Consider the following 115,343-nt stretch of genomic DNA (forward strand, 5'->3'; position numbering starts at 1 on the left):
CCTCCCTCCCTCCCTCCCTTCCTTCCTTCCTTCCTTCTTTTCCTTCCTTCCGACAGGGTCTTGCTTTGTCACCCACGCCAGTGTTTTTTTTTTTTTTTTTGAGACAGAGTCTCGCTCTGTCGCCCAGGCTGGAGTGCAGTGGCGCGATCTCGGCTCACTGCAAGCTCCGCCTCCCGGGTTCACGCCATTCTCCTGCCTCAGCCTCCCGAGTAGCTGGGACTACAGGCGCCCACAACCGCGCCCGGCTAATTTTTTGTATTTTTAGTAGAGACGGGGTTTCACCGTGGTCTCGATCTCCTGACCTTGTGATCCGCCCGCCTCGGCCTCCCAAAGTGCTGGGATTACAGGCGTGAGCCACCGCGCCCGGCCCAACACGCCAGTGTTTAGCAGCATGATCTCAACCCACTGCAACCTCTGCCTCCTGGGCTCTAGCAATCCTCCTGCTTCATCCTCCTGAATAGTTGGGACTACAGGCACACACCTCCATGCCTGGATAATCTATGTTTTTTTTTTTTTTTTTTTTTGTAGAGACTGGGTTTTACCATTGTTGCTCCAGGTTGGTCTTGAACCCCCGGGCTCAAGCGATCCTTCCACCTTGGCCTCCTAAAGTGCTGGGGTTACACCAACTTGTTTTTCCATCCAAACTCTGGTATTTAAAAATAGCTTTTGGGCCAGGCACGGTGGCTCACACCTGTAATCCCAGCATTTTGGGAGGCTGAGGCAGGTGGATCACCTGAGGTCAGCAGTTCGAGACCAGCCTGACCAATATGGTGAAACCCTGTTTCTACGAAAAATACAAAAAAAAAAAAAAAAAAAAAAATTAACCGGCATGGTGGTGCGCGCCTGTAATCTCAGATACTTGGGAGGCTGAGACAGGAGAATTGCTTGAACCTGGGAGGTGGAGGTTGCAGTGAGCCGAGATCATGTTACTGTACTCCAGCCTGGGTGACAGAGCGAGACTCTGTCTCAAAAAAATAAAATAAAATAAAATAAAATAAATAAAAAATAGCTTTTGAAGACAACAGATCTAATATGAGGAATTGAATCGTCATTGAAAGATGGTGCTAGTACACTAAAAATGTACCGTTTCTCCTCCCCATCCGCCGATGCAAAGAGACTCAGGTAATAGAGAGAAAAGGAAAAGAGGAATCTGAGAGCAAGAGCCACACCAAAGAGAGCCATACCTTTGTTGTGTTCTGTCCTCTGGCCTCAGACCTTACTGCTTTGGTAACTTGAAAACATGTAATTGTTGGTATTTTATAAAAGACAGTGGCTTGCAGTGAGCCGAGATCGCGCCACTGCACTCCAGCCTGGGCTTTGATAAAGCAAGACTCCGTCTCAAAAAAAAAAGACAGTGAAGGCAGGCCAGGAGCGGTGGCTCATGCCTGTAATCCCAGCACTTTGGGAGGCCGAGCCGGGCGGATCACCTGAGGTCAGAAGTTTGAGACCAGCCTGGCCAACATGGTGAAACACTGTCTCTACTAAAATTACAAAAAAATTAGCTAGGTGTGGTGGCAGGCTACTCGGGAGGCTGAGGCAGGATAATTGCCTGAACCCAGGAGGCAGAGGTTGCAGTGAGCTGAGCCTGGGCAACAAGAATGAGGCTCTATCGCAGAACAAAACAAAAAAAGACACTGAAGGCTACTAGTAGCTCAGAGGTAAGAACACTTTTTGGTGTTCTCTTTTATGTCAGACCTGAAAGCACTGCCAGTTGTAATCCCTTCTCTCCCATGCTGGCTTCCAATGACAGCAGTCTTAAAGGCCTCCCAGCCTCCTCCCAGCCCAGATGCCTTCCCATCGTTCTCCAGTTAGGTCCATGCAGATCTTTTCATTTTGTAGCTTCTAGTCTCATTTAGGAATACAAGAGTCCCTACTCTACCAACTTAGAACTGCCCTTTCTGGAAACTTCTTGAACAAATGAATACTGTAAACAAATAGAAACAATTAACAATAATAAACAAACAAAGGGTGCATGTATGTTGTGGAAAATAACCATTAAAGATTGTGTCTAAAAGACAAATGTTAAGGTCATGGGCTTGGTTCAAGTATGTTGCACAACTTTGGAAAGCAGTAACTGCAGCGCTAGGGAACAAGATCTACCAGTTCCATTCCTGGAGTAAAATACAGTTTTGATCTTATATTTGGTTTCTTTCCATTATGCAGCCAGGTTCACTTTCTAGAAAAAGGAGATAAAAGCAGTGTCATGCTAAAGACTGTAGGAATATTTTAATTCATATTTTTAATTACATTATGTAATAATATCACAGTCTATTTTACAAGTTAAATGTATGAGAATGTATGAAATAGAAATGGTAGGAAAAAACTAAACATGGGTCAGGAACATGGAATTTTTCCAAAACCAGGGGCCAAAGGTAGATGTGTAGCCTGCAGGGCCCAAGGAGGAAACAAGGAGGGTGATAGGTAGAGTTATTGGTTTGTGGTATGTGTTTGTTCCCTGTGTGGGGAGGGAAGGATTTGAGACCTGTCCCCTGCCCTGGTCTGGGGTTGGGAGTTTAGTCTGGTCAGCTGGAAGATGGCAGCTTGGGAAAAAGAGCCATCTGGTTACCTACACAGAGCTGGTCCCCTGGTGGCTGCAGGTAGGTTCTGCTGTTGAGGGAATTAGGGGTGGAAGTGTCAAAAATCAAAAGTGTGGAGGAAAAAAGTAAACACGGTTTCCTCCTCCCTCCAAAAAACCCAAATTCTTGACATGCGCACACATTCTTCTTTCAAACATAGAAAAGTCTCACTCTGGATGTGCTTACAAGAAGATCGTCGTCAAAAAAATTTGTTTCTATGATAACGTTCCCACTGTAAGTAAGAAGAGAAACAGAGGGCAAAAGAGTGAGCATGTTAGGCAGAAGATTTCATTTCCACAAAGTGGTTTCCATCTGGATTCCTGGGCCAAAGGACATGTACCCACCCAGAGTATTAGCTTGGGGCCATTAAAATCCTTGTCTATATAGGGCTACAAGTCTAACACGATATTTAATTTATGTGGCTAGATTCATCCCTGTCAAGCTCCCAAATCAGAAGTGAGAGCATGTCTCCACTCCTGGGTACACTCTAAAGCCTTTAGTAGAGTGCTCTGCACACAGGGTGCTTATAGATCCGACTGACTTTCTGATACCGCATTCATGGACACCTCTGGCTGGTTTATACATAGAAGCCTGCAGACCTCAGGGGCAGTATCCTTCCCTACAGTACTCACTATAGTGGAAAGGTGAGCTTTGGCCTGGCCCACACCTATTTTCCTGCCTTTGGGTATCAGCACCTTGCTCTTCATTTGGGAACCACCCTTCCTCCAGTCCATGTGCCAAGTGAGTGGCCCCTCACTCACCTGGCAAAAGGGTGAACAGAGGATGTAACTTAGGCCCATCAGACTCTTTCCTTTGAGCAAGATCCTTCCTGTAGCTTCTCCTTGAGGAAGCCATCCAGGGATTCCTGCCCACCTGCATCTTTCAAACCACCCCAGGTCTCCCCCGTAGTCTTTCAACTCTTGTATTAGCCAGAGCCTGTTTCTATGACTTACAACTAAAGAACACTAAATGATGCACCTGTATTGTGAGAGAAGAATTTTATTTTTCTTGGTGGGTATCTCAGTGCTCCCATTTGTAAAATGGGAGAGACCATGACCTTACCAAATCACACTTGAGCTGAGTTTAGGGCAACTGTTTTTAGGGGTTCTAAAAAGTTAAGTATAGTTGGTCCCCTACTTACAATGAATCAACTTATGATCTTTCAACTTTCTAGTGGATTTATGGGGATATGCATTTTTGACTTATGATATTTTCATCTTATGGTAGGTTTGAGACAGATCGAGACTCTGTCTCAAAAAAAAAAAAAAAAAAAAAAGAAATAAAGACAGCAACAAAAAATCAGGCCTGGTGAAGAAGTAGTCAAATGAAGTTTAATAAAATCTAAAAAAAAAAAACCTGCTTTCCTAAACTACTCTGTACTTTCCCAGGGTAATTAATAACCAGCAGATAAATTTCTGCTTGTAATTAATTATAAAACAGGTAAATAAGGTGCTCAAAATCTGACTGGCTGATAGGATATAAAAATAGCTACCATTGTAATTAAAAATCTATTTTTAAAACCACTAAAACTTTAAAAAATTCATTACAAATTTGTATTTATTTATTTATTTATTTATTTTTGAGATGGAGTCTTGCCTTGTCGCCCAGGCTGGAGTGCAGAGGCACAATCTCGGTTCACTGCAACCTCCAGCACTTGGATTCAAGTGATTCTCCTGCCTCAGCCTCCCGAGTAGCTGGGACTACAGGCGCATGCCACCATGCCTGGCTAATTTTTTTTTTTTTGACACGGAGTCTCACTCTGTCGTCCAGGCTGGAGTGCAGTGGCAAGATCTCAGCTCACTGCAAGCTGCCTCTCGGGTTTACACCATTCTCCTGTCTCAGCCTCCCGAGTAGCTGGGACTACAGGCGCCCACCATCACACCTGGCTAGTTTTTTGTATCTTTTTTAGTGGAGACGAGGTTTCACCGTGTTAGCCAGGATGGTCTTGATCTCCTGACCTCGTGATCCGCCCGTCTCGGCCTCCCAAAGTGCTGGGATTACAGGCTTGAGCCACTGCGCTTGGCCTATTTTTTGTATTTTTAGTAGAAATGGGGTTTTACTGTGTTAGCCAGGATGGTCTTGATTTCCTGACCTTGTGATCCACTCGACTCGGCCTCCCAAAGTGCTGGGATTACAGGTGTAAGCCATCACGCCCAGCCTCTGTTACAAAATTTAGATAGGGTCTTGCTATGTTGCCCAAGCTAGTCTCAAACTCTTGGACTCAAGCAACCCTCCCCCATCAGCTTCCCAAGTAGCTAGGATTATAGGCAAGTGTCACCACACCTGGCTCTTAAAAAAACTATTAAAAACTTAAAAAGGGGCTGGGCACGGTGGCTCATGCCTGTAATCTCAGCACTTTGGGAGGCCAAGATGAATGGATCACCTGAGGTCAGGAGCTCAAGACTAGCCTGGTCAACAAGGCAAAACCCCGTCTCTACTAAAAAATACAAAAAATTAGCCGGGCATGGTGGTGGGTGCCAGTAATCCCAGTGACTTAGGAGGCTGAGGCAGGAGAATCACTTGAACCCAGGAGGCAGACGTTGCAGTGAGCCAATATTGTGCCATTGCACTCCAGCCTGGGCAACAGAGAGAGACTCTGTCTCAAAGAAAAAAAAAAAAAAAAAAACCTTAAAAAGTAGAGACAGGCATAGTGGCACATGCCTGTAGTCTCACCTACTTAGGAGGCCGAGGCAGGAAGATCATTTGAGCCCAGGAGCTGGAGTCCAGCCTGGGCAACATGGCAAGACCCTGTTTTTTTTTTTTTTTTTTTTTTTTTTTTTTTAAATAAAATAAAACCCAAAACCAAAACAAACAAAAAACCTAAAAGTAAATAACCTCAAGTTTTAACAAATTCAATATGGCTTTCATAAAGGAACTGTTGAAAGAGATGATCCAATATTATACAATTATCTGTGGGACTAACTCTTTTTTTTTTTTTGAAACAGAGTCTTGCTCTGTTACCCAGGCTGGAATGCAGTGGCATGATCTTGGCTCACTGCAACCTCCACCTCCCTGATTCAAGCAATTCTCCTATCTCAGCCTCTTGAGTGGCTGGGATTACAGGTGTGTGCCACCATGCCCAGCTAATTTGGGACTAACTCTTTTTTTTTTTTTTTTTTTTTGAGACAGAGTCTCGCTTAGTCGCCCAGGCTGGAGTGCAGTGGCGCGATCTCGGCTCACTGCAAGCTCCGCCTCCCGGGTTCACGCCATTCTCCTGCCTCAGCCTCCCGAGTAGCTGGGACTACAGGCGCCCGCCGCTTCGCCCGGCTAATTTTTTGCATTTTTAGTAGAGACGGGGTTTCACCATGTTAGCCAGGATGGTCTCGATCTCCTGACCTCGTGATCCGCCCGCCTCGGCCTCCCAAAGTGCTGGGATTACAGGCGTGAGCCACCGCGCCCGGCCTCTTTTTTTTTTTTTTTTTTGAGACGGAGTCTCGCTCTGTCGCCCAGGCTGGAGTGCAGTGGCCGGATCTCGGCTCACTGCAAGCTCCGCCTCCCGGGTTCCCGCCATTCTCCTGGCTCAGCCTCCCGAGTAGCTGGGACTACAGGCGCCGCCACCTCGTCCGGCTAGTTTTTTGTATTTTTTAATAGAGACGGGGTTTCACCGTGTTAGCCAGGATGGTCTCGATCTCCTGACCTCGTGATCCGCCCGTCTCGGCCTCCCAAAGTGCTGGGATTACAGGCTTGAGCCACCGCGCCCGGCTGGGACTAACTCTTTAGAAGGTACTATTACTATAACACTTGAGAGACTAACACCTTTCCCACAGACAATGGGAGGTGGGAAGTTATTGACAGTGTTTTTGGACAAAGCACAAACAAACTGTTCTTTGAACAGGAACCAAAGCTATTAATATGGTAAACTATTCACCAAAAAATTGTAACCAAGTATCCTCGAAAACAGAATTATTAATAGGACTTTGCCAGATTCTGTTAAAGGTGATCTAAACAAAATACAGAGATACCGGAAGTATGGTAGTCAGGAATAGGAGCAAATTAACATAGATTCAGTATATATTAAATGCCAGTCTCCTTCCATGCCATCGCATTTTATCTTCATTACACCTCTGTAAGAGAGAATTAATTTCTGTGTTTAGAGATGAAAGACTAAGGCTCAGAGAGATAAAGTATATTAGTGCCCAAGATGACACAGGTAGTCAGTGTGAATCAGGAATTTAAATCTGGTCTAATCTAAAGTTTTTTTTTTTCTTTTTTTTTTTTTAATTATTCTTTCCACTCTATCATACTGTCTTTTTCATATGAAAAAGGTCAGGAACCTGGAAACCTAGACACCCTCGGATACTCTTTTACTCTATTTCTCAACTGAGCTCTCTGCCCACTCAATGGCACCAGGAGTCCCACCTGCCTGGAATGCCTGTTTCTAGACACACTTCATAATTTCCTGAGACCTGCTCACTCACGTTAAGACGCTTGCTGGCATCATCTGGGACTCGGGTGCTGCCTCTATCAAGGACTGCCAGGTATTTGTGGAGTTAGGGATCACAAAGCCAAACTCGAAGAACCATTCTGAAGGAAGAAGGAAAAGCCGGGGTGAGCAGGTGCCCCAGTATAAAGTTTAAGGGCTCTTTGTCTCCCTCCTCTAGAGTCAGCCTCTTCCTACCCTGAGAACCACCAAAGGAAGCTATCAGCAACCTCTCAGACCAGAGGCATAAAAAAGACAGGGAAGCCTCCTCAGGTTGTCCTCTGAACTACACCAAAGGCTTGCTTCTCATGCTTTGAGGTCTAAAGGACTAGGACCAGTGACCAGGACACAACATAAGCAGCATTTTCTTAGAGGTAGGCTAGATGTGAACTATACATAGATACATAGCTCAATTCTCTTGGACTAGCTTGAAGGGGCTTATGTGCCCTCTTATACTGCATGGTGAGAATTCAATGCAGAGTGGCCTTGCCAGTCAAATCTGTATGATACTGTATGTAGAGCACTGTACTAGGCCCTGCTCATAGCAGCTTCCTCCATGACCATATCACAATACAATGTCAGTGCCTAAACCAGGTACCACCATCCATGCTCCCAGTGTCAGAGACCTCAAAGCCCCTTGCAGTGGCCAGCTTTGTTTTGGTTTGTTTTCACTGGGGATTCACAGTCTTGCAGAGTGTAGGAATCCTACCACAAACTGAGTTGTAAAAGGAATGTTATCAAAGCACTGCTTTAGTTCACTGGGTATTGTTGCCTTTTGTCCTGGTTGCCCTAAGCCCTGATTTCAGGCATGCAGGCAGCAGAATACCTTCTAGGCATTGCCCTTTGAAGTAAACTTTTTGTTCCAGGCGGAATTTTTCCATTTGTTCTGTTGAAGAAAAATTGAGTTCTCGAGACACGGCCTTGCACTTGAGGATTTTCTTGGGAACACGGGCTGGTAAGAGAAAAACAAATGTTGAAGCCATTCTAAATGAAAACCACATGACTATGATGCTTCAAATTTCTGGGAGCTTCTTATAGCTGATTTAGAGAACACTTTATTACATTTTGGATAATGCTTTGGTAAGTGCACTACACTGTGTGGCTGAAAGCAGAGGACTCTAATTGGTCACTCATATCTGAAAGATATTAGATCTTCAAGGAACACCAGGTTTTGTGCATCTAAGGGCCTCATCTAGCTACTCTCATCAGGAAGGGGGCTGCACGGGTACCTTCTCTCTACTCTGTTCTGGTGATTTTAACCCCTTACTTCTTCTTTACTTTAGGGAGATAAAAATGCAAATTTTCTTTTGGAGAAAAAAGTTGAGATCTCAGTTTCTATCTTTGGGTATGTTCTAATGGTAAAATTTCAGCACAAAATGGGTTTTGGGAAGTGGGAGAAAGAAACATTAAGAAAGCAACTGGGTTGGGTGTGGTGGCTCACACCTGTAATCCCAGCACTTTGGGAGGCTGAGGCGGGCAGATCACTTGAGGTCAGGAGTTCAAGACCAGGGTGGCCAACATGGTGAAACCCTGCCTCTACTCAAAATATAAAAATTAGATGGGTGTGGCGGCACGCGACTATAATCCCAGCTACTCGGGAGGCTGAGACATGAGAATTGCTGGAACCTGGGAAGTGGAGGTTGCAGTGAGCCGAGATCGCACCACTGCACTCCAGCCTGGGTGACAGAGCAAGACTATGTCTCAAATAAAAAAAAAAGTAATTGTAATTGAAACTGTCAACATGTCAACAACACATGAATTAACATGCTGTGTCTTCAGGGGCTCACCCGCCTGTTAAGTATGTGTTAACTTAGCTCTCTTATGCTCAGGGGCTAGTCTGGCATTGGTCACAGCCCTGTGTAGACAAAGGGTTGGAAAGTACCTTCATGCTCCACACCAGGGACAGACAGGTCTTCTGTTCCTTGCCAGAGTATCTTCCCTGTTTCAGCATCCCGAAGGTTCATCCAATTTCTGATCAAATATGACTAAGGAAAAATAAGGCACTGAAAGTGACTCCCACTTTGTACTCTAGGTGTCTCATGTTTACTCCCACCAACTCTTGTTTACTTTTTAAAAAGTCTGTCAAACTGGTCATTGCTATGGAAGCAGATAAGAATGTGTAGGAGAGTCAAAAAGACATCTAAAAGAAGCAGCAGAAACCTTGAGAAGACATTATTATCTATGAGAATCTTAAGACTGCACACACCTAGAAACTGCAAGAAAGGGACAGAAAATGAACAGTGCAAAATTTAAAATTTACCAACAGGATCTAACCAACCAAGATAAAATACCTAAAGAAACAAATATCAGATGTACCCCAAGGAAACAACTCATGAAGATCACTCTGTAGTGAAGGCCACAGCCCCATAAACTTCACCCACAAGCACAGAACTCTCAAATTGCTTTGTAGTGCCCCCCTTTTTTTTTTTTTTTTTGAGACAGAGTCTCACTCTGTCACACAGGCTGGAGTGCAGTGGCACAATCTTGGCTCACTACAACCTTTGCCTCCTGGGTTCAAACAATTCTTGTGCCTCAGCCTCCTGAGTAGCTGGAATTACAGGAGCATGTCATCATGCCCAGCTTATTTTTGTATTTTTAATAGAGATGGGGTTTCACCATGTTGGCCAGGCTGGTCTCGAACTCCTGACCTCAAGTGATCTGTCTGCCTCAGCCTCTGAGTGCCCTGTTTTTAAATATGAGAAGATAGCCAAGTATCACCAGAAATTCAAGAAAGCATTTATTATGAAAGACAGACCAAAACAAACTAAAAGAAAAAAGTAACTTAGAGGAATAAAGAGGCTTACAGATAAAGACATAAAGTTTTAAAAAGGAGCATTAAAAAAAGAGGGATATGACATAACCTCTACAGACACTAAAAATTAATACAATCAAATTCTATATATTTTAGGTGAATTTCTCTGGTTTGAGGTTACAACTTATGAAGCTGGTCAACTGATGTTCTCTGTCAGAAAATGCCTTCTAATGTAAGTATTTATATTTTCTAGTTTCTGTATTGTTTGATCCATTAAATGAGTCAATAATACCAATTTAAAAAAGAATATTCAGAGAACAAAAAAGAACTCTAGAAACACATATATTTTGATAGCAGAACCAAACAACTCAATGCAAAGAAAAAATTGAAGAAAGCTTTCAGAATGAAAAAGGCAAGGATAGAGAACAGGAGAGCAGGCCAAGTGTGGTGGCTCAACGCCTGTAATTCCAGCACTTTGGGAGGCTGAGGCAGGTGGATTCCTTGAGCTCAGGAGTTTGAGATTAGCCTGGGAAACATGGTGAAACCTCATCTCTACAAAAATACAAAATTAACCAGTCATGGTGGCGCACGCCTGTGGTCCCAGCTACCCTGGAGGCTGAGGTGAGAGGATTGCCTGAGCCCACAAAATTGATGCTGCAGTGAGCCGAGATCATGCCATTGCACTCCAGCCTGGGTGACAGAGGGAGACCCTGTCTCAAAAAAAAAGGAGAGTAAAGGTACAAAAACTTATAGTCCAAGAATAGTCCAAGAGTTCCAATGTCTAACTAACAGAAGTTCTAGAAAGGTAGAACAGAGAAAACTGAGGGGAGGATGGCATCAATAAATTAATTCAAGAAAATTTCATAGATTGAAAGTGTCTAGGCTGGGCACAGTGACTCACACCTGTAATCCCAGCACTTTGGGAGGCTGAGGCGGGCAGATCACCTGAAGCTGGGAGTTCAAGACCAGCCAGACTAACACGGAGAAACCCCGTCTCTACTAAAAATACAAAATTAGCCAGGCATGGCAGTGCATGCCTGTAGTCCCAGCTACTCAGGAGGCTGAGGCAGGAGAATCACTTGAACCCGGGAGATCGCACCATTGCACTCCAGCCTGGGCAACAAGAACGAAACCCTGTCTCAAAAAAAAAAAAAAAAAAAAAAAAAAGGCATGTAGCAAATGCCCGTCACATCATTAGTGGATTTACATAATATCAAATATAAAGAAAAGCAAAAAGCTTCCAGAAGTTCAACAAGTCATTATATAAAGGGTCAAATCAGAATAGGGAAAAAAAAAATCAGAATAAATCAAATTCAAAAGGAATCCTGTAGGATAGGAGACAATTTAGCAGGGCCTTTAAAATTCTCAGGGAAACAATTTCTGAAACAAACTCAAAAATATTTACTTTCTTAAGAAACTAAGGAAAATATGGCTTCATCAAAATGACAGAAAAAACCAAGAAAGGGGATGACAAGATGACATGGGATATAGCAAGCAAGAAACAGATGAAGGGAGTCCCGAGTGACAGTGAAGGAAGATCCCAAGAAAATAGCTCTTTAGCAGGTCTGGAGAGTGACTAGTCCAGGGTCCAGGCTACAGCAGGTCACAAAGCTCAGAAAGAGATTTTCTCTTAAAAAGATGAAATTCATAGAATACCTAGTGTGTTTATATGGAAAGGAGATTTACACAATTAGAGGGAGATTTTGGGGTCAAATTCATGAGAAGCACAGAAAACCTAAGCAAATGACAAAAATTCAAGTACTGACATCATGAAAAATTAAGGTAGGACTGGAAGAAAAAAGTAGTCATAGTATAACTCATGGCTTCATTGCAAGTAGTGCAGATATGGTCATAACAATGAAAGCACATCCAACACCCAGTATAATTACCTGGGAGGATGAGGGAACAAGAGTATGTATGGATAGTCAGGCATGAAATGTTGAGAAACAACAAAACTGTCATTTTCCACAGTGGAAAGTGGGTAAATAATGCTAAAATGGAAACATTAAGACATAGCCACAATATGCTTTTTAGAAATATCAAGATGAATACCAAATACATAAGCTAAAAAGAATTGAAAATAGTTTTCTCTGGGGAGCAGAAAGTAGGGGGACAGGGTGTGGTGCTCTTCATTAGAAACAGGCAGACTTTTTTTTTTTTTTTTTTTTTTTTGGAGATGGAGTTTCGCTCTTGTTGCTCAGACTAGAGTGCAATGGCACGATCTTGGCTCACCGCAATCTCCACCTCCTGCCTCAGCCTCCTGAGTAGCTGGGATTACAGGCATGCACCACCACGGCCTGGCTAATTTTTGTTTTTTAACTAGAGACAGGGTTTCTCCATGTTGTTCAGGCTGGTCTCAAACTCCTGACCTCAGGTGATCTGCTTGCCTTGGTCTCCCAAAGTGCTGGGATTACAGGTGTGAGCCACCTTGCCCGGCTGACTGTGATTCTTTAAATTATGAACACATACAACTTAATAAAAATAAAGACTAAATTTAAGAAGAGAGTGCTAAGTTTTTTTGTTTTGTTTTGTTTTGTTTTAAAATACAATTGACAAACCATTAAAGGAAAAGAAAATATTATGCAAGCACAGAGGGTAAGTCTGCAAAAGATCGTTAATATTTGCAAAGAGACTGAGCTTCAGAAAAATATGTGTATAATATAGATATAGTTTACATGTGTCTTTTTTTTGGTTTTCTTCTTTTGCTATCTTGTAATCAGACTCTCTTCCCAAAGCACTCCATAGTCTCTCTTCCTTGTGGAAGGCAGTGACCGCTCTGCACTACAGCAGCTAGAAAAGCCAGATCCTTTTCTCCCAGTCCTGGTATAATTAGGGGTGAGCACAAGAAGGCCTAGCTTTGGACACTTGCTGCCCAGTTCTGGGGTCCTGAAGCTATAGGACTTGCAAGGGAGTTGGAAGTTCTTCAGGGTCGGGGCAGCAGGGGCATGCCAACCTGCCCTTTCCTACTGTGTGGTCTTTGCTACAGACCCTGTCCTTTAACTTCCAGGCAGTTCCAAAAGCCTCAGATCAGATACCCTTTCCCATTGTTTGAATAGCTTGCAATTCAAACAATGTTAGGGAGAACCCTAAACAACATAGTTGGCTGGAATCATCATGTGTGTAATAACACTATATTTTACCTTCTGGAGAGATTCTGTCTAGGTTTTGTTGCTATACAAGAAAAGTCTCAAAATATAACCAAGTGTTATTCAGCAGAGTGCCTGCAATGTGATGAGGAGTCACACATTGTGATCTTTCTGTGCACTCAACCTGCTTGTGGGCACCCCTGCATGAATGTACTGTCGCTTTCAGGTCACACTGGTTGTGTTACTCTCCTCTCAGGGTGTGCAATTCCTAACAAACTGTCCTTCTATGCTCAATACATTTCCAGACAGTGCTGTTCCTCTCCACCTATGTGATCTGCCTTCCTCTGGTTCATATTTTCATACTCCACTTTTTTTTTTTTTTAAACAACTAAATTCAAAAGCAAGTTTACATACTTGCTTAGGTCATGTCTCACGATTATAATTGCTATAAATATGCTCACACCTCCCAGCGTCTCTATATATTAAGAGAAAGTTTCCCAACTGCAGAAGGAAAGCAACAGATACTACTGCTCTATCAATCCCCTCTGAGCTAAGATCTAAACTGTCCCAGGCAGCTAAGCCCAAGGTTTTCTGAAGACATAGTCCTCATTTGACCTGCTCTGAACAAGCTTTCCATTCTTTCACAGCAGACAGTGTCCTATGTACCCACTACGGTAACATGGACATCAGACTTTCTTAAATTAAACAATAAGACTAAACAAAACTAAAATGACTTCTACGGTTCCAGGCTCACAGGCAGGTGAGGCATTCTAGCAAAACTAGAAAAGCCCCGGAGGGTCCCTGTACAAAGCTGCGGCTAGAGCAGACTGAACTTCCAGAAGAAGCACTACAGTGACTGGCAGAGGTCAGAAAAGCAAAGCCTGGGGCCAGGACTTACTCTTCAATCTATATATTAAATGATAAAAAAGAAAGACATTTTAAATTAGTCTTCTATCTGTTATTTAGTGAATAGTAAATTTAAGCTCCCCTTATTTCAAGGGAGAGAAGTAGCTAAAAATACATGGTTGATTTCCACAACATGAGTGTCTTTTCTCTGTAAATAATCAGGTTAAGGACTTAATTGCTTATCTTTTTTTTTTTTTTGGACACAGAGTTTCGCTTTTGTTGCCCAAACTGGAGTGCAGTGGCGGGATTTCCCCTCACCATAACCTCTGCCTCCTGGGTTCAAGTGATTCTCCTACCTCAGCCTCCCGAGTAGCTGGGATTACAGGCATGTGCCACCACACTCGGCTAATTTTGTATTTTTAGTAGAGACGGGCTTTCTCCATGTTGGTCAGGCTGGTCTCGAACTCCCAACCTCAAGTGATCTGCCCGCCTCGGCCTCCCAAAATGCTGGGATTACAGGCGTGAACCACCGTGCCCAGCCCTAATTGCTTACCTTTTTGGGAATCACATAAAAATATATTCTGTAAAATATATTTATATGTTTGGCCAGTTCAATAACTATGTACTTCCTGCATGTGCCCTAAACTGAAAAATTATCTACCAGTATCTATATCATGTACTTCATTTTATAATCCTTGAACATTTTAATCCTTAACAAATTTTGTAAGATTTTATCCTCAATACAGCATTAGAGAAATACAAAGACAGCTCCATCCAAGGATGTTGGGATTGAGGCTATTGAGGGTCCCTCTAAGTTCTGTAATTTTAGGGGTGAAAAGGAAGCCCTTAGTTTATGGTAGAAATGCAGCAATTTGGGAACAACTTTATAAAATGGAAATCCATAATAGTCAATTAGTAAGGAGAAATAAAAGTTATTAAGGTAGGTGTCTTACAATGATAACAATAAGAAAAGCTGGTCCTCAAAAGAGGAAACTTCAAGTTGACTTCTGAGGAGCCAAAAAAAAAAGAGGAAACATTTGACTAAAAATGCTAGAAATGAAAGGCAAGCTTTGATGATTGGTCATCATCTGGCTAAAAACATATGTGTTTTAACGCTTATTGCTAACCAGATTTTTTAGAGAAAAAGAGCCCAAGTTTTAAGACTCAAAGGTCAAGTCACTTCCAATCTTGAGAGGAGGATTAGGTGGACAGGCTTTAAAGGAGGGGCTGGAGTACTATTTATAAATTCTATCCTCTGGGTCAGCCAGGTCTTTGTTCATTTAAAAGCTCCCTGGTGATTTATATGAAGGATGAGCATAAAGGAACACTCTTTTCCTATGGGAAGCCTCCTGCTTAGAGGAGATCGGGCCCTGGTACCCTCTCATTTGGAACAAGGCAAACATAAAGAAGCACTCTCGTATGTAAAAGAAAGAATATCTTAAAAATAAGCTTCAGAACAAAACCAATAGTTTGCAAAGTATTAAGCATTAGGAAAGGTAAAAAAGGAAGTAAATATTCCATAAATATTATAGAGGAATGGGTGACACTTGGCTCAACACAGGGTTACACAAATCCTCTTGTGTCTTACAGAATAGTTGTGACCTGGTGTGATTTAGATGCAGTCCGGTGCAGGAGCTGGGGGCAGACTTGAGGTGTAGAAGGCAGTGAAGGAGGTGGGTGGTAGAATGGGAAGGGAAGGATTGGGGATCAGAAGAAATCAGTAGATGAATGGGGTACTAGGTAAATTTCCCTGAGAGATGCAAAAGCAGAAAACAGGATAATAAAAGGATTTGAACCAAGCTTGTCCAGCCCATGGCCTCCGGGCTGCATGTGGCCCAACACAAATTTGTAAACTTTCTTAAAACTTTTTTTTTTTTTTAGTTCATCAGCTATCGTCAGTGTATTTTATTTTTTAATTTTTACTTTATTTTATTTTATTTTATTTGTGAGACGGAGTCTCACTCTGTTGCCCAGGCTGGAGTGCAGTAGTGTAATCTTGGCTTACTGCAACCTCCATGTTCCAGGTTCAAGCAATTCTCCTACCTCAGCATCCTGAGTAGCTGGGATTACAGGTGCCTGCCCCCACGCCTGGCTAATTTTTTGTATTTTTAGTAGAGATGGGGTTTCACCATATTGTCCAGGCTGGTCTCGAACTCCTGACCTCAAGCAATCCACCTGCCTCGGCCTCCCAAAAGTGCTGAGATTACAGGCGTGAGCCACAGTGCTTGGCCTGTTAGTGTATTTTACGTGTGGTCCAAGATAATAATTCTTCCAATGTGGCCCAGGGAAGCCAAAAGATTGGACACCCCTGTTAAACTAGTTTGTAACAATCATGTAGGAGTATTTTGGAATGAGTACACTGGTTCTGAGAGTCTTGATTAGTTTTAAATGGAAATAGTCAACATCGTTTTTTATATAATAAACAGATCCACACTAGATGCCCATACCTCACTGGCCAGTTGAAGGAGGAAGAAAGATAAATCAGGCTAAGAGAATAGAGAGTGAGAGGGAATGGGGAAGACAAAAAACGGAAAGAGAAAAGAAACACGGGGGACACACACAGACGGAGAGACACAGGGACAGAGTGAAGGAGAAAAAAAGACTGAAAAAAACACAGAAAGGCCCACATACAACTGAGAACCAAGAGACAGAGCCAGGACAGAAGGCAACAAAAAGGAAGAGTCTCCGAAAATTTGGAGATAAGATCCCATACAGTTTTCTTCCTACTTTAATATTGTATAGCTGTCTGGGTTAGTGAGTTTCATAAGACAGTTTGAAACTGATGAGCACAGGAGGAAGACTAAGCATTCCAAGTGTTAAGCTCCTCTGAAAATGTTAATTGGCTGGTTCATAGTTTCGTGTAATTTATCATCCAAACTATGATACTTTCTTTTCTATTTATTTTTTGAGATGGAGTTTTGCTCTTTGTTGCCCAGGTGGGAGTGCAGTGGTACAACCTCGGCTCACTGCAACCTCCGCCTCCCAGGTTCAAGCGATTCTCCTGTCTCAGTCTCCCAAGTAGCTGGGATTACAGGCATGCACCACCTCACCCGGCTATTTTTGTTTTAGTAGAGACGGGGTTTCACCATGTTGGCCAGACTGGTCTTGAACTCCTGACCTCAGGTGATCCGCCTGACTCAGCCTCCCAGAGTGCTGGGATTAGAGGCGTGAGTCACCACACCCGGCCTATGATACTAAGAATGAAAGAGAGTGCTAACCGGAAAGCACATTTAAATGACCTGGCTCATAAAATGTGCTTAGAACAGTCCTCAGCATTAGTAAGCCATGTGTTAGCTATTATTATTATCAGTGACAATTATATTATCAATATTATTATAATTATATTATAATTATATTATCATTATTATCATCAATGACAATTAATTCTTTATCATCTCCCATCTAGCATTCTGACTGGGTTTCCTTGCTTCCATTCTTGCCTCCTTCTCCATTCTCTTCAGAGAAGGAAGGGGTTTTTTAAAACTGTAAGTTAGATGTCAATCCCTGGCTTTCCTCTGCACTTAAAAAAATTGAGTTATTTCCATGGTCTACAAGGCCCCTCAATCACTATGCCCTAGGCACAAAAGCCTCTTATGTCTTTCTCTAACACACTAATACCTCTTCTCACCTGGGCCAAGAAGCCTGAATACTCTTGACCTTATTCTTCACAGCCTCAGTTCCTGGTGTCAGTGGCACCTCCCCTGAGAGGTTCTTGGGAACACTGAGTCCACAATGGTTTCTGAATGCACACATCTGCCTGACTTCTAAGTTGGGGCTCCTTCTGTGCCTCCATGCCAACACTTGGCTATCCTCCCCTGGGCAGAAAATTTGTGGTATCTCTGTCTCTTCTGAGGAGAGGCTAAATTCTACTTCACCTTTGGTATATTACTTTCCTAGTCAAAGACTTTCTCTGATGTCAAGTGGGTATTTTGAAAAATACACTAGGAAATTTAAAATATAGAAATAAGTAAGAAAAAAAAAAAAGACTTTCAGTGGATCCTCACAGACTAATCCAGGGCCCTCCATATATCTGATCTCAAACTATCATTCATTCATTTAATATATGTTTACTGACAACCTATGATATGATTTGGCTGTGTCCCCACCAAAATCTCAACTTGAATTGTATCTCCCAGAATTCCCACGTGTTATGGGAGGGACCTATGGGTTGGTAATTGAATCATGGGAGCTGGTCTTTCCCATGCTATTCTTGTGATAGTGAATAAGTCTCACAAGATCTGATGGGCTTATCAGGGGTTTCCACTACTGCTTCTTCCTCATTTTCTTTTGCCACTGTCATGTAAGAAGAGGCTTTCACCTCCCGCCATGATTCTGAGGCCTCCCCAACCATGTGGAACTGTAAGTGCAATTAAACCTTTTTTTTGTTGTTCCCAGTTTCAGGTGTCTTTATCAGCAGCGTGAAAACAAACTAATGCAGTAAATTGGTACCAGTAGATTGGGGCATTGCTGAAAAGATACCTGAAAATGTGGAAGCAACTTTGAAACTGGGTAACAGGCAGAGGTTGGAACAGTTTGAAGGGCTCAGAAGAAGATAGGAAAATGTGGGAAAGTTTGGAATTTCCTAGAGACTTGTTGAATGGCTTTGCCCAAAATGCTGATAGCAATATGGACAATAAAATTCAGATGGAGATGAGGAATGTGTTGGAACTGGAGCAAAGGTGACTCTTGTTATGTTTTAGCAAAGGTACTGGTGGCATTTTGCCCCTGCCCTAGCCTAGAGATTTCTGGAACTTTGAACTTGAGAGAGGTTTCGGGTATCTAGTGAAAGGAATTTTTTTTTTGAGACGGAGTCTTGCTCTGCTGCCCAGGCAGGAGTGCAGTGGCCGGATCTCAGCTCACTGCAAGCTCCACCTCCCGGGTTTACGCCATTCTCCTGCCTCAGCCTCCTGAGTAGCTGGGACTACAGGCGCCCGCCACCTCGCCCGGCTAGTTTTTTTTTTTAATTTTTTAAATTTTTTTAGTAGAGACGGGGTTTCACCGTGTTAGCCAGGATGGTCTTGATCTCCAGACCTCTTGATCCGCCCGTCTCGGCCTCCCAAAGTGCTGGGATTACAGGCTTGAGCCACCGTGCCCGGCCTAGTGAAAGAAATTTCTAAGCAGCAAAGCATTCAAGAGATAACTTGGGTGCTGTTAAAGGCATTCAGTTTTATAAGGAAAGCAGAGCATAAAAGTTTGGAAAATTTGCAGTCTATGTGATAGAAAAGAAAAACCAATTTTCTGGGGAGAAATTCAAGCCAGCTGCAGAAATTTGCATAAGTAGCAAGGAGCCTAATGTTAATCCCCAAGACCATGGGGAAAGTGCCTCCAGGCCATATCAGAGAACTTCCCTGCAGCCCCTCCCATCAAAGACCCAGAGGCCCAGGAGGAAAATGTGGTTTCATGGGCTGGACCCAGGTTCCCCATGCTGTGTGCAGCCACTTGGTGTTGTGTCCCAGCTGCTCCAGCCATGGATAAAAGGGGCCAACGTACAGTTCAGGCTGTGGCTTCAAAGGGTGGAAGTCCCAAGCCTTGGCAGCTTCCATGTGGTGTTGAGCGTGCGGGTGCACAGAAGTCAAGAATTGAGATTTGGGAACCTCTGCCTAGATTTTAGATGTATGGAAACGCCTGGATGCCCACACAAAAGTTTGCTGCAGGGGCAGGGCCCTCATAAAGAGCCTCTGCTAGGGCAGTGATTAAGGGAAATGTGGGGCTGGAGCCCCCACACAGAGTACCTACTGGGGCATTGCCTAGTGGAGCTGCAAGAAGAGGTCCACTCTCCTCCAGACCCCAGAATGGTAGATCCACCGACAACTTGCACCATGTGCCTGGAAAAGCCACAGACACTCAACGCCAGCTGGTGAAAGCAGCCAGGAGGGAGGCTGTTCCCTGCAAAGCCACAGGGGCGGAGCTGCCCAAGACCATGGGAACCTGTCCTCTTGCATCACCATGACCTGTTTGTGAGACTTGGAGTCAAAGGAGCTCATTTTGGAGCTTTAAAATTTGACTGCCCCGCTGGATTTCAGACTTGCATGGGCCCTGTAACCCCTTTGTTTTGGCCAATTTCTCCCATTTGGAATGGCTGTATTTACTCAATACCTGTACCCCCACTGTATCTAGGAAGTAATTAGTTTGCTTTTGATTTTACAGGCTCATAGGTAGATGGGACTTGCCAAGGCAAGGCAAAGTCTCAGAAGAGACTTTTTTTTTTTTTTTTTCTTTGAGATGGAGTCTCACTCTGTTGCCCAGGCTGGAGTGCAGTGGTGTGATCTCAGCTCACTGCAATCTCTGCCTCCCGGGTTCAAGCGATTCTTCTGCCTCAGCCTCTCGAGTAGCTGAGATTACAGGCACCTGCCACCACACCCGGGTAGTTTTTTGTATTTTTTAGTAGAGATGGGGTTTTGCCATATTGGGCAGGCTGGTCTTGAACTCCTGACCTCAGGTGATCCACCTGCCTCGGCCTCTCAAAGTGCTGGGATTACAGGTGTGAGCCACCATGCCTGGCCTCAGATGAGACTTTGGACTGTGGACCTTTGGGTTAATGTAGAAATGAGTTAAGACTTTGGGGGACTATTGGAAAGGCATGATTGGTTTTGAAATATGAGGACATGAGATTTGGAGAGGCCAGGGGCAGAATGATATGGTTTGGCTATGTCTCCACCAAAATCTCAACTTGAATTGTATCTCCCAGAATTCCCACGTGTTATGGGAGGGACCTATGGGTTGGTAATTGAATCATGGGGGCTGGTCTTTCCCATGCTATTTTTGTGATAGTGAATAAGTCTCACGAGATCTGATGGGATTATCAGGGGTTTCTGCTTTTGCTTCTTCCTCATTTTCTCTTGCCGCTGTCATGTAAGAGCCTTTCGCCTCCCGCCATGATTCTGAGGCCACCCCAGCCATGTGGAACTGTAAGTCCAATTAAACCTTTTTTCCCCTCAGTTTCAGGTATGTCTTTATCAGCAGCATTAAAACAAACTAATATAACCTACTATGTACCAGTATTAATGTCAAAGTTGCATCTAAAAATTTTGGGCAATGTTTCACTTAAAATGACAGGTAGTATAGAGGGGGACAATATTTTTAAATTCATATATTATTTGATAAAATTTATGGTTTTAGTTATATATGTGAAAATATATATCTATTTCATCCACATCACTTTTTTTTTTTTTTTTAGACAGAGTCTCACTCACTCTGTCTCACTCACTTGCTCTGTCGCGCAGGTGGAAGTGTGATCTCAGCTCACTGCAACTTCCTCCCGGGTTCAAGAGATTCTACTGCCTCAGCCTCCCAAGCAGCTGGGATTACAGGCATGTGCCACCATGACCATCTAACCTTTTTTTTTTTTTTTTTTTTTTTAAGCACAGACTGGGTTTCACTGTGTTGGCCAGGCTGGTTTCGAACTCCTGAGCTCAAGTGATCTGCCCATCTTGGCCTTCCAAAGTGTTGGAATTACAGGAGTGAGCCACCATGCCTGGCCTCACATCACTTTTTAAAAATATTTTTTCGGCCGGGCGCGGTGGCTCAAGCCTGTAATCCCAGCACTTTGGGAGGCCGAGACGGGCGGATCACAAGGTCAGGAGATCGAGACCATCCTGGCTAACCCGGTGAAACCCCGTCTCTACTAAAAAATACAAAAAACTAGCCGGGCGAGGTGGCGGGCGCCTGTAGTCCCAGCTACTCTGGAGGCTGAGGCAGGAGAATGGCGTGAACCCGGGAGGCGGAGCTTGCAGTGAGCTGAGATCCGGCCACTGCACTCCAGCCTGGGCGACAGAGCGAGACTCCGTCTCAAAAAAAAAAAAAAAAAAAAAAATTTTTCACTGGAAAGATAAGAGATTGCATTATATTCAGGGTTACCTTATATATGGACATTATTCTCATAATTTTATGGGTTCCTTCTAGTTAGAATCAAATAACTTATTTACTCATCTCCTTCAAAACAGTTCATATGCAAGTTGGACACTTATTAATGATACTGAGATAATCCTCTAATGATGTTACCCCAAATCCTCATTACAAATCGAGGGATAGAAAATCTAAAACATTTCAATTCATAACAATTCACCAAGAAATAAATTGTTTTATCGGGTGTTAATTCTATTCTATTTTTTTTTTTAAATAAACCTTTTATTTTAGAACAGTTTTTTCTTTTTTTTTTTTTTTTGAGACAGGGTCTTGCTTCATTGCCCAGGCTGGAATGCAGTGTTGCAATCACTGCTCACTGCAGCCTTGACCTTCCAGGCTCAGTCGATCCTCCTACTTCAGCCTCCTGAGTAGCTGGACTACAGGCACTTACCACATTGTCTGGCTAATTTTTTAAAAACATTTTTTGTAGAGATGGGGCCTCACTATGTTGTTCAGGCTGGTCTCAAGTGATCCTTCCACCTTGGCTTCCCAAAATACTGGGATTACAGGCATGAGCACTGTGCCCAGCCAAGAACAGTTTCAGATTTATAGAAAAGTTGCAAAATAGTAGAGTTCTCATTTATCGCACACCCAGTTTACTCTATTATTAACATCTTACATTTGTCACAACTAATGAACCAATATTGATGTTATTGCTTCTCTTGGATGTAAGAGATTCTCAGACTTTCCTTGTTTTTGATGACCTTGACAGTTTTGAGAACTGGTCAGGTATCCTGTAGAAAATCCATAAACTGGTATTTGATGTTTTTCTTATGATTAGATTGGAGTTATGGGTTTTTTGGGAGGAAGACCACAGAGGTAGCATCATTTTTATCACATCAATATCAAGGATACATGCTATCAACATGACTGATAGATGCTGACGTTAACCTTCATCACCTGGGTGAGGGTAGTCTTTGTCAGTTTCTTCCATTGTGAAGTTACTCTCTTCCTCTCCTTTCCACCCTGTCCCCTTTGGAAGGGAGTTACTATACCCGGCACATCTTAAGAGGTGGTGAATTATGCTCTATTTCCTTGAGGGATAAATAACTATAAGAATTACTTGGAATTATACACTGGAGATTTATCTTCTCTCCGCATTTGTTTTATTCAATCATTTATTTATATCAGTCCAGCTGTTTTTTTTTTAATAAAATGACTGCTCTGATACCTAAATTTTTATCGCCAAGATGAAAGTATTTCAACACTAAGAAATCTGCTTAAAAATATTTATTTGAGATACTTATATGTAAGTCTCAGGAATTCATTTGAGTTATGGGGGAAGATAGAAACCATAGGGCATGTTAGTTTATAGTCAGAAGAAAAAGCTGCGAGAGGGGAAAATACAGTTGGTTTAGAGCAGAACACCTGCTTTGGAGTCCAAGTTCTATCATGTAGCAGCTGTGATCTTAGATCAGTCATTTAACCTGCCTGAGATTTAATGTGTAAACAACAGATAATATGAAGGCCTTATGGTTGTTCCAGGATTATATGAAATGCCTACAAAAATGGTTTAGAGATTATAAAACATGATATAAGCAAGTGTAGGACATTATTATACCATAATTCTTCAGGATTGAAAGAGGCAAATTATGGAAGTAACTTTTTATGAACAACTTCAAATTCTCTAATAAAAGCATATATTATTATCTTATTCTTTCTCTAAAATCTTCAAAAAGGAAAACACGACTGAAAGCTTACTTGTATTAATTAATGTTTGATTTGAGTTTTATTCACTCAAAACCTTGTAATTCCTGGAAAACCTGCTGCAATCTTTTGTGCTGCTCATATATTAATCTTCATCTCTTTGCTCATCCTATTCTGTGTTAGAGATAAGGCCTGAGTCTACTTTTATACTTGTATTATATATATTAAATATTAGATATATACAGAGCAGAAATTGCATTTGAGAGATTTGAGTTTTTTTTTTTTTTTTGAGACAGAGTCTCACTCTGTCGCCCAGGCTGGAGTGCAGTGAGGCAATCTCAGCTCACTGCAAGCTTCGCCTGCAAGCTTCGCCTCCTGGTTCACACCATTCTCCTGCCTCAGCATCCCGAGTAGCTGGGACCACAGGCACCCGCCACCACGCCTGGCTAATTTTTTGTATTTTGAGTAGAGACGGGGTTTCACTGTGTTAGCCAGGATGGTCTCAATCTCTTGACTTCGTGATCCGCCCACCTCGGCCTCCCAAAGTGCTGGGATTACAGGAGTGAGCCACCGCATCCAGCCTTCTCTTTTTTTTTTTTTTTTTGAGACGGAGTCTGGCTCTGTCGCCCAGGCTGGAGTGCAGTGGCCAGATCTCAGCTCACTGCAAGCTCCGCCTCCCGGGTTCCCGCTATTCTCCTGCCTCAGCCTCCCGAGTAGCTGGGACCACAGGCGCTGCCACCTCGCCCGGCTAATTTTTTGTGTTTTTAGTAGAGACGGGGTTTCGCCGTGTTAGCCAGGATGGTCTCGATCTCCTGACCTTGTGATCCGCCCGTCTCGGCCTCCCAAAGTGCTGGGATTACAGGCTTGAGCCACCGCGCCCGGCCCAGCCTTCTCTTTTATATTATTGGTCCAACAGCCTCCCAACTAATTTTTCTCCTTCAGTCCCTGGTCCATTGTTTCTCAAAGGGTGGTTCCATGACCTTGTTAAAAATGCTGTTTCGGTCGGGTGCGGTGGCTCACGCCTGTAATCCCAGCACTTTGGGAGGCCGAGGAGGGCGGATCATGAGGTCAGGAGATCGAAACCATCCTGGCTAACACAGTGACACCCGTCTCTACTAAAAAAAAAAAAAAAAAAAAAAATTAGTTGGACGTAGCGGCACACACCTGTAGTCCCAGCTACTTGGGAAGCTGAGGTGGGAGAAAACTCTGTCTCAAAAATAAATAAATAAATAAAAATAAATAATAAAAAATAAAAATATAAAAAACCACCAGCTTTCACATAGATGAGCTTTTGCATGGAAATACATTAAATAACAAATAAAAAACTTAAGAAACCCCTCTAATCTGGCTTTTACAATCAATACACTGTGACAAGAGTGCCAGTCCTAAAATACAAACTGGATCATAAAATTACCTCCTCTTCAAAAACCTTCAATAGGTTTTCACTGTTCAGAGAAAAGTGCTAACTTCTTAGCTTAGTATTGAAAGTTTACATTGTGGCTCAAGATCTCTCATTTCCCCTTCTGTTTTACACACCTTCCTACACCCATTCTCAACCAGGCACAGTGAATCCAGCCTCTTATAAGGCTTCAAACATCAGCAACATCAAAAGAGTTGAGTGGCCTTTCAGGGACCCAATCAAGTGTTATGATGACCATAGGACCACATCAGGCAAAGATGATAAAGGAGGGAGGAATAAACTTTTCCCTAACTTATAGGATCCCTGTGGAGGTAACCATGACAGAGGAAAATGGGAGTAACAAAGAGAGCAATTATTGTTTTCAGAGGCTGGCTACAATTGCCCCAGATGTACCAACTGCAGGGTAAAGCCAGCCATATCACCCCAAGAGAATCTCTCTAAAATACATCATCTCTATAGCCTTCACTTCCATTGCTGTGAGAAGAAAACGGCTTTTGTTTTTTTTTTTTAGACAGAGTCTCCCTGTGTTGCCCAGGCTGGAGTGCAGTGGTGCGTTCTCAGCTCACTGCAACCTCCGCCTCCCAAGTTCAAGTGATTCTCCTGTCTCAGCCTCCTGAGTGGCTGGGGTTACAGGTACCCGCCACCACGCCAGGCTTTTTTTTTTTTTTTTTGGTATTTTTAGTAGAGACAGGGTTTCACCATGTTGGCCAGGCTAGTCTTGAACTCCTGACCTCAAATGATCCACCTGCCTTGGCCTCCCAAAGTGTTGGCATCACAGGCATGAGCCACCACGCCCAGCCTGCTTTTGTCTTTTTTTCATATGAGAACGCCATTAATGCCATGCAGCAAAACTTATTCCAAAGAATGGCAGTTTCTCATTGTGTAATGAGACTAAGAGAAAGATAATAGACTAGTTAAGTGCCCTGGCCAAGGTTACAGAGCAACAATAAAAGGATAATCTTCTTTTTGCTCTGCTATCACCTTATCCTCTCTTCCAAAGATTAAATTTTACCCTTATTTCTTACAATGAACTAAATGTTTATGTCTCCTCCGAATTCATACATTAAATCCTAACCCCCAATGTGATGGTATTAGGAGGTGGGGCTTTGGGAGGTGATGAGGCCATGAGGGTGGAACCTTCATGAATGGGATCATTGCCCTACAAAAGGGACCCTAGAGAGCTTTCTCTTCTCTTTGAACCACATGAGGATATGAGAAAACAATAGTCTGCAACCTGGAAGAAGGCTCTCACCAAAACCTGAACATGCTGGTACCCTGATCTCAGACTTCTAACCTCCAGAACTGTGAGAAATGTTTCTGTTGTATATAAGCCACCCAGTCTTTGGCACTTTGTTACAGCAGCCCGAAATGACAAAGATATCGCTATTATAAATTTTAAAAATTACAGTGTTTTTGGTAATGAAATAAAGAACAACTTATTTGTAAAAAGACCCAGAAAAACTAAGTCTTAAGCACTTCTATAAGCACCAAAGGGCTCAAACCAATGACAATTCTGATTTCAGTCATAGGCTCCCAATTCTGGGGAAGCTGAATGCTTATGAAAGTGATTCACGCCCAGTCTGCAATCCCAGCACTTTGGGAGGCAGAGGTGGGCGGGATCACTTGAGGTCAGGAGTTCAAGATCAGCTTGGTCAACATGGTGAAACCCCATCTCTATGAAAACACAAAAATTAGCCAGGCATGATGATGGTGGGTGCCTGCAATCCCAGCTACTCGGGAGGCTGAGGTGGGAGAATCACCTGAACCAGGGAGGCAAAGGTTGCAGTGAGCTGAGATCATGCCACTGCACTCCAGCCTGGATGACAGAGTGAGACTCTATCCCAAAAAAAGAAGAAGAAGAAAAAAAATCAACCACAGGCATGAGCCACTGCACTCGGCCATGGAATTCCTTTAATTTTTTTTTTTTGAGACAGGGTCTCACTCTGTCACCCAGGCTGGTGTGCAGTGGTACCATCAGGGCTCACTGCAGCCTCTACCTCCCCAGGCTCAGGTGATCCTCTCACCTCAGCCTCCCAGGTAGCTGGGACTACAGGCGCACACCATCACACCCAGCTAATTTTTGTATTTTTTGTAGAGATGGGGTTTTACCATGTTGTCGAGGCTGGTCTTGAGCTCCTAAGCTCAAGCAATCCACCTGCCTCAGCCTCCCCAAAGTGCTGGGATTACAGGCATGAGATACCGAGCCCAGCTATTCACTGGAATTTTTAAGGTATAGCACATCCATTATTGGTCAGGGGCTTCATTGTGACAGGAAAGAATTTGAGTCATGTTAGGTGATAGCTTCTAAAGATCATACCCCATTTAGATAGTGAACCTCTTAAAAAAACAAAATTGGCCGGGTGCAGTGGCTCACGCCTGTAATCCCAGCACTTTGGGAGGCCGAGGCGTGTGGATCACGAGGTCAGGAGATTGAGACCATCCTTGCTAACACGGTGAAACCCCGTCTCTACTAAAAATACAAAAAATTAGCCGGGCATGGTGGCGGGCGCCTGTAGTCCCAGCTAGTCGGGAGGCTGAGGCAGGAGAATGGCGTGAACCCAGGAGGTGGAGCTTGCAGTGAGCCGAGATCGTGCCACTGCACTCCAGTCTGGAAGACACAGCGAGACTCCGTCTCAAAAAAAACAAAAAAACAAAAAAACAGTTAAGTGGTCGTGGGCTTTCTTATGGCTTAGTTTGCCTCAACTCTGCAATGTAATAAAGACATGATTTTTTGTGAAGATTCAATAAGATGCCATGTATAAAAATAACAGAACATCTGGAACACAGTAAGTACTCACTAGATTAGTATTAATATTGTCCAAATGTACTCTTTTCTCTGATTATATAGGCTTTCTTACTAGCTTTTGTGCACTATTATTTTTCTCTTACATTTAAACTTTTAATATTTAGGTGTTGTTTCCTCATACTTGACTTCATGTCATTACAGTCAGTGTGCCAAGCCCTGTATTAGGGGCTTTACATATATAAAATCCTGTGAATTGGGTCTCATTGCATCTATTACTTCATTTTCTGGATGAGAAAACTAAGTTTTACAGATATTAAAAACCTTAATATTAAAGAGCTGGGAAATAGTGGGATAAAGATGCAAGCAATACTTTTGGTTGACTTTTTTTTTTTTTGCTGGTTTTTTTTTTTTTTTTTTTTTTTTTTTTTTTTGAGATGGAATCTCACTCTGTCACCTAGGCTGGAATGCAGTGGTGTGATCTCAGCTCACTGTAACCTCTGCCTCCCAGGCTGAAGCGATTCTCCTGCCTCAGCCTCCTAAGTAGGTGGGATTACAACCCCTGCCACCATGCCCAGCTCATTTTTGTATTTTTGGTAGAGATGGAGTTTTGCCATGTTGGCCAGGCTGGTCTTGAACTCCTGACCTCAGATGATCTACCTGTCTTGGCCTCCCGAAGTGCTGGGATTACAGGCGTGAGCCATTACATCCAGCCTGGACATGTGTGGCCCCTTGATCTTTTAAAAAAATTTTTTTTGGCTGGGTGCAGTGGCTCATGCCTGTAATTCCAGCACTTTGGGAGGCTGAGGCAGGTGGATTACCTGAGGTCAGGAGTTCGAGACCAGCCTAATCAACATGGTGAAACCCCATCTCTACTAAAAATACAAAAATACCTGGGCGTGGTAGCAGATGCCTGTGATCCAAGCTACTTGGGAGGCTGAGGCACAAGAACTGCTTGAACCCGGGAGGCGGAGGTTGCAGTGAGCTGAGATTGTGCCACTGCACTCCAGCCTGGGCAACAGAGCGAGACTCCATCTTAAAAAATTTTTTTTTTTTTTTTTTTGGTAGAGATGGGGTTTTGCCATGTTGCCCAGGCTGGTTGCAAACTCCTGAGCTCAAGCAGTTCACCTGCCTCAGTCTCCCAAAGTGCTGGGATTATAGGCGGGAGCTACGGTGCCTGGCTGGAACTCATTTTAAATAGCAATTTGGCACATACTGAAATGTAGTATATATTCTGGACCAATCTTAAATCGTATACATATGTATTTTTTGAGACAGGTCTCACACTGTCACCTAGGCTGGAGTGCAGTAGTGTGATCCCAGCTCACTGCAGCCTTGGACTCTCGGGCTCAAGCGATCTTCCACCTTAGCCTCCTGAGTAGCTGGGGCTACAAGCATGTGCTACTGCACCCAATTTGTTGTAGAGACAGGATCTTACTATGTTGTCCAGGCTGGTCTCAAACTCCTAGGCTAAAGCGATCCTCCTACCTTGACCTCCCCAAAGCATTGGAATTATAGGCATGGGCCACCTTGCCCAGCCTCACTTTTTAAAAATAAAAAAACTATTACTTAGGATGAACAAATTCCAAGCTGACAACTACAGATAGTTTTTGACTAATGGTTAAGAAACCAAAATAAAACTCTAGGGCAATAACTTTGCTACGTATCCAAAAATGAAACATGTATCTCACTCATTTAATTTACTGAATATATTAGCATTTGTGGCCAGTGAAATATATATATATAAAAAAAACAGAGAGTCTTGCTATGTTTCCCACGCTGGGTTTGATCTCTTGACCTCAAGGGATCCTCTGTCCTGGCCTCCCAAAGTGCTGGGATTACAGGTGTGAGCCACCACACCAGGCTCAGAGACATATTATTATTATTATTTTTTCTGAGACGGAGTCTTGCTCTGTCGCCCAGGCTGGAGTGCAATGGTGTGATCTTGGCTCACTGCAACCTCTGCCTCCTGGGTTCAAGAGACTCTCCTGCCTCAGCCTCCAGAGTAGCTGGGATTACAGGCATGCACCACCATGCCCAGCTAATTTTTGTGTTTTTAGTAGAAATGGGGTTTCACCATGTCGGCCTGGCTGGTCTCGAACTCTCGACCTCGTGATCCACCTGGCTCAGCCTCCCAAAGTGCTGGGATTTCAGGTGTGAGCCATTTCGCCCAGCCCGAGAAATATTCTTTAATTTTGTGTTTTCATATCTTATTTAAGAGTCAAAGGCCGGGCGCGGTGGCTCAAGCCTGTAATCCCAGCACTTTGGGAGGCCGAGGCGGGTGGATCACAAGGTCAGGAGATCGAGACTATCCTGGCTAACATGGTGAAACCCCGTCTCTACTAAAAATACAAAAAACTAGCCGGGCGCGGTAGCGGGCGCCTGTAGTCCCAGCTACTTGGGAGGCTGAGGCGGGAGAATGGCGTGAACCCGGGGGGCGGAGCTTGCAGTGAGCCAAGATCGCGCCACTGCACTCCAGCCTGGGAGACACAGTGAGACTCCGTCTCAAAAAAAAAAAAAAAAAAAAAAAAAAAAAAAAAAAAAAAGAGTCAAGGTACTATCCTGACAGGCAGTATAGTATACACACATCGTCAGATAAATCAAGTCTAAAAATCTAATCCTTGGGTAGGTACAGTGGTTTATGCCTGTAATTCCAGCACTTTGGAAGGCCGAGGTGGAAGGATTGCTTGAGTCTCAGAGTTCCACAGCTGCAGTGAGCTATGATAGTGCCACTGCCCACCAGTATGGGTGGCAGAGTGAGACCCTGTCTCTAAAAATAAAAAAAATTAAAAAATCTGGCTGGGCATGGTGGTTGATGCCTATCATTCCAGCACTTTGGGAGGCCAAGGAGGGTGAATTCCTTGAGCTCAGGAATTCAAGACCAGCCTGGACAACATGATGAAACTCCATCTCTACAAAAAACACAAAAATTAGCCTGGCATAGTAGCATGCGCTTGTAGTCCCAGTTACTTGGGAGGCTGAGGTGGGAGGACTGCTTGAGCCCAGGAGGCAAAGACTGAAGCCGAGAATGCACCACTGTACTCCAGCCTGGGCCACAGCATGAGACCCTGTCTCAAAAAAAAAAAAAAAAAAAAATCTAGTCCTCAAATTTTGATATAATTTTAGGTTTAAAGTTTCTTAATTATTTTCCTCCATCTTTCCTGCAGAATAGTTACCAACTTCACAGTTGTTCTACACTTTTAAAAAAAGACTAGTTAAGTACAGTAGTGTAAAGACTTATTGATATTAAGTAATGATCATCACGTAATTGGTATAAAAGAAAAAACAAAGGTCAAATTAATCTGGATTTGTATATGACCATTTTGGGTTATAAGAAAGCTGAATTGGACATTTCATTTGCCCAACATTTACTGAACACTTATGAGTGTTAGGCTCAGGGCCAGGATATACTATGATTAATAAGACATGGTTCCTGCACTGGTCCCTGGAGTTCTTCTCCAGGTAGGGAAACCACCAGGTAAAAGAATAATTGCAATGCAATATGAGAAGGACTATCTATAATGGAGACTTGTACAAAGTACCATCTTCAGCTTGCCTGTGATCAGGCCTTGTGAGATAAGATAAATATCAGTGTCTAAAACATGCTTCTGAAGCTGAATATCCACTCACTAACTTATATCATTTTTCAGCACTGTGCCACACCCAGGTGTCTCATCTCTTCCCGATTTGCATACCCAGACAAGATAGCCAAAGTCAATGGGGCCATAGTCTCAGGTTAAGGCACAAACTCAGATCAAACACTACTCAAAGGAACCTACATCCTTTAGGTACCAATAGGTATAACTTCTGAAGACTTTAGGTCATGATGTGCCTTGTAATCTTTCTTCTCAAGAATGCTAAGTTTAAAAGCTCAGTTAGAATTCAACTCTGTAAATAAAATATTAGGCCTAGGCCGGGCGTGGTGGCTCACACCTGTAATCCCAGCACTTTGGGAGGCTGAGGCAGGTGGATCACCTGAGGTCGGGAGTTTGAGACCAGCCTGACCAACATGGAGAAACCCCGTCTCTACTAAAAATATAAAATCAGCTGGTGGCGCATGCCTGTAATCCCAGCTACTCAGGAGGCTGAGGCAGGAGAACCACTTGAATCTGGGAGGCGGAGGTTGCAGTGAGCCGAGATCGTGCCATTGCACTCCAGCCTGGGCAACAAGAGCAAACCTCCATCTCAAAAAAAAAAAAAAAAAAAAAAAAAACCACATATATAAAGCCTATTTCTCTGAAAATAAAACCTGTGCATTTCTGAAACTTTTATATACAGATTCTGGTAGAGAAATGTTTAAAAGAGGTAAAAATATGACAACAGAGCTTTTTTCCTGCAGAATAAGCCACTGTGTATCTTTATAAAAGTTCCCTAATTAAAGAACATCTCTTTTTCCTTTTCATCATAAAGAGACCATTAGCAAAATTACTCTCTTCCCCTATAATGCAAGCAGACTGGGGCAAGAACAGAACAGTTTTGGGGGCAGATCATTTCTTTTGTTGAAGTTGTTGGAGTGGTATTTATTCCCAAAGGTTTGGGAAAGAAGATATACTTGACTTTATTTGATTACAACATAGCTTGGCCATCATACACCACTGAGGTTTACAAGATGTTGCTCTAAGGATTTTCCAGCTTTCCATATCATAATGTACACATTAACGCAGAGGAAACTCAAACTGTAAAGATATACTGGTTGTCTTGAAGTACAATTCCAACCAAATCAATGGTTCCTTTATTTATTAAAGACAGGGTCTCACTCTGTCGCCCAGGCTGGAGTGCAATGGCACAAATGAAGCTCACTGCAGCTTTGAACTCCTGGGTGCCAGCGATTCTTCCCACCTCAGCTTCTTGGGAAGCTAGGACCACGGGTGCAAACTACTACACCCAGCTTGTTTTTTTTTTGTTTTGTTTTGTTTTTTGTTTTTTTGAGAGACAGGGTCTCCCTCCGTTGTTCTAGGCTGATCTCTTATCTCCTGGCCTCAAGTGATCCACCTACCTTGGCCTCCCAAAGTGTTGAGATTATAGGCATGAGCCACCACACCTGGCCCTAAACCAAAGATTTAAAGAGAAAGTTTAGAAATATAATTCCAGCCACAGGTTGCAATCCAAACATCATTAAGAATTCCCTGTGGTGAAGCATCTTCTGAGAAAGTGAAGTCAAGCTTGTGTGTTAGGTTTAAGTGCTCAAAAAAAAAAAAAAAAAAAAAAAAGATAGTATTCAATTTACTATTGTTGTAAAAGCCTTAGAGAAGGGCTGATCTAACCTCACTTCCAGATATCTTTTCTTTTTTTGAGACAGGGTCTCATTCCCATTGCCCAGGTTGGAGTACAGTGGTACGATCACAGCTCACTGCAGCCTCAACTTCCTAGGCTCAGGTGATCCTCCCACCTCAGCCTCCTGAGTATGTGGGACTACAGATGTGCACCACCACACCTGGCTAATTTTTTATATATTTAGTAGAGACAGGGTTTCGCCATGTTGCCCAGGCTGGTTTTGAACTCCTGGGCTCAAGCAACTCGGCCTCCCAACAGACATCTCCTTTTAAACATGTCCCCTCCTGTGGACCAGGACAATTTCCAAACACTGAAAGTTTCAAGAATTAAACAATTTATTTTTTTTCTTTAGATGGAGTTTTGCTTTTGTTGCCCAGGCTGGAGTACAAATGGCATGATCTAGGCTCACTGCAACCTCCGCCTCCCAGGTTCAAGCAATTCTCCTGCCTCAGCCTCCCCAGTAGGTGGGATTATGGGGGCGTGTGACCACACCCAGCTAATTTTTGTATTTTTAGTAGAGACAGGGTTTCACCATCTTGGCCAGGCTAGTCTCGAACTCCTGACCTCAGGTGATCTGCCCGCCTCAGCCTCCCAAAGTACTGGGGTTACAGGTGTGAGCCACTGCTCCTGGCTAAACAGTCAATTTCTTAAAAACCCCATATCAGTATGTAAATAAAATTAAGGTAAAAATTCAGTTATCCTGGGTCAGGATTCACTTTAAACAATATAAAAGCCTAATTAATAATGTTTAATGGTATGTTCATAATGTATTGATATGTGAACAGGAAGAATCTTTTTTAATTAAAAAGCAGTTTACAAAACATGTATAATGTGATCACAGTTATTAAAAATTATATTTACACATATATTTCCTTTACCAAAGGAATGACTGTTATAGAAAGTTTGGAAAATAGAGGACAGTGCTTGCTTGGGCAGCACATACACTAAAATTGGAATGATACAGAGAAGATAAGCATGGCCCCTTAAAAAAAAAGAAAACAAAGGACAAAACAGAAATAACTGTAATCTTATAACCCAGATATTACTGCGTTTAATATTTTGATGTATATATTTCTAATTTTTTTTTTTTTTTTTTTTTTTTTGAGACGGAGTCTCGCTCTGTCGCCCAGGCTGGAGTTAGTAGCCGGATCTCAGCTCACTGCAGGCTCCGCCTCCTGGGTTTATGCCATTCTCCTGCCTCCGCCTCCCAAATAGCTGGGACTACAGGCGCCCGCCACCTCGCCCGGCTAGTTTTTTGTACTTTTTAGTACAGACAGGGTTTCACCGTGTTAGCCAGGATGGTCTCGATCTCCCGACCTCGTGATAAGCCAGTCTAGGCCTCCCAAAGTGCTGGGATTACAGGCTTGAGCCACCGTGCCCGGCCATATTTCTAATTTTTTTTTTTTTTTTTTTGAGACGGAGTCTCACTGTGTCTCCCAGGCTGGAGTGCAGTGGCGCGATCTCGGCTCACTGCAAGCTCCGCCCCCCGGGTTCACGCCATTCTCCCGCCTCAGCCTCCCGAGTAGCTGGGACTACAGGCGCCCGCTACCGCGCCCGGCTAGGTTTTTGTATTTTTAGTAGAGACGGGGTTTCACCATGTTAGCCAGGATAGTCTCGATCTCCTGACCTTGTGATCCACCCGCCTCGGCCTCCCAAAGTGCTGGGATTACAGGCTTGAGCCACCGCGCCCGGCCTATATATTTCTAATTTTTAATGCACATATGCTTCTCCCCAATAAATGTAACTGTAAAGGAGTTTTTTAGTTATTAGCTTTGCCTATCTACCTACCTACCTACCTGTCTGTCTGTCTAAAACGGCATCTTAGATAAACAGACAGATAGGTAGATAGGTAGGTAGACAGTGCAGTAGTGCACATGGCTTACTGTAGCTTCAAACTGTTGGGTTTGAGGGATCCTCCTGGCTTGGCCTCCTGAGTAGCTAGGACTACAGGCACCCCCAGCTAATTTTTTTTTTTTTTGTAGAGACAAGGTCTCACTATGTTGCCTAGGCAGGTCTCAAACTCCTGGGCTCAAGTGATGCCCCTACCTTGGCCTCCCAAAGTGCTGGGATTATAGGCACGAGCCACTGCATCTGGCCACATCGACTTATATATACCTTGTATTCTAAGAAGCTAGGGCAAATTATAAGAATCACATACAATAGTGGTTATCAGTCTTGGCTGACTATCAGAATCACTTGGGGGAACTTCTAAAACTCCTGATTCCCGGACCTGACCTTTCAGACCAATTAGAATCTCTGGAGATGGAACCCAGGCATCACTATTTTTCAGAGTTCCCCAAGTGATTCCACTGAAGCCAGGGTGGAGAACCACTGCTTGACAAAGTGTCCCCTAATCCCTGACCCTTGAGCAAAAGGTGATTTACAACAGGGATTTCTTAAATTTTTATTTACATACCAATCATCTGGAGATCTTGTTAAAACACAGATTCTGGTTCAGTAGGTTGGGTTGGGACCTGAGATTCTGCATTTCTAACCAGCTCCCAGATGGTGGCAATGCTACTGCCCCAGGGACCATCCTTTGAGTAGTTTTAGGCTACTAGAAAAGAAAACTCTCATAAAGAGTGAAAAGAAAAAAATTATAGCCACTAAAGCCCATACTCTACACCAGCAGACAGGGAGGGGTGGTCCACAATAGATGAACAGAGGGTTAAGGCTGGGAATTAAAAGATGTTTCTAGGCCAGGCATGGTGGCTCATGCTTGTAGTCCCAGCACTTTGGGAGGCTGAGGCAGGAAGACTGCTTGAGGCCAGGAGTTCGAGACCAGCCTGGGTAACATAGGGAGACCTCATCTCTATTAAAAAAAATAAAAATAAAAAAAATTAGCTGTGCATGATGGCGCATGCCTGTAGTCCCAGCTACTTGGGAAACTGAGGTGGGAGGATTGCATGAGCCCAGTTGTCAAGGCTGCAGTGAGCTGGGTTCATGCCACTGCATTCCAGCCTAGGCGACACAGTGAGACCCTGTCTCAAAATGAAAAAAAAAAAAAAAAGCAATTTTAAAGGGAAAAAAAGGGAAAAATATATTTCTAGGAAATAAGATTTTGGAGATTGGAAAGGTTTGGAACAACACATTTTTTAGGGGGAAAAACAGCCATTGGAGCTTATGTATTCGTGTGTACAAAGGAAAGCAAGCAAACATGGGGGAGAAGAGGAGTAGGCAGTGAGAGAAAAAGATCAAATGTCTAAAAAATTGTTACGGAAAAAATAAACCCTTGGCTACAGTGCTGGAAAGGGATAGAGAAGCACTATAAAGGGATCTGTGGAATCTACTTCTCTGCCAAAAACATGTTTGGGAAGCAGAAAAGCTAATAAACTGAAGTTGGTGTAGATTAATAACCAACTTCCATCAACTCTCTCCTGGGGACATGAAGAGACCCCAGGAGTATAAGTCTCCCCTGGCAGTGCTTTAGGAACTAACAACAAACAGTGAATTACTGCCCAAATGCTTCTCTTTGTAAGCAATGAGAATGGCAAGAAGCTCAAACATGGCATCCCTTTGCAGATTCTTGGCAATATCCTTCTGGGAATTTCTAAACTTACAGGCAGGCTAGAGATATAGCCCCCAAAACAGGGGAAAAAAGTGTTTTTCTCCTGAGGGCCTTCATGTAGAAATGAGAAATGTTTAGTATTTCTTAGAACAATAAGGTAAACATTTAATGTAAAGATATTCATAAGTCACTACCAGACTTTCATACCTTCAAAATAATTTCTAAGAACAATAAAACAGGAAAACCTTCATGTAAATTAGCTGGAGCAATTATTTGAATCAGCTGGTATACTTTATCAGCTAGTCCTTATCAAAGGGGTCACATCCAAGTAAATTTCTGTTTAAATCAATAGAAGAAAGTAAGGGAAAGACTTTACCAAGATATGGAAAGAATTCTGTTGTCACATGATTTGTGTTACACATCACTTAGGTATACGAAACTCTGGCAGAAATGTATGCAGTCTTCACATTCAGTATCTATTTACTGTACAATGATGATGGCTAAGATGTACTGAGTACTAGATACTGTCCTAATAATTTAGATGTTATTCACATATAAATTAATCCACATAACCCTACGAAATAGGCATTATTATTATAGCTCTTACATGGATGAGGAATCTGTGGTTTGAGGATGGTAAGTTTTTGCTTCATTTCATTGCTCAAAGGTCACAAAGCCAATAAGTGGTCAAGTTGGTTTTTGACTGCCTGATTCTAACATCCATGATTTTTAACTTTATATGACACCTCCAACTGTCCTGCATAACCAATCTGTACCAGGGAGAGACTGAGGGATATAAGATGAATAAGTCATGATCCCTACACTTATGGTACAAGACAAGTAGTTCCTCTAGGACATGAGATTAGAAAGGCATTTCCAAATGCTCCAGGATACAAGATGCCAGATCAGATTATGCTGCTAGTGTATTCCACAGGTCAAAACCCCTATACTTTTGGGGCCCTTGATTTTTAAACTTTTTAATATACCCTTAGTGGTTAAAAGGCATATTTATAAAAAGGACATGCTGCAAGCCTACTGACACTATTTTCTAGCTCAGGCAAGTTTTCCAGAAATTACTGAACCACATCAATTTATATAATAAAGGGGATAAAGCTATAACAATGTCCAGCTAATGGATCTAATATCAGTTGAGAGAATGATCTCTTCCATATTCAAGTGATAGAGTGTTGCCTGATAACTTGGTCCATGAATACATTAGAATGGAGACAGAAATGAGTCTAAGACTAAGGTTGTGGTCTCTCTTCTGAGACCATTTCTATAAAATCTCCAAAGGCTAAAGGGAAATCACATTCATTGTATTAGCCCAACAACGGCTATAAATCAATACTTCTTAACCTATGGTTCATAATCAATGCAGACAGATAAAGTCTTAACTATTTTGCATTTCTCAGGGCTAGCTTTCTAACAGTCTTGTTTAACTTAACTGCAGACAGTATAAGGCCAGGGCAAAGGTGAACAATATTCCCAGCCTTATCTGGCATTTAGCTATATTCATAGTTTAAAGGTAGTCCTCAAAGAAAGAAGAGGTGGGGTAAAAGAGCTAATATTTGAGTACCCACTTCCAATATATATGTCACGTGCTGTGCTAACAGCCCCTCTTTTTTATTTTTCAATCTTATTTAATACTCATACCCACATAAAATAGTGGTGCTCCCAGCAGTCAAGTATCTTTCTCAGGAATTCACAGCTGCTAAATAATATAGCTAACATTCAGGCAGAGGTCTGTTCACACTACATACCCTTGGGAACAGAAAGGCTCCAGGGAACTGCAGAGTCCTGGGTACCTTTGTGACGACATTCTTCCAGGGCTAGAAGAGCTGAGAGAACTGATGAGAGGGTGAAAAAGACAAGCAGACTCCCTCAAACATACCATGGAAATGGCCCTTTTGCCCTTCCTAACAATGTTCTCTTGGGGATATGCTTAGTAGAGAAGGAAGATGATGTATTGAGTTATTGACTTTGTACTGATCCACATTGAAAACAAAATTCCATTTACAACAGAACTTCCCTGTTGTAACTTGCACTTAAATATTGTGAGCTTGCCGGGCGCGGTGGCTCAAGCCTGTAATCCCAGCACTTTGGGAGGCTGAGGCAGGTGGATCACGAGGTCAGGAGATCGAGACCATCCTGGCTAACATGGTGAAACCCCGTCTCTACTAAAAATACGAAAAAAAAAAAACTAGCCGGGTGTGGTGGCGGGCGCCTGTTGTCCCAGCTACTCGGAGGCTGAGGCGGGAGAATGGCGTGAACCCGGGAGGCGAAGCTTGCAGTGAGCCGAGATTGCACCACTGCACTCCAGCCTGGGCGACACAGCGAGACTCCGTCTCAAAAAAAAAAAAAAAAAAAGTTGTGAGCTTAAATATTTCAAAATAATGATCTCCATTGAGTATAGCTATATGTGTGGCTATTAAAAAGTAGACCTCCTCTTTTCTATTCCTTGAATGAAACCATGATATATTTTTTTAAATCTGAAACAGACTCAAGGACTAACTTTGTTTTTTTCCTTTTTAGACACAGTCTTGCTCTGTTGCCCAGGCTGGAGTGCAATAGTGTAATTTCGGCTCACTGCAACCTCTGCCTCCTGGGTTCAAGTGATTCTCCTGCCTCAGCCTCCTGAATAGCTGGGATTACAGGTGGGCACCACCATGCCCAGCTAATTTTTGTATTTTTAGTAGGGACAAGGTTTCACCCTGTTGGCCAGGCTGGTCTCGAACTCCTGACCTCAAGTGATTCACCTGCCTTGGCCTCTCAAAGTGCCGGGATTACAGGTGTGAGCCACCGCGCCTGGCCTAACAATTTGGTTTTAAGAACTGAAGACTTGTAGTGTTGTAAGCAACCCAAACTTATCTTAATGGACACAGAAGGCTTGTTTCAAATTTTTCATAAAAATATTTCTTACCCTATTCAGCTAATCTTCTGAGAGGACACAGAGGAAACAACAAAATCTCAGACAGAGATCTTAGGTGCAGTGGCTCACACCTGTAATCCCAGCACTTTGGGAGGCCAAGCTAGGAGGATCACCTGAGCCCAGGAGTTCAAGACCAGACTGCGAAATGTAGTGAGACCTCATCTCTACTAAAAAAAAAAAAAAAAAAAAAAAGAAAAAAGAAAATCGCAGGCAGAGAAAGCATTTGGCGGTATGGTCCGTACCGCAACATGGAAAAATGCACTGGTTCTAAGAGCAGTTGTCAATATTTGAAATTAATCCTAGCTGACTATAGATCTGCTCATGAGAGCTAGTTTAAATAAATAGGTTGACATCTTTGTGCAGTCATTTAGAGCAAGTTTTACATATTCAGCATGATCAAAACTATATTTTGCATAAATTCAGACAGGGGATTTATTAGTATTTATCTGTCTTGCTAGGGAGCCAAAGGAACAGTATTCACAGTGAATGATGACAAAAAGTTTGTTTTATGTGGAGGACAGTATTGCAGTAATCTTGAGTTTCTCACTTAATCATTTCCCTACAACTCTCCAAAGAGAGCTTCTATTCTCCTTTTTTCCTTGCCTACTACTATAATCATTCCAATTGTCTCATTCACATATTTATTGCACAAACATGTATTGAGGTACTGTGTATCGGGTGCAAATATTGGGGATTCCACAGCTGTACCACTCAGAATGTGGCCCACAGACTGGTCCTGGTCTGTAAATCCATTTGCTACCAGCCTGTGACACGTGTTTAAAGTTTTTAGTAACAATACAGCAGAATAATTTATTTGTTGATTTCAGTAATAATTTTTAAAAACTTTTATGTCATTTTTTAAAACCTTTTTTTTTTTTTTTTTTTTAAGAGACAGGGTCTCACTCTGTTGCCTAGGCTGGGGTGCAGTGATGTGATCACAGCTCACTGTAACCCCATACTCCTGGGCTCAAATGATCTTCCTGCTTCAGCCTCCTGAGTAGCTGGGACTACAGGCATGTGCCACCATGCCTGGATAATTTTTAATTTTTTTTTTTTGGTTGAGACAGAGTCTGTGTTGCTCAGGCTGGTCCTGAATTCCCGGGCTCAAGTGATCCTCCCACTTTGGCCTCCCAAAGTGCTGGGATTACAAGCTTGAGCCACACAGGCCTGGTTTTATGTTATTTTTCTAATAATGAATCTCACTATATTTTACAAAAATATTGGTCTATGAAGGATTAGAAGTAAAAACCCAATTCTTTGCCAGCTATAGTTTAAGCAGCATTGTTCTAGGAAACAGGAAGAGTAAGATAAGACTTTTGCTCTTGACAAGGTCTTAGTCTTGTGTGAGTGTTCAATAAAAAGTCTTGCCAGGTGTAGTGGCTCAAGCTTGTAATCCCAGCACTTTAGGAGGCCAAGGTAGGAGGATCGCTTGAACCCAGGAGTTTGATACCAGCCTGGGCAATATAGTGAGACTGTCTCAACAACAACAACAAAAATTAGCTACATGTGGTGGTGTGTGCCTTTAATCCCAGCTACTTGGGAGGCTGAGGGCAAGACTGTGCCACCGCACTACAGCCTGTGCAAGAATGAGACCCTGCCTCCAACAACAAAAACTCTTTCCATCCTCATACACATTTTTGAGGAACACAGAAAGTTTAGGCTTTGTAAATAGGTCTGGGGAATATTACTTTTTTTTCTAATGAGCTATTAATAGGTTAAAAGGACAACAGAGAAGGGTGAGATAAGAAAGGCTGTCAATAGAAAGGATAGTTTGATAAAGAACAGGAAATCAACCGGCAACCAGGAGGCCCGCAGGTATAACAAATTGCTATATGCCTCAGGTGAAGAAGTCAAGAGGGCAAATCAAGGCTTACTGGAGGAAGACACTGGGTCCAGTCTCTGCCATACATTCCATTCTCCAGAGTGTTGTTTGTTATAGCATCACCTCCTATGGCCACTTGTTTATACCTGTGTCATAGTACTTTTTGGAGAGTACCATGAATATATTAGTTTGCAAGTCAAATTCTACAAGTTGCAAGTCAAATAAATATATTATTTATCTTTCTCTTCTCAGTGCTCAGCATGTAACTGGCACTCAAATATGTGTTGAACCACACTAAGCAACAGAGGGCAAGTTCATAAGAATTCTCTTCAGGCTGAGCAACCAGAAGAGATGCTTTAAGGGTCTAGTAGACTGCAGAAAGGGCAATTTAGGCTGGGGCGCAGTGGCAGATGCCTGTAACACCAACACTTTGGGAGGCCAAAGCAGGAAGACTGCTTGAGCCCAGGAATCCAAGACCAGCCTGGGCAACATAGTGAGATTCCATCTCTACCAAAGGAAAAAAAGAAAAAAAGAAAAGACAAATTAGCCATACAGTGGTGCGTGTCTGTAGTCCCAACTACTCGGAAAGCTGAGGCAGGAGGACTGCTTGAGCCCAGGATTTCAAGGCTGCAGTGAGCCATGATCTTACCACCGCACTTCAGCCTGGGTGGCAAAGCAAGATCCTATCTCCAAAAAAAAAAAAAAAAAAAAAAAAAAAAAAAGAAAAGGGGGGAAAAAAAAAAAACCAACAACAAAAAAAAAAAAAAAAAAAAAAAAAAAAAAAGTGAGAGGGGGGCAACTACTTAAACCTGCAACTCAGAAAGAAAAAAAGAAAGCAAAACCAACCCACCAACCAACCAAAAAACCTCCACTCTCCCTAAGGAGAACAACTAAGTCAGTCAGCTGAATTGCAAGTAACAATATATTAGAATTTAAAAACCCATTCTGCATTAAGTTTGAATTCATGACTTGACAGAGTACTCATAAATTATATATGGGCATGTGGCTCTGAGTAATTTCAAGGTAAGTATATTTTTCAGACAAAATGGCTGACTAAGCATATAATGATATATGCTAATGTCTACTATGGCAGATCAGAGCAATACGAGGCAAAGCTTCAAAATCAAGGTCACAGGCATAAAGAAAAACCTCTCCCTTCTCATTACTTTGGGGTGGAAGCAGCTGCAATGACTAGCAGTAAACAAACGGAGTTTCTATTTGGTGGTATCCTGAGCATTTTCATTACAGGGCTGTCTGTCTTTACTCTGTTTTCATAGTTTTTGGTTGTGGCTTTTTTCTTCCTGTTCTCTATCTTTTCACACTCTGCCTTTATGATCTCTCCCTTCTCAAACTCTCTCCTCCTTGTTTCCTTTCTGAACTCATTTCCTTCTCTTACTCCCACTTTCTTCATTAATTCTTAAATACCACTTAGTCAGAGCCCTCTTATGCTTCTGCCTTAGTGTTGGTTATACAGAGCATTCTGCCTTTAGTACCTTCTTAATGACCAATTCTAATTCACGGCCATTTAAATGCATTTCTCCACCCAATAATTTCCCAGTGATTTTCCCATTATGGGGGATAAGGTGAGAAAATATAAATAGATCTCTGAGAACCCTTGAAACATAATATGCAGCATTGTAATCAGTGGTGATATCCCTGTGAAATAATACTCTTGTGCTGGCAAAGTTACTGTGCTTGGAAAGTATACCATCAAAATTCAAACTGGCCTGGGAAACAGTGGAGGCAAGTAATTTAGTAATGAGAAAAAGATCAGTATTATGAAACACAACAGTCTTCTCCCTAGCAAAGTCAAACAATAAAACAAACCTCTCTTTTAGTCAGCCCATTATCCTACTGACATGTACAGTTATGTGCCTGGAACTGGTCAGAAACAAGCTAGAAAAGACATATCCAAAGAGATTCTTAGAGGTCCCTTTGCACTTTTATTTGCTTCCCAGCACCTCCTGATTGAAGAAGAGATAATACAAGGCCTTTTCCCAAGGGCATGTTCTCAAAAGGGCCACTGTTTCTTTCAGGTTATTTGGGGGCACAGGGATATTGCCTTGAATCCTATCAAAATCTACATCCAGAGACGCCTGAATTTCACCCAGTTTTTAAAAAATGCTATAGTATTGGGAAGAAACTCAACTCCTTCAAATTATAACCCTTAAAAAAATAAAAGCTGGCTGGACAGGGTGGCTCATGCCTGTAATCCCAGCACTTTGGAAGGCCGAGAAGGGCGGATCACCTGAGGTCAGGAGTTTGAGACCAGTTTGGCCAACTGAAACACTGTCTCTACTAAATGTACAAAAATCAGTTGGGCGTGGTAGCACACGCCTGTGATCCCAGCTACTCGGGAGGCTGAGGCAGGAGATTGCTGGAATCCGGGAGGTGGAGGTTGCAGGGAGCCGAGATCACGCCACTGCACTACTCCAGCCTGGGCAACAGAGCAAGACTCCGTCTCAAAAAAAAAAAAAAAAGCGAAGTCAAAGATGATTTTGGTTTTCCAGCTAATAAGTGTCATCTGGGGGGTTTCTTCTGTTGTCACTCCAAGAGCCACAATTAATTCCCAGAATTATGAAAAAGGGCTTTCAGGTATCTAAGCTGAAGTAAAAAACAATTACTAAGGCTCTGACTTTTCTGATATCCTGAAACATGAAATCTATAAATTTACAAAACAGATCGCAATGCTAAACCTTAAAGCAAAGGTAAATAATGATTGTAATAATGTAATAGCAAGCATAGTGAATTTGAAGAGCTATGGCATGTATTATTTCATTCAAATTTCATAACATCTCCATCAAACAGCATGCATTATCCTTGCTTTTTTTTTTTGAGACGGAGTCTCACTCTGTCGCCTAGGCTGGAGTGCAGTGATGCGATCTCGCCTCACTGCAAGCTCCACCTCCCAGGTTCACGCCATTCTCTTGCCTCAGCCTCCTGAGTAGCTGGGACTACAGGCGCCCGCCACCATGCTCGGCTAATTTTTTGTATTTTTAGTAGAGACGGGGTTTCACCGTGTTAGCCAGGATGGTTTTCATCTCCTGACCTCATGATCCATCCTACTTGGCCTCCCAAAGTGCTGGGATTATGGCGTGAGCCACGGCGCCTGGCTGCATTATCCTTGTTTTACAGCTATTAAGTGACTTGTACAAAGTCAGATGGCTTAAATAAGTGATTTCCATCATGTAATGAATTCTATCTACCCACTCAAGCTCCTCCCCTAATATCTGCTTTCTTAGGTCACCAGATTTCTTGAAAGAGTAATCTATTCTTGCTGACTTTATTTCCTCATATATTTTATTCATTTTCCAATCTTGAAAGATTATACTTTTGTTTCTTTATTCTTTTTTTTTCCCCAGACAGGGTCTTGCTCTGTGGCCCAGGATGGAGTGCAGTAGCCAGTGGCACAATCTTGGCTCACTGCAACCTCTGCCTCCTGGGCTCAAACGATACTCCTACCCCAGCCTCCCGAGTAGGTGGGACTACAGGCACACGCTAGCATGCCTGGCTAATTTTTGTATTTTTGGTAGAGACAGGGTTTCACTATGTTGCCCAGGCTGGCCTCAAACTCCTGAGCTCAAGGGATCCATACACCTTAGCCTCCCAAAGTGTTGGGATTACAGGTGTGAGCCACTGTACACCCTGCCACTATCTATTATTGTTAAAAGATCACAATGACCTATAAGGTATCATAGGACTCTCAGCTGATTCTTAAATATCATTAATGAATAAAATTTTGATGAATTCCAAGGATTTGTTTGGTCCTTATCCTTCCTTATTCCTGACTCCAACTCACTCTTGAAATACTTTCCTTCCTCTTTGTTACTCCGTACTATCATAAAGATTAAACTAGGCATCACCTCATCTTTTAAGATCCTATTCAAGTGATAATCCTTTGTTGTTGTTGTTGTTGTTGAGATGGAGTCTCCCTCTGTCGTACACGCTGGAGTGCGGTGGCATGATTTCGGCTCACTGCAACCTCCACCTGGGTTCAAGCGATTTTCCTGCCTCAGCCTCTCGAGTAGCTTGGATTACAAGCGTGCAACACCACACCCAGATAATTTTTGTATTTTTAGTAGAGACACGGTTTCACCATTTTGGCCAGGCTGGTTTCCAACTCCTGACTTCAAGTGATCCGCCCGCCTCGGCCTCCCAAAGTTCTGGGATTACGGGCATGAGCCACCGCGCCCAACCTCAAGTGATAATTCTTGAAGTCTTCCACAACACCCCTAGTAGTAGTCATCCTTTCTCTGAGTTTCCACAGCACTTGATACTACTAGGCACTTCACACATTGTATTCTGATTGTTATGGTCTCTTTCTCTCTCCCTTATATAAGTTATTTGGTCATGGAAACTGGTTTATCATTTTCTTTTTTTGAGACGGAGTTTCACTTTTGTTGCCCAGGCTAGAGTGCAATGGCATGATCTCAGCTCACTGCAACCTCTTCCTCCCGGGTTTAAGCGATTCTGTCTCAGCCTCCCGAGTAGCTGGGATTACAGGCACATGCTACCACGCCCGGCTCATTTTTGTATTTTTAGTGGTGACAGGGTTTCATCCTATTGGTCAGGCTGGTCTCCAACTCCTGACCTCAGGTGATCCACCCGCCTTGGCCTCCCAAAATGCTGGGATTACAGGCGTAAGCCACTGCGCAACAAATGTCTGAATGAATGGCCAGTAAGTGGCAGCACTATGACCAGAACGCAGCTCTTCTGGTTCCCTTGTCTTTGCTTCTTAGGCAGAAGATGGCTCAAAAGAAATGAAGGCTTACAGTTACATTTCTCACTTCCTATTTCATGAAAATGCTGAATCTCAGATTTAGTCCCTTTTTCTTAATCTTTATCAGTGACCTGGTGAAGAACTATACTTTTCACACAGAGTAGTCACGTAGGTAGCAGTGCCACACATGGCATAGTTATGACTATCCTACAATTTGCTCTCTTTCACACACATACACACACACACATATATACACACAGATACATACATATATACACACACAGATATGTATATATACACATACACACACATACACACACACATATATATAGTTTGTAGAGATGGGGTCTTGCTCCATTGCCCAGGCTGGAATGAAGAGACACAATCATAGCTCACTGTAGCCTCGAATTCCTGAGCTCAAGTGATCCTCCTGCCTCAGCCTCCTGAATAGCTGGGACCACAGATGGGACCACATTTTTTAACAGAGAATCACAGAAAAGGAAATAGTCTGTTAGATTCTTATTTCAATCCACAAATACTTAATGGACCTTTTAAACAAACCCTAAATGCATAATAACACTCTGTAACAGGAATCCTCAAGTTGGTTCTATAAGCTACCCACAATATACTTTCACCTGATATTTTTCACAGATGATTAAGGAAAAGGTTTCAGGATGAAACTGAAATAAGCTGGTCACAAGGTAGCCTTGTGTATTCTGAACAATGCCAAGAAATGTTTGTTTATCCACGTTAGTATCCAAGACTTTTTCACTTTTTTTTTTTCTATTAACGAGATTATCTGAATTGCTCATCTGAAAACAACTTCACCGTGGGATAAATTTTGTGTTACTTTACTGGATAAAACTATATGGACACAATCTTGTGCTTATCAGACTTGAGTGACAACCTCCTATGTTTGATCATCACTGAAGTTGCTAATCAGACCCCTATGAGTAGCTATCTCTTGACTACAGAGGCCGATGTTTAAGAGGACTGTGCTTAAGATGAAAAAAATACAAAAACAAGAATATATCCACCTGCTGCTTAAGTATTTTCTGGAAAATGTATTTTTTTCCTCTGGTAACTCTTAATTGTTAAAAAATTCATTATCTTGGCCGGGCGCGGTGGCTCAAGCCTGTAATCCCAGCACTTTGGGAGGCCGAGACGGGTGGATCACAAGGTCAGGAGATCGAGACCATCCTGGCTAACACGGTGAAACCCCGTCTCTACTAAAAAAATACAAAAAAATTAGCCGGGCGAGGTGGCGGGTGCCTGTAGTCCCAGCTACTTGGGAGGCTGAGGCAGGAGAATGGCGGGAACCCGGGAGGCGGAGCTTGCAGTGAGCCGAGATCGCGCCACTGCACTCCAGCCCGGGCGACAGAGCGAGACTCCGTCTCAAAAAAAAAAAAAAAAAAAAAAAAATTCATTATCTTGGGCTAAACCCTGGCCCCTGTGTCTGGTGAATTGAGGGAAAAAAATAATATAGGGGACATGACCACATTAGAAGAGGATAATTTTCAACTGAAAAATAAATGTGGCTGTGACTTAAACACTGAGAAAAGGGCTGGGCATGGTGGCTTATGCCTGTTAATTCCAGCACTTTGGGAGGCCAAGGCAGTCAGATCACTTGAGCCCAAGAGTTCAAGACCAGCCTGGGCAACATGGCAAAATCTGGTCTCTAAAAAAATAACAAAAATTGGCTGGGCGTGGTGGCTCACTCCTGTAATCCCAGCACTTTGAAAAGCCGAGATGGGTGGATTGCCTGAGGTCAGGAGTTCGAGACCAGTCTGGCCAACATGGTGAAACCCCGTCTCTACTAAAAATACAAAAATTAGCCGGGTGTGGTGGCAGGTGCCTGTAATCCCAGGTACTCGGGAGGCTGAGGCAGGAGAATTGCTTGAACCTGGGAGGCGGAAGTTGCAGTGAGTTGAGATCGCGCCATTGCATTCCAGCCTGGGTGACAAGAGCGAGACTTTGTTTCAAAAAAAAAAAAAAAAAAAAAAAAAACCCACAAAAATTAGCCAGGCATGATAGTGTGCGCCTGTAGTCCCAGTTATCTGAGAGGCTGAGGTGGGAGGATCACTTCAGTCTAGGAGGTTAAGGCTGCAGTGAGCTGAGAAATTTTTTTTTTTTTTTTTTTGGCACAACTTCTGCCTCCTGGGTTCAAGTGATTCTTGTGCCTCAGCCTCCCAAATAGCTTCTGTGGGGTTTGCCACGTTGGCCAGGCTGGTCTTGAACTCCTGACCTCAAGTGATCTGCCCACCTAGGCCTCCCAAAGTGCTGGGATTACAGGCATAAGACACCTCACTCAGCCAAGCTGAGAAAAATTTAAAACTCAAAATTAATAATACAACAACAAAAGAATAAATTCTCCAGAGAGGCACCATGGTATACCGTAGAAAAGATGGACTTTTAAAAGACAAAACAAGGCTTAAATTAAGGTTCTGCCTTCATTTAAGTCACTGCCTTGTCGATCCTCAATTCCTTAATCTATAAAGTGAGGCTAACAATGAATAGGGTTGTTGTGATAACGCAGTAATATATCAAAGTTCTTTTTTTTTTTTTTTTTTTTTTTTTTTTTTGAGACGGAGTCTCGCGCTGTGTCACCCAGGCTGGAGTGCAGTGGCGGATCTCGGCTCACTGCAAGCTCCGCCTCCCAGGTTCAGGCCATTCTCCTGCCTCAGCCTCCGAGTAGCTGGGACTACAGGCGCCCGCCACCACGCCCGGCTAGTTTTTTGTATTTTTAGTAGAGACGGGGTTTCACCATGTTAGCCAGGATGGTCTCGATCTCCTGACCTCGTGATCCGCCCGCCTCGGCCTCCCAAAGTGCTGGGATTACAGGCTTGAGCCACCGCGCCCGGCCATCAAAGTTCTTTAAAAACCGAAAAGCAGTATAGAATTATGAGATATTACTAGACCACCCCCTTTCTTTTTGTGGCTATATTTACAGTGTTAATTTATATTAGAGCTATTCAGGTTTCATTCTCTAAATGTTATCTAAATTCAAAGGCAATAATTGCTCTCCTTGATTCTGAATCAGTTGTATCCACAATGCACTAAACCAAACACTTCAATACTGAGTGTCTAAGAGTTGTGTCAAAAACAAAAAAGAAATAATCAGGTCACAAAAAAACATTTTGCCTATTTTAGGTGTAGAACACATCTCAATATAAACATTTGCTGAAAAGAGTACTGGTTAAGTAAGAGAGGCTGTCACCAAATCAAAGAATTGTAGTGCTGGAAAAGGATTTGAGTATTTCTGGAGATCATCTACCGTAATACACATTTGATACATACAAAATTTCCCTCTGCAACACTCGACAGACAGGCATCAATCTGCTGCTTAAAACACTTTCTGGAAAATATCTTTTTTCAGGTAACTCTACTAATTGTTAAAAACTGGCCTAAACTCTGTCACTTGTAATTTCTACCCTCCAAATCTTGTACTTCCTCTGAGAGCTACACAGCAACATTTAATTCTTCATCTTTAGAACAGTTGTTTTTTTTTTTTTTTTTTTTTTTTAACTTTAGAAGAGAACACTCATGTCCCTTGTCCAACTCTTTTCATCTTTAGGTTAAACTTCCTTCAGTTCCCCCATTATTGAATGTATGCCATGTTTCAAGTGGCCCTCCTTTGCACCAGCTCCACTTTTCCCTGCCTCCCTTTGCTGTAGACTAAACCAGCTCCCATGTGTCCTACAGTGAGACCATCACCTTCTTTGCCATAAACAGTGTGCTTTAATCCAATCCATTGAAATCTTTGTGGATACTGGACTGTAAGAAAATATATTTGCTTTTCTTCCCAGCTCCAAAATTATAAGCAGGTCAAAAGGAAAAAAGAATGCTGCTCTCAAAACTTTGACAATTTGAGTTTTACGCATTCAAGCAATTATTAGAATAGTCAGGCTGCTGGAGAAGATGGTCTTTAAAATTCCTTCTTATGATGCTAGGCTTTAGCTCAGGAATAGGGAGGGATAGATCTATAAGTCAAATCCTCTCATAACATGAGGATTTGTGGATGCAGAATGCTGACAAGTGAGGCCTGAGAGGCAAAACTGAGGTCAACCCTAGTAAGAATCTAGAGCTTCCAAGCCTCAGAACCACTGCTAGTCCTTTATCAAATGTAGTGATGATTACAACTGGAATTCTTCATGAGAATTTTACCGTGTTCTGTCCCATTTCTCCAGAAGTTACCATAATGTTTCATTATAAACCATATACACAACCCTGGGAAGAAACTTAGAAGGTCAGTAGAAGACTACATAAATATCTAATTATACTCTAACTTCCTTCCAAAAAGCAAAAGCAGGAATGCCTGTTTAAGAATCCTAAGGGCTGGGTGCAGTGGCTCATGCCTGTAATCCCAGCACTTTGGGAGGCCGAGGCGGGTGGATCACAAGGTTAGGAGATTGAGACCATCCTGGCTAACATGATAAAACCCTGTCTCTATTAAAAATACACACACACACAAAATTAGCCGGGTGTGGTGGTGGGTGCCTGTAGTCCCAGCTACTCGGGAGGCTGAGGCAGGAGAGTGGCGTGAGCCGAGATCGCGCCACTGCACTCCACGTTGGGCAACAGAGCGAGACTCCATCTCAAAAAAAAAAAAAGAATCCTAAGACCAGGTATGGAGGCTCATGTCTGTAATCCTAGCATTTTGGGAAGCCAAGGTGGGCAGATCACTTGATCCCAGAAGTTCGAGAGCAGCCTGGGCAACATAGTGAAACCCTTTCTCTACAAAGAAAAAATATGAAAATTAGCTGGGTATAGTGGTGCACACCTGTGGTCCCAGATACTCAGCAGGGTGAGGCAGAGGATCACCTGAGCCTGGGAGGTCAAGACTGCAGTGGGCTATGATAGCACCAGCCTGGGTGACAGTGAGACCCTGTCACACACACACAAAAAGAATCCTAAGATAATCAATAGGACATTATATTCATTTAATCCATTCAAGATAACAATCAAACTCTCAAGAGTCCATGCATGAGGAAACAAGCTACCAATCACAATCTACATGAAATTGGGCTATATGAGTGGTATATCTGGTTGCTTTCCAAGACTTTGGGTTGATAGACAAAAACTATATTATGGGAAATAATAAACCTCAAATTCATTTTTAATGTTTGGCCAAGGCAACTGTACTAGGGAATACTGACATTCAAGAGAAGTTCTACAGTCGACTTTTCTTAATACGTCAACCATTCTTATTCTTTATTTTAAGTGAGTAAATAGAAGATGTAAAGCCAACTAGTTTTTGGTTGGAAGCAAAGTCAAGGATCAAGGTACTACGAGAAAGAAGATACAGGGATTCCAGGACCCAACTATGGGAGAAGAAATGTAAGAACACAAGTGAAAGGTGCTTTCAGAAACCTTCTGAGCCCAAACTCTTTTTGCTAACCTGCCATAAATTAGAATGAGATTCATTTTCTAGACAAGATAAACATGAGGTATACATCAATGCCTATTGAATCATTTATTCAGAGGCAAAACGGGAATACCATAGTTTTTTTCAGTAGGAAAATATAACTAGAATGAAGGCATCAGTTATATCTTAGAGAAATAAGTGGCTTTACAATCATATTAACACTATTATAATTATTATTATTATTATTGAGATGGAGTTTCTGTTGCCCAGGCTGGAGTGCAGTGGCATGATCTCGGCTCACTGCAACCTCCACCTCCCAGGTTCGAGCGATTCTCCTGCCTCAGCCTCCCGAGTAGCTGGGATTACAGGTGCACACCACTATGCCTGACTAATTTTGTATTTTTAGTAGAGACGGGATTTCACCATGTTGGCCAGGCTGGTCTTGAACGCCCAAACTCAGGTGATGCACCCACCTCAGCCTCCCAAAGAGCTGGGATTACAGGCATAAGCCACCACACCCGGCCTGTCATTATTATTAGTAATTATTAATAAAATGAATGGCGGCAGATATTACTATATGCCAGGCACTAAACCAAACATTTTTTATGCAGTTTCATTTAATTCTCAAAACAACCCTCTGATGATATGAGATACAGATGCTGAGGCTCAGAGTCTAAACCTTGGAAGTGAGCCCATACTCTAAACCATCATGCTATATGCTCTACTGCAGTTATGTGTAAACATTTGATAGATACCAATTACGTTCTATAGACACTATACACACATATAAACCAAATGAGAGTGCCCCTTTCCCTCAATGTTGTGAACACTGAATATTCTTACTTATTTATTTTTTTTTGAGACTGAGTCTCTCTCTGTCACCCAGGCTAGAGTGCAGTGGTGCAATCTCGGCTCATTGCAACCTTGGCCTCCCAGGTTCAAGTGATTCTTCTGCCTCAGACACCCTAATAGCTGGGATTACAGCTGTCCACACCATGCCCAGCTATTTTTTGTATTTTTAGTAGAGACGAGGTTTCCTCGCATTGGCCAGGCTGGCCTCGAACCCCTGACCTCAAGTAATCTGCCCGCCTTGGCCTCCCAAAGTGCTGGAATTACAGGTGTGAGCCACTGTGCCTGGCATCTTTTTTTTTTTAAATAAATTTTTATGTATTTTTTTTTTTTTTTTTTTGAGACGGAGTCTCGCTCTGTAGCCCAGGCTGGAGTGCAGTGGCCGGATCTCAGCTCACTGCAAGCTCCGCCTCCCGGGTTCACGCCATTCTCCGGCCTCAGCCTCCCGAGTAGCTGGGACTACAGGCGCCTGCCACCTCACCCGGCTAGTTTTTGTATTTTTAGTAGAGATGGGGTTTCACCGTGTTAGCCAGGATGGTCTCGATCTCCTGACCTCGCGATCCGCCCATCTCGGCCTCCCAAAGTGCTGGGATTACAGGCTTGAGCCACCGCGCCCGGCCAATTTTTATGTATTTTTTTTTGAGACAATTTCACTCTGTAGCTCAGGCTGGAGTGCAGTGGTGTGATCTCAGCTCACTGCAACTCCTGCCTTCTGGGTTCAAGCGATTGTTTTGCCTCTGCCTCTTGAGTAGCTGGGATTACAGGCGTGTGCCACTATGTTTGGCTAATTTTTTGTATTTTTAATAGAGAGGGGGTTTTGCTATGTTGGGCAGGCTGGTCTCAAACTCTCGGCCTCAAGTGATCTGCCCACCACGGCCTCCCAAAAGTATTGGGATTACAGGCATGAACCACTGTGCCTGGCCTATTTTTTTTTTTTTAAATTTTATTTTCATACAGTGCCACTCTCAGGATATATATATTATCAATCTTTTAAATTTGTGTCAATTAATTGGGAATAAAGAGATAGTCTATTATTATTATTATTATTTTAGACAAGGTCTCACTCTGTTACCCTGGTTGGAATGCAGTGGGGCACAATCTTGGCTCACTGCGACCTCCACCTCCCAGGCTCAGGTGATCCCCTCTCCTCAGCCTCCCAGTAGCTGGGACCACAAGTATGCGCCACCACACCCGGCTAATTTTTGTGTGCACTTTTTTTTTTTTTTTTTTTTGTAGAGGCAGGGTCTTGCCATGTTGCCCAGGCTGGTCTCAAACTTCTAGGCTCAAGCTATCCGCCCACCTCGGCCTCCCAAAGTGCTGGGATTACAGGCATGAGCCACTGCACCTGGCAGATAGTCTATTATTTTAACAAGGTTGAGCATTTCCTCATTTATTCATTGGTCATCTGCTTTTTTCTTCTAGGAACTGCTTGTTCATATCCTTTGTCCATTTTGAGTTAAATGCTTATCGTATTGATTTGTAGGCAGCCATTTATATTCTGGATATTATAATATCTGAAGTATAAATAAATGTATTAAATAAATAAATGGAGACAATAAGCTAATATTTAAAAAAAGCTACATTACTACTCTATATCTTATACCAAAGAAAATTCCAGATGGATTAAAGATAATGAAATCATAAAAGCATAATTCCTTCTCATGGAAGTCTGTCAGTTTCTTGTTAATTTAATAAAGTAATATTTTTATGTTGATGAAAAAGCTATTCAAATAGGCAAAACAGTGGATACAGACCATACTAGAAAGCTAGTATAAGAGTACTGTGACAAATGCTGGGCGCGGTGGCTCACGCCTGTAATCCTAGCACTTTGGGAGGCCTGAGGTCAGGAGTTTGAGACTAGTCTGGCCAACACAGAGAAACCCCGTCTCTGCTAAAAATACAAAAATTAGCCGGGCGTGGTGGTGGGTGCCTGTAATCCCTGCTACTTGGGAGGCTGAGGCGGGAGAATCGCTTGAACCCGGAAGGCAGAAGTTACAGTGAGTTGACATCGCATTATTGCACTCCAGCCTGGGCAACAACAGTGAGACTCCATCTCAAAAAAAAAAAAAAAAAAAGAGTACTGTGACAAATCTGTCAGTGAAAATAACTGAAAGTAATTATCTTTGGAAATCATAAACATGGTAAATCTATTATTAAGTGAACAAAGTAAGTTACAAAGTGATATTTACTATTCCATTTTTATAAAAAACACATTAAAAATTAGCTACATTAGAAGGCTATATTAAATAATACTTACAAAAGTGACTCTAGGTAGCTAGAGTTCGTAATAGGAAAATTAAATAGAATTTTAAAAAATGCATTGCTTTTGAAGATATTCCTTTTACACAGACATAAAGCTGGTTAGCTTCTGGAAAGAAGGGACTGTAAGTCATTCATTTTTGTATCCTTCAAGTGTAGAGTGCCCTATACATAACAGTCACCCAACAGACCTTTGTTGAAGAAAAGAAACGGGAAACGTGGGATTTACAAACATCAATCTCTATGTCAGCTGCTTAAAATCAAATCCAAAATATTTGCAGGAGAATCATATTGTTCCCCAAGTAACATTTCATTCATAACATTAATTTACAATTAGGAAATGTTATGCTTTTAACAAACAAGAAAGAAATGCAAGGTTCTTAATGTGTACGAGAGCCTTGCATTTCTTGAGAGGTAGTATAGCGCCACAGTCCAGTATAGCTCTTAAACCACTATCCTATATTACCTTTTATGGATCTAGGGATCCAGGAAAATACAAATTCAAACAAGGTATCATATGTTGTCCAAACTGGCAAAAATAAAAAAGATTGACCTAGTCAACGTGGAAAACTGAGTACTATCAACACTGTTGGTGGGAGATCATAATGGTACTCTTTTTGTAGTGATAAACTCTTCTCACAAAAACAGATACTCTGAAAGAGGTAGGGTGAGATGGGGTGAAGGTGATATGAGAATAAAATCTTGTAAGATTTTGTTTTTGAAACAACTGATGGCAGATACAAAGGCTTATACTGAATTCACTCAGACCATGCCTGATTTATGCATCACTCTTACGGAGTATCTTTAAATTTTTTTTTTTTAGAGTTGGGGGGTCTCACTATGTTGGCCAGGTTGGTCTTGAACTCCTAGCCTTGAGCCATCCTCCCACCTAGGCCTCCCAAAGTGCTGGGATTACAGGTGTGAGCACCATGCCCAGCCAAGTCCTCATGTTTCTATCTACTATGGGCATATGGCAAGCTTCTATGTGAATAAAAGGGGCACAAATATCTATAGGGACCTTAAACATACATATTATGTTAGTCACAGACCAATCCTATTGTAAACTATACTAAATCACATCATAAAGCTATAATAATTCAACCAAATGTGTATAGGCACAAGAAGAGACAAATAGATCAATGAAACAGAAATAATCAAAAAATAAACCTACGTCTTATGAAAATTTAGTATATGACAAGGATGGCATTTCAAAACAGTGAGGAAAAGACGGACTTACTACTTAGTACTGGAACTACTGGCTATTCAAACAGCAGAAGTACTTAGATATCTACCATATACCAAATGTATAAATACGTTCCAGGTGGATTAAAGAGCTAAACATTAAAAAGAGAAGAAAAGATAGGATATTTAGTTAATCTTGGGATAAGAAAGATCTTTTTAAACAAGATACAAAATGCAAAAGCCAGACGGCAAATATTAATAAACTTGAGGCCAGGCACAGTGGCTCATGCCTGTAGTCCCAGCACTTTGGGAACAGAGGTCAGGCGGATCACGAGGTCAGGAGTTTGAGGACAGCTTTGCCAACATGGTGAAACCCATCTCTACTAAAAATACAAAAATTAGCCGGGCATGATGGCATGTGCCTGTAATCCCAGCCACTCAGGAGGCTGAGGCAGGAGAATTGCTTGAACCTGGGAAGCGGAGGTTGCAGTGAGCCAAGATTGTGCCACTGCACTCCAATGTGGGCAACAGACCAAGACTTCACCTCAAACAAATAAAATAAATTTGAAATGACAATTTTAGAATTCTGTTCAACAAAAAAGGAGACAATACATTGAAAGAAAATATTTGCAAAATATATAATAGGCAAAGGATTGATATTACAATATGTAAAGAACAGCTACAAATAAGAAAAATAAACAATTTAATAGTAAAATGGGCAAAAACAAAATTAACAATTTACAGAAGAAAAAGAAATGGCCAAATAGAGATGTGCAACTTATCTAATAACAACAAGAATAACACTAGCTAAAGCATAATGCTTACTGTAGATCAGGTGCTTTTCTAAATGCTTTAGATATCAACTCATTTACTCTCAAAGCCCCATGCGATAGGTAGTATACTATTATTTTCTGCATTTTACAGATAAGAAAATTGAGGCGAGGTTAAAGCAGTTGCTCAGGGACACACAACTAGGAGTGCAGGGCTGGAATTCCAATGCAGGCAGTATAGCGACATAGTCCAGTATAGCTCTTAACCACTATGCTATATTACCTTTTCATGGATGTAGGGATCCCAGGAGAATACCAATTAAAACTATATATCATTTGTTATCTAAACTGGCAAACAAAAAAGACTGACCTAGTCAACGTGGAAAACTGAGTACTATCAACACTGTTGGTGGGAGAACATAATGGTGCTCTTTTTGTAGTGATAAACTATTCTTACAGAAACAGATACTCTGAAAGAAAGTTCAGAAGGCCGGGCGCGGTGGCTCAAGCCTGTAATCCCAGCACTTTGGGAGGCCGAGACGGGCGGATCACGAGGTCAGGAGATCGAGACCATCCTGGCTAACACGGTGAAACCCCGTCTCTACTAAAAAATACAAAAAACTAGCCGGGCGAGGTGGCGGGCGCCTGTAGTCCCAGCTACTCGGGAGGCTGAGGCAGGAGAATGGCGGGAACCCGGGAGGCGGAGCTTGCAGTGAGCTGAGATCCGGCCACAGCACTCCAGCCTGGGCGACAGAGCGAGACTCCGTCTAAAAAAAAAAAAAAAAAAAAAAAAAAGAAAATCTATTTACCCAATAAAAGGTGGACAATAGTCAGTTTCTTATTAAAACATTAATTTTACTTTTTCCTGAAGGTAGTAGCATATCTTAACATTCCTGCTTTTCTTTTCCCTCTTACTCCACAAATGCCCAATAAAGGCTACCAGAGGATGAGCACGCCACTGCTCTCATGCTAACTTTTTGATGTGGCTGCTTCCCTGGTGCTTCAGGATTTAATCAGCTCAGGTCAAGCTTTCCCCGAAAGCCTGTTTCTGGATGCACTAACATCACTGAATCGGTTGATTCTCTTTTCCTTCTACTGGGCTGACACAGATTCTGCTTTCTGAAACTCTTTTCCGTATTTGTCTCTTATCCTCTTTCTTAACAGGTTCAAGAGCCAAGACTGAGGGTGAGAAGCTCAAACTTTTCTGCTTTGTTTAAAAGCCATTAAAAAGGTATTTCTTCTTTTCAGCAATATGGTATTTCCAATCAGATGAAAACGTTGCTTCTGAAATCTCTCAGTTCTCCTTAGTTTCTGGTTTACTGCTTACACAGCATGTTAAGTAACAATATTATTACATTGTTACATGTTAAGTAATAATACAAATTACTTGAGGGAAAAATAAAATTCATGTCATAGCTTTTCCAGCACTTCAGTCATCCCTATATACCTATATGATCCATTATGGAGAGAAACACAGAAAGGCACATGGAGCTCTAAAGAGGCTGCTACTAAATCACTACATAAAAGTACTGAAACTTTATCACGAATGGTAGTATGCAAAGGTGATACAGCCTTTAGGTTTTTTAAAAAGCATAGATCAATTTTCACTTGAAAAATCTCACTTGTACATCCAAAACTTCCTTTTTGCACTGTGGTCTAAAATGTATTACCAGCTTGGTTTCTGATTATAGCAAAGCAATTAAATTTTGCAAGGGTGACATGGACATTGTGAAAACACAACAGAATATCAAGAAAACAGTGCTTTACTAAACCTCCAAGGGAGGAGTCCTAAAGCGGTGACTACCTTTTCACTGAGGGAGCAATTTAAGAACGTTCCGTACTATAGATTACAGACAGGATGTATGAAGAGATTAAAGTCGGCAGGAGAATGGAAAATTTGAATATACAAGTTTGCATTTTTTCATCTGCATCATATGGTGACAGACTAACACACTCCACGAAAACACAAAGCTTCCTTACCACATTGAGGAGAGGTTGCAAGAGCGGCATCACAACAGGCCCGAGGCAATGATTTCTCTACCCCACTCTATCCTACCGTGGCCCCAGCGACATCACACTATTGCTGGACAGCTCCACCACAGCTAGGCATTAACCGCACCAACAGGAGCGAGCAAAGACACCTCGGCTTCCCTGGAGCCCCAGCGCGAGGCACCCCACACCTAAGCCTATGGTCCTCGTGTTGCTGGAAAGGAAACTGAGGCGCTGAGGGGGAAGCAGTGACCAATGCCTCAGAAGACCAAGAGTGTTAAGACGAGGTTGATCTCGGACTTCTCTTTCCCCACCTCCCCCAACTACTCTAGCCCTGGAAGAAGCCACAAGTTTGGAAGAGAAGTTGTGGAAACCAGACGGGGGTGGGGTGCGGTGCGGTGGGGGCCCTGAGAGAGTTTTAAAAGCACTGGTATTTGTCCCACACAAGGTCGCCCGCTCCAAGTCACTGTTCCCCACTCCTCGGGTAGGCTTATAGCCAAAGAGGCTTCTAGACTTCAAGATCAGCCCACCGCGCCCCCTCAGCCCTTCCCTGCGGGCCGCAGCCCCCTCCCGGCCTCTGGGTCCCGGCCGGTGATTGGAACCCAGCCGGTCTCTCCGACAGCGTTTGCGACGCCCGGCACCTCTCGCAGCCCAGTACCCCAGGCTCTTCCGTCCCCACCCGCCACCCCCTGGGGCTCCCGTCAACGTCCCCTTCCTCCCTCAGGACGCCCCTGGGGGCGCTTCTCGCGCCTGGTCCCGCCGGGTGCTCAGCACGCTTTTCCTTTCCTCTCCCCTCCCGCGGCCCTCCTTCCGTGGGGCCCACCTGGCGCGGCCCCCGCCCCCGGCCAGTCTCCTCAGTGAGCAACCGCCTCCCAAGTCCTCCCGGCCCCGCCCCGCTCCCGGGCGGATACAGTTTGAAGCCCCTCAGGATCTCCCTGGCCCGCTCGTCCTTGTCTGACATGATGCGGCGCTCGCCGCCCGCGGCTTTCTCACTCTGGTCGGCGGAGCCTCGCAGACGGTGCCCAGGAGCCGAGGATGGAGCCGCAGCCCAGCTTGGAGACCTCGGGCGAGCAGCCGCAGCGGCCAGACCAGGACCGGCCTCTCTCTCCCCTCAGCTCCCGCTCCTGATCCCTTCTCCTTCCCCCTAGCCTCGCAGTGCCCTCCTGGAAGCAATGGAAAGCCAGCTTTGGCGATTGGCATCCCAACCAGCCAGTAGGAGCGCGCTGCGCCTTCGCAGGGGGACTGTTAACGTCAATGGGAAGGGCCCTCCCCGGGAAGTCCCATAGGACACAATATTCATCTGGTGTTATTGCCTAGAGTTTGTCCCAGCGGAGTGTTGGCTTCGGATCTGCAGAGGCTTTAGGGACCTGCTCCCGCAGCTGAGCACACTAGCCATTCGAGACGGCAGCTGGTTGCACTGTGCTACGCGACAGAGAGTATATTTCCCAGCATTCCAGCGGCGCACTCGGGGGACTACAGATCCCAGCGCACCACAAAGAGGTCCGGAGACTACAAATCCCAGCATCCTCTGTACTCGGTTCCTCTGTAACTTAGACTCCAGTGTGCCGCGCAGTGTGCGCAAATTCACAAACCCGCCCGCTGAGTTGGTGGTTTCGGAATCCCGAGACTTGAAACCCAGCGGGAAGACCCTTCTCACCGTCAAAAGAAGATGACAGCCCGCAGAGAGTTAACTTCTGTTTACATGGAACTCAGACATCTTCTGCAAATCATGGTAAGGCTGCTAACAACAAACAAAAACACTGATTAAACCGTGAAAGATAACAAAATGACTTCTTCAAATCGTGCCTGTTGGTCTGAGGCGCCTTTTACGTGTTTTTCAGGGGTTTTTGCTGTATTCCTGCTTTGGACTGGGAGAGCTATGGATTGTATACTCAGAATATCAAAACATAAAGGGACTTTGCTAATCTACCCCGTTGTTACGTATGAGGAAATTGAGGCCCAGAGAGGCGAAGGGATTGGCCACAGATCACAGCAAGTTCGGGCAGAGTTAGAATTCAGCCCTAAGTCGGCTGACTTGCAGTCTGGACTCTTTGCGCCACACTAAGGAGGTGATATTTTTAGCAGCATAGCAATGTGAATTATTCTCCTTGAACAGTTTTCCTATCCAGTGTTGAAACACCCAGAATTAGGTAGCATTTATTTGGTGGATTTCTTTCAAGTGAGGGAGTGTGATATTTATTTTCAGCCTAGGTAGGACTTGGTGTTTTGTTTTTTGCCACTCAAGGTGACATTTAATGTGATTTCAGGAAGTAGGTAAAATTGCAGTGTGAGCCACGGTTTCCTTGGAAACCTCCTCTGTCCTTCTCTTGGCCTTCCTTCCTCTGCCTGTCCCCTCTTTCACCCATCTGGGAACTCACCCAATTTTTTCTTCCATGTAATTCAATAAATATCTTTTCAGCCTGTTATTTGTCAGGCACTGAGTGGGTAAAAGGTGAAGGACATGGTCACTGCCACCAGGAAGATAAACATCTATTTAGGGAAATAAGGAGACTCCACTGAGATTCAAGATGGAGTGTGATAAAATGGCATAAAAGAAACGACATCAGAATGCTAAGGAGGCCCTGATGAAAAGGTTAGTTGCAGCTGGCAAAACTTTAATGGAGAAGGTGGCATTTGGACTTGAAGTTTTTTTCCATGTTAAAAAAGTTTTTTTTTTTTTTTTAATGAGATGTGACATACAGTATGGGAACAATTTTTGCATAGGTATACACCCTTGTCCCCACTACCCAAATCAAGATATGGAACATTTCTAGCACGCCTAGTGCTCCTTCCCAATCAGTATTACCTCCTTACATATTGAGATAATCACTCTTCTGACTGTATCACCATAGATCAGTTTTGTCTGTTCTTGAATTCCAGTTAAATGTAATAATACAGTATGTACAGTATGTGTCTGGCTTTTTTACTTTATCAATATTTTTGTGAAATTCATCCATGTTGTGTGTAGCCTTTTAACTGCTGAATAGTATTCTGTTGTATATATATACCACAATTTACCTTTCCACTGTTGGTGGGCATTTGCGTTGCTATTTTTTGGACTATTACTAGCAAAGCTGTAGCGAGCATTCTTACATGTTTCTTTTTGTAGACACTTGCACCCATTTCTAGGAGAGGAATTGCCGGTGTGTAGGGAGGTTATGCACATGATCAGTGATAGTAGACATTGCCAATTTTTCAAAATGATTGTACCAATTTACGCCTTTGCCAGCAATATGAAAGAGTTGTAGGTGCCTCTTATCCTTGTCAACACAGGATTTTTGTTGTCATTTTTCTTAATTGTAGCCATTCTGGCTGAATGTGGTATCTCATTAAGGTATTTATTTACATTTTTCCTTATGTTGAGCACCTTTCAATATGCTTGTCGGCTAGTTGAACGTTGTCTTTCCTGAAGTGCCTATTCTTTTCCCGACTTTAAAAAATTGGGCTTTCTTCTTATTGATTTGTAGTTCTTTACAGTCTGGATATAGAGTTCCTTGATACATGCTTTGCAGATATCTTTTCCAAGGCGTGGCTTGTCTTTTCATTCTCTTACTGGTGACTTTTGAAGCAAATTATATTTTTGAGGGATGGGGTCTCTGCTATGTTGCCCAGGCTGGAATGCAGTGGTTATTCACAGGCACCAGCATTGCCCACTACAACCTCGAACTCCTGGGATCAAGTGATCCTCCTGTCTCCGCCTCCCAAGTAGCTATAGTAAGACTATAGGTGTACTCCACTGCATCTGCCAAGCAGAAATTCTTAATTTTAACATAGTGCAATAGTTCCATGTTTTCTATTATGGTTAGTGTTTTTTGCATTGGATTTCAGAAATCCTTGCTTTTAGAGTTGGTAGGTTTTTTACAGGCTAATAAAAGAGCATTCCAAAAAAGAGCAAGCTTGAGCATAGGCCTGGTGTCTGAGAGGGATGGTATAAGTTGTGCCGGGCATGGGAGTTTGGACTGTGAAGGGGGTGGGGTGCGACAAAGCTAGAGGACTTAGGAGGGAGGCACACTTGGAAGGGCTTTCACTGCAGCCATGGGCTGGGTGTGGTGGCTCACACCTGTAATCCCAGCATTCTGGGAGCCAAGGTGGGAGGATCACTTGAGATCAGGGAAGAGCAGCTTCACCAACATAGAGAGACCCCATCTCTAAAAAAAAAAAAGAATAAATTTGCCAGGTGTGGTGGCCCGCACCTGTAGTCCTAGCTACTTGGAAGGTGGAGGTGGTAGGATCCCTTGAGCCCAGAAGTTCAAGGCTGAGGTGAGCTATGATAGTGCCACTGCACTCCAGCCTGGGTGACAGAGTAAGACTCCGTCTCTTAAGGGAAAAAACCCAAAATACTAAGTCCAAATTGCAGCCATGGAGTCTGGACATTATTCTGGAGGAAGTAGAGGCATTGCTGGAATTTCTATGAAGTCAAACTAAACTCTGTTGTCTTCCTCTCAATCCCGTATTTGTCCCTCCTCGTCCATAGCCCTGTTCACTTAACACCAGTTCCAGACAGCTCTGGTCTCCCAGGACAGAATCCTGGCTGTTATGCTCCCTCCCTCTCCTTATATTCAGCTGGTCACCAAGTCTTATAAATTCTACAGTCTAAATGTCTCCAACAGTGTCCCTTCTTTTTCAACCCCAATTGCTACTCCCTTTGTTTTTGTTCGTCTTTTTGAGATGGAGTCTCAATCTGTCACCCAGGCTGGAGTGCAGTGGCACAATTTCGGCTCACTGCAACCTCTGCCTCCTGGGTTCAAGCAATTCTCATGCCTCAGCCTCCAGAGTAGCTGAGATTAGTAGTGCATCACCATGCCCGGCTAATTTTTGTATTTTTAGTAGAGACGGAGTTTCGCCATGTTGGCCAGACTGGTCTCGAACTCCTGACCTCAGGTGATCTGCCCGCTTTGGCCTCCCAAAGTGCTGGGATTACAGGCGTGAGCCACCGCGCCCAGCAATTGCCACTATGTTTGTTCGAGATCTCACAATGTCTTATCTAGAATAAATCGGTCCCCTCACTGGAGGTTTTCCCTGCCTCCAATTCTCTCCACATCCAGTCCATTCCTAAAGCACCTAGCATGATCACTCTAAAAAGGCAATTAATTATTCATACCTCTTCTTAGCTTAAAAAGCCTAAGTAGTTCCCCAGTACCTGGCATGTGGATTCCAAGACCCTTGATGATCTGACTCCAGCTCTGTATCCCTCATTTCTCACTCTTGAAAACCCTGGGGTCAAACCACTCTGGGTTTCTTTTTGACATCAGTATATGCTGCACAGTGCAAACCTCTGTGACAATGGGCACTACTCCCCTTTTTGCCTGTTTTTTCTTCCCCAACCTCTTGTCTTCTGTGCTTCCAAAGTGTTGTCATATCTTCCTCATAGCATTTAACACATTGGAGCTTTTGAGGGGAAGAACTTCGTTTTATCTTCATATAACTTTCCAGGACATAATAGGTGCTAAAGAAATGTTTTTGAATAAATGAATGAATTAGTTGGTGCTAGGCTCCTTTGCTTTTGTCCTAATTTCTGCATTCTAATGCACGACAGGCAAATAGGGCTGTTTTTCTCTCTCATTTTCAAGACCTGAAAGACTGTAATGTATACAGGAATCAGTTTAAGTGTTCAATGATGTGGCATTTCTTAGCCATCTTCCCCGGGGAGTTGGTAAGCACCAGATGCAACGCTATCAATGACATTTTGGTCATAGAACCTTGTTGGCTTAACCCATCTCTTGCTTATTTTAAAACATTTTCTGAATAGAGGTAAAGAACATGGTCTTCGGCCTCAAATAGCCTGGGTTCCAAAGCAAGCTTTGTCACTTTCTGACTTTAGGACGTAGTTAATTCACCTGAAAAATGGGAACAATAATACAAGCCATAGTTATGAGAATTCAACGAGATAATGCATGTACTGCACCTGGCACATGGAAAAACGCTCAGTAAGTGGTAGTTAGTAGACTTAATGTATCTCCGTGCCCAGGGGTAGCGCAGTAACCATGGGGAGCTCCTGAGAGACAAAACGCAGCCTAAGGGGAGGATTTGGGGCCCGGGAGGGCGATGGCGACGGTTGGGCCGCAGTACCGACTAGACCGCATTCGTCTCCTCGGGCGCCTAGCCACCCCGTCCCTGCCTGGTTCCCGGGCTGCAGCCTCTTCTCCGCCCCCTCACCCCCACTTCCCCACCGGAGGTCTAAGGGAGTAAACGCGGCGGGTGGAACCTTGTGTGGGCGGAACGCGAGTGCAGCGGTGGGAGGCTTCCGGGGGAGCTGCACGGGCGACGGGTCGGCGGAGGCAGAAAAGCGCCGGACGCCGGGGTGATCATGGACGCTTGACAACCTGCGGGCAGGCGCCGGCAGGCCGAGCCAGCGACTAAGAGGACCGAGAGGTGGCTCGGACAGGTAGGAGCTAGCGAGAGGGTGGGCCGAGCGGGGCCGGCGCTCCAGGCTCCGCCCGACGATCCGGCTTAGTGCCCGCCGCCAAGGAAGCCCGCGGCCGTGCCCGCCCCGCCCCCGCCTTGGGGAGCGCGCCCCGCGGCTCCTCACTCCACGCCTGCGGCCCTGCTTGGAGCATACCGCCCGCGGTGAGGTCTGCTGCAGCTTGCGACCCTCAGCATCAGTGCTGTGGCTGTCTTCGCTTTCCAATCCCCAAAGGCTGCCCGTTTGCCCCACTCCGGTCCATCCAAATAGCGCCCTCCCCTGACGGGAATTTATCTTCGCTCTGTGCCTAGCCTCTGGCCCTCCCACTCCAGAAGAAAGCGACTGTCTCCATCTCTTTACATTCTCTGCGCCCACAGGCTTTGCTCCTTAAGCCGAGATCTTTTGAAGGGACAAGTTTCTCTCCATTTCCCTACCCGCTCTCCACCCCCACCTCCTAACATTCAGTCTCTTGGCAGAGATCCCTATCTGTCTCTTCACACGGGTCCTCCTGGAAGGACCTTTTCGCTCCTCCTCTCTTGACCATCACCGACCTCCTTTCTTCCCTATTTCTTCCCTTCTGCCTCATATCCTCTCCTCTTCTCTTTTCCCTTTCCCTTCCCTCCTCAAAACCCGTTGTTCCCCAGCACGTCACTTTTTTTGTGTGTCTGACCGGACCTTCTTAGGTAACCCTGAGTGAGGCGACATGCTTGTTTCTGTAATACTGTGGAAGGTTAACTATTATGTGTGCCTGCCAACACAAAACTTAGTTTCTCTTTCACCAAACTATTCTTCGAATTGTTCTTTGCTCCACTCTACTATACCGTCTTTCGTTCATTTTGTCACGCTGCTGTAATATGTATCATTCTTAGAGGAGAAATCTTACCTGGAACTCCTGTACACTCAGCTTGTAATTAGATTACACAGTTGAGGGACCCTCCTGTACTTAATGTCTTCGGAGCGCTTATAGAATATTTTCACTGTTTTCCCAAATCTTTTTATTGTTTTCTTGAGTTTTTTTTACACATTCTGAAGTCACGTTTGGTTAAAATGTCGTATCAGGAGGAGGCCGAATACAGGGATTTCCCCCCATGGTCTTACACAGCATGCATGTTCTTAGTTTGAGTATGTCGCTGTTTTTCTTTCAAAATGATGTCTCCCTCTACCTGTGCTTACCTGACTTGATTAAATGAGACATCTTTCTTGTTTGGTTTTTTGTTTTCCTTATCTCTCTGGCTGTAGATGGGATTCTGATGACACAGTGGGAGCTGTAACTGATTGCTTTTGCTTACATCTGGTGCCTCTGGGTATAGGCAGTATCCTTTATTTCTTAACCAGAATGTGTAAACGAGGTGGATATAAAACAGCTGCTGAGAAACTCCTGTGTTTTTCTTTAGCTCCTGGTCAGGTTTAAGGACTTAGAAGGTGTTGCCTCTGGAGGAGGGGCAGGTGGAAGTGAAATGACTTTTACAGAGTGTGTTTCAAACACCAGAATTTAGTAAAAGATCCTTTTAACTCCAGGTTGAACTCCACCCATCTCCCAAGGTGGTAATTGCATCTGGACTCAGGAACTGTTTTTTTTTTTTTTTTTTTAAAGACAGTCTCGCTCTATTGCCCAGTCTGGAGTGCAGTGGCGCGATCTTGGCTCACTGCAACCTCCACCTCCTGGGTTCAAGCAATTCTTGTGCCGCAGCCTCCCGGGTAACTGGGACTACAGGCATCTGCCACCAGCCTGGCTAATTTTTGTATTTTTAGTAGAGATGGGGTTTTGCCATGTTGGCCATGTTGGTCTCGAACTCCTCAGGTGATCCACCCACCTCAGCCGCCCAAAGTGCTGGAGTTACAGGCATGAGCCATTGCACCTGGCCTGGTTTTTCTTTATCAACACTACAAAATTAAAGTATTCTGGTGTTTGATTCAGCACTAAATAGGCATAGACTTTGCAAAGGATAAGGAAGAATGACACAATTTTCTTTTGGACAGATTTCAAGGCCAGAGAATGGCAGGGGAACAGAAACCCTCAAGTAACCTCCTGGAGCAGTTTATTTTATTAGCCAAAGGTACCAGTGGCTCAGCCCTCACTGCTCTCATAAGCCAGGTCTTAGAGGCTCCTGGAGTGTATGTCTTTGGAGAACTTCTGGAGCTGGCCAACGTGCAGGAGGTAAGAACGGTTTTCAAACAATTTCTCTGTCTTTGTTCTGAGACTCTCTGTAATTCTCCAGGTTTCCAAAGAATTTCAATGCTGAAGTATTGTGAACCTGTGAGGTACCCTATTGAGAGAGGGATGGGAATTGGTGGGGCAGAGGAAGAGATTGAGAGGATATCCTTGGGTCCTTTTATCCAGTATTTTTATCTCAACTTGGGTAAAATTAGATTGTTGCTAATAATAATCTAAAAGATAGTAAAAAAGTCAAGTTGATCCTGATAAATTAGAAAAGTGCTATAAGCATGGGCTGATGTTTAATAGGGGTAGATTCAGGCATTCTTAGGGACCAGAAACCTCCAGTGCATTATTGATAAGGAGGATTGGTCAGGGACACACAGCAGAAACTTACTGCTATTGAACATAAAATGGACATGAATAGGAGTGTATTTTTCTTGTGGAAAAGGACAGTGCTATGCTAAATGTGTTAGATATGACATGAAAAGCTAGGACGTAGTTCATTTTACGTGTTTGCTTGCTTGTTATTAAAACCTTGGGTATCCAGTTTTGGTCATTGTGCCTCAAAAATGAGAAGATCCATTGAACAGAAGGAACAAAGAGATGTAAAGCAATCTATACTTCTCCACCTCTACTTCCCACTTTGAACATTTTTATTTGTTTATATTCACTTACTTGAGAAAAGTCTGTGAGCATCTTTATTGCTTTGTAGGGTGGAGGGTCATACTCAGGAGCTTTTGGTGGATCGGTGGGGCAGGTCCCCTTCCTCTTCATCCTCACAGGCTTCTGGCTTTGCAGGCTGGTGCTGGCTTTGTGGAAGGCTGCCACGCACTGATCTGGGTGGTGGTACCTCTTGTGGAGCATGTGCCGGATGCTGTTGAGAGTGGCCCTGCAGTTCTTGGTGGTGGCGATTTGCATATAGGAGGTGGTTTGCTTTTGTTAGGCAGTTTATCACCTTCATGACCACTACAACACCTTTGCTGTTGGCGCCACATCCACAGTCAGTTTTAACAAAAGGAGTTGCCGGCCTTCAGATTGTTGGATTCGGAGCTGTGTGTCCGCCTGTTCCTCTTGATGGGGAAACTGCAGCAGTTCCCCACAGCGCAGCCATTTCAGGTGCCCACTTATGACTCCTCTACCTGTGATGGTCAGAGATGAGAAGAGCCACTTTTACTTTTTCATTGTAAATTTTTATTTAATTTCAGGTTTGCTTGCCAAACTCTAATCTCTGTGAGGAGGTCTGTAGTGCTCAACATTGTTTCTTTAGAGCTGAATACATAGCCTGACACACAGTAGGTTTTCAATAAAAATTTAATTTGCCAGAAGTGGAAAATGAGTTTTATGAAGAAAATTTGAGAGAACTGGGTTCGTTTTTCAACACAAGAGATGACCAAAGGGTAATATGTTCCTTCAGGTTCATGAAAAGCCTGCATGAATATGCCAAGTAGTTGTTTTGTAACTGTGGAAGATTGGCTAAGAGGAGATGGTTGGAAAGTAAAGCCAGAAAGGCTTTATTGATTTAGGCCAGGGGGAAAAGTGTTGGAGTATCTGCTCTGGAGAAAATACTCTTTTCCGGCTAGTTTTGTTAATTATGTGTCTGAAAAGTGGGGGCTAGATTGGATGGTCTTTACCAGGTTTCTTCCCCTTCTGATTCAGGGACTTCAGGAGGTTTGTGGTAACCTGAGAAAGTAGCCTGAGGTATTAGGATGCTGGAGTTCTCCATAGGGTGCTTGGCAGACCGCCTTTATCTCTCCATACATTGCGTTTTTCCTTATGTGAGCTGAGAATAAGCTGGTTGCCTTTCAGTGATCTGAAATTATAGATGCATTTCTTGGAACCTTTATTTTTTTAAAGGCTAAAATTGAGTAGTACCACTATTCCTGTTTAGAGTTTACTGGGCTTGGTAAGTTGGAAGGGTAACAGGAGCACGTTTGTGATTAAAAAAAAAAAACAAAAAACTCACCAGTTAACGTAATTGACAGCAGAGAAGTTACAGGCAGAACAGTGGCTGTTTCGTTTTTCTTCTACACATGGCTTTTTGCCATCAGCATCAGTGAAGAGTAAGTAATTTTAATGAACATTTTGATTTGGAGCAGACTGATACACTGGTTTTCTGTCCCAGCCTGGCTTTCTGTCATGCCCTGTGATGTGCTGGTCTCTCCCAGGGTTCATAGTCCACATGTAGTCCTGAAACTTGGAAGCAACCCTGAGCTTTGTTCACTTTGGATTGGTGGTGGCTCATGCCATACCTACCAAGCTAGTATGTAGATATGGCTGCTGCAGTCTTTGTTTTAATGCAAACAGAATCTTGAGAAGATTTGAACTCCTTCCAATGCTTAATGCTTTGTATGTGTGTGAGAGAGAAAAGCAGTTCCTTGGGCATGCTGTGTAGAAAGTAAAACATTCCTGAGGGAGAGATATTAAATTTGGGGCTTTAATAATCTTGTTTATTTTTTCCCAAAGAATCAGAGTTGGAAGAGAGACCCCAGGGGCCAAGTAATCAAATAGTACAGAATAAACAGCCATGGCATCTTTGACACATGCTCACCCGTCCTCTGTTTGAACACTACAGTGATTGGTAGACAGTTTGGTCTGTGGTGAACTTTTTTTTCCCTCCTCAGCTTGCGGAAGGAGCTAATGCTGCTTATTTGCAGTTGTTGAACCTGTTTGCCTATGGGACATACCCAGATTACATAGGTGAGTTGGTGAAGATCCTTCAAAAGACTTGTCTTAATTATGTTGCTCAGTTTGGAAGACCATCAAGGTTTGAGATATAAAGCATGGGGTAGTGGGGAGACTTCTTGACCTGGCTGCCTCCCATTTTGCTGTGCCTGGTAGGTGACCTCACAAAGGGAATTTTCCTTCTCACCTTTTATATTCTAGTGGGTAAAATGGGGACTGTGTGTGCTCATCCACAAATGTAGCCCTTGTTTATTTTCCAGACGAGATTCTTGAGGACTGGTGTTTGTAGGGCTCTTGGAGTGCCATGAAGTGTCAGAATACCCACCTGTAGAATATTTCAACATTTTAAATATTATCAAAATAATACCAGCATATTGAAGAAAATTTGGAAAATAGATTTTTAAAAAGTCACTCATAGGCTGGACGCGGTGGCTCATGCCTGTAGTCCCAGCGCTTTTGGGAGGCCAAGGCAGGCAGATCACTTGAGGTGAGGAGTTTGACACCAGCCTGGCCAACATGGTGAAGCCCTGTCTCTACTAAAAATACAAAAATTAGCTGGGTGTGGTGGTGGGCACCTGTAATCCCAGCCACTCTGGAGGCTGAGGCAGCAGAATTACTTGAACCTGAGAGACAGAGATTGTGGTAAGCTGAGATCGCACCGCTGTACTCCAGCCTGGGCAACAGAGCAAGACTCTGTCAAACAAACAAATAAATAAATGTCACTCATAGTTGTATTTCCATCAGACTTTGGATGCTGGACTTTTTTGTGCCCCTTAAGTTTGTGTTTTGTATTACATAGGTATAACTATGTATATAGTTTTATGTCTTGCTTGTTTCCCACTTATAGACATTTATCCATATTTTAAGTCTTTGTAATATTTTTAATATTTCACAACCTAATATTTCATAATCTACTTAGCCCATTTTCTGTTGTAGGGCATTTGAGTCATTTTAAATTAGAATCTTAAATATTAGGATGAGGTATTTGTGTGTCCAAACAGTAACTTACCTTCTCCCCAAACCATTTTTTTCTGGCTTTCCTACCCTTTTTTAATGGTATGACAGTAGCCTGATACTCAGGGTCTTCTCTACGATATCCCTGACTTCTTCTTTCTCCCTGGTCACTTCTACTTTGTGCGGCTCTCTGACTGGACAGTTTGCCACTTCCTGGTACACCACATTTTTTTCTGACCTTCCCTTTGTTCCAGGGAGTGTGTTCTGTTTTTCTGTCCTCGCTTACTAAAGAGGCAGCATTGCAGACTCTGTTACCAGACTGCGTGTAGCCAGCCTGGCTCCACTTCTAGTTGTGTGTTCGTTGACAAATTAAGTAACCTTATGCAGCTCAATTTCCTCGTCTGTAAAATGGGAGTAACAATATAAGTCCGTTATTCCTAACCTACGTTCCTCGAAGCTACATGTTTCAGAATTTAGAATTTTTGGGACTTTAAAAAGGTAATATGCGCATGCCTTTTTATGTAACATTTTCAGAGGAATGTGGAAACAAGTGGGATAAAAAGCCTGTCTCCGTTCAGGTCCAAAATTCTCACCAGGTGAATTTCAGCACCATGCTTAAGGAAAAAAAAATCAGTTTGGATTTAGTTTGTTGGAATCCAGAATTATGGTTAAGTAATTGAGGACACTTGGAATTTTGTGGGGTGGTTGTTAAGATGAACTGGATGTGTGTATGTATGTGTGGACCTATGTGATCCATAAGATGTAAAGCTTGCTATTTATGTTAGCTGCTGCAGCTGCTGCCCTTGCTGTTACTATCATTTATGGTTACTATTGAAATTTTGTCTCTTCCTCGAGGCTCAACTCAAACTCCATCTTGTCCATGAATTCTATCTCCCGTACCTCCCAAATGATACTGTTCTCTTTCTCTCTCCCCCTCCCCTTTCATCTCTTTCTCTTACCCCTACCTCCTCCCTCTCCTTTCTTCTGGTAGCTTGTACCTTTCTTCTGGTAGTTCTGCTTTGCATTTGTAGCTATTGAAACATCTGGTTGTAAGACCGAGGACAAGTCCAGGGCCATGAAGTTGCACACCTCTAGGTGGTTGGTGGCCCTGGAGCTGTGCCATGCAGCAACACTGGCAAAGCCCATCTTATTCATCCTTGCTTCTTCTCAGGACAGAGTATGCACACAACAGATGCTCGATGAAGATATGTTTAACTTAGCTGAATGTCACAAGGGGCACAAATAGTACTCCATTAAGATAATTGCCACATCATTTTGCTTGTTTGCTTTTTAGGAGACTAAACTCTGTGTTTGTAGAAACTGAGTCTTTTCTTCTTTGGAAGTACATAGTCTTCCAAAGAAGACAGAAATATTTGCCAAATGAATAAGTGCAAAGTCATGATAGTGATTCAGTAGTAGATTTGGTTTGGGGAGTTGTTGAGCTTATTCCATAAAAGAAATCCTAATTTTATTTTGTGTCTTGATTTTTGTGGTGGGTGGGACTGAGCAGCCAACAAGGAGAGCCTGCCAGAACTGAGCACAGCTCAGCAGAACAAGCTGAAACATCTTACCATCGTGAGCTTGGCATCAAGAATGAAGGTACGGTCCTGAGCCCTCGCTTGTCTTCCTCCTTATCCCAAGTCAGCTGTCTCATTGGCATCAATGAGGGAAGTCCCAGCTGCACATAGGAGAGTCACATCATAAATGCATAAGATTTGCTCAACAGAGGAAAAGATAAAATAGTGTAGACAAGTACTCTCCATTCCATACAGGAAAAGTATGCCCAGCAGTGATTGACTCAGCAGGTCTCAGTCCTGGCATGCTGTGGTGCTGCATGTGGCATGAGCATTTTGCCATATTAAGGGGAGACTGCTGGTAAAGATATACATTTTTCAAATAGCAAGGCATCTCAAGGCAAGTTAATAACTTTATTTCTTGCTCAGTGCACAGTGAACTGCCCATCCTGGAGGAAAAACTTGCTATATTGGACTAGCTAGAATTTTTTTTTTTTTTTTTTTGAGATGGAGTCTCACTCTGTCACCCAGGCTGGAATGCAGTGGCGTGATCTCAGCTCACTGCAACCTCTGCCTCCCAGGTTTGAACAATTCCCCCTACTCAGCCCCAAGTAGCTGGGATTACAGGCATGGGCCACCCTGCCCAGCTAAATTTTTTTTTTTTTTTTTGAGACAGTGTGTTGCTCTGTCACCCGTGCTGGAGGGCAGTGGTGCAACCTGGGCTTACTGCAGCCTACACCTCCCAGGTTCAAGCAATTCTCCTGCCTCAGCCTCCCGAGTAGCTGGAATTACAGGCACCTGCCACCATGCCCAGCTGATTTTTATATTTTTTAGTAGAGTCAGGGTTTCATCACGTTGGCCAGGCTGGTCTTGAACTCCTGACTGCAGGTGATCCACCCACTTCAGCCTCCCAAAGTGCTGAGATTACAAGCATGAGCCACCATGCCCAGTTAGATTTTTAATATACTGCTTTTCTCTGGGATTTTCAAGGGTTTATTACACTAATTGGAATTTTGCCTCATATGCTAACTTTAGACCCTAACCTTGTATAAGATACCAACCACTCCCCTATACCTTTAAGTCCTCTCCCACAGTTGATTTAGAAGAAGCTTTGCAGCCAGCTGCTCATAGCCATTAATAATGAAGGTCCAGATTTAGTTAATTTATAGTTGATTTTGGCTCTCTGCCTAATCCCAGTCTAAGTGTCTAAGTTTCTGTGGGACTATGCCTTTTAAAAAATTTGGTTTTAGCATTTCCCCTCCATGATTGAGCTTCAGAGATAAACATATTTCTTTCTTTCTTTCTTTCTTTCTTTCTTTCTTTCTTTCTTTCTTTCTTTCTTTCTTTCTTTCTTTCTTCCTTTCCTTTCCTTTCCTTTCCTTTCCTTTCCTTTCCTTTCCTTTCTTTCTTTCTTTCTTTCTTTCTTTCTTTTTTTTTTTTTTTTTGGGAAGACAGAGTTTTGCTCTTATTACCCAGGCTGGAGTGCAGTGGCGTGATCTTGGCTCACTGCAACCTCTGCCTCCTGGGTTCAGGCGATTCTTCTGCCTCAGCCTCCTGAGGAGCTGGGATTATAGGCACCTGCCACCATGCCCGGCTAATTTTTGTATTTTTAGTAGAGACGGGGTTTTGCCATATTGGCCAGGCTGGTCTCAAACTCCTGACCTCAGGTGATCTGCCTACCTTGGCCTCCCAAAGTGTGGGGATTATAGGCATAAGCCACCTACCCGGCCTTTTTAACTTAAAAAAAAATTTTAAATTGAGACACGGGTCTCACCATGTTGCCTAGGCTGGTCTCAAACTCCTGACTTCAAGTGATCCTCCCATCTCAGCCTCCCAAAGTGTTGGGATTACAGGTGTGAGCCACTGCACTTGGTCTGTCTTCTTCTTGGATTGCAATTTCGGTTGCTGAAATCAGTTTATCTGATCTAATGACACATTTCTGATTCTCAGCCTAGCATTTCAGGTGGGAGGGCTATTTTGTTGGGAAATGAGGACCTGACCTTTTTTCTTGTCCTGATTGTGGACTTCTCAAGTGTAGTAAAGAAGTAACAGTGACCCTTTTCCTCATTTCTGCAACCTGTCATTGTAAGTCCACCCACCGCCCATGGATATCTATGCCTTTAGCCATAGAAAACCCTTCTAGGTATATTTGCTCTCTTCTCTGTATGCATCTTCCTCGTGTTTGTTTCTACAGATTTGATCATTGTGTTAATGTTCAAACTAGTAGTGATGTGGCAAAGGATTTGCAGAAAACTGGAGTCTTGGAGTCATGTAGAATGTTGGTACAGCCCAATAAAGAACTATTGTTGGGGAATTCATATTGGTTGTAAGTGTCTGAGAAAACAGATACAAACTTCAGGGTGATATCTGAGCTGGCAGTACCTGTTGGCCACCTATAGGTAGATGTGCTGGCCTGCAAGTTTTTTTTTTTTGTTTTTGCACTCTGCTGGGCAAGTAGCCAGTTCTTTCCAGTGACTGGGATCTGCTGGAGATTTATGGTGATCTGACAAAGTCTGAAAGATTCCAGAAGGTGGCAGAGTGGCATATACTCAGTAGTTCCCTTTCTCTCCACTGGTACCAGTTTTTAGGATCTCTGCAAGTATGCTGCAGCATGTGAAATCTGAAGGCTGGGGGAAGCCAAGGAGGCAGAGAACCAGGAGGTTGCTTTCTTAGATGTCGTTGGGTCTTTTAGGTCTCATGGTTCATTTATCCACTTCTTGTTGCCCTAGCTATTAATAATTACCACTAGTCTGCATTTCCCGAGCCTAGAGGCAGCTGTTGGCTATGTGAATAATACCTGCATTTTTGCGAATGCTTGCCAGATGGTTTTTATCATGATCACATGGCCTTATCTACAGTGTATCCCCTACTCCGTGTTGCTGAAAGACCTGGAAATGCGGAATCTTCGGGAACTAGAAGACCTCATCATTGAGGCTGTCTACACTGACATCATCCAGGGCAAGCTGGACCAGCGAAACCAGCTGCTGGAAGTGGATTTCTGCATTGGCCGTGACATCCGAAAGAAGGATATCAATAATATTGTCAAGACCCTGCATGAATGGTGAGGCTGAAAGGAGGAGGGAGATATGTAGTATGTCTTTTGTGCCTCTCCTTGCAAAAATGTGATTTCCTGGTGTCAGCTGAGGGTTTGGGGTGGGCCTGTGGCTACCTGGGAGCTGGGGCTTAGTGAGCCAGAGAGTGGGGCTACATTTGTGATCACAGCTGTGCAACAACAGGAGTCATTTCAGGCCTCCTGGTGCCTTGGTTGTGAAATAGTTCTTGCCTTAAATGCAACTGGGAGCTATTTAAAAGTGGGCTATAAAATGCCCAGGGTTAGCAGGTGGAGTCTGTGTGTCCTAGCTGTGTGAGGCTAGTCCTGCCCTTTCCAAACTCACACTCAGGTTTGACCAAACTCAGGAAGGCTAGTGTTTGTAAAATTCTTTGTTTTTTTTTTTTTTTTTTTTTTTGAGACGGAGTCTCGCTCTGTCGCCCAAGCTGGAGTGCAGTGGCGCGATCCTGGCTCACTGCAAGCTCCGCCTCCTGGGTTCACGCCATTCTCCTGCCTCAGCCTCCCGAGTAGCTGGAACTACAGGCGCCCGCCACCGCGCCCGGCTCATTTTTTGTATTTTTAGTAGAGACGGGGTTTCACCATGGTCTCGATCTCCTGACCTTGTGATCCGCCCGCCTCGGCCTCCCAAAGTGCTGGGATTACAGGCGTGAGCCACCGCGCCCGGCCAATTCTTTGTTTTTATTATTATTTTTTCTATCCCTGTTGAAGTTAACATGTTTATAAGATTATTTGGATAGAAGAACTTATGTTCAAAATCAGTAACATATTGGGCTAATGTTTGTGAAACACCATGAGGGACATGGAAGACAAGGAGTAGGTCATTTTAACTTGGAATACAACTCATACAAAGAATATTTGATAACTATATTCTGGTATATAAAAAGCATTGGGACATTGGCGTTTTCTCTGTTTTAATGGAATTTGATATTTACAAGAGCTGTCACACGTTCTATGAAGATTTACTGTGGAATGATTTAAATTATTTGGGGCTTATAAAGTCAGATGGACTGATTGGAGAAGTTTTAGCTCAGTTTTGAAGGAGTACCAGGGTTAGAGTATACCTGGAGGTGAGGAGAGTGTGTTCCCAGGCATGCACATGGCATGTTGGGAGCTGTGAAGCAGAGCCAGCGAGCTTCATGCACAGGTTTGGGAGAGAGAGAATCTCTGCTTATCCCCGAGGAAGCATATCCAGAGAGGAGCAGTGCCACTTTGACTCCTTGGGGCCTGATGCCCGCTGAGTTTCCCTCACTTCAGCTACTCTTACACCCCAGGACATGTGTTGCTCACTCCTCACCCCAATTTCTGTCTCAAGTGTAGCCCCAAACACCTCTGTACAACATCTGACACAAGCGGAAGTTTTCAATAGGTTACAAAACTTAGGATAAATAAGAAATAAACTTAGAAATACCCCAACACGAAAATGGTCTGGCACACGAAATCTAGTTTCTGAACCTGCCAAAAAATTGGCTGTCCTATTCTGTTTTTGACATGGCTGACACAGCTTTTTATGTCCATAGTCTGGTTTCCTGTTTTTAAGCCCCCAAAATGTTTGACATGGAGGTGCCAGACTAACTGGTTACCACAGGATGTTTACTAGTAGAGACTCTTACAACTCATGTTTAGGCGCTGGAGGTAGATTGAAACAAAATTGATAGGCTGAGGGGTACCACATATATGGCAAAATGCTCACACTGTTGGATCTTAAGTGGAGGGAATGGGGATATTCATTGTAGTCTTTCAACTTTTTCGTTTTTAAAAAAATTAATAGTGGAGAAGATAAAATAGGAGGGTTATGGCAATTAGGAAGCAACTTAAACTTCTGAGAAAAGGAGGAAACTTCAAAACAGGATGCTTTTAGAAAATCTTTTTTTTCTGTTGAGAAAACTGTTGAGAAAAGGACTACTCAGTGCCATCTATAAAATCTATTCTACCTTTTTTTTTTTTTTTGAGATGGCGTTTCACTCTGTCACCCAGACCGGAGTGTGGTAGTGGTATGGTCTTGGCTCACTGCAACCTCTGCCTCCTGGGTTCAAGCAATTTTCCCGCCTCAGCCTCCCAAGTAGCTGGGATTACAGGCACCTGCCACCACACCAGGCTGATTTTTGTATTTTTAGTAGAGATGGGGCTTCACTGTGTTGGCCAGGCTGGTCTTGAACTCCTGACCTGGTGATCCACTCCGCCGCCTCCGCTGGCCTCCCAAAGTGCTGGGATTACAGGTGGGAACCACTACCCCCGGCCTGTCCTACCTTCTTTAATCGTATGTGCTATACAACCATCTTCCATGAGATACACAGTTGAGAATTAAAGCTGTATTCTAAGAAACTAGCCCCAGACTACCATATTTGTCTCCTAATGTCCTGCATTATGTATTTATAAGTACTTGTCTTTGGGCGCGTGTGAATGGGCAAGAGATGTGGCAGAGGGAGTATTAAAGGAGGTCCCTGTAAGATACTGGGGAGAGCTGTTGGGGAGGAAGATTTCGGAGCCTGGAAGAGACTTCCCAGGCCATTCTGCAGCTCAGGGCTGGTGTTCTCTGTTGTAGGTGTGATGGCTGTGAAGCAGTTCTACTGGGCATCGAGCAGCAAGTTCTGAGAGCCAACCAGTACAAAGAAAACCATAACCGAACTCAGCAGCAGGTAGAAGCAGAGGTAAGGAAGGAAAGGAACGTTTGTTTCTCTCTCCAGGGCATACCTGTTTATTGCTTTGCAGTGTTTATGTTTTTGTTTTGTGAGTCTTGGTGTAGATGAAACGAGCAGTCACCAACAAATGGGCCTGGGTTAGGTGCTGGGGTACAGGGATGAGTGTGACACGGCTCCTACTCTTGGTGTTCTCTGTTTTTTCCGATTCCTGGTCAGCATAGGGTGATCGATCAGGCTTTGAGAACAGAGAATGTTGTAGTTTCAGTACACATGTACTTTGCAGCTGTAGAGCAAAAGAAAATGAGTTTGGGGATGGATCTTAAAAATGGATAGAAGGATGGTGATAAGTTACCAGGTAGAGTGGAGGGAGGGGTACAGCTGGGCAGGGGCATGTGGGGCTTGAAGGCCCTGGGAATGTTCTGCTTCTTAAGTTGCGTGGTGGGCACCTAGTTTCATTTTATTCTTTTTGTCTGAACTGTACGTATATATTATAAATGTGTAAAATGCGTGACATATTTCATATGGAAAGAAGAAAGGGATAAAATTTGGCAGATGAGCTGCAAGTGAAGTTAAAAGGATGTAAGCGTGGTTTTTTTTTTTTTTTTTTTTTTTTTTTTTGAGAAGGAGTCTCACTCTGCCGCCTAGGCTGGAGTGCAATGGCCGGATCTCGGCTCACTGCAAGCTCCGCCTCCCGGGTTCACGCCATTCTCCTGCCTCAGCCTCCCGAGTAGCTGGGACTACAGGCGCCCGCCACCGCACCCGGCTAGTTTTTTGTATTTTTTAGTAGAGACGGGGTTTCACCCTGTTAGCCAGGATGGTCTCGATCTCCTGACCTCGTGATCCGCCCGTCTCGGCCTCCCAAAGTGCTGGGATTACAGGCTTGAGCCACCGCGCCCGGCCGGATGTAAGCGTGGTTTTATGACACCTGGCTGTTGAGGAAACTTTTAGCTTCCTGGACAGATGTGGGCCCCAGCCTTTGCGTTATGGGCATTTGTGTACGTGTAACCTGACACATGAAGTGACCTCACTTCAGAATTTATTTGGAGCCCTGAAGATCAGAAGCACTGATTTTCTGTAGCATTGGAAGTTCTTTTCTAGGGTGGATGGGGTTTGAAGTATTAATGATGCTTAATGAATTTTGAAAATCAGGTGTCTGAGAGTATGGCAGAGTGGGACCCAGAATTGCAGCTAAGAAGCATAAGAGATGAGTAGATGTGCCTTTCAAAGGGGGATTTGTGAAATTTGGAGTGATTCCCTGTACTGTTATATGCACTTCTTGAAAATAAAACCTGTATCCTATTTGTAAGGCGAGCTTCTGGTCCCATGCCTAACCCATAGTAGGTACTCAGATGTTCAACTGACTATTTCTGGCACACCATGAAAGTGTGTCAGTGGACTGCTGCACTCTGCTTTTCATGAACTTGAGCTAATTTTTTTTGAATACACACACACACCACCCTATATACGTATACTCTGTGGATGTTCAATTCATAGACCATGTTTAATCCTACTAGCCAAGGAAGTATGAGGCTGAGTATAGTAACTCACACCTGTAATCCCAACACTTTGAGAGACCGAGGAGGAAGGATTGCTTGAGTCCAGGAGTTCGAGACCAGCCTGGGCAAGGAAGTATGAACTACATTTAACAGCCCAAAGCAAAGACAATTAGGAAAATCAGCCTGCTGTTTTTCTAATAAGCTGTGCAACCACCCTCTTGATGATGGTGGCCCTTTCTCTTGGGATTGAGGTCTGAACAAAGTAGGAAGGGCTGACCACTCTCTCCTTTCTGTTTATTCTTCCCTATAAATCAAACTCTGTACAAAGTGAGGTTGGGAGGCTAACCACACTACCGAATCTTTGGTATCAAGGTCATTAACGAAGGTGAATGATACTAGTTTTAGAATGTGAACTGTTCACGTTTATTTTCATGATAAATAGCATCCAACAAAAGAAAGGTGGGTGTGCACAGAGCTATTGTAGACACTTGGCTAAAGTTTAAGACACTGACTAAAGTTTGAGGCACACCGTGTAGTTACACAACAGTGTAGACTCTTTAAATTTTGGTTATTTAAACACAGAGGATGGGTGTGTGCACTAGCAGAGCCTGGTGCTGCCAGCAGGTGGCGGTAAGGATTTAAGTTTGAGAAAAAGAAATCTGAGGAAAAGGCCAAGGCCACCTCCACCACCAATTAAAACAATCTGTTGACGTAATAATCTTTTAGAAAATCTGAACCAGACCAGTATGGTCTGTTCCCTGAGCATGGCCAAAGCTTAGGGCCTTGTCATTTTTCCCATTTAGCAAATGCATGATCTCGCTGCTAAGTGGTGGAGGCTGCTTGCCACCTACTTGAGGCACACGGAAGGTACTCACCAAATAGCTACTGACTTGAAAGGAAAAGAAGTCTACGAAGCACCAGGGTGATTCTGTCGTATTCTGTTTGTATTTATGCTTCTGTTACCCTTGGCCTAACTTTTAAAAGCCGATTTTGTCAACTGATTGGTGATCTTTTCTTTATTTGTCCTTAAATTAGATTGCTTGTTTTCAGAGGGAAAAACGTGAAGTCCCCCTCCTGAATCTTATAACAACAGCTTTCTTCTGGTGAGTTGTAGCTTTAAGAGCCCTCCTTACTGAAGTCAGCCCTATCACAGACTGTGGAAGAATATTCTTTCCGTTTAGGCTTTTGTGGAAACCCATGTTAGTTCTAGTTCCAGCATACCTGGGGGACCATTATGAGCTGTTTCATTATTTCTGAGAAAGCACTGTGGTGGGGAGGTAATACTTAGAACATTACAAAGCACTTCCACATTTAAATTTGATTTTGGAAAGTATTTTCTTTTTGAGAGACTGTCTCAGTCTATCACCCAGGCTGGAGTGCTTGGAGTGCAGTGGTGCACACACAGCTCGCCGCACCCTCAACCTCCTGGGCTCAAGCAGTCTTTCCACCTCAGCCTCCCAAGTTGCTAGGACTACAGGTGTATGCTACCACACCTGGCTGATATTTTTCTTTTCTTTTCTTTTCTTTTTTTTTTATGGAGAACTGGGTTTTGCTGTGTTGTTCAGGCTGGTCTTGAACGCCTCACCTCAAACTATCCTCCGACCTCTGGCTCTCTCTTTGTTGGGATTACAGGCGTGAGCCACCATGCCAAACTCACTTTTCTTTTTTTTTTTTCTTTTGAGATGGAGTTTCACTCTGTTGCCTAGGGTGGAGTGCAGTGGCGTGATCTTGGCTCACTACTGCAACTTCCATCTCCTGGGTTCAAGCAATTCTCGTGCCTCAGCCTCCTGAGTAGCTGGGATTACAGGCACCTGCCACCACGCCCAGCTAATTTTTGTATTTTTAGTAGAGACAGGGTTTCGCCATGTTGGCCAGGTTGTTCTTAACTTCCTGACCTCAAGTGATCCGCCTGCCTCGGCTTCCCAAAGTGCTGGGATTACAGGCCTGAACCACTGCACCTGGCCTCATTTTTCTTTATATTTGGATGTGCCTATGTCTGATGTTATATGGAATGTTAATTTATAACTATTGCTACGTTTACAAAGTAGGCTATATTCCAGTCATGGAGTTTGTAAAGTGTAACTGGACAAAGTAAGCTCTGTTTTCCATTATGTAGAAAATCCCCTAGGAGTTAGTGACAATCTTGAGGTTTATACAGTGCACCAAAAGTATGCTTCCTGGTGCCTCTTGGAGAGGGGTGCTCTCTCCATCACCCAGTTCTCTTTTTCTTTGTAGCACTTTTCCAACTGTGCACTGCATTTCCTCTCATCTGCCTTTCTTTGCGCCTCAACTGAAGGAAGGTTTCCTGTCACAGGAAGCTCTTTCTCCTTTTGCCTAAATATTTAAGGTCTCTGATGGAACTAGGCTGCATTTTTGCTAGCAGTGCAATCCTACTTGAAAATTTCTGAGGTTCATGTTTTGAGGAGCCTGTAAGCCAGGCCACTGGAGGAAGAAAGTCGTTAAGGACTCTACCAAATTTAGGTAAAAGAAGACAAGTCTGTGGGGATGATATTTGTTGTCAGTTGAAGGGTGGCTCTGTGGAAGAGGAATTGGAATTTTTAAGAAAGTCCACAAGGCCAAAATGCGTTTAATTGGTTGACCTACCGGAGTGGCCAATTTGGAGTCCTAGAAGGAGCTGTCTGCGCTTACAACTGCCCAGCTACTGGAAGAAACTAGTTGACTTTTTTTGTGTGTGTGTGTGTGTGTTTGAGACGGCGTCTCGCTCTGTTGCCCAGGCTGGAGTGCAGTGGCGCAATCTCGGCTCACTGCAAGCTCCGCCTCCCAGGTTCACCTGCCTCAGCCTCCTGTGTAGCTGGGACTACAGGCGCCCGCCGCTGCACCCGGCTAATTTTTTGTATTTTTAGTAGAGACGGGGTTTCACCGTGTTGGCCAGGATGGTCTCGATCTCCTGACCTCGTGATCCGCCCATCTCCCAAAGTGCTGGGATTACAGGCGTGAGCCACCGTGCCCGGCCCGAAGCTAGTTGACTTTTAAGATCCCCTTTCGCTAGGAGAGTCTGTCAGTGCTTCAGAAGTCTCATTTGTGAGTTGTGTGTTATAAATGCAGCGGTAAAGCTAACTTGAGCAAAGTGTCTCTGTAATGGATCCCAGTGTGAGGGCCATGGCCCTGCCCCGGCCCAGGCCGGGCCTTTGTGGAGGATAAAGGGCTCATTTCCTAGGCTTAGAGACTTGCCCAAGAAGCCCTCCTTTCCTCTGCAGGATGTTTACATTTTGCCTCAAAGTGGTAACAACTGTAGAGGACTTAGATTTGTCAGCAGTCTTATTGGAGGAATGAGGTGTATGCGTCTGAAACACGAAGGAGATGCAGTGGTGTGGGAGGCCATCGAAGAGTGAGAGGCACTGCCAGGCAAGTACAGGTTGAAGGGTGGCAGATCAGTGTGGGCTGCAGCAGTCAGGGCAGGTTGTGTGGACCTGGTGCTCAACTCTCCAGGCAGGATCAGAGGGGCGACCTGGGGAGGAGCAGAACCTCCCCCAACAGGGTGCATGAAAAACAGAAGGGCATGGGGGAATGACTGCTTCCAAGTGTGGTGTGGGGGACGAGTGTGGCTGAGATGGCTTGAGTGCGGGGCATGTGTTGAGGAGTGGGAAGGAAGGTACCTAATCTTGGTATTTCAGAATTGGAGAAAAAACCGAGTTTTTCCCTGAGCCAAGTCTTATTTCTTTTTATTGCATATCAGGGTTACTGACACCTAAAAAAGCTGAATGAGAGAGCAGTTTGTACAGGACAAAATTGCTTGAGGAAGTAAATAGGCATCTGAATGACAGGGGAAAGCGTCCATGCTTCTGTCTACTTATTTGCTCAAAAGCTTTTGACAGGATCTTGAATCTCAAAGGCTTTTAAACAGAATCGAGTCACCATGAGAGAGGGAGGCTGCGTTATGGTAAGGAGTGGCAGTACAGAAAAGAAGAAGGCTTACCCTTCTGTGACTGCAGAAGGGTGATACGCAGGCTCCCTCGGGACCAGAGTGAGAATGGTGAGTTCGTGGCTTTGTGAAGGAGAAGCATTGGAAGTGTTGAGCTTTGAAAAGAAAAAGAGTAAAACAGCAAAGCCTTTGGGGGTCAGTTGAACTGGTCAGTTGCTGAGAGGCGGGCAGCAGAGCATTGCCTTTGGTGAATGTGCCACAGGCAGAGTTTGCTCCTTGGCTGGCAGGTCAGGGACTCATCACTCAGCCCAGCCATAGATACTCTGAGTCCAAACCTAGCCCAGATCACCTTGGGCCACTCTAAAGAGAGAAATAAATGCCGGTGTTACTTTCTGATAGACCGGTAATGACTTTATGCTACAAAAACACAGGTGAAGCAGATTGAAAATATAACCATTATTTGGGGATTAATGTCTTTTCCTTACTCATGCAGGGGTTATGAGACTGTCAGTAAATCTAAGACATGTTAAATAATGTAGAAAACTATTTGTAGTATAAGCTGATTGTTTAGTAAAAATTATTATACAAATAACTTGAGGAAATAAGGCTAAATAGTGTTTATCAGCCAAGATGAAATTAGGAATTTTTTTTGGTTTTGTTTTTAAATTTCTAATAAAGCTATTTTGCCAAATGGGAAAGGTAATTATTTGCTTGGAAAGATACCGTTTTGGAAATACAGTCCTTGAAACAAAAACTTGTTAGTTTTCTAATGTCTTTCTTGATTAAAATTTTGTCAGCTTTTGGGGAAACCTTAAAACACATTCCCTCGGTAATGTTAAATTGCAGGATCTTCTTTGGAAGGCACAGGTAACTGACATGCAAATAAATAAAGTCAAGTCACGCCCTTTTTAACCTCGTATAATCTTCTGGATATTTTGAAAATATATCAAATTGAAGAAGCTTTAGAATGTTATTTTATAAAGCAGTGTTCCCTGAGAAATCAGATTTCTTAATTTTTCCTCCAATGTCATCAAAATATGCCTTAGCTGGGATGACAGTATGTGTCTGTAGTCCCAGCTACTTAGGAGGCTGAGGCAGGCAAATTGGTTGAGCCCAGAAGTTTGAGGCCGGCCTGGGCAACATAGCAAGATCCCATTTCTATTAAAAAAAAAAATGCCTTAAAGTAAAACAAATAATATCTCTTTTATCAGAGAAAGAGATAAGCCATTGACTTGCTCCAGATCATTCACTCACCACCTTGCCAGGTGACTCACTGAATAAGATACACCAAAGCAGCAGTGAGCCGCTGGGAGGGCGAGATGCCTCAGATTCTGGGTTCCCAGATGGTGTTTTCTTGTCTGGCAGGACACTGGATAAACCCAGAGATGACTCCCCTCTCTGTTTATTTTATATATATATTTATTTCTAGGCACTGGGTCTTGCTGTGTCACCCAGGCTGGAGTACAGTGGTGTAATCATAGCTCACTGCAGCCTCAAACTCCTGGATGTAAGTGATCCTCCTGCCTCAGCCTGCTGAATAGTTAGGACTATAAGCGTGTGCCACCACACCAGGCTAATTGTTTTTGTCTTTAATTTCTTTTTGTTGTTGTTGAGATAAGGTCTCACTTGAATGTCACCTAGGCTGGAGTGCAGTGGTGCAGACATGGCTCACTGTGGCCTCTACCTCCTGGGCTTAAGCGATCCTCCTGCCTCAGCCACTTGAGTAGCTGGGACTACAGGTGCATGCCACCATACCTGGCTAATTATATATATGTGTGTGTGTGTGTGTGTGTGTGTGTGTGTGTGTGTGTATATATATATATTTTTAAGGGTCCCACTATGTTGCCCAGGCTGGTCTTGAACACCTGCTCTTGAGCAATCCTCTTTGCTCAGCCTCCCAAAGTGCTAGGAGTATAGGTGTCAGCCACCATGCCCAGCCTGCCCTCTGTAATGACTGTTCCAGCCCACAGTCCTCTGTCACTCTCTCTTCAGAAAGGCTACAGTGTTGATTGAGGTTACAGAAGTTTGGGGCATGGCTCTTCCCCCCGTCTCAAAATAGTGACAACAGAAAATAATTTATGATCTAGTTAAGGTGGATTCTGTAGGTGATGGCTCTCCTCCAGGAACCCAATTTTTGTCTCACTCTCATAGCATTGTTTTGTCTTTCCATTTGGGCTGTCTCTTACTCTCAAGCTCATGAGATATTCTGACTGTTCAGAAGTTTTGACCCTGACAGCTCCTTTTCACTGTGTGGAAAACTGGCTGGGTGTGGTGGCTCATGCCTGTAATCCCAGCACTTTGGGAGGCTGAGGTAGGAGGGTCAGTTGACCCTGGGAGTTTGAGAACAGCCTGGACAACATGGTGAAACCTTGTCTCTACAAATAATTTTTTAAAAATTAGCCAGGCATGGTGGCAAGCACCTGTGGTCCAAGCTGCTCAGGAGGCTGAGGTGGGAGGATCACTTAAGCAGGGCAGTTGAGGCTACAGTGAGCTGTGATTGCGCCACCATACTCCATCCAGAACAATGGTGTAAGACTCTGTCTCCAAAAAAAAAAAAAAAAGACTAAAAAAGCTATTACTTATTTGACTGCACAGTTCTTCCCTACCACCACCATCCTCTTCCTGCTGTTTCTTCCTCTCAACGAACTGAGGAGCAAAGGTTTGGATCAGTCACCTTTCAGCAGGCAATATAGCAGTACTGATTCAAATGTAAAATGTAAATCCACTTTGATCTGGAAAGCTCACTTCTAGGAGTATCTTCCATGGATGTTCACAGAAGTATGCAAACGTAAACATAGAGGGCTGTTCAGAGTAGCACTGAAACCCAAACTAGGAACCAATTCAAAAAACCGGAGAACCCTCCCAGTAGAATAGGATTCACATGTCACAGAGGATATCTGTTCTGACGTGGAAAAATGTTCAAGAGCTGCTTAAGTATTTCCAGTCTGTACTTCGTTAAGTGAAAGAAACGTATACTGCACACAGTAGTGTCATAGCATTTTGCTAGTACTTTTATTACATTTTCTTCATTTCTCGCTTAGTTGGCTGAAGTTCATCCTCTACTGGTTTATTCAAGAAGGGTTCATGGAGCTGTATTCCCTAAGTTTTTATGAAACTATTTGTGGTTTTATACATGAATAACAGCGGAGTGCAGAATTCTTGGGTCTTTCTTTCTTTTTCTGAGGACATTTTAATCATGACTTTGTTTCACTGTTGGTATTGTGCCTCTTTGCTAAATGGTCCCCTTCCATTTGTTTCAACCAGGAGAGCATTAGTCCTACTTTTTTGCTTGATTCATTTCCACAGATCTGCTGTGAGTAGCCCAGGCTTGTTTCTCCTCATCTGGATTTCTGAAGAGAATTTCAGGTTTTCTTGTAGAGGATTTTAGCTTCCTGTCTGAAGTGAAGACATAGTGAGAACAAGTTTTGGTGAGCATATACAGGCTGAGCACTCCAATTCTCTGTCTCCCCACCAGGTTACCAACATCAAGAAGACACTCAAAGCCACCGCATCTTCCTCGGCTCAGGAGATGGAGCAGCAGCTGGCTGAACGGGAGTGTCCGCCTCACGCTGAGCAGAGGCAGCCCACCAAGAAGATGTCCAAAGTGAAAGGTCTGGTCTCCAGCCGCCACTAGGGCCGGCTGGGGCAGCTGGCACTCACCAGGCCTGGGTCAGGTGGGGAGGGGACACCAAGGGCCCATTTCCTCCCCTCTCTACCTACAGTGAGTTCCAGACCTGCCCGTCCCCTCACCAGCGCCTCCCCACCCTGTGGTACTGTTCCAGAAAAACTGTTAACTCCCCCTCACCCACTCCCTCCTTCCCCAGTTGTTCCCTTCAGACTCAGGGGCTCCACCGATGCCATCCCAACAGGGTCAGACACTGCCCAGCTTCCCTCCAGGAGGTTCTTGTCTCTGTGTAAGGGCTTGTGTCCCTCCCAGTTTTTCTTTTGCTCCATGTCATTTTGTCAGGCTGGTTATAAGCCGGAGGCAGCTTTAACCAGCCCCCAGGGATGATTGTGAAGGAGGCCCCTCCCCTTGTGAGGAGGGGGTGCTCCTCTCCAGCCCCTCGTACCACAGTCCTCACGATGGTGCAGCGATCTCTATCCAGGCGTCAAGATGCGCTGCTTTCCCTCTCTTGCCTCATCCCTTGTTGGCAGCTCCAGTTCAGGCCGTGGAGGGACGTGATGCTGGGCTATGTTTACTAAACCCACGGGTTTTCAGCCTCTTAAGCCCAGCTCCGATCTCCAATTAGTTGGGAGCGCTGGGTTGACTAACCTCTGGTATCTGAGCACAGACAGAGGGTGCTGTGGGTCTGCTGGGTGGCAGAAATGGTTCCTTCCAGCGTGGCGTTCTCTTCTGGCCGCTCCTCCTGCTGCCTCTGACTACTCAGCCTTGTTTTCGGTGTGTAGGCCCCAGCTGCCCACTGGAACTGCCGGCTAATGCTTGCTCTCCCGAGATCTTTAACTCCTCCTGGCTGCACCTGGGTAGGGATGGTGGCACCGATGCCCCTCTGTCTGCTGAAGGACCTGTTGCTGCTTCTGTCTTTTCACCCCTCCTTGGCTGATGACCCAGAGCCCTCTGATGATGGCATTCTCCTGGCAAGAGAAAAGGACTTAACTAGACTTCTGAACTTGAACAGTTTCAGGTTATATTTTAATTTTTTTTTTTGTACAGGTTCTGATTCTAATACATTTCAACATGGTTTTGTCCCTCCTCGTGTCAATATTTGTTATAGACTAATCGCCGGGGATTTTTCACATGGTTGGAGGGTGGCGCGTGCGCGCGCGCGCGCGCGTGTGTGTGTGTGTGTGTGTGTGTGTGTGTGTGTGTGTGTGTAAGGGGAGGTGGAGATCCTGGACTGATATTAAAGTTCATTGAGGAAAAAGCACATTTTACAACAAACAAATAAAGTGTAGATTTAATGTATGTGACTGGGGTTTGGGGTGCATAAGATCTTGAAGGGCTGGGATTAGGGTGGTTCAGGAAAATGTGATACTGTTTCCCCATGTTTAGCCATGGTCAAACAATGGATTTCTCCTTTTTCTAAAATGTCCAGCAACTGCCTACTGTTGATCAAATGTTGAAGTATTCTTGTTTCCTTTTTAAGCCAATCCATGTGCCCATATAACATTATGCCCAAGTGGAGAGTTCACTTTAATTTCCAAAATATGTTTCATGAAACCCCCTGTCAGATACTCTGTGGAAAAGGGGTTCTGTTATGAAATAAATGTGGCACTTCCTGCATCCCATGTCTTCATTGGAAATTCATTACGCAGGTGTCCAAGCATTCCTTGGTGAGGAAGCCTGTACCCATACCGATTTCACCACCAAATCCTTTTGGGTGATATCTAGGTGGAACAAATCTTAGGAAAATTTTGGGGAAAGTATATTTCCTAAAAAGCCTAAGAGCACTGGGCGCAGTGACTCATGCCCATAATCCCAGCACTTTGGGAGGCTGAGGTGGGAGGATCGTTTGAGCCCGAGAATTTGTGGCCAGCCCACACAACATAGTGAGATCCCGTCTCTGCTACAGATAAAAACCCTAAGAGAAAGATAAAAACCCTAAGAGAAGCGAAACACCTTTCAACCTTACAGGTTTTCCCAGCTATTCTTTCTAGACTTCAAACAGGCACAGTCACTCTCAGCAAGTTTTCTTTCATCCTTGTTTTTCCCACTGGCAAGTAGACTAGGAGACATGGTTTGACTTGTATGAAGTCTGTGGCCATTCCTTATATGATTGCCCCAAGGCCCTAAGGGTCCTCTCCATGATTCAGCTTCCTTAAAAATAATGATGGCAACAATAGTAACTTGTCTCTAAAGTGCTTTACAAAGTGTGTTTGCATACAATAAGTCATTCAGTCCCTTCCACCCAAACAGTCTTCTAAGGTGGGTAAGGGCCACCATCCTCGCTTTGCATATGAGAAGACAGTCCCAAAGATTTGAAGTGTCCCGATGGTAAGTGGCAAAATGAGAACTCTTAGATCTCGTGACTTGCACTTCCTGTCATCTGCTGTGTTACATTCTCATCTACAGTCTGCTATCCACACTTGACCCTTGCTACCCCTCTACCTACTGCTGTTCCTCTGAGAGTTCATCTTGCCCTTATTTTGAGGGAGGGAGGGGCAAGACCAGTGTTAGTGTTGATTTTGTTCTCAAGGACCCTGGCAGGGAAGCAGCAGTGTTCCCATTGTAGAGGCCAGAAGAGCTGCACAGTGACACAGCCAGGATCAGTCATGGAGCCGTGACAGGCCAGAGCCGGGGCTCCCAGCCACTAAGGAGGGGTGGCAGAGGGTTGTTTGGCCAGGTCTGGGTGGTCTGAAGGCTTGGTGACCAGGGACAACATAATGATATGCAGGACCAATGCCATCACTGCCCTGAGAATGTTCTTCCCCCGGAAGTCCGCCTCCAATAGCACAGGCACCTGATTCTTGGATGGTGGTGACATCTGAGTACTTGGACTTCATCAGCTGCCCCTAGGAGGTGAGGTAGCAGTAGGTGAGGACAATACCCCTTTCAGCTTCAGCAGGTGAAAAGTGTGGTTCTTGCTGAAGTTGAGCTGGTGTGTGTGTCAGGTCTCCTTCTACAGTGGGTACACGTCATACAGGATCCCATCAAAGCGACCACCTAGCAGGGTGAGTGCCACCTCCTTCCACAGGACTTTCAAGGGGATGACCTTGTGTGTCTGCTGCTGGGCCCAGGCTTGGAGCCACTGGAAGATGGTGTCATTGTACTCCATGATCCAGTGTTCCTGGTTGGAGACCTCCTGCACCTTCCATGTTCTTGTGGCCATGCCGAAGCCAACATCTAGGACTCGGCCCCCTTTGGAGGTGGTGAAGGCAGTGATGGAGGTTGTAGTGGGGGCGCTCTTGCTGCAGATAGAGCCCCAGCTTGGAACCTGACGTGCCAGGGCCCAGTCCCTGCAGCCATCTCGCTTTTCACACACCTCATTTCTACTTGCCAAACCTACCCAGCCACTTAATAAGGAAGCAGAGAGTATAGGATAGAGACCTCCAGAAATTGTGGGAATAGTGGCCCAGCCAGATGTTCATTGCTCCGCTGGGACTCTAGTGGGAGGCTTGGCCTTCGAGCTCTGCAGTTTCCTGTCTGGCATCCTGGCAGCTGGGCTCAGGTCTAAAATGTGCAGAAGTGTTTTATACATAACTAGAACATTCCAAAGAGATGTCCTCATCAACAGTGAGACATCTTAGGGAAGGAGACACCACAGTATTAAAGAGAATTACCTCGATGGCAGTGCCTGTGGGCTTGCTTGAGCCACATTCTTTACCTCTGAGCTTTCTGCCTCCTCAAACCCTTTTTGCTCTTTCTGTTCAGATGAGAGGCATTATGGTTCCTATTTGGGTAACATTAGGGAGGTGGTCAAAGCCCCCAGGACAGCCCGTTCCTGTGGTCCTAATCCAAGATGGTCATCATTGATAGTAAGATTCTCTTCTCCCCACTTCAGTCACAGGAAATGGGGTGGCGACCAAACAAGCTCAAGTGATAAACTGCTGGTGATATGTGTACATGTTTGTTGTTTTCTCCACTTCTGAGGTGCTGGGTTGCCTGAAACCAAAGTGTTTTGGTTTGTGTACTAAAGTTGTTTTTCTGGCAGACTGAGACTTCACTTTTTAAAAAATGTGGCAATTGGTTGACTTTTGGTGGTCCCGAAGGACCTATCACGCTACCCGTGGTATCTGAGTTTCAAGTCTAGCATGGCTTGAGTAGTCTGTGATTGTACCTGTTTCTTCCTGGATTCTGCACATAGCCAGGAGCATCTCACTGCTTCATTCCATGTTTCTTGCAGTTATGCTTGGGATATGCAGATGGAAATGCATATTTTATTGTAAATTTCATTTTATATCTAGCTTATATTACCCTTAGAGCATTCAGTGGGTCTTTTAAACTTATGTCTGTTAAGTAGATTGTCTGTGACTTGTCGGGCAGTAAAGGTAGATGCTAAGCAAGTATTTATTATCAAAAGGAAGTGTTGAGTCAGTATTTAAGGATGAGAACTGCTCTTCGTGGTTAAGGATGAAACCAACAAGGAAAGAAGTAATGGGAATGCAGAGACAGGCGGCAGCCCAGCTCTTCTTGGGGTTGTTTATGCCATTCTTGCATTGGTCTGCGACTTTTCCTTAGCAGACACCGCTGTGGGCTGCTCTAATGACTTCTCTTTCCTCCTCGAACAACTTCTGGAGAAGTTTCACAGCTGCGGAGTGGTGCCGCTACACATTCATCATCTAACCTGACCTGGGTCCTCAGCTGTAGGGCCATCTGTCTCGAGTCAGCTGTCACTGTTAAAAGTTTCATCATTTTCTCTGGTTTGACTTGCTGAAAAAAAAACAAAACGTAACAAAAACATTTAAAAAGTTTCACTATTTTCTTAAAATAGTTTGCCGTATCATACCCTCTCATGTTCACTGGATGACCATCCTTTCTTCCTGGTGAAAGCAGAAACCCTCAGTTTGTCATCTTCCACCTACAGACTCATCTGCATCTGTCCTTACCTCCTTGGGGAGAAAAAGACGTCTCTCCTTCCATGTGAGTATCAGTGATTCCCCTGTGCCATTTCGTTTTCTGTTTTTCAGTCTACCCTTTTCTCCCCAAAGTCTGCCTTTTCTCCCCAAAGTTTTCACTTATGTGTCTTTAGCCTCTCCTCTAATGGATGTAGGTGATGAATAATTTCACACTTAAAGGGACCCTCCCTGAACCTCATGTCCCTTTCCAGCCACTGCCTTTTTCATCTTTAATGACAATGCTTCTTGAGAATTGTCTACCCTTTCTGTCCCTCTCTTCTCCTTCACTGACATGTGACGTCTACTGCTACCCAGCGCTGATCATTTTCTTGTCAAGGGGACCATTAATCTCTGACTTGCTATCCTTAGTTTTTATCTGGCTTGATCTTTGTGTTACACTTGGCACTGTTGGGCCCACTTCTTTAAGTGTTCTCTTAGTTTTCATGGCTCCAGTCTCTCCGGATTTTCCTGTCTTCCTTGGCCTATTTTAAAATTTCTTCAGGGGCATCTCTTCCTTTGGAGTCAGAGGTGTTTCTACGGTTCCGTTGTGACCTTCTCATTTTACTTTTACACATCTCCAGAAGTTATATGATTCACTGCCATGGTTTCACTTTCATTTATAATGCCCAAATCTCTACCTCTGGCTTATTCTGCCAACATGAATAGTCAGCAGCCACCTGGACATTTCTGCTTGCCATCTCCCAGGTCCACTCCTGTAGTCAGTAATCGGTGCCCACCATTCACCAAGTATATTAGTTTGCTAAGTCTACCATAACAAGATGCCACAGACTAGGCCAAAGCAACAGAAATTTCTTTTCTCACAGTTCTAGAGGCTTGAAGACTAAGATCACAGTGTCAGGAGGTTTGATTTCTCCTGAGGCCTCTCTCCTTGGCTCGCAGATGGCTGTCTTGCTGTGTCCTCACATGGCCTTTTCTCTCTCTCTTTTTTTTTTTTTTTTTGTGAGACGGGGTCTTGCTCTGTCACCCAGGCTGGAGTGCAGTGGCACAATGACAGCTCACTGCCCCCTCAACCTCCTGGGCTCAAGCGATTCCTTCCAGCTCAGCCTCTCAAGTAGCTGGGACTACAGGTGCATGCCATCATGCCTGGCTAATTTTTTGTATTTTTGGTAGAGATGGGGTTTCACCATGTTGCCCAGGCTGGTTTGGAACTCCTGAGCTCAAGCAATCTGCCTGCCTTGGCCTCCCAAAGTGCTGGGATTATAGGCATGAGCCACTGCACCAGGCCAGGCCTCTTCACTCTGCACACATCCGTCTGGTGTCTCTTCGGCTTATAAGGACATTGGTCCTATTGGATTAGGGCCCCACCCTTAGGACCTCATTTAACCTGAATTGCCTCTTTAAAGGCCCTGTCACTAAATACAGTCACATTGGGGGTTAGGACTTGAACAGTGAGTTTTGGGAGAGAGACAGTTCAGTTCATAACAGCCATTTGCCTGAGCAAGAACTGGGGTTTCATCCTTAACTCCTCTGTCGTGTATCTGATTCACCACATCTTGACCGTTCTACAGGCATACCTTGGAGATACTGTGGATTTGGTTCCAGACCACTGCAATAAAGCAAATAGTGTTGTAAAGTAAGTCACATGAAGTTTTTGATTTCCCAGTGCATATAAAAGCTGTGTTTATACTGTAGCCTATTAAGTACCCAATAGCATTATATATATAAAAAAAGTACGTACGTTAACTGAAAATGCTTTACTGCTAAAAAATGCTAATGAACGAGCCTTCAGCATGTCATAATCTTTTTGCTGGTGGAGGATCTTGCCTCAATGTTGATATCTGCTGACCAGTCAGGGTGGTGGTTGCTGAAGACAAGGATGACTGAAGCAATTTCTCAAAATAAGATAGTGATGAAGTTTGCCACATTAATTGACTCTTCCTTTCACAAAAGATTTCTCTGTAGCAGGTAATGCTGTTTGATGCATTTTACCCACAGTAGAACTTATTTCAAAATTGGAGTCTTCTCAAACCCTGCTGCTGCTTTATCAACTAAGTTTGTATAATATTCTAAATCCTTTGCTGTCATTTCAACAGTGTTCACAGCATCTTCACCAGGAGTAGATCCCATCTTAAGAAACTACTTTTTTTTTTTTTTGAGATGGAGTTTTGCTCTTGTCACCCAGGCTGAGGTGCAGTGGCACTATCTTGGTTCACTGCAACCTCTGCCTCCTGGGTTTCAGCAATTCTCCTGCCTCAGCCTCCCAAGTAGCCTGGATTACAGGCACCCACTACCATGCCTGACTAATTTTTGTATTTTTAGTAGAGAGGGGGTTTCACCCTGTTGGCCAGGCTGGTCTCAAACTCTTGACCTCAAGTGATCCGCACATCTCGGTCTCCCAAAGTACTAGGAGTACAGGCACGAGCCACTGCGACAGGCCAGAAACCACTTTCTTTGCTCATCCATAAGAAGCACTCCTCATCCACTAAAATTTTGTCATGAGATTACAGTAATTCAATCACATCTTCAGGCTCCACTTCTAGTTCTCTTGCTGTTTCCACCATATCTGCGTTTACTACTTCCACTAAAGTCTTGAACCGTTCGAAGTTATCCATGAGAGTTGAAATCAGTTTCCTTCAAACTCCTGTTAATGTGTATTTTTGTTGTTGTTGTTGTTGTTGAGACAGAGTCTTGCTCTGTCGCCCAGGCTGGAGTGCAGTGGCCGGATCTCAGCTCACTGCAAGCTCCGCCTCCCGGGTTTATGCCATTCTCCTGCCTCAGCCTCCCAAGTAGCTGGGACTACAGGCGCCCACCACGTCGCCCGGCTAGTTTTTTGTATTTTTTTTTTTTTTTTTTTTTTTTAGTAGAGACGGGGTTTCACTATGTTAGCCAGGATGGTCTCGATCTCCTGACCTCGTGATCTGCCCGTCTCGGCCTCCCAAAGTGCTGGGATTACAGGCTTGAGCCACCATGCCCGGCCCAATGTTTATATATTTATCTCCTTCTGTGAATCAAGAATGTTTCTAATGACATCTAGAATGGCGAATCCTTTCCAGAAGGCTGTTCAGTTTACTTTGCGCAGATTAATCAGAGGAATTACTATGGCAACGGTAGCCTTTGAAATATATTTCTTAATAATAAGACTTGAAAGTCCAAATTACTCCTTAACCCATGGGCTGCAGAATGGGTGTTGTATTAGCAGGCATAAAGACATTAATCTGGCCAGGCATGGTTTGGCTCACACCTGTAATCCTAGCACTTTGGGAGGCTGAGGTGGGTGGATTGCTTGAGCTCAGGAGTTGTAGACCAACCTGGGCAAGATGGTGAAACCCTGTCTCTACTAAAACAAAAAATTAGCCAGGCATGGTGGTGCACATCTGTAGTCCGAACTGCTTGGGAGGCTGAGGCACGAGAATCACTTGAACCCAGGAAGTGGAGGTTGCAGTGAGCTGAGATCACGCCACTGCACTCCAGCCTGGGGGGACAGAGTGAGACTGTCTGAATAAATAAATAAAACATTAATCTCTTTGTACATCTCCATCAGAGCTCTTGGATGACCAGATGCATTGTCAGTGACCAGTAATATTTTGAAAGGAATCTTTTTCTGAGCAGTAGTTCTCAACAGCAGTCTTAAAATATTCAGTAAAGCATGCTATAAACAGATGTGCTGTCATTCAGGCTTTGTTGTTTCATTCACAGAGCACAGGCAGGGGAGATTTAGTGTAATTCTTAGGAGCCCTAGGATGTTCAGAATGATGAATGAGCATTGGCCTCAACTTAAAGTCACCAGCTGCATTAACCCCTAACAAGAGAATCAGCCTGTCCTTTGAAGCTTTGAAGCCAAGTGTTGACTTCTCTCTAGCGATGAAAGTCCTAAGTGGCATTGTCTTCTAGTAGAAGGCTGTTTCATCTACATTGAAAGTCTGTTGTTTATGTTGCAGAGATCGCTTCTTTCCTTAAACCTCGTGAACTAAACCTCTGCTAGTCTCGGACTTTTCTTCTGTAGCTTCCTCACCTCTCTCAGCCTTCAGTAGAATAAAAGAGAGTTAAGGTCTTGCCCTAGATTAGGCTTTGGCTTAAGGGAGTGTTGCGGGTAGTTTAATCTTCTATCCAGACCCACTGAAACGTCCTCCATGTCAGCAATAAGACTGTTTTGCTCTCTTACTCATGTGTTCACTGGAGTAGTCTTCTAATTAACTTCAGGAACTTTTATATTCACAACTTGGCTAACTGGTGCAAGAGGCCTAGCTTTCGCCTATCTCGGCTTTCAACATGGCTTCCTCACTAAGCAGATAATCATTCTAGTTTCTGATTTGAAGTGAGAGTTGCGCGACTCTTCCTTTTGCTTGAACATGTAGAAGCATTGCAGGCCTAGTTTCAATATTCAGTGGCCTAGTTTCAATATTGTGTCCCAGGGAATAGAGAGGCTCAAGGAGAGGGAGAGAGATGGAACAGCTGGTTGGTGGAACAGTCAGAACAAACATACATTTATTGATTAAATTTGCAGTCGTATGTGGGGTGGTTCAGGCATCCCAAAGCAATTACTGTAGTAACATCAAAGATCATGGTCACCATAACAGATATAATGAAAAAGTTTAAAATATTGCAAGAATTACCAGAATGTGACACAGACATGAAGTGAGCACATGCTGTTGGGAAAATGGTGCTGACAGACTCGCTTGACTAAGGGTTGCCACAAACCTTCAATTTGTAGAGTGCAGTATCTGCAAAAGGCAATAAAGTGATGTACAATAAAACAAGCTGTGTATGTATTTTATTATTGTTTGAACCCATCCTTTTTCCATCTCCTCTGCCACCTCAAGCATTTGACAATTTATTCATTCAGTACACTTTTTATTTTTGTTTATCTTTTGAGACAGGATCTCGCTCTGTTGCCCAGGCTGGAGTGCAGTGGTGGGATCATAGCTCGCTGCAGCCCCTCGACCTTCCAGGCTCAAGCAGTCCTCCTACCTCAGCCTCCCAAGAAGCTAAGAATACAGGCACACATCACCAAACCCAGCTAATTTTTAATTAAAAAAATTTTTTTTGAGACAGAATTTCGCTCTTGTTGCCTAGGCTAGAGTGCAGTGGTGCAATCTCGGCTCACAGCAACCTCTGCTTCCCGGATTCCAGCAATTATCCTGCCTCAGCCTCCAGAGTAGCTGGGATTACAGGCATGCACTACCACTCCCGGCTAATTTTGTATTTTTATTAGAGATGGGGTTTCTCCATGTTGGTCAGGGTGGTCTTGAACTCCCAACCCCAGGTGATCTGCCCGCCTCTGCCTCCCAAAGTGCTGGGATTACAGGCCTGAGCCACCATGCCCGGCGCTAATTTTTTACTTTTTGCAGGGATGGGGTCAAACTCCTGGATTCAAGTGATCCACCTCTGCCTCCCAAAGTGTTGGGATTACAGGCGTGAGCCACTGTGCCTGGCCCAGTACACTCTTTGCATGCACATTATATGCTAGGGATGCAGCCAAAGAAGTTTAAAAAATATACAGCTTAAGAAAGTTTAAGAAAAGTAGGTTGGGTGGGGTGGCTCACGCCTGTAATCCCAGAACTTTGTGAGGCTGAGGCAGGCGGATCAGTGGAGGCTAGGAGTTCGAGACCAGACTTGGGATCCCTGAGCTGACTTGTGAGAAGTCCAGTTGGGCTGGGGAGGAGAGATGCCCAAGAAATCTTCACAGTACAGGTGCCAAGTGGGAGTGAGCGGGCCTGCAGGTGACTCCAGCCCCAGCCATAGAGGATGATGTCAAACACAACAGAGAAGACCCCTGCCCAGCCACCCCTCCGCCAGATTGCAGATTGTTTAGGAAAATAAATGCTGCTACTGATTTATGCTACACGTTTTGGAGTAGTTTATCACACTGCATGAGATAACTAGAATTGATATCAATAAGAATGGTGCTACCTCTTTAATTCCATCATGTGGATGTGTCAATTTGTATAGCCATTCTCCTAACCCTGAGAAAAGTATCTCAATTCACATAAACGTTACCACATGTGTAACCCAGTTGTCAGCCTGCTGTTTTGAGGGTTATTATCTTCCTCTGGCATAGTTGGGAGGGCAGAGCCTTGTTTCACGTCCACTGCTGGTCAGCTCTGCACTGCAGCTCCTCAGCAGTGTCCTGGACCCTCCAGGCCCCAGCTCACTCCCCTCCTACTGGGCACTCCTTGGAACTCCTGGACCACTGTCGTCTTCAGTGCAGTACTCTTCACCCTGGGTCAGCCTCTTCCCTGACCTAGGTTAAAGTCTGATTACTCTCTAGAGTAGTAGCTAGCTTTTCTTTCTTTTTTTTTTTTTTTTGAAACGGGCTCTTGCTCTTGCCCAGGCTGGAGTGTAGTGGCGCGATCTTGGCTCACTGCAACCTCCACTGCAACCTCCGCCTCCTGGATTCAAGCGAGTCTCCTGCTTCAGTCTCCTGAGTAGCTGGGATTACAGGTGCCTGTCACCACACCCAGCTGATTTTTGTATTTTTAGCAGAGACTACTCTGTTGGCCAGGCTGGTCTTGAACTCCTGATCTCAAGTGATCTGCCTGCCTCAGCCTCCCAAAGTGCTGGGATTACAGGTGTGAGCCACCATGCCCAGCCTAGAACAGTAGCTTTCAACCAGGGAGGGTTTTGCCACGGGGACCTTTGGCAATATTTGGAGACTTTTTTATTGGTAATTTTTATTGAGATAATTGTAGATTCATATGCAGTAAGAAATAACACAGAGGGATCCCTTGTATACTTTGTTCAGTTTCTCTCAATGGTAACATTTTGCAAAACTAGCATATGACAACAAGGATACTGGTTTATTTGTGTATGTGTGCATATGTGTTAAGTTCTGTGCAATCTTACCACCTGCACAGGTTTGTGCTTTCGCCACAGTCAAGATACTGAACATTCCCATCACCACAAGGCTCCCTCTTGTTGCTCTTTAATAGCTACAGCCACTTCTCTCCTGCCCTCACCCCCTCCATAGTCCTGGCAACCACGAAACAGTTGTCCATTTCTGTGACTTTTTCATTCCACCATTATGATATAAATAGAATTATACGGCCGGGCGCGGTGGCTCAAGCCTGTAATCCCAGCACTTTGGGAGGCCGAGGTGGGCGGATCACGAGGTCAGGAGATTGAGACCATCCTGGCCAACACGGTGAAACCCTGTCTCTACTAAAAATACAAAAAAATTAGCCGGGCGTGGTGGCGGGTGCCTGTAGTCCCAGCTACTCGGGAGGCTGAGGCAGGAGAATGGCGTGAACCCGGGAGGCGGAGCTTGCAGTGAGCGGAGATGGTGCCACAGCACTCCAGCCTGGGGGACAGAGCAAGACTCCATCTCAAAAAAATAATAAAAAATAAATAAATAGAATTATACAACATGTCACCTTTGGGAATTGTCTTTTTTCACTCAGCATAATTCCCTGGAGATTCATCCAGGTTGTATCAGTAGTTCACTCCTTTTCGTTGCCGAGTAGTAGTCCACAGTATGGATGTACCACAGTGTGTTTAACCATTTACCTGTTAAAGGACATCTGGATGGTTTCCAGTTTAAGGCTATTAATAAAGCTGCAATAAACGTGTGTAGGTTTTGGTGTGAACACAGTCTTCATTTCTCTGAGATAATTGCCCAGGCGTGCAATTGCTGGGTCGTATGGTAGTTGTATGTTTAGTTTTGTAAGAACTGCCAACTTTTCCAGAGTGACTGTCATCTTACATTTCCATCAGCTGTGTAGGAATGATCCCATTTCTCCACATCTTGCCGGCATTGGGTGTTATCACTGTTTTGTATTTTAGCCATTTGATAGGTGTGTAGTCTTCAGCCACACCACCTTGAACATACCACACCTCGTCTGATAGGTGTGTACCTATCACAAAACCTCATTAAAGTTTTAATGTGCATTTCCCTAGTAGCTAATGATGTTGAATATCTTATGTCCCTATTTGTCATCTCTTTGGTGAAATAATCGTCTTTGGTGAAATAACTCTTTATGTCTTTTGTTCATTTTCTAATTGGATTGTTTATTTACTGTTGAGTTTTGAGAGTTCTTTATATATTCCGGGTACTATTCCTTTATCAGATCTGGAGACATACTTGTTTATCACCATGGGGTGGGTGGGAAGAGGTCTGCTACTGGCACCTAGTGGGTAGAGGCCAGGAATGCTGCTAAACATCCTACAGTGTACAGGCCAGCCACCACATCAGAGAATAATCTTCTCCAAAATAGAAATAGTGCCCAGGGTGAGAAACCTTGCTCTAGAAACCCTACGGTGTACAGGCTCTGGAAACCCTGCTCTAGAAACCCTACAGTGTACAGGCCAGCTGCCACATCAGAGAATAATCTGCTCCAAAATAGAAATAGTGTCCAGGGTGAGAAACCCTGCTGTAGATTGACATCCTGAGGGGACCCAGGCTGGAGGGCTCTCCGCACACTACATCTTCTCAGAGGTCCTTCTACCTGGGTGAGGTGCAGAGCCCCTTTATTACTCTCAGCTGTTGTAATATTGTGACACAGTAAGAAATATATATTTAGTCTTCATCCCCAGTTCCTGGCATACAGTTCCTAAAACCTTTGGGCTTTCCTGAAAAATAGCAGTGAAAGGAGCATCTTTTGTATTCATTATAAGCCCCTTGCTAACATACCTGAGTTGATGCTAATAAAGTGGCTTTTCAATCACCTCTGGATGGTGATTGGCCACCAGAGCAATCAACTATGTGATTAGGAACTTTCGGCTTCCCTGCCTCCAGGGAGGGGAGAGGGGCCGGGAATTGAGTTAATCATTGGCCAGAGGTTTAATCAATCATGTCTGTGTAATGGAATGAACCTCCATAAAACCCCCAACTGATGGGATTCAGAAAGCTTCTGAATTGGTGAGTACATTCACATGCTGGGAAGGTGGGCACCCCAGCTCCACGGAGGCAAAAGCTGCTGTTTAGGGACCCCTCCACTCTTCTCCCTGTGTACCTCTTCATCTGGCTGTTCATTTATATCCTTTATAATATCCTACAGGTGTGGTGGTGCACACCTGTAGTCCCAGCTACTTGCTGGGTGGGAGGCTCGGGTGGGAGGATCGCTGGAGCCCAGGACTTCAAGGCTGCAGTGAACTATGATCATGCCACTTCACACCAGCTTGGGCAACAGAGCAAGACCCTGTCACTAAAAGAAAAAAAAATCCTTTCTAGTAAACTGGTAATAGTAAAGTGTTTCTCTGAGCTCACAGATGAGCTGTTATGGCAAATTTTCAAACCTAATGAGGGGGATATGGAAGCCCCCAATTTGTAGCTAGGTCAGATGTGGAAGTGTGGATAACGTGGGGATGCACTACTTACAATTGACATCTGAAGTTGGGTCAATTTTGTAGGGCTGAGCCCTTACCCTGTAGGAACGGTGTTAACTCCAGGTAGTTAGTGTCAGCATTGAATTAAGTTGTAAGACACCCAGTTGGGATTTCCACCAAGAACTGGAAAATTGTTATGGCATAGAAAATCCACACATTTGGGTCAGAAGTATTGTGAGTGGAGAAAGTTTTTTCTTTTAACTGTATACACACTCCCACACTAGCAACTAACATTGAATGCCTTTTCTGTTTAGGGCATCATGCTTCACACTTGACATGGATCACTTCCTTCAGTTCTCACAGTAACCCTTGGAAACATGTATCATTCTCTGTCTTTTACGATGAGGAAACTGAAGGTCAGAGATGACATGACTTTTCCAAGGTGACACAGCTAGAAAGTGGTCTCTGCTCTCACCTGATCTGCAGCACTGCCTCCCTAAGATTGTTACTGAAACACCGGGGGTTCGGGTGAGGTCTGCTGCTTGCAGCACAGAAAGCCAGGGACTGAGAGGATGAGTATTGCCAAGGAAGAAGGCTTTGTTTATTTGGGTGCTGCAGCAGAGGAGATGGGAGATCAGTCTCAAACTCATCTCCCTGACTGACTAAACTTAGGGGTTTACATAGCAGAGAAGAAATGTAACAATGTATTGGAAAATAGGACTTAGGGAGGAGTAAGTAAACAAATTCGGGGGTCTGGCATCTCATTGTCTGGATGCCATGATCTGGTGAGTTTCACTTCTTTGATGCTTTTTGAGAGGTCTACTGGTCCTTTCCTAAGGAAGGAACTCAGAGAAAACAAATGTAAGTTTCAGGCTTTAAGACCAGAAGGGCCCATTTCTATGTTTATCCAAAAGAACTCTCTATGGCAGCAGTCCCCAACATTTTTGCCACCATGGACTGTTGGAAAACAATTTTTCCACAGATGGGGTGGGAAGTGATGATTTGGGATGAATCTATTCCACCAGATCATCAGGCATTAGATTCTCATAAGGAGCACACAACCTCACATGCACAGTTTGACAATAGAGTTTGTACTCCTATGAGAGTCGAATGCACTACTGATCTGACAGCAGGTGGAGCTCAGGCAGTAATGCTCACTTACCCTCCCTCCGCTCACCTTTTGTGCAGCCCAGTTTCTTTCTTTCTTTCTTTTTTTCTGAGACAGAGTCTCGCTCTGTCACCCAGGCTGGAGTGCAATGGCATGATCTCAGCTCACTGCAACCTCTGCCTCCCGGGTTCAAGTGATCCTCCTGCCTCATCCTCCCGAGTAGCTGGGATTACAGGTGCCTGCTACTACACCCGACTAATTTTTGTATTTTTAGTAGGGATGGGGTTTCACCATGTTGGCCAGGCTAGTCTCAAACTCCTGACCTCAAGTGATCCGCCCACCTTGGCCTCCCAAAGTGTTGGGATTACAGGTATGAGCCATCGTGCCTGGCTTCAGTGGCTTTTTAATACTGATTTCCCTTCCTTTTCCTTCCTTCTCCTCTCCTTCCCCTCTCCTTCCCCTCTCCTTCCCCTCTCTTTCCCCTCTCCTTCCCTTCTCCTCTCCTCTCCTTTTGAGACAGTCTGGACTGCAGTGGCACAATCTTAGCTCACTGCAACCTCTTCCTCCCCGGTTCAAGCAATTCTCTTGCCTCAGCCTCCCAAGTAGCTGGGATTGCAGGCGCCCGCCACCACACCCAGCTAATTTTTGGTATTTTTAATAGCGACGGGGTTTCACCATGTTGGCCAGGCTAGTCTCCAGCTCCTGACATCAGGTGATCCACCTGCCTTGGTCTTCCAAAGTGCTGGGATTACATGCTTGAACCACTGTGCCCGGCCTAATACTGATTTCTAAGTACTATCCTGAGATGACCAGCAGGTGGCAGCAGTACATCAGAGTGCTGAAGGAATGACGCTGGAACCTTAGGCTTCATGGTATGTTCTGGGCAAAGGCAGAGTCTGGGCCCTGGGGCATTGGCATCAGTAGACTCAGGAGGAATTTAGAACACAGACAAAGTGGTTAATTTTCTCTCCAAATTGGAGTTAGTTGTCTGAAAGTCTATGGTGTGGACTAGGAATAAGAAGATGACTTGGGGCCAGGCGCAGTGGCTCACGCCTGTAATCCCAACACTTTGGGAGGCCAAGGTGGACAGATCACCTGAGGTCAGGAGTTCGAGACCAGCCTGGCCAACATAGTGAAACCCCATCTCTATTAAAAATATAAAAATCAGCTGAGTGTGGTGGTGTGTGCCTGTAATCTCAGTCACTCAGGGTGCTGAGGCAGGATAATCGCTTGAACCCGGGAGGCAGAGGTTGCAGTGAGCCGAGATTATGCCACTGCACTCCAGCCTGGGCAACGGAGCAAGACTCCATCTCAAAAAAAAAAAAAAGACTTGGGAAAGTCAACACTGGTGGTCCCAGTGCATGGAGGAATTCCGACTGAGGGGAGGCCTCCGAGAGTGCTTAGATAGAGGGCACCACACGAGTCCCAGGCTGTTGCCAGAGCATGATGAGAGTGTGTGTGTGTATGTGTGTGTGTGCGTGCGTGCAAACGTCCGTCCGCCAGAGCATGGTGAGTGTGTGTGTGTGCAAACGCCCACCCCCCAGAACACAGAGTGTGTGTGTGCATGCACAAATGTCCACCCCGCCCTCCAGAAAAGCAGCTGAATCATCTTTCCTGTATGCCACGCGCTCTCTTAGAGCTGTCTAGTTCTCCATCTTACTGGGGACCTGAGGCAGCTGAATAAAAAGGGCATGGGTGGTGATGCGGGAATGTGGACTATGGTGGGCAAAGGGCCTGAGAATGCAGCCCTGGGCCTCCTTTCACCCTAGGAAGCCAGAGGAACCTTGGGGAGTTCTGAAGCCCCTGGGGTCAGATGCAGAATTGTGCATGCACTTATATAGCTTATGTTAAAAACTACTAATTTTGAAATAATTATAGATTCACAAGAAGTTGTAAAAATAGTAGCAAGGCTCTGTGTGCCTTTTGACCAGTTCCCCCCAGTGGTAACATCTACATTACTTAAGTACAATAGGTAAACCAGGAAATTGACATTGGTATGATCCAGGCCTTATTTGGACTTAGAGAGTTTTACACACACTATGTGCGTGTGTGTGCATATAGTTCTATGCAGTTTTATCACATGTATAGATTTGTGTAACTCCCACCACAGTCAAGATATAGAACTGTTCCATCACCCCAAAGATCCCTCATGCTACTCTTTTATATTAATATTTACACCCACCCTTGCCTCCCCACCCTGTCCCTGCCCCTAGCAATCACTAATCTCTTCTCTGTCCTTATTATCTTGTCATTTCAAGAATGTTTTATATATATATATATATTTTTTTTTTTATTTTTATTTTTATTTATTTTTATTTTTTATTTTTTTGAGCTAGGGTCTCACTCTGTTGCCCAGGCTGAAGTGCAGTGGCGTGATCTCGGCTCACTGCAACCTCCACCTCCCAGGCTAGAGTGATCCTCCCACGTCAGCCTCCCAAGTAGCTAGGACCATAGGTGTGCACCACCACGCCCAGCTAATTTTTTAAAACTTTTTATAGAGATGGGGTTTCACCATGTTGGCCAGGCTGGATCTCAAATTCCTGAACTCAAGTGATCCGCCTGTCTCAGCCTCCCAAAATGCTGGGATTACAAGTATGAGCCACTGCGTCCAGACCTGTATGTTTTTTTTTGTTTGTTTGTTTTTTGTTCTTGAAATGGAGTTTTGCTCTTGTTGCCCTGACTAGAGTGCAATGGCACGATCTCGGCTCACCGCAACCTCCACCGCCTCCCAGGTTCCATTCTCCTGCCTTGGCCTCCCAAGTAGCTGGGATTACAAGTGTGTGCCACCGCGCCCAGCTAATTTTTGTATTTTTATTAGAGATGGGGTTTCACCACGTTGGCCAGGTAGGTCTTGAACTCCTGACCTCCAGTGATCTGCCCGCCTCGGCCTCCCAAAGTGCTGGGATTACAGGCGTGAGCCACCACGCCCGGCCCTATATGTATTTTTACAAGGGATCCACAGCCCACATCATATTCTCAAAGGCATCCACAGTAAAGTGCTGAGATTGCAGGAGCGTGGCGTGAATTCTACAAGAAGCTGAACAGCAGCAGATCCTATTCTCTTGCCAAGCAGTGCCAGGTGTTCTCTGGGTGTAAGGAAATCATAATCAGCCTCTGTTGAATGATTACTATGTGTCAGGCACCAATGGCTCAAGGATGTTAAGTAACCTGCCCAAGGCCACATGGCAGCAAGTGGCAGAGCAGGAGAGAATCTGGTTCTCGCTGCGCCCCTCTGCTTTCATGGGAGTGATGAAATAGGAGATGCGTCTGCATGGAAGGGCTTGGCTGGTCGCAGAAACCCAGGCAGGTCCAGAAACCAGTCCTTGAGCCAGCAGGAGGTTTGGGAGCTGTAGATGTGACTAGGCGAGCACCAGCCCTTTGGGTGCTTCTGGCAAGGGAGCTTGCTGGCCAGGATGGCTGAGCCATGGCTTGCCAGAGGGTGGCCTGCTGGTCTCCTGGTGGCACAAACTTCCTGTAAGTGCTAAGTGGCTTCCCAAGTCATGACCGTACTTGGTGGTCCAGTAAGTATGTGTGTGTGGGGAAAGCAGATGGAATTATCATGGGAAGATAGTAGAGTTGGCCGACAATGGTAGATGTTTGGCACTGGACATTTTTTGGCTACTAATCAGTGGTGGATGTCTCACTAAATTTGGTCAAAGTTCTGCACATGAGTTGGGGCACTTTTTGGAGAAAGCAAAGCCGATCTCCCTTAGTCCCTGTCACCACTTCCTGCCTCCACCTCGTGCCTTTTGGTAGTCCTCTCCTCTCCTGTATAACCAGGTGGCATGAGCCTTAGGGTACTTCACTTCCTCTCCCCAAAAGAAAGGCCTGGGGCTGGAGTTGGGGACCGGCGCTGTGGTGTGCACTGGGATGGTTTTTCTTTCTGTCTGCCTGTTATCTAGGCTCCTCTCTTGTTGAGGTGGGAAAGATGGGTCTTCTCCCAGGTTTCCCGTTGGAGTCTGTGTGGCCATTCATGGCCGTAGGCTCTGAGGCCCACATCTCCTTTTTCTATCATTACCCCATTTTCCTCTGCAGGGATTACCTCTCTTCCATCTATATATTCTTGCAGGGGGGTAATTCCAGCTGCAAAAGCCTGAAAACTTAGGAGCCAGACCCATCTCGGCCCACCCCATGGAGCAGGGAGGCCACAGAGCTCAGTCATCTCGACAGCTCTTGTGGGGCTTAGACCTAATGCAGAGCCACCACCTTGGTGGCCATGTGTCCCTGGACTTAGGCTGTGGCCCAGGCTTCCCCACCCTAGCCCAGGATACGCTCACTTCTTACTCAATTTCAAGCCATCAATTCTGGGAGTCCCCAGGATCCTCCCAATTTTCCTCTTGCTTAAGTTGGCCAGCACTGGGTCTTTTACCAGTGACCAAAGCACCCCAACTTTAGACACAGTGGAATGCAGACTCGGCCTCATTTGGGTCCCCTCCCTGTGGCCTGCCACATTCAGCAATGAGAGCCCTCCTGGGGGCCCTGCCCAGCTCCCCACGATGTGGAGTAAAGGCTCTGATGGGAAGAGAAATCTTCATTTTATCCCACTGTATCTCCTCTGTACAAACTTCCTTTTTATAATTTTTTTTTTTTGAGACAGGGTCTTGCTCTGTTGCCCAGGCTGGAGTGCAGTGGTATGATAATGGCTCACTGTAACCCCAAACTCCTGGGCTCAAGTGATCTGCTCTGTTGCCTAGGCTGGAATGCAGTGGTGTGATCATGGCTCATTGTAACCCCAAACTCCTGGGCTCAAGTGATCCTCCTGCCTCAGCCTCCTGAGTGGCTAGGACTGTGTGCACCACCAGGCCTGGATATGTTTATAAGACAGGGAAGAGACAGGGTCTCACTGTGTTGCCTAGGCTGGTCTCAAACTCCTTGCCTAAGTGACCCTCTCACCTCACCCTCCCAAAGTGTGGGGATTACAGGTGTGAGCCACCATGCCTGGCCGACACAGACTTCCTTAGGGGACTTTTTAGGAAGGTCATGGCTAGGAGAAAAATTTGCTTACCCTGGGTTGGCTGGACAGATGCTGTCTTGGAAAGTAGGGTGGTAGAATGGTCAAGAGCAGTTCAAATCTGGGCTCTATCATTTATGTGCCACATGACCTTGGGCAAATTACTTCACCTCTCTGAACCTCAGCTCACATATCTGTTAAATGGGCATAATAATAGTACTGCAGGATATAAGGATTCATTGTAAAGATTAAGATGATGAATGAAAGTACTTTAGCGTATGTCGTAGTTTGCTAGGGCTGCCATAACAAAGCACGCAGGTCCCTGAGGGGCGCCACTTCACTCTATGTCACTGCGTTACAATGTCGACGAGGGGGAGAAACCTCCATTCCTCCCCCTGTCTGCATGAGTTTTCTCTGGGTTTCCACTTTCCTCCCACACCCCAAAAGCTGTGAATGGGCGTGTCTATATGGCCCCGGTCTGAGTGAGTGTGGGTGTGTGTGAATGGCCCTGAAATGGGATGGCATCCTGTCCAGGGCTAGTTCCTGCCCTGTGTCCTCAGCTGCTGGGAGAGGCTGCAGCCACCTGAGACCTTGAACAAGAATCAGCAGGTTGGAAGGTGAAAGGATGAATGAATGCAACTGATTGTGAAATAAAAATTAATAAAATCGTCCGGGCACAGTGGCTGACACCTGTAATCCCAGCACTTTGGGAGGCTGAGGTGGGTGGATCACTTGAGGCCAGGAATTTGAGGCCAGCCTGGCCAACATAGTGAAACCTTGTCTCTATAATAAAAACAATAATTACCTGGGTGTAGTGGTGTGTGTCTGTAATTCCAGCTACTTGGGAGGCTGAGGCAGGAGAATCGCTTGAACCCAGGAGGTGGAGATTGCGGTGCATCTAGATCATGTCACTGCACTCCAGTCTGGGCAACGGAGCGAGACTCCGTCTCAAGAAAACAATTAATAAAATCTGCAATAATCATAGAGATGCACTGCCATAGCAGATGCGGTAGGAAAGGGCCCAGTGAGCTCACGGTATACAGGATTGTTTGTTTCTGAACTACATGGTGATAGGAGGTGCTCCTTCCAATCTTTGCTTTGCAGACATTTATGCCTTGATTTAACCCACCATGACTGGGACCACCATCACTCACTGACTAACCAGAAATGGGGAAATTGTCTTACTTGTTTTTATTAATTTTTCTTAAAGATATGTATGGCCTTCATTTATTTTATTTTATTTTTTGAGACAGAGTTTCGCTCCTGTCGCCCAGGCTGGAGTGCAGTGGTACAGTCTCGGCTCACTGCAACCTCTGCTTCCTGGATTCAAGCAATTCTCCTGCCTCAGCCTCCTGAGTATCTCAGATTACAGGTGCACACCACCACGCCTAGCTAATTTTTTTTTCTTTTTTTTGAGACGGAATCTCGCTCTGTTGCCCAGGCTGGAGTGCAGTGGCGTGATCTCGGCTCACTGCAAACTCCGCCTCCCGGGTTCACACCATTCTCCTGCCTCAGCCTCCCGAGTAACCGGGACTACAGGCGCCCGCCACCACGCCCGGCTAATTTGTTTTATGTATTTTTAGTAGAGACGGGGTTTTACCATGTTAGCCAGGATGGTCTCGATCTCCTGACTTCGTGATCCGCCCGCCTCGGCCTCCCAAAGTGCTGGGATTACAGACGTGAGCCATGCCCAGCTAATTTTTTTTTTGTCTTTTCCTTTTCCTCTTCTCTTCTCTTCTTTCTTTTCTTTTCTTTTCTTTTCTTTTCTTTTCTTTTCTTTTCTTTTCTTTTCTTTTCTTTTCTTTTCTTATTTTTTGAGACAGAGTCTTGCTCTGTAGCCCAGGCTGGAGTGCCGTGGTGTGATCTTGGCTCACTGCAACCTCCACCTCCCAGGTTCAAGCGATTTTCCTGCCTCAGCCTCCTGAGTAGCTGGGACTACAGGTGCATGCCACCACTCCTGGCTAATTTTTTTTTTTTTTTTCCTGAGACAGAGTCTCGCTCTGTCGCCCTGGCTGGAGTGCAGTGTCAAGATCTCAGCTCACTGCAAACTCCGCCTCCCGGGTTCATGCCATTCTTCTGCCTCAGCCTCCCGAGTAGCTGGGACTACAGGTGCCTGCCACCACGCTCAGCTAATATTTTGTATTTTTAGTAAAGATGGGGTTTCACCTTGTTAGCCAGGATGGTCTCGATCTCCTGACCTCATTACACGCCCGCCTCGGCCTCCCAAAGTGCTGGGATTAAAGGCATGAGCCACCGTGCCTGGCCCTCCTGGCTAATTTTTGTAGTTTTAGTAGAGACAATGTTTCACCATGTTGACCAGGCTGATCTTGAACTCCTGACCTCAGGTGGTCTGTCCTCCTCGGCCTCCCAAAGTGCTAGGATTACAGGTGTGAGCCATCACACTGGGCCTAATGTTGTATTTTTAGTAGAGATGGGGTTTCACCATGTTGGTCAAGCTGGTCTCGAACTCCTGACCTCAGGTGATCCACACGCCTTTGGCCTCCCAAAGTGCTGGAATTACAGGTGTGAGCCAAGGCACCCAGCCTATCTCTGTTTTTAATATTAGAAGTGCCTGGGGTCTTTATTTTGAAGTTTGGTGATGCTTTTGTGACCAGAAATATGCTGTAGGAACTTAATTCTTGTTTGTATCAGTTAGCCTGTGGTAAAATAGGTTTCGTTATAAGTTGTTTCACTTGAAGTCACAGTTTATAAGACCCACTGACGATAAATGAGGACTTACTGTACCACCAAATGGATGGCTTAAAATAACCTTACCGTCTCACAGTTCTGGAGATTAGAAGTCAAAAATCAGGGTGTTGTGAGGGTCAGTTCCTTGTGAGAGCTGGAGGGAAGGATCTGTTGGAGGCCTCTTGCTGGCCTGTGGATGGCTGTCTTTATGCTCACATGGTTTTCCCCCTGTATCTTCATTTCGTCTTTCCTCTGTGTCCAGATTGTCCCCTTTTATAAGGACCCCATCAGACTGGATTAGGGCCCACCCTAATGACCCCACTTTTACTTGATCACCTGTGTAAGGACTCTATCTCCAAATAAGGTTACATTCTGAGGTAGGGGGGTTAGGAGGGGGACACAATTTGACCATATCAGCATAGTACATAGCACATAGTAAGTACTAAATAAATGCTAGCTGCTATTATTCTAATAATGGTACTGCAATCCATGGTTACATACAGTGAACACCCCTGGAAGTCAGGTGACCCTGGTATCCTGGCTGAAGATCAGGCAGCCCTGGGGGTTCCGTATCTGATTACACTGGTCTAAGGGGGTGGGCAGCAGACGAGTGGATTTGCACATGAAGGCCTTGAATTGAGTGTGCTGAAACTGGGACTTGAACTAGAACTCGTGATCAACTAGAACACCTGATGGGGTGGGGGCCAGGCACCAGAGCTGAAGCCATGTGTGGCCTGGAATCATCTTCATTAGCTTGTTGTCCAGGAAAAATATGGCTCTGCAGATCTGCTGGGGGAGATCTGAGTTTCAGGGTTCCTATCTCCCAAGGGTGCCAGAGTCAGGGTCTGTGGTCTCCCCATAGTTCTGGGACCTATCCTGGAGATCTCCTTGCATCTCAGGACATCATTGTCTTATTCAAAACACTTTTTTTTTTCTTTTTTGAGACGGAGTTTCACTCTTGTTGCCCAGGCTGGAGTGCAATGATGCGATCTCGGCTCACCGCAACCTCCACCGGGTTCAAGTGATTCTCCTGCCTCAGCCTCCCAAGTAGCTGGGATTACAAGCATGTGCCACCACGCCTGGCCTTTTTTTGTGTGTGTGTGATGGAGTCTCACTCTGTTACCCAGGCTGGAGTGCAGTGGCGTGATCTTGGCTCACTGCAACCTCCACCTGTGGGTTCAAACGATTCTCTTGGGTTCAAGTGATTCCCCTGCCTCAGCCTCTTGAGTAGCTGGGATTATAGGCATCTGCTACCATTCCCAGCTAGTTTTTGTATTTTTAGTAGCGACTGGGTTTCACCATGTTGGCCAGGCTGCTCTCGAACTCCTGACCTTAAGTGATCCACCCGCCTCGGCCTCCCAAAGTGCTGGGATTACAGGTGTGAGCCACTGCGTCTGGCCTCAAAGCACTTTTTTTTTTTTTTTTTTTTTTTTTTTTTTTTTTGAGACGGAGTCTCGCTCTGTAGCCCAGGCTGGAGTGCAGTGGCCGGATCTCAGCTCACTGCAAGCTCCGCCTCCCGGGTTCACGCCATTCTCCTGCCTCAGCCTCCCGAGTAGCTGGGACTACAGGCGCCTGCCACCTCGCCCGGCTAGTTTTTTGTATTTCTTAGTAGAGACGGGGTTTCACTGTGTTAGCCAGGATGGTCTCGATCTCCTGACCTCGTGATCCGCCCGTCTCGGCCTCCCAAAGTGCTGGGATTACAGGCTTGAGCCACCGCGCCCGGCTCAAAGCACTTTTAGTTGCCATTGACAAGACCCTCTACAACTAATGTGAGAAAAAAAAGTAGGGGAGGAGTTGTGGCAGAGTGGCAGGGGAGAGGAGGATTTGGAGGATACAGACGCGTCCCATGAAACTCCTACGCATAGTGTGCAGCAGTCCTCCTAGGGCTGGGACCAGTAACTGGGGTGGTGGACCTCAGAACTGAAGTATCTCGGTCTCTTGCATTCTCTCGGAGGCCATTTACTCTTCCCTCTCAGTTTCCTGTCCATCTGCGTCTTCTCTTTCTCTCTCTGTAGGTCCCTTCCCAGCTTCTCCAGGCACAGGCTGCCAAGCCTGAAGCTAACTTCACTGGGACACCAGCCTTGGGCTTGTCAGAGGCGTTTAACTGCACCACTGACTAGTGTCCTTGAGTCCCAATTCCACATTTTTGGGAGAGAGAATCTAACTGGCAGACAGTCCTGATTGCCTGCTTAAAAGTCACCTGCCCCTTCGTTCTTGTCAAGAAAAACTCCAGTTTTGTTTCAGGTGCCAACCAATGTGCCCCACCCCAGGTGATTGACTGTGATAGTCTAAGACAATCTTATTTTCTATTGTTTTTGCCAGATACTTGATTCCACAGCCTCCGTGCAACTGTGTGATTCGGTCCTGGTAAAGGAGGCATCAGTGTGTTCCTACTGGCGGCCTCCTGGAAAAGGTCTCGGTTTCTTAATATCAGATGTGATTTCTGGAGCTACAGCAGCTATGACATTACAACGTGACAACCATAGGGACAAGAAGCCAACATGTTGAGGATGGTAGAGTGAAAGAATGGAAAGTGCTAGCATCCTTATTGATACTGCTAAGCTATGTGAGCAGTCCTGGGCATCGTCTTTTGGACTTCTTGTTTGAGCAAAAAGTGTATTCATGTTGTTTAAATCATCATTAGTTGGATTTTCTGTTACTTGTAGCCATAACATTCCTAACATAACCCAGTTGCAAGGAGCAGAGACCAAATGCAAACTGGATCAATTTTAAATAAAAAAGGAGGGGAAGGAAGACTGGTTCATGTCATAAAATTCGGAGGCATGACTAGACTGGCCCCAGGGGCTTAGGAGGTCATCGGAGAATGTGCTCCATTTCTCTGCAGTTTCCATGGCTCTGACTGCCTCTGAGTTTTGACTCTATCCTCAGGGTCTCCCTTCCCTCAAGATCCCAACACTTACTATGGCAATTCGGGACCTTTCACCTTCACTCCACATACCACAGAACAAGAGAGGGAGCAGGGGAGGGGCTCTCGTTCTTCCTTAGAGGAGTCCTGAGTTTCACTGTGATTGGACCAGCCTGGGTCAAGTGCCCATCTCTCAACCAATCACAGACAAAGTGAGATACTCTGATTGACACATGTCTGGACTCCCAACCTCTCCACGAACTTCAGGCGGCAGGGGTAATTTGTTGGCATACTCTCGTCTCAGGCTGGAGGTGGGGTTGTCCCACTCTGACCACGTGAGAGAGGGGAGGCTTCCGAAAAGAAATTTGAGGTACTATTAGCAGAATGGAGGGGAAATAGATGTTGGACGGCAAACCACAGGTATCCTTTCCAGCACATGTCCCTTGCTGAACAAATCAGCGGCGACAAGAAGGGCAGGATCGTGTAGTACAGGCAAGTCTACTGGGATGGGGGTGCAGTTCTCACATGAGGGTAATGATGGCTGGATAGATATCTCAGGATGTCTCCACCACTGCTGTTAACGGTTTGTGGCTCCAAGACACTGTGGTGCTGTGATTGCCAGGTGCCTCAGACCATTCAGCTGGTCATGCTTCTCTAGCTGTCTTTACTGGCCTGGTGCATGTCTGTAGGGGGCCCAGGGGTCGGCCAAGGAAATGCTGTGGTTGAAGCAGCCTCCTGGGTTGCAGCTGCATACACTGGGTAGGGCTTAGAATGTACTTATACAGGAGCCCTGTACCTACCCATGCCCACTGGCTTGTATCCTCAAGCTGTCCAGCACAGACATCAGTTTATTCCCACACTCTTCCCTACTCCCACCATGAAGTTCTTCCATTCCAGGTGGGCACAGAGGTTTCTGTAGAGAGAACTGGGCCAAGGTGACTTCTAGTGTCCTATGATACTCAGGTGTAGGAAAAGGTCAATGTTACTCAACGTATGCCATGTGTATTACTGTGGTATGTGACATAGTTTCTTTTAATAGACATGTATAAGTGTACATTAATTTATATATACATTTTTAAGCATTTCTTATTTTAAAAATATTTTTATTATAAAATAAAGACAGAAAACATACAGAAGATGTAAAGCTAAAAGTAGTAGTATAAATATTACAAGGCAAACACCCCAAGCCCAAGAGCCAGAGAGTTCTTTGTCCCCATCACAGCCTCCTCCCTCCCTGCAAAAGCAACTACTGCCTGGCTGACACGGTAACCACTTCCTTACTTGTGTTTCATCACCTAAGTGGGCATCCCTAGATACTCTGGTTCAGTCTTGCCACATTGAAAATACAGAAAACATATCTTTTTTTTTTTTGGAAGGAGTCTCGCTCTGTTGCCCAGGTTGGAATACAGTGGTGCAATCTCGGCTCACTGCAACCTCCGCCTCCCAGGTTTAAGCAATTCTTCTGCCTTAGCCTCCCCGGCAGCTGGGACTACAGGCACCCGCCATCCCACCTGGCTGATTTTTGCATTTTTAGTAGAGATAGGGTTTCACTATGTTGGCCAGGCTGATCTCGAACTCTTGACCTCAGGTGATCCGTCCGCCTCAGCCTCCCATTGAAAATATATCTTTTACTTCTCTGTTAATCCACGGGTTCTCCCTTCATTGTTTTCTTTTCCTTTCAGTTTATCTGTTGAAGAACCTGGGCCATTTGACTGTGGTGTTTCTGCTGTATTTTGCTGACTGCCCACTCATGCCCACTTATGCTCCTTTCTCTGTATTTCCTGCTCGTGTCAGCTGGATCTAGAAGCTTGATCAGACTCCGCCTCTACCTCTTTGGCCAAACTCTGGGTGGTGACGTGTTCCTTCACTGAGGAGGCATAATTTCCAGCTGCTTTTCCTTTTGTGGTGTTCTCACTATCAATGCTCAATACCTAGGTCCATTAATTTACTGGGAGTTGCAAAATAGTGACATATTTTTTTTCATTGTGCCATGATTCAGATTTTATTGCTTCTTAATTTTGTCATTCCACACAATTTGTAAGTAAATAGACTGAGAAAATAGACTACGGGTGCTAGACAGATGATGGCAACATTAGTGAGATGGCTCCAGTGTTTTACATAAGGTAATGGAAAGAGCTGCAGCCGCCACCACTACCAAATGATGATATTTTAGTTCCATTTTTTTTTTCATTTATTTGCTGGAATTCTTTATAAACAGATGCTTCTTTTCATCAATGAGATTGCACAGTGGTACTGCTCACATAGGAGAGGCAGGATAAATGCCTCCTTCTGTCCCTACATTTACCAGCTTGCAAAATAATATACTGGCTCTTTATAATCCTCTGGAGGCAACCAATTCATTTTTCTAAATATTATGAACTCATGTATTTAAGTATATTTGATTTCAGTTTGTTTCAGAGCTCAAATTGTCCTGTCTTTGGTCAATGGAAGCCTCTTTGGGTTGGCTTTTTTTTTTTTTTTTTTTGAGACAGGGTCTCACTCTATTGCCCAGGCTGGAGTCCAGTGGTGAGATCTCAGCTCACTGCAACCTCTACCTCTTGGGTTCAAGCAATTCCTCTGCCTCAGCCTCCCAAGTAGCTGGGACCACAGGCACATACCACCATGCCTGGCTAATTTTTATATTTTTTGGTAGGGATGGGGTTTCACCATGTTAGCCAGGCTGGTCTCAAACTCCTGACCTCAAGTGATCCACCTGCCTCAGCCTCCTGACATGCTGAGCCATGATTACAGGCATGAGCCACCAAGCCCGGCTCCTCTTTGGGTTGTCTCTTTTGACACAAGCCCAGTAGAGAATGATGGTTCCTGTGCCATCATGTAATCAAGATGTTCCAAGCTCCTTTTGTATGTTTTCTCATGCAGCCCTGTCAGTGGAAAGGACATTTCATGACCACATGTGAACTCCAGGGATGCTCACTGTTACTGGGTTGGTCATTGTTTCGAGGCCTTTTCAGTGGACAGAAATAACAAACATAGAATGATAGACAGAATAACCATGAATTCATCATACTGTTCTGTTCTGTTCTTTTCTCTCTCTCTCTTTTTTTTTTTTTTTTTAAGACAGAGTCTTGATATGTCACCCAGGCTGAAGTGCAGTGGGGTGATCTCAGCTCAC

At 44.4% G+C, this 115,343-nt stretch overlaps 2 protein-coding genes and 1 non-coding gene across 11 annotated transcripts; 2 read left to right on the forward strand and 1 right to left on the reverse strand.

The window, feature by feature from the left end:
* Nucleotides 1–2,201: 2,201 nt before the first annotated feature.
* PDE6D (phosphodiesterase 6D) lies at nucleotides 2,202–64,181 on the reverse strand. Of its 3 annotated transcripts, XM_025404521.1 has the most exons (6): nucleotides 63,968–64,181; nucleotides 59,720–59,800; nucleotides 8,879–8,981; nucleotides 7,823–7,948; nucleotides 6,995–7,100; nucleotides 2,202–2,808 (listed from the first exon to the last, which is right to left on the reverse strand). In XM_025404521.1, the coding sequence occupies exons 3-6, from the start codon at nucleotides 8,958–8,960 to the stop codon at nucleotides 2,727–2,729; spliced, it is 396 nt and encodes a 131-aa protein (XP_025260306.1). In that variant the 5' UTR covers nucleotides 8,961–8,981; nucleotides 59,720–59,800; nucleotides 63,968–64,181; the 3' UTR covers nucleotides 2,202–2,726. The 3 variants fall into 3 exon arrangements, with proteins under 3 accessions (XP_025260306.1, XP_025260305.1, XP_025260307.1); XM_025404520.1 differs by lacking the exons at nucleotides 59,720–59,800; nucleotides 63,968–64,181 and adding an exon at nucleotides 58,974–59,619 and having other exon boundaries at nucleotides 2,203–2,808; nucleotides 8,879–8,967; XM_025404522.1 differs by lacking the exons at nucleotides 6,995–7,100; nucleotides 59,720–59,800; nucleotides 63,968–64,181 and adding an exon at nucleotides 58,974–59,619 and having other exon boundaries at nucleotides 2,203–2,808; nucleotides 8,879–8,967.
* On the forward strand, nucleotides 33,590–33,698 carry LOC112636774. Its single transcript, XR_003122251.1, has one exon. It is a non-coding gene; the product is annotated as a U6 spliceosomal RNA (small nuclear RNA).
* COPS7B (COP9 signalosome subunit 7B) lies at nucleotides 59,579–88,103 on the forward strand. Of its 7 annotated transcripts, none has more exons than XM_025404513.1 (8): nucleotides 64,292–64,447; nucleotides 66,446–66,623; nucleotides 69,245–69,320; nucleotides 71,770–71,858; nucleotides 74,632–74,834; nucleotides 77,386–77,491; nucleotides 80,014–80,081; nucleotides 86,337–88,103. In XM_025404513.1, the coding sequence occupies exons 2-8, from the start codon at nucleotides 66,462–66,464 to the stop codon at nucleotides 86,467–86,469; spliced, it is 837 nt and encodes a 278-aa protein (XP_025260298.1). In that variant the 5' UTR covers nucleotides 64,292–64,447; nucleotides 66,446–66,461; the 3' UTR covers nucleotides 86,470–88,103. The 7 variants fall into 7 exon arrangements, with proteins under 7 accessions (XP_025260302.1, XP_025260303.1, XP_025260301.1 ...); XM_025404514.1 differs by having other exon boundaries at nucleotides 80,029–80,081; XM_025404516.1 differs by lacking the exons at nucleotides 64,292–64,447; nucleotides 80,014–80,081 and adding an exon at nucleotides 59,608–59,794.
* The last annotated feature ends 27,240 nt before the right edge of the window (nucleotides 88,104–115,343 follow it).

Source organism: Theropithecus gelada, chromosome 12 (assembly GCF_003255815.1).
Source record: "Theropithecus gelada isolate Dixy chromosome 12, Tgel_1.0, whole genome shotgun sequence".
In the NCBI taxonomy this organism is placed as follows: Eukaryota; Metazoa; Chordata; class Mammalia; order Primates; family Cercopithecidae; genus Theropithecus; species Theropithecus gelada.

Bases quoted from the DNA above. Each gene is read 5' to 3' on its own strand.
- PDE6D (XM_025404520.1), bottom strand. From the start codon at position 59,023: ATGTCAGACAAGGACGAGCGGGCCAGGGAGATCCTGAGGGGCTTCAAA. The intron at 7,949-8,878 runs GTACTTTCCAAC...TTCTCTTACCAG, and splicing joins CCCTGGTGTGGAGCATGAAG to CCCGTGTTCCCAAGAAAATC. The intron at 7,101-7,822 runs GTATTCTGCTGC...TTCTTCCTTCAG, and splicing joins CAAAGGGCAATGCCTAGAAG to AATGGTTCTTCGAGTTTGGC.
- COPS7B (XM_025404513.1), top strand. From the start codon at position 66,462: ATGGCAGGGGAACAGAAACCCTCAAGTAACCTCCTGGAGCAGTTTATT. The intron at 66,624-69,244 runs GTAAGAACGGTT...TTCCCTCCTCAG, and splicing joins AGCTGGCCAACGTGCAGGAG to CTTGCGGAAGGAGCTAATGC. The intron at 74,835-77,385 runs GTGAGGCTGAAA...TCTCTGTTGTAG, and splicing joins GTCAAGACCCTGCATGAATG to GTGTGATGGCTGTGAAGCAG.